Here is a 114,225-nt window from a genome sequence, read left to right as displayed (position 1 = left end):
GTGGAGGAGGTTTTGGGGTGATGTGGGTTGGGGGGGGGGGGGGGGAGTGCAGCTGAATTGAAAACCATCGGAGAGTTATGAAAACCATACGGCACCGCTCTGTCCCCACTATTTGGCCTGTACGTGCACACGCACACATGCACAGAGAGAGACACACACACACACACACACACACACACACACACGCATATACGACATAGACGCACTGCAGGCTGCTGCACAGCATCCACAGGAATGGAAAGAGTTTGTCAGACTAGTCAGTGGCCCTGTGAGAAGCAACGGTTCTCTCCCCCCATTCTCTCTCTCTCTCTCTCTCTCTCTCTCTCTCTCTCTCTCTCTATCAAGTCCATATACCATCAGTCCAGCTAGTCATACTGTGTATATGGTCCAATGGAAACATTTGACTGTGGAATAAGAATACCTGTCCAAGTGTGTGTGTGTGTGTGTGTGTGTGTGTGTGTGTGTGTGTGTGCGTGCGTGCGTGCGTGCGTGCGTGCGTGCGTGCGTGCGTGCGTGCGTGCGTGCGTGCGTGCGTGTGCGTGCGTGCGCGTGCGTGCATGCGGTCGGTCGGTGTGTATTTCTACTGGTGCTCAGGGGCATCTGGAGGAGAGGAAACAGGAAATGCCAGATGTGCATCAGCCTGACCTCTCAACCCAATGACTGGGGAGATGGTGGAAGGGTCCCCCTTTCCACCATCACATTTCAACCATTCTACCGTTCCCCCTTTAACGGTCCCCCATCCACCTTCCATCGCCCCCTTCCACCATCCTGGGTCACCTACCCTCTTCCTAGGGGTGGGCGACAGGGTGATAAACATCGTTGAACTTGAGACAATACAATGTCTCCACGATATGCCTTTTCAGAGATGTCTCATATATTGTGATACAATGAAAAGCCTGTTGAATTGTTAATTCATTGCAGAGATTCGTTGCAGAATTCATTTAAACCTGCATTTTGGTCTAAGTCAGTAGTTCTCAAACTTTAAAATGTCACAGTCTCCCCTTAACTCTGACAGTATACAAATGGAACCAAATGGACCCGCAAGTGTCCATTTGGTTCCATTTGTATACTGTCAGAGTTACATACCGGTAGACCTACTTGTAAGGGTCAATTTAGACATCCCTGGACCCCACTTCGAGGACCACTGGTCTAAATGGTTTGTTACTTTTAATTTTAGTTTTTGTTACCATGTAGGTGGTTGTTGAACTGAAAAATAAACAACCATAAAAAACTACATGAAAAAGAATCGTCATGAGATCGTGTATCGTGTTACCGCTTGGGAAAATATTGTATTTTCCGATTACGCCCACCCCTACCGTCCACCATCCCCTGTCCCCCTTCCCCCCTGTCTCCGTCACAGACCATTCACCACCCATGCCGGATCGTTGGTCCATCACAATGAGAGTTTGGATTGCACAGACGGAAACAAAATCTGATATTCCACCCCGGTGTCTGCTAACGGTGCATATTCAGAGTCCACAGAACATAAAATGTAGCCACTTGGGGAGACTCCCGGGTATCCGAACCCGTCAGGGAATACTGTAGATTTAAGACCGCCGAGGGCAAAGACTTCCGCGGGCGTCCGTAAATCTCTGCATGCGGCACGTGAGCAGGCGGAACTGATTTGTTTAACCACTTAAACACTATTTACTTCGTTGACCGGGGGCCCCACAGGGCTACATCCTTGGCCCGACGATTTTCTTCCTCTACATAAAATGTATTTGCCGAATATAGCCGATCTACAAGGTCATAACGCATCACAATGCACCACGTTGTGAACTTGTAGTTTGGCTTTTTTTTTGGAGCGGTGCTCCTGTAAGCAGCCAATCGCTCCTACATCTGGCTTTGTCCGTTTGTGCATTGGACAAGTTTTTGCGGGATCCTTAATTAAATTAACACATGAATAGCACTGCTCACTTCACACTGGGTGTGATTTTTGCCAAACGTTTGCGTATTATGGCATTCCCAGAATGGAGACACAAGGGTTAACAATCCAAATAATGTCTGGGTAATACATTGATCTCATTTCATTGAGCCTGCCCTGTACAATAAAAGACCAACATCAAGCAAAGTATATCAACTAGAAAGGCAAACTCTGCATGCCTCAAATTCTCAACATCATGTACTCCACCGTGTGTTACTTTTCAAAGCATAAAAATCGGTTCGTCACAAACCAAAAGTAATGCACAGTCACTTCAGGGAGGATGGATGGGGTTTTGTGCCGATGGGATCCTTTGTTGTGGGTGATATAGCCTAAAAAGTTACAACTTTGACCTGAATAGTTTCATAGCGTGGTCATTTGTGTTGTGTATTTAGGCTGCAAATTAGGGTTGGAGGAGGGTGAACTCCTTTTGTGTAACATCGCTCCATTGCTGAAATACACCCAGTTTCCCTGTTGAGCTGCAAATATTTTTCAAGTGCTAGACTGGATAACCATGTGTTTCTCTTATGGCCGTGATGAGGTGAACAAAAGGTTTGTTGTTCGAACCCAGCCTGTGGCAGAATACCTCCTGGGAGACGCCTGTCAGCGGCCAACCGACTACTCTGGTTACACAAATTCCTCAGATATGTCTCTTAAGCATACCGAACATAGTGGCCAATTAATCCCCTTTTTCTTAATCCCCTTTTTAAACCATATTTTACACTTCATTGTACAATGGAAAAAGTGCTATAGTGTCGCCTGAGGCGTCTTATAGTGAAAATAGACGATTTACGACACAAAACGTCACGTTGTTGTGAAATTGTAGATCTGCAATTTTAGCTATTGTTGATTTTTTTTTAAATGTGACTGAGCCTGTGTCATTCCCAAAATAGGGCCACCATGTTTACAGTGGTTAAAGGACAACTTTTTATTTTTTTTACAACAAGGGTTCATATTTTAGAATGTAATTAGAGAAAAGACAAGATTGTTAAAATGTTTTCATTTACTGCTTTCTATCATTATAGCGATTTTAATGATTTTGATTTCAGTGGGTGGGGGCATGCGTACGAGTGGCTAAATATGCCTTTTTAGACACAATAAGCCCATTCCCAAGATGCAAGGCAATCCTTCATGGGCAGATGTGACTTATGGGGCTTAGTAGTGTTACTGTAATTAGTAATAAAGAAATCGCCGCCTTATTGTGTCTAAAAAGACATATTTAGCCTCTTGTATGCATGCCCCCACCCACCGAAATCAAAATCGATAAAATCACAAAAACAATAGAAAGCCGTAAATGAAAACATTTTATCACTCATCTTTTCTGTTCTCTTATTACAATCTAAAATATGAACCCTTGTTGTAAAAAAAACAAAGTTGTCCTTTAAAGGAACTAATTAGGGATAGGCCTACCACACAGAGGAGGAGTTGCATGGCTGTTGGACTCCATTATATCATTATAATGTTTTATAACAAGGGGATGAAATAGAATGCTCATCAGACATTCTACCCCATAATGATTTAAAGATGGACAATGGGTGAAACACATTCACTCTGTGTTCAAGCTCCAAGTTCAAGCCATTTGTTGACTGAATGATACAATGGAAAAGTCATGTATTTTTGCGTATATTTGCACCCGGGTCAATTTGTCCGCCGCCTGTGTTCTGTCAGTACACAGAGTAGATGAGTCGGCTGGCTGTGGCGTGTTGACTTTGGCAGGGACAGTATATACAGTCTAACTATTCCGCGGTCTTTTCCCCCCGTTATGTAACAGCCGCCACCACTGGCGTTCCAGCTGCGTCTAAGCTGCCTGCAGCGCGTCGGGTCGGAACGGAACTAAGAGAGAACAAACACAAAACCTCAGGATCCCAGAGATCCCAAAGAACCATTAGGTCCGCTGGGGATTCCGCTCTCCATCCTCCTCCACCACTGCAGGCCCTCCATCTTTCATCCCCAGCCCACCTCCCCTCCTCTCTCCCTCTACCTTATTTTGTCTCTGTCCACCCCACCTCCCCTCTCTCCCACTCTTCCGTCCTCCCTATTTATTTATTATCCCCTCATTTCCCCTCAGCTCTCATCCCCTCTTTACCCTCTTCAGCCCCCCGATCCCTTCCTCATCCCCTTCCTCCTCCTCCTCCTCTCTCCCGCCAAACCTCCCCATCTCCTGCCCTCGCACCGTCTCCCCCCTCCTTTTAATTCTCTGCCTCAGTCTTTTGTCTTTTTGTGTATTGGGGCTTTAAGGAGTCAGCAATCTCTCCGTTTCTCTCTCCTCTCCACCCCCAGACTCCAGCACTTCTACCTCTCTCTCTCTCTCTCTCTCTCTCTCTCTCTCTCTCATTCTGTCTGTTTATTCTATCATCCTGCCCCATTGACCCCTCCTGCCCTGCTTCAGACAGCCACGCCCCCCCCGGAGACGAATTCCAGAACTGTAATTGATAGAACAGACAAGCGTTTCTCTTATTCCTTATTCGGTGCACACACACAGTTCCCCTCATTTTTCACGATTCTAGCTCCCAATCACACGGGCAGACCTATATGTGAACAAGACATCTGGATAACATAACTAGCGACTATCTAAATAGGCGACAGGTAGGCTACTGATACAGTGAAATACGGAGTGCCAGGGGATGAGGCGGGGTCTGACGAGCTGAGATTTCAGACTGCAGCAGAAGATGGGGAATGAGTCTTCTGCAGCCCTGACTGACAGGGAGGCAGGCACATGCACACATAGACATCAAAGGGGGCTTGAGCCCCTGCCCTTGTATCTGTCTGTAAAAAAGTGCCCTCTCCAGACCATGAATGCAGTTTTTACTATGGTGAAAGAAATGCAAATGCCCTCTTTCCATGCCATACCTGAGGGCAGCATTCAAGAGAAATTGTCTTGTCCAAACTCTCCTGAACTTGAACGCAGCATCTGATGTTGAAAGAATTGCCCTCTGCGTGTAGAAATCCATGCCGTTACGCCACATCTCCAGTATTGACTTGATTATGCTTAGTTTAGTGTGGTATCAAGTACCGAAAATAGCAGACCTCCAAGCTCACAAGGCGTTGTTGTGAGCTAGGAGGTCTGCTATTTTCGATATTTTCACCAAAAGGCCCTTTTAGCTATGTCAGCCCCTGCCTCTCTAACATTCTCTGCACGTCCCTGGAGGGAGGTCATTTCAAAGCTGTGATGGAACATGCAGATCTCTTGATTTTATGTTTACCACGGTCCATGTCTCAGCTTGACGGATCATATCCTACCTTCCGCCGCTGTGACTCCTCGCCACTGCTGGCCACGTAAGCCGATGGGACTAACAAATATCTTGGCGATTCTTCTACTTGCCTCTGAGAGGACTTATACCGGCCAAAACCTCACACTATTCCCCTCAGCTAGTCAGCTCCAAACCCGACTCTTCTATTTATCATTTGCACAAATGTCTAATCGAACCCTATTTATCCAGCAAAGTCCTCCTGCCCTCCATCATAGCATTCATGGTCCATGGTCTCGAACCGCACATGCCTGCAAGGGCGACATAGCGAGGTTTAGAAAAGGCCTGTGGACGGGATGCGTCATGTATTGGTTTCATTCTGTCCCACTGCTTTGATGTATGCATCTAAACAGCTCTTATCCCCTCCCTGGCCAAATGAAGCCCGGCCCGCCTCGGGTTCCTCGCGGTCACCATGACTTCCGCTATCAAGGGCTTTTGGCCCAGCTGTGATATGCTGACCGTATACAGCAGTGTTTCTGAACCTTTTTTCTGCATGGGCACATTTTTCATGTCCCACGAATCCATGGGCACGCCAACATAATACGGAGGTGTAAATATCGTCACTGTCGGAAAGAAACCTTGTATCTCCAAGTTTAAAATGTGTACGTTTCTTCGCAAAGTAAAGCCCTGCTTCATCATACAAGGCTGTCGCACGACAGTAGTGAAAACAGCAGATCTACAAGCACACAACGCCTCGCACCGCGAGGCGTTGTGTGCTTGTAGATCGGCTGTTTTCACTAGTTTAACTCATTTTTAAAATGATAAATACAATACTGGCTTTCAAGCAGTTTCAAGGGGCACACTCTCAGGGGCACACCAAAGGTCCCCAGGCACAGTGGTTGAGAAACACTGATCTAAACAGTTCTTATAAACTCCCTGGCCAAATGAAGCCCGGCCCGCCTCGGGTCCCTTCGCGGTCACCACGACTTCCACATCGCTATCAAGGAAACTAGATTGCTATTAAGCCCAGCTGTGATATGCATGACCGTATACAGAGTGTCGTGCAGGCTGAGTCTGAAAGGCCTATCGAAGCGTTTGGTTTAATGTGGAGTGTCTCATCTATCGCTAATACAGTGGGACATGGCAGCTGGTCAGACTTCCCAACCACTGGTGTCTGGTGTCGCAGACACATGCACACACGCTCGCACGCACACGCACACACACACACACACACACTGAAGCAATTAGCTGCGGCCTTGTGGTCAAATAATGGAGGGGAGGGCATTCCTGGTGATTTCGCTGGAGTGGAGGAAAAAGACGATACTTTTATCCACTTCTGCAATGACTTCCATATGTTTCATCTTTCCATAGCCATACATAAATGGCCTTCATCCACGCCCCCACACTGTCAACAAGTACATCTCACCCCCAGACATCTGACGAGAGTGGGGGTCTCTGTCAAATTCTAGAACGCAGAAAGAAATAATTACATTTTAAGAAACTACAAATCCTATTATACGGAATGCAGTGACAATTGCTACCAGGGCCATGAATTGAAAGGGTTTGCGGGGACAAAAATAGTTCACAGGCCGCTGCCGAGTAGAGTTCATGCCAGAAATGTGTAGAATGTCAGGCATCTGAACTTGTTAACGATAGCTATTACATATTTGCTGACAGTACCAGAGGAATCGATATGGTTTGCCCATGTTGTACTGTGGAGGCTGTGTTGAGGCCAACTTTCTGATATACTGGCTGTCTGAAAATAAAACCGAGAGTCTGAAAGTCCCATTAGGGGCTAGAGAAGGGGTCTTCTACAGGGGGTCCGGGACCCCTAGGGGGTCCTCAGAGTCACTACAGGGGGGCCTCCAAATCTTTGTATGATAGAAACCTTTTTTTTCTCGCCTTTTTTACATTAACCACTTGAACCATAGTGTCCATATTCTGAGAACTTTGGCCAAAAATAGCAGATCTACAAGAGGTTTTGTGTAGAGGGGAAAAAAGAGCAGACTAAGTACAGAGTGAAAGGTCAAGTTTATTAAGTATTGACGGTTCAAGTGGTTAAATATCTGAAAGGACAAATTGACATGAATCCAAAATACACAGATGATTGTGCTAATGAAACCATATAGAGACTATGAAAAAGGTTGTGGGGGTCCCTGCTCCATCTCTCTCTCTCAACTAAGGGGTCCTTGGCCTGAAAACTTTGAAGACCCCTTGGCTAGAGGCTGTGCTGCCCCTTTCACCCAACCAGTCCAAAGTGGTTTGAACCGACCAACATTGTCATTATCTTCCAGGGACCATGAATGCACTCAGCGAGTTCATGGCAATCCGCCCATTAGATTTTGAGATAAACCGTACATTTAATTGGCCTACACTCATAGCACTAGAACTAGAAGACATGTTCATGAGGTCACCAAACTCAGTAGGATTCTCTCAATTACTGTTCAAAATTAAAGATTTTGGTACATTTACTTTACTTGATTATTAAAACCAAACATGCATTAACTACTTAATACTACTATAAATATCTTTATTTATTTTTTTGCATTTAGCTTTTTCTGACGATCTCTACTGCATAGTACTGTGTTCTATCGGTCTTTCATTCAATGTTATATGAGATACATAAAGGTTTCCTGTGTAAATAAGCCGAAAAGCTTACTAAGATCTCCTTTTAGTTGACCTTGAACCAGTGAACTGTACTGTCATAAAACTGTACATTTTCCTATGCAAACTTCTAATAAAGTCTTCAATCAATCAATCCCTAGCTATTTTATAGCCGATCTACAAGCTCACAACATGTCGCATCGCAAATCCCTGTGAGCTTGTAGATCAGCTATTTTAGTAGATTTTTCTTTGGTACTGTAAGTATATTTTGATGACAATACTTGTCCTTTTACTCAAGTCCTATTTTAAAGATTTGTTTTTTTGGGGGGGCTTTAAGCCTTTATTGATAGGACAGTAGACCGACTGGAAATGGGGGGAGAGACGGGGAGTGAAAGGTCGTCTGGATCGGGAATCGAACCAGCGACACCGCCAGGCATCCATGCCTATGTGGCAATGCCAAAGTGGTTGGCGCCCGGACCAGTAGGCCAGCGGGCGCCCCTACTCAAGTGCTATTTGGAATGTGGCCTTTTACTGGAAACTGTTGTGGTACTGGTACTTTTCCAAAAGTAAAGTGTCTTCTGCCACTGTAGTGACAATAGGAAAGGTAGAACAAGACAATACTTTTTGTGGTATATTATTTGAGACCATAGTGTTGGACATAACGTAGACCGACATTGCCAATCTCAATGTTCTTGAGAGACCTGATATGACAGTGAGCAACGTTAGTTACCTGCTATGTTCACGTTGTATCAATATCACTGAGCATTAAACAACTGGAAGCAACAAGGCTGCACAAAGCCCAGATCTATTTATCAATGTTTGAGGCAGACAGACATGATGTCCCAGATGTCTTCTGGCTCTGGTGTTTAAAGCAGACATCATGGACACAAACAAACCAAGTTGAAAACTGTTTATATATTTTTTAGGTTCAGGCAGGAAAGTGCAGAGAAAGAGAGAACGAGAGAGAGAGAGAGGGAGAGGGAAAAAGTCGAAGGAGGATAATTCCTGACAGATTATTCCTTTACCAGATGATATGCTCAGTTTTTCCATAGATCATGGCCATGTGCACGCACGCCTGCATGCACTCATGCACAAAACGCACACACACGCACGCACGCACGCACGCGCGCGCGCACACACACACACACACACACACACACACACACACACACACACACACACACACACACACACAGCTTTTCTGAAGGGAAGATATGACTGTACAGTACAGTATCTGAGTGGACCTACAAAGGACTGAGTGTGTATTGTGTGTGTGTGTGTGTGTGTGTGTGTGTGTGTGTGTGTGTGTGTGTGTGTGTGTGTGTGTGTGTGTGTGTGTGTGTGTGTGTGTGTGTGTGTGTGTGTGCGCGCGCGCACGTGATGGTAAACGCATTAACGGCAGTCAGCAGCTCCGGGAAGGAGTGTTGGCCCACATGAAAGTGACAGGAGAATCCACAGCCAGAGCCACACTGACAGACAGACTGCCCTCGTGCTCCGCTGGGCTCTGGAGATACTTCGTCTCCCCATACATGTCAAGACACCTCCTCACTCCACCGATACCTCTCACAGCTCTGCTACCTTCTTCTTGCACTGTACCCCCACTTCCCCCTCACTCACGCTCCCGTTATGAATTATGAAACCAGTTATGGGTTAAGGGTTAGAGTGCCAATAAACTGTCTGCCCCTCAACACAGAAAGACACAGCACTCTGAAACGGTTGAGTGCTGCTTCAGCAGATAAAGCAAACGTATTCCCTAACCCAAACTCTGCAGCCAAACAGGCCCCAAAATGAAAATGCCAGACTCTGATTCTCCCATTCTCTCTGTTCTCTTCTCTCTCTCCATATCCCCTCGCATATCATTGGTCTCCGTTGTGACCCAGTTGTAGTCTAAAATTCTGATCGGAAGGTTGAGGGATTGAATGTCTGGACCAGCTGTGGAAATCTGAACAGGGAAAATTAATAAGCCCATCACCCTTTCCTCCCTCAACAACGGTGTGTGTACTTAGTAAAGGACCATACCGGTGTTAATGCACGTCATTATCCATTCACAGCTTTGGTCATATTTCATGAAACTGACAAAAGAGCCAGCAGACAATAAATGTCCTCTTATTTAACTCTCCCAGAGCAACGGACGCGTCTCAAGCTAACAGGTCGTCCTCAGAGTTGCTTCAGGACAACAGGAAATGTATAAATAGTGTATGATGCAATCAAGTTCCGTCCAAATGAATACAGGTGCCAACTGTCATCACATTGAAAGCTAACAATGAAGACTCAACATTATTCCTTTATCACACAAACTGTAAATACAGGACAGACATTTCAGCAACATTTCCCACTAATAGTTTTACAGAATGTATCTGGAAACATTGGTCAATCTTGGCTAAATATCTTTACATGGTAAAGCGCTATGTTTTATTTTTTTATTTTTGTATGTGTGTGAATAACATTAAATGTTTTCCTATATTTTGGTACAGTATGTTAATACAATATATCCTATGCAATTGGGATGGATAGAAGACTATTGAGACATTAGATCCTGCTTCTACTGTAGACACGAACTTTGACATGAAGTTCAAAATTCAATTTCTCCCCAGAGCAAGCAGGCAGACTCTATTAGCTTAGTGGTAGAAAGTGCAGCAGTTGCACAGGAGAATCGGGTTCAAATCTGGTGTAGAACAGGACAGTTACATAGTGCTAACCTATATTAGTGCACCTAAACTCTATTAGTGGAAGAAATATGTAACAAAAATAGGCTAATGTGTTCACTTCCGGCAGAAAGCGTGAAAATTTGCACCTAGGGGTATTTTTGTGCGCCGAATTCAAAAATTGACGGTCCCAAGCACTTTTCCCATGGGATCTGGTGGCTCTAATTCGCTTACCATACTAGGGAAAAAATCTTCTTTAAATAGCATGTGAGGGGTCTATCTAGGGGGTTTTCATGATTCTGAATCCATTGCAAGCGAAAAACGAAAAACATTCCTTGGGCAAGAAATGGACCCTACACAACTGTGAAAAGTGATGACTCATCACTAAACCATAGTTTTGTGGGGTCCATTTCTTGCCCAAGGAATGTTTTTGTGCAAAACAAATGCTTGGAATGGATTCAGAATCATGAAAACCCCCTAGATAGACCCCTCACATGCTACTTAAAGAAGATTTTTGGGGGGTCTTTTTTTCCTAACCCTAACCCAATGGCAAGTGAATTAGAGAAAAGTGAATTTGAGAAAAGTGCTTGGGACCGTCAATTTTTGAATTCAGCGCACAAAAATACCCCTAGGTGCAAATTTTCACGCTTTCTGCCGGAAGTGAACACCTTTTTCACATATTTCTCCCACTATATCTGCCATTGTCACAAGGGAGATATTGTCGGGCTAAGCCAGGCTAACACAGTGCAGCTTTAAGAAGTCATGGATGATTGAATTTAGTTTGTTAGTCAAGCTTTTCTCCGGGGACTATATGCAAACTAGACTTGATCAAATCAATCTGCACGTTAGAATGCAAAAATAATGTTTGAAATCAGCGGCTTCCTTGAAAAGCAAACAAAACGTCGTGAGAACCTCCAACTCCATCTGGGCTGTGGAAGGAGTGGTTGTCATTGCCCTTTAGAGAGGCTGTCCTCGCCTTCCACAGATCGGGACGATAAATCCCAGCTATGACATTGTTTCATGTCTTTGCATTGCAGACATTTAAAGTGCCTCTCCGCTCACAGTAAGTGATTCAGTGTGGCTTCAATATTGGCCTGGTTGGATACGCATTGTCTCCATTCTGGTAAAGTAATGGAATCAGTCTCGCAATTGCCTTTCTAGGCCTGCCTGCCGCCCATCCTGCTGAGTGGAGGTTTGCTGGCATTGTATTATTATATTCCATTGCAGCTGTTCGAGTGACAACGGATAACATAATTGGAGGAGGGGGGGGGGGGGTGCATGGGGGCTATGCATGCTGGCCAGCCATGATGCTTGATTGGAAGCAGGTGTTTTCATGAACTGCTCAGTGTCTGTCATCTCGGCCGTCAAACCCTTGACTCCTCTTCACCTCCAGCCCTAACCTCAACCCTGCCCCTGTACCATCTCCACTCACCCTGAATGACCCTCCACCCTCTCTCTCTCTCTCCATTCCTTACCTCCTCCTCCCCCGATCGCCCTAACCTCAACTCTGCTACTCCACATTCTCCGAGGGCCCTGGAGACACACTAACGCCTCACAGCTCACCTCTCCTCTGTCCTCTCTCCCCTATCGACGGCCCCCCTCCTCTCTCACTCCTTTCACTTCTCTACTCTCTCTCTCTGTTTGAGTCACAATCTCGTCTAGTCTATTCACAGTTTTGGCAAAGACTTCCCCCGGCCCCGCCGTTGACCCGCCGCTGATTCTCTCACTTTGCTCCACTGTCCCCCCGTTTCCAAATCTTTGGTCTGGGTGTTTACACTGTGACCGTGTCTGTAATCCGTCTCTTCTGCTATTTTGTCTGTCTGCGCCGTTCTGTAAAAGCACACCTCTGTGTTCGTGTCTCTACCGTTTTCACTCTTCTCCTTTCCTTCACGTCCCCTCCCTCCTCTTTCTGCTTCCCCCCCCAAACCCCAACCCCATCCCTCTCTCTTTCTCTCTCTCACAGCCAGGGAGAGTTGTACCGGAGTTGGATTTCAATACAGCAGGAAATATTTTCAGCCATGCAGGAAATGTCTGCTGCAAAGAGAAAGTTAGAATGAATCTTTCTTCTCTAGCACGCGCATATAGCAAACGAAGACGAAGGCATAATGGCTGCACGTGCACACGCACTCTCTCTCGTGCGCGACACACACACACACACACACACACACACACACACACACACACACACACACACGCACACGCGCACACGCGCACGCACACACACACACACACACACACACACACACACACACACACACACACACAGAGAAATGTGTTTTTATGTGATGCCACAACAATAAAACCCACAGTAAAAAAGAAGCAATTATGTGTGGGAGTGCAATTCTATTCCCCTTCAATCCATGGTGGCCCAGAACTCATGCCACCATGTGTTGGTCATTCTCTCTCTCTCTCTCTCTCTCTCTCTCTCTCTCTCTCTCTCTCTCTCTCTCTCTCTCTCTCTCCCTCTCTCTCTCTCTTGTGCATATGCACACGCGCGCGCGCGCGCGCACACACACACACACACACACACACACACACACGCACACGCGCACACGCACACACACACACACACACACACACACACACACACACACACACACACACACACACACACACACACACACAGTCTGTTGTCCTTTCTCTTATACTTCCTTCTCCCTGCAGCAGTTATGTGGGTTACCTGCAAGCCTTGAGTTTAGCTCCATTCCTGTTTATATAGAGCTTTATCCAAACTTCCAAAGTGCTTTATTATGTTCATTACATTCTCCACACACACGGCAGAGGAAACCATGCAAGGCACCACCCTGCTCAGGAGCAGTTAGAGGTTCCATGTCTTGCTCAAGGACACTTCAACAGTAACACAGGGGGAGCCAGGGATTCAACCAGCACCTCTACCTTTGGAGCCACATGCCCTGAGCCACTGCCGCCCATTCAAACTTGTTGACTTCAAGTATACCCCATAAAGAGCATGGTTTAATAGCAGCTGGACCCAACCATCGATAGATGTTTTTAGTTTTTGCCATTGTAGTTGTTTAGTACAGTGGTTCTCAACCTGTGGGTCGGGACCCCAAAGGGGTCCACAAATTATTATTTTTTTTTTGGGGGGGGGGGGGGTCCCCAGATGATTAACTTAATGTGCAGCATTGTTTTCCCTCTCAACTGTAAACAAAACAACATAAAGTTTAAGTGTATAGAGGGTATCTGAACTGAATCTGAAACAAACAATCTTAAACATTGGCCAAATTGTCAAATATTAGAGGCAGAAACTGTAGATCTACTATTTTTACAAAATGTTATTATGCCTCAACTCTTGGTGCTCGTAGGGTGGGGGGTCTCCAGTTAAAATATGATTATTTTGGGGGTCGGGCCAAGGTTGAGATTGTATGAATGTAATTATGGTTGATTTTGTTATTCTGTACTGTATGTCTCTGCCCCCCCCCCCCCCCTTCATCCCACCCCAAAGACACATATGGTACTCAGTTTACACACGCACATTTGCACTCAAAGGACCACAATGGAAATACTGTAAGTTCTTGTGTTGTATATGCTTTTGACAGATATGTACAAATATACTGTATGTTCATGTCTATGCATTTTTGCCTATAAAAACATCCATCAATCAAAAACATCACTCCCTTTAGTTCTCTCTCTGTGTCTCTCTCTTCTTTTCTTTTCTCCCCGTCTTTTTTGTCTCTCTCTCTACCTCCCCTTGTCTCGCCCGGATGTGTGTGTGTGTGTGTGTGTGTGTGTGTGTGTGTGTGGGGCAGGGGCTTCAACTTTATACTCTCTTGTCATTATCTTCTTGTTTATCCAATCAATCACGTCTTTGTAGGAATTCCGTCGGTGACAGCGGGGTGGGTGGGGGGTCCGAGGGGTGACTTTGACCCTTTGAAATCCTTCTGCTCGCTTTCTCAGCCGCTTCAGCATCTGATACCTTCTCTCGCTCCCGCTCTTACCTCTCTCTCTCTCTCTCTCTCTCTACCTCCTTCATTCTCTCTCCCCCTCTCCCTCTCCCCTCTGTCTACTCTCTCCCTCTGTCTGTCTGTCCCTCTACTCTCTCTCTCTCTCTCTCTCTCTCTGACAGGCCCATTAGCACCATAAAACTAGGGGTTCTGTGTGGGTGGGAAAACCAGCACCGAAACAGCAGCGCCCCAATGAGGTAGGAGAAGAGCAATGCATGAGACTGAAGCCCAATGTAGAACCAACCACAAGACTGACAGAGGGAGAAGGAGTGACTGGCAAAAAATAAAGAATACAGATCTGCCCGGTCTGTGTCTCATTGGAGGGCTGTGGGCAGTTCAGAAACCCGTCTGCCAGTGACATCATCGATGGGGAATCCAAGCTAATAGAAACTGCAGCCTTTCCATTCCTGAAAAGTTGCAATGTTAAAATGGAAGCCATTGTTCTTGTGATTGTACAAATATAAATATATATATAAATAAAAATAAATGTTTAACCCATTTAGGCCTGAACACATTATGACGCAATATTTTATGCTTTAACTATTGAAAAATAGCAGATATACAAGCTTGCCGCGCTGCGAGCTTGTAGATCTGCTATTTTTGAAAAAATCGTGAAAATTAGAATTTTGACCCGATTCTATATGTGTCTTTTGAATCCTTCTAAGAATTTTTGAAAAACCGATGTTTGTATGTCAACAATCTGGCCAGCCATCGTCAAAGAAAGGGTCCTTTTCACTTAACTGGAGCTCAGTTAGTCTGTTCTTGAGAGACTACTATGTCAGTGGTGCTCAAACCTTTTCACATGAGGGACCCCCAAAATGATATTTATTTGGCCACGGACCCCCATTTCAAAATATCTAGTTCCAGGGACCCCCCCAGAAGCAAAATTTTGAGTTACAAACGTTCGCTTTGAAAATACATCTATTCAAAGATTTGCACACATTTTCACGACTTTTTCAAAAATAGCAGATCTACAAGCTCACAGCGCGGCACTCGGTGCCGCGCTGTGAGCTTGTATATCTGCTATTTTTCACTGGTTAAAGCATTCAATACTTTTAGGCCTATCTGACTAACGATGATGTCACTGGCAGACAGGTTTGAACTGCCCACAGCTCCCCTAAGAGACACAGGCCGAGTAGAAAAATGTTGTGCTATTTTATCATGAATATGCAAAATACGATAAGGGTATCGCAACTGGCTCACCTTTACAGGTACTCGCCCCTGCACCATCTGTGAGGACCAATTATATGAACATAGGTTGAAAGGTGGTGAAGTAATAATATGGTCTACTAACTGAGCCAAATATGCGCTGCACTCTTGTCACAAGATTGTGAAGAAAACACCTTCAATTAAAGACAAATTAGTATCCATGACCTCTTAATTACAGACAAGAAACTACCTGCTGGAAAACAGCATTTAAAAAAATCGCACCAGTCTCACTTTGCATGGTATCAAACATGAGATGACACACGTGCATATCTCCTTATATGGGCCGTTCTGTCCGTGACGTCAGTTATCTCCATACATGGAGTTCCGTGGACCGTGCTCATATGGACGGACGGACACTCATACATATACACAGCCAGAGACGTAGGAGCGGTTAGCACCGCTCAAAGAAATGGCACGTGTGAGGGTATCAAACACGGCACACATGCATATTTCCTTTTATGGGTCTCTGCGTACTTTCTATGACGTTAGTCTAGCGTGACCTCAGCTGTTGGTGTACTGCAAATATGGGACAGTAGCGTTGTTACTGCATACATAGGGACATATAGGGACATACTCACAAAGTCAAATGTAGGAGTGGAGCGGCTGGCACCACTCAAAAAGGCATGAATCTTCTTGTTTGATGGAATAAATGTGTCTCCTCCAGTAAATTATTTTGGGGCCTATCTACAGCTGCATCTCATAACATTGTGAGTTGCACATAGGCTATTTTATGAATGATCATCATGTTGAGCTATTTTGATATTGTCACTTGACAGTGCAGACAAGATATGACCTTTAGATCCCAGGCTCCATGTTGTGTGATGAGCTGAAAACCATGGCACATCTCCACGGTTTAATTGTAGTGATAATTTCACTCCGAGCATATAAATTAAGTTCCAAGTTCCATGGTTCGTCCTCAGTGCACGGCTGTGATCTTTACACATCCCTCTCGCCAAACACACAGTGCACTTTACTAGCTGGATTTTAAACTGACAATCTATTAGTTTATCAAGACCTGCAAGAGGACGTTTCTTTCTTTTTTTTTCTTTTTCTTTTAGATTTTCACACAAAGGCTTTACGAGCCTGTTTACACTACACTGTTTCCACGAGAAATCTGCAAAATGATGTGCCTTCCGTTCAGACGACATTTTGGGGGGTTGGAAACGCAAGATAGTAAATCCGAATTTTTTAGTGAAAATCGAGTTACAGGGACACCACAAAACATGTGATGTCATGACTGACGCTGCAAAGCCGACAGCAGTGGAGCCTGTACGCTGCCATGGTGATTATTTAAACAAATCACGGTGGCCAGGGGTGAGGAGCTGCTGCGCATCGCCCCCACGCCACACCACACGCCTCAGATGATGAAACACTTTGTCGAGAAGCTGATTCACACCTGGAAGGACGTGGGTTTGGAGCTGAATCCCCACACCTCGGCAGAGTGCAGCTTCTGTCAGCAGCCGCTGCATTTTGAGCTGATGAGCGAACGAGAAAAGTCTTACTTCAACGGCCTTAGCCACCCGATCTCTGTGTGCGCCTGACGGTGTTGGCCACTACTACCACGCCTGGCTCGAGATGTGCCTGATGTGCACACTCGATAACCATTCCTCAGTCACTGTCATGGAATGTATTGTTGGCTTTAATACTGTGTTATTGTTGTTATGTTATTTAATTTAAAGAAGATATTTCACTATGTTATATATTATGGTCAAAATAAAAAAGGTGCAATTGTAAGTAAAAAAATTAAAATAAGGGTCCAAGTGGTTACATTTGTACACTCTTTTTTTTTACATTTGTCTCAAATGGATAAATGAAGTCGTTAATCAGGCTAATCAATTTGATCGATTATTTAAAAAAATCTATCAGAATGTTTTGCATCAATTCATTGATATATCAAAAATAAATATAAAAAAATATTATTTGGTTACTCAAAAAACCGTAGTGATAGGATCCTAGCTGAGACCACATCAGGAAAACCGATGTGATGTTTGATGTTCACATGGGTATAGAGATACAAGGTTTCATTGTCTCCGCCAGGCCGAAAGGCATGGCCGAGACTATGATTTCGCCCCTGTCTGTCCGTCCGTCTGCGTGTCTGTCCGTCCATCCTTCAGTCTGTGGACAGCTAATCTCCACCACCGTTGGCACGATGGCAGCAAAACCGTTACACGCACACTCCCTGGGTGCCAGAGCAGAAACTCTGCCCCCAATTTCTCACATGGGCATGTTACAGCGCCACCAGTGCAAAACACATCTTTGGACAGTACTCCTACAGATTGTGTCCAAAACTCACATGAATCAGTAAACAGTATCTCTATAGCCATTAAACTAAACAGGTCTTTCATATTTTTCATATTCCATCCTGATTGGCTAAGATTGGCTTCCAAAGTTTGCAAGAGTGCTCCCTTTTGAACAAAATGCCTCAAATCATGAACACAGTGTGCGATTTCCGTGAAATTGAGCATGCACATTCACACTAGGCCGAGGAAGAAATGCCACTTGATTTTTGAGCAGTGGTCACACCGTCTCCATAGCGTGGCTGTGTGTGTAGGTATGTATGTATGTTTGTATGTATGTATGTATGTGGGTGGGTCTGTATGTAGCCTCAAGCCTGTGGTGTAGTACCTTTTATGACCACACATGGGCGTTGTTTTCAGGCCAGGCCAGGCCAGGCACACACACACACGCGCACACACACACACACACACACACACACACACACACACACACACACACACAGGGGGGGGATGGGCGGGGGGGAGATAAACCACCGCTCAGTTCACACGGGTGTGATTTTTCTAATCAGCCTCATGGTGGTGCTATAACAGGCCGATTCGTGTTTTTACCTATAACTCCACTGATCAGGGTAAAACTTTGTATTTGCACTCCCTAGAGGCCAAGGAAAAACCTTCGCACTGCATTTTTCACATCTGCCTTTTATAGCGCCACCAGGAGGCCGACTTATGTAAAGCACATCTTTTGATATTACTCCTTCTGATTGGCTAACATTGGCCTCCAAAGTTGTCAGGATTGGTCAGTTTTGAACAAAATACCTCAAATCATGATCGCAGCTTGCGCTTTCCGTAAAACTTTGCACGCACATTCCCACTAGGTCAAGAAACAAATGCCACACTTTTCACATTGGCCTGTTATAGCGCCACCAGCAGGTCGACTTTTGCAAAACACATTTTTGAAACAAAACCATGCATGCAGCATCCGATTGCTGTGAAAGGCCGAAGAAGACACGGCACCCTTTTCACATTGACCTGTTATAGCGCCACCAGGAGGTCACAATAATCTTCCTGACCTGGCGGAAACCTGTACTCGGAAGAGCACTGCTTCTAGTTGTTTCGGCATTGGATTTACCAGGTCTATGCCACACGTCAGTGGAAATCTGACAACTCACCAGAGCCCTGCTGAGTGCTGACCGTACTTCACCAACACATAGGTCAACAGATTGTTCTGTTATTACAGTGAATGTTGGTCTCATATCCGTAATCTCTCTTTTAGCACCACGACTGTAAATTGTAAAATAAACCGATGGGCAGTATAGTATCCTTATCCTGCTGCGTATCACTACTACGCTCTTGAAAAGGTTCTGTACTAGCCTACATTTGTGTCTTGTGAGAGTTTAGGAAGCGTTTCAACTCTGCGACTTCGATGTCATCTTTGTTTGTCAGAGAGGACTTAAAGGCCATTTACACAGGAAATGCCTTATTTGGGCATTTCCTGCACTAAAAACCTCACCTGATGACACGCGAACACAGACATAACAAGACGAACCTCGGTTCGAAGTGAAGCGGTGGACAGATAAAACCTCCAATAGCACATGAAACCAAGTCATTTGATGAGACAATCAAATTGTACATGTTCCTCTCCATGCTGACTATAGCAAAGTTAATAATTATTTAGTATAAACCATGCTATTACCTATAGGGTTGAATTGTCATGTGAAGCTTCACCAATCCAATGCAATAGGTGAGACCTATGCAATAAGTGAGACCTATTGCATATTTGAAAAAGCCTATTCATTCTGGACTGATATTTTACACGTACGGGACAGGAAAAACCTGTTCATTCTGGCCTGGAGTGACCATATATGGACATAAGGTAACGGACATTGTGTTTTTGAAAAACCCTGTTCATTCTGGACTGAGATCACCATATATGGTAATTAAACGGACATTCTGTTTTTGAAAAAACCTGTTCATTCTGGACTGAAATGACCATATATGGGCGTGATACACAGAAAGCCATTCATTGGAGGTAACGGACATTCTGTTTTTGAAAAAACCTGTTCATTCTGGACTGAAATGACCATATATGGGCGTGATACACACAAAGCCATTCATTGGAAGCGGTTTCCACCGCTTCAAAAAGGTAGACGCCTCTTCTGGCTCTCTGGTACCCGTCTCGCCTTGGTGGGCAAGACAACAAGGTCGGTAGGCAAATCAGAGGCAGGTTTGAATGGAAAAGTCCCGGAAAAGACGCGTTGTGATTGGCCAGTAGTGTTTTTGAGTGGCAGCCTGCCCTTGACACTTCCTCTTTTGTGCCCACCAAGTTGGACGGGTCGCTCCAATCAACTGCAGCGGGTGGACGAGGTATCTAGCTTTTTATATCTGTGCACGTGAAGGTGAGTTTCAGTGATGTCATCAGAATCTACTGAAAATCACATGACAGAAGACTGTCTTAGGTCGACCACAGGTCAGCCACTCCCAGTGTCACTACTTACAGAGTACCCTGCTGAGTGGTGTATGGTCCATGCTGCTTCTCAGTCCTGCTATCAGATGGAGTCTGTCATCTCATCAAGTATGGCAAGCATGCTGATCATCCCAGATGAAAATGATATCTGTCTTATAAACTGGAAACTGAGAATAGCTGTGAACAAACAACAATGACATGAAGGCAGACATACCGTAATGTGTTATGTGTAAAAAGTTCTAATTTTATTTACACTCTAGAATAGATGGAAGGATGATTGAATGATTAATTAAATGGTTTTGATAGCTTAGTTAGATAACTTAACTTAGACACTTACAGTAGATAGCTACAGTAGATTATTTGTGGAAGCTAAAATAAATGTTCTCCCATTGGCCTACCTGTCATTTGACTTCAAATTGTTGTTTTCCACAGTTTGGTAAAGGTAAACCTAAACCATTAGGCCTACACATGTTTATTTTTCATTGATTGATTGATACGAAGTAGTCAGTATCAACCAATAGAGGTAATATAGTCAACCATGGTACCATAGGGCAGTGGTTCTCAACCTTTTCAGGCCGCAACCCCCAAAATAATCATATTTTAACCCCCCCCCCCCCACCCTGACGAGCACTAGGAGTTGTTACATTTTGTATAACATGATTCTATTGTGAGAATAGCAGATCTACATGCTCACAACGCCTCGCGTTGCGAGGCGCTGTGAGCATGTAGATCAGCTATTTTCACAATTTCTGCCTCTATCTAATATTTGACAATTTGGCCAATGTTTAATTTGTATTTTTTTTTAGAGGTATTAAATACTACCTGTCACTTTAGAAATGTGCAGGTACCCTCTATAGACTTAAACTGTATGTTTGTTTGCTTACGGTTGAGCGAGAAAACAATGTTGCACATTATCATCTGGGGACCACCCCCAAAATAATTTGGGGACACCCCCCCCCCCACCCCCCCCCCCTCCACACCCCTGGGGATTCCTTTAGGATGGTCTAAATTGACCCATAACTCTGACAGTGTACACAACACATGGAACCAAATGGACCCGTTCCATTTGGGGGAGACCTTGAAATGTGAAAGTTTGAGAAACACTGCCATAGGGTACCTCAGTACCTGCCATAGAAGTGAAGGCATGTAAATTGAAGTCAACCTCCCATAGACCAGAGGAGCGGTTGCGCTGTGATTGGATAGTTGGTTGTCACGTCAACCAAATAGCCAATAGGGCGCCTGACCACCCACAGCCAAGTGAGCCAACACAGATCCACCCACTACGCTGATTGACTACTCACTAAACGTGTCTCTACATACATCCTCCTCAAAGGGGTCAAGGGGTTTCCAGAAGCAGGTAATTAACCAGTGTTTAGATAACTAGAGGATTGGAAGGGGATTCTAAAGTTGAATTAAGTCTACTCTCTTACAGCAAATTGATTTAATTACAGCTAAATGTTGGTGGAATCATGAAACGTCAAGTAACTTTTTTTGGCCGCACTCACAAACTCCTAAAAACACCATGGGAGGGAGGGGGCCGTCAATGACAATTATCTGAACGTTAAAATATATAAAATACATTATTAACTCGTGTGACGTGATCTAAATACACACGCATTGACGTGTTATCCATTTTAAATGTATAAATTCGATTCAAAACAGGACAAAGCAAAGGCTAAAGACAGTCCAGACACACCTGCTGGCTCGCTCATGTGTAATTTCTACACACCTGATACTGGAGACTCGTTGATTTGCTTTGCTTAGACTGGCAGTGGTGGAAAAAAGTACTCAATTGTTTTACTTGAGTAAAAGTAGGCCTATCAATACTGCAATGTAGAAATACTCTGTTTGTTACAAGTTGACACATTGTGAGCTTGTAGATCTGCTATTTTCAAAAGGTTGAAATGTATTTTGGCCCAAGTGTTAATGTATTTTTTTTTAAATAATCAAAATCTACAAAGTAATTAGTAAGTTATGTTTTCAAATAATTGTAGTGGAGTAAAAGTACATTATTTGGATCTGAGATGTAGTGGAGTAGAAGTAAAAGTACTGAAAATATGAAATACTCAAGTACAAAATAAATACCTTAAAGGTAGAGTACTTAATGGGGAAGACCACCCATTTTCAATATTGAACTATGTCATTAATATATCTTAGAGGATATATGTGTGTTGCCTAGAACTGGAAGATTGATTTTGGGGTTTATAATGGAAATTTCTTTATTAGGAATAACCCCTTGAGATGAACCATCTCGTTTTCGAGGAGCTCCGCACTTTACAGCATGCTTACGAAGGGTTTGTATTGTAAAGTACAACGGTGTGATGTCATCAAGTTGTACTTTACAATACAAACCCCACACTTTTTTTTTCTATTTCCACACAACTCCTCTAAGGTATATTAATGATATAGTTCAATTTTGACTAACCCTTCCCCTTTAAGTAAATGAGAATTGAGACAAGAACAATGGGTGGTCTCTCCCTTTAAGTAAATGAGAATTGAGACAAGAACCAGTCTCAACCTTCACCTTCTATGATAGCCTTGGATCAAGATCTGACTTTTACTTTGATATGCAAATAGTGGGTGCATCTCTCCATTCCGACATGTCTCCTTTCCGACAGAACTAACCCTATCTCTTACCCTAACCCTAACCATAACCTCTGTGGAGGTGTCGCCGCCACTCAGACAATAAGAAGTCACTGTAGGGGTGGCGACATGTCGGAATGGAGAGAGCCTCCCGCAAAGGGTACCCAAATCGATAAAATACATCTATGATAGTCTTGATCCAAGCCAAGGCTACTCCTATTATGAATATCATAAATATGTATGACAAGTTATACATATTCATGATATTCATCATAGAAGTGAAGTCAATGACAAAATGTTCATGATCAGTGCATAGCTCAGGGGTAGAGAAACCGTCATTAGAGCACGAAGGGTTCTCGAAGGGTTCCCCGTTCGAATCCGGGCTCCCACTGAGAGTCCCACTCCTTGAGCAAGACTCAGAGCCCCAAGTTGCTCCCGGTGAGCACACTGAGCAGGTACCAACCTAGCCGCAAATTGCAACACTAGATTTTATTTTAATCGGATGAATCTAGGGTTGCAATACCTCCCATAGGCACTTAGGCAGCCAATGCATCAAAATAGTTGTTTGCTATCTGATTGTATTTAATAAACGACTTCAAACTCACCAATATTGTGGCTCTATGGAAAGCTTTGAATTTACTCTTGCTATCTGCAAAGTGTTTGTTTCTGAAAAATCCACCCTAGACATGTTATGAGCTACTTTCAATCAAGAAATTGGCTTCAGGTGATTATTTTTTCTAAGTGCTGGAGTTTGGAAGCGCTTGTGGGAAGTCACTCAGCGGTCCTGTGTACCACCTGGTTCTGAATGTCACATAATGCAGGAGGCAGCGGGACGCTGCGTAATAGAAGACGAGCGCTTCCAAAGTTCAACACTTAGAAAATAAACCATGTCTGCTGGGATTTCTTGACAGAATTTTTTCTTGACAGATTTTTCAGAAACAAACACTTTGCAGATAGCAAGAGTAAATTCCAAGCTTTCCATTGAGCCACAATATTGGTGAGTTTGAAGTCGTTTAATACAATCAGAAAGCAAAAAACTGTTTTGATGCATTGGCTGCCTATGGGAGGTATTGCAACCCTAGATTCATCCGATTAAAATAAAATCTAGTGTTGCAATTTGCGGCTAGTACCAACCAGGTACCTCTGCCATCGGTGTATGAATGTGTGTGTGAATGGGTTAATGTAATGCACAATCTATGTAAAGCACCTTGGATAAAAGCGCTAAATACAGTAAATGCACCATTTACCATTTATCAGTAATTGACCACCTCCATAACCCATATGATATTGGGTTAACAGAGAGATCTAATAAGCTAACTTTAATGACCATCTATTTAGATATAAATATTTCTTGTCATTATGTTTTGTACATTATTTTAGATTATACAGATCTATCTAAAAAAAAAAATATATATATATATATATATATATATATATATATATATATGAGAGAGAGAGAGAGAGAGAGAGAATATTGTGTAAAAAAGCAGATGCTGACTGCAGAAACTTCCCACAGAACTCTGACTTCAGAAGGTTGACATTTCTGTATTATAAATCCTTGTTTTGAGTAGTCACGTTTAATATTTTGTTGTCCTCTGTTGAGAATGAGAATGTATTTTAGATTTTCATGAGCTGTGTGCCATAAAAGTCAAAATTAAAACAAAACAAAAAATGTGACCAAATAAACCACGATTTACGATATTATTGCGATAATCAAAATATACCCAACTTATCCTGGGGCGTAACCCCCCGCTATTTGCCAAAAAGATTGCAGATCTACAAGCTTGTGACAAGTTGTGAGCTTGACAAAGAGATTTGGTAGAGTGAAAAAAAGTCTTTATCAACTACGTATAAGTCAGTGCATGACGGAGGATGATTTCACGATAAATGAAATCTCCACGATACGATTATCGTGAGTGTTTTTTTATCACGATAAACGATAATATCGCTTATTGCCCCATCCCTAGACAGAATATGAATTGAAGATGTTGTTTCTGCCCGACAACAGCCATATCTACGGTATCTAAACCTGCCACAAAAAGTTCGGAAATCTAACTTTGGTCGATTATATCTCCCCTTTAATAAACCCAAATGGTATTGAGTTTTATATCTTTTTTTATCGTTGATTCGTCACCTTTACAACGAGGTACAGCTTGTAAGCATCGGGCATTCGAGGCATGAGCTACACAGCCAAGCGTGTGGGTAGCGCCGACCAGAATTTTGCCAAAATGGCTTGCAATATACTGTTCTGCTGGCATTTACTCTCGTTTTGGGCTTCCCTGACACTGAGCTTAACATTAACAAAGTGTAAAAATTGCCAATATGTGTTGTTTTTTCTTTTCATTATTACTGTTGGAGAGTGCAATCATTCAATGCCCCAAGTAACAAAGGTGAACACCAAAAGAACAGTATTGCAGGCCTGCCAGGCCATTTTGACCATTTTTGGAGGGGCGCTACCCACACGTTTGGCTGTGTTGCTCATTCCATGAATGGCCGATCCTTACAAGCCATACCTCGTTGTAAAGGTGACAAATCAACGATAACAATGATATCAAACACAATACCATTTGGCATAATTAAAGGGGAGGATATAATGGACCGAATGTTGGCAAATTTTGGGTCGGCGCTACCCAGTTTTATTAAAGGGGAGATATAATCGACCAAAGTTAGATTTCCGAACTTTTTGTGGCAAGTAAAATGACACGGAGGTGTTCCCAGCTTGAAAGGTATAAATGGGATAAAGAGGAAATATGGGGAATATTTCAGTGTAGACATCATGTTGGTGACAGTGCTATTATTATGACTCTGTAAGTTAACCGCTACATTATAGAGCAGTGAAGTCTGACGTCATTTACCCATGATCCTACCTGGTTCACGACCTCCCCGACAATATCGCGCAACCGCTTGTTTATTTTTGGACCGAAATGCTTATATGAGACGATTTTAGGATGACCCAATGTTATTCTCCATAGAGAAATGACTTCCATGAACCGGGGGATGAGCGAGTCACGTCATGACTTCACTGCTCTATGTTCTCTCTCCTACAGGTACAAGGAGAGAGAGTATTTGAGAATACATCCAGATATGACAGACTACAAGGAGCCCAAGCCACGTTCTAGAAGTCGAGGTGCTGCTGCCTGTTTTCAGTCTGTGTTGGACTGTGTTAAGCCCAAGTCATCCATGCTTCCTTCTGGGTTTCTGGTCCATGCTGACTTGGCAGGAGGAGATGCTTCAGATTTGGGTTGTGCCACAGGCCTGAGGTAACTGCATAGCAATAGATGAGGAAAAGTAGCATGCAACACAACAGTGCATGAGATTCTTTAGTTTGTGTTGTCTCTTTACCGCATAACTACATCCATATTTTAACATTTTACACACAACAGCAGCAGCATGTCAGTAAGGCAGTTTGTCTAATGCTGCAATGGCTGAGTGGACAAAACTCATACTAAAGTGAAATATTTTCCCATCTCAATGTTCTATTTCTATTACATGGGTTTTGTTTACTTTTTTGTACCACAACCCCATATGTTCGTGACAGCCCTACCCCGTATCTGCGTGAAGTAGGCGGCTGCCTTGTTAGTAGACCGGAAGCAAATCAACCTTATTATTTGTCTGTCCCAGCAACACAATCTCGGTGGATCTAGCACCTGTAAACATGGGGCGATCGTGAGATTTGCGGTCATCCCACTTAAGAGACCATTTTGTAGAATTTGTGTACTACAGTGACTACAATTGAGAGGGTGGATTTTCAAAATAACCTTCTTTGGCTGTATTCCTCAGCCGTCCAGAGCCTGTGGGAGGACTGGCCCTCTCAAAAGACTACCCCAAACTCCTTAAGCTGGATCCAGACAGTGAAGACGAGGTAATACCATAAAATAACAATTTTACATGATAGCCATAATCATAATTATGGAGGTGAATTCTCTTTGACAAGCAGCGTTTGCTGACCAGGGCAATTCTTCTTGAAGAGTATACTTAAAGTAAATTCTAGAACTGGTGTCCCCCAGGGTTTGTACTTGGCCCCCTTCTTTTTCCCCTCTACTGCACCAGATCTCTTCGCCAGTGTTTGCCTGTTATAACATGCCCAGGAAAGGGACGCTAGGGTGGTTAAGTCTACACATTTAAATTAGATTGTTTGATTAGATTTAATGTACCTTTTCTGCTTTTAGGATGAAGACTCGGACACTCCCTCCATCCCCACCCTAACACCACCTGATCGAAGAAGCTTAATGGAGGAGTATTTCCTGAACCAATCTGGCCACCTGGACAACTCAAAGACACACGGTAAGGGCACGCACGCACTCACGCACTCAAGCACTCACTCACTCACTCACTCACTCACTCACTCACTCCCTCTTCCAACTGCCTGCCAAACCAGCTAACTCATTTTGTTTATCCATAAATCAGTGCTATTGAACACCCTTTACGTCTGTTGGTTATACATTTATATTGTAAAATGTTAATGTAACTCTGGGAGTGTACAAATGTTTGGCTCTCAGAGTTGCAGACCAATAAGGGTCCATTTGGTTCCCCCTGGAACTCCCTCAAGGATCCCTGGGGGTCCCCGGACCCCACTTTGATAACCAATGGTGTATACGGTATTGGCCTATACTCAAGTGTGTGGTGTTAGGTATAGGGATGGGACGATACGCGATATTGTCGTTTATCGTGATAAAAAACACCCACGATACTCGTATCGTGGAGATTTAATTTATCGTGATATCGTCCTCCGTCATGCACTACGATCAATTCACCTTTTATTTGTCGAGCTGCATATCCAGTACCACTTAAACCCTCTATAATTGGTAAAAAGTACTTATAATATACATACTTGATTGTCTTTTTTTTCCACTATCAAATGTCTTTGCCAAAAAATTACCGATCTATTGTTTGGCAAATGTTCCCGCCACAGGATAATGGATTTTGATTATCGCGATAATATCGTAAATCATGATTTCTTTTGTCACAGTAATCGTGATATGAAATTTTCATATCGTCCCATCCCTAGTTATGTAGTGGAATTTTTGCAGCCAAAGCTAATGCTTCTGTCCGGAGAAGTGCACGTTATCATGATGCCCAGTTGTCCCCTACATGTCCCTCTTTTTCTTACATTTGTATCTCCAGTATGGCAAACCAACAGGCACAAGTATCACATGGCAGCATTGAGCGGTGAGAAGTTTGACAGCCTGTTGAAGATGTGTCCTGACTTGCACAGCTACAAGAGCTCCATGGCAGCATTTGTCTTGGAGACAGGTGAGGCCTTTGTACACCAGATATCACAGTATTATTTATGATATTATAACACAACTACAGTATACTTTTTAAAATGGTATAGTGTTGCATGATTGTGCACGCAAGCCACCTTTTTGCCAATGGTATTCTTTTCTAGATGACAGCAATGTTCCTTTGCCACTGAGGCAGACCTCTGACCCCTCGCATGCTACTTAACTCTCCTACTGCCAGATTATTTATTTATTTATTGGGTCTGGTGCCATCAAAAAGCGGCTTACCTTTGCGACGTTATAGCAGATAGACAGACATTTTTTTTTTTTTTTTTTTTTTTTATTGTGCAATAGTGCACTTTGGTCTGCCAGGCAGCAGAGGGCGGCGTCATGCGAGAATGAATGTGAATTTGCCTGTTATGTGTTGAAGAAGAAGAAGACCAGTCACTGGCCACAGAGCCTTACAGCCAGAGGAAATCAACAAGGAAGTGAATTGTTCTCCGTTGATCTAACGCATAATGGATTTTTTACACCATCACCGCGGAAAATGTGTTTATAGTACACGGCCGCGCGACCCCTCATCAGCTTACAGTCATCAGACGAACGAACCGAACGAGCGCCGTATTGGCATCGAGGTTCTGTAAAAAATGGGGCGAACGTTAACGTTCAAAGCGTGGGGAGAGTTAAAGCATATACATTTTGGGCGTGTTTTATCCTGTATAGTTAATTTAATGGGACCCCAACTTTCAGCAGCTGTCAAGGATTCTCCTAGGTAAACTGAATGTCAGTCTTTGTGGGATGTGTTACTAGACACCTTTACAAACACTTTGGTGAAGACATTTTTTGGTTAGGAATTTTTACCAGGACTTTTTAAGATATTCCCTTCCTAAAAGGGACAAGGCTTGGCAGATACAGAGATCTCCGTATATGGCCATATCAGTCGGATCGGTTGTGCGATGTAGGTGTGACTCTAATTCCAAGTAAAGGGCATAAAACGAGACTTGGGTGCTAAACAGTGTGCTTGCACACCAGGCCTGTTTAGTCTGGCACAGCTGGGTGTTCAAACATTTTCAAGCTGACGTCCCGTTTTTTTGGTATGTAATTTTAGTCCCTTGTCAGTTTGGAATGAAAACCACGCAGGCTCACTGCCCTGGTGGAATCCCTGGTAACAAAAGAGCCGCTTGGTTAGGCTAAATAAAATGAGTTTTTACCTTTTTATTCTGTAGATTTTCAGTTACAATTCAGCTTTAGCGCTTGAAGACTTTATTAGAAGTTTGCTCTTCTTGAGTTTCACCACTTGTGTCACTACACGCATTTAGCTGCATGAGCTTTGTAGGATTCATCTACTTTTGAGTACATGAGCTATATAGATTCTTGCAGACAACCCCTATTCTAGGCAGCTTGGCTCAATCAACTCCTTTCATCAGATTTTTTGATATTGTATTTCTGAACTGTTGTTTCATGTTGTAGGTAAATTCGAAACCTAGAACTATGATAAGTGTGCTCAAAACATTTAGACATCCCAATTCTGAAAATGGTTTGTGCTGGTTAAATTCCAGACAGCACTGTGTAGAGGTGTTCATGTGCTACACCTCTTTTATGGATCGTTCAGTTCTTTTGAGCCATTTTTACAAGACAAGAGTTTGAATGGAGAAGATGTTGTGAAAGGAAATCTTAAGAATTTACAAGACAAAAACAGACATATTTTCTTTTCCTCCACAGAAGTGCTTGACTCCACAGGTTGTCCTCGTGAGCATTATGAGGTGGTGGCCGTGGGAGCTGGCCAGTCCAGCTGCAGCAACCTGCTCTCCTTCAATGGATCCGTGGTTCATGACGGCCATGCCATGATCATTGCCAAACGTGCTCTGCAGAGGTACTAACAAGTACAACACATTTTTCCACTGGTATTCTGGTATGTTTGACATGGGAGTGCTAACTACAGTATAATATGGGTAGTAGCATGAGTATAGTCCAGGGGTTCCCAAACTTTTTTCTCTCAGGGCACCCCATAAATATTTGTTTTAATCCGAGGCACCCTTACATTATAATTTTCACTCCCAGCACCTTATATTTATAGCATGTCGTTGTTGTCGGGTGGAAACCCTATATGTCCAAAACCGTTTGTTTTGTATTTATCATCTATAAAATGTACTAAACTAGTGAAAACAGCAGATCTACAAGCACACAACGCCTCGCATCGCGAGGCGTTGTGTGCTTGTAGATCGGCGGTTTTCACTAGTTTTGTGCGACAGTCTTGTATGATGAAGCAGGGCTTTACTTAACCAAAAGATTTGAAACTTGGAGATTTCTGCCCAACAGTTAAAATACTTTAGTGATTATGTTTCGAGGAAAACGTTGAGATAATAGCCATTTTGGTTAGAACTGACTGAAAATAACTTTGTACTTCAAGTTTAAAATGATACTCAATATGTTTTGTCCGAAGTATCCAAATAAATTCCAAATATTATCAATCTCGCGGCACCCCTGGACTGCCATCGCGGCACCCCAGGGTGCCCCGTCACCAGAGGAGTATCCAGCACTCCACAGTTTCGCGCACGGCTTTGCGCGCGGCCGAAAAAAAATCGGTTATTTTATGTTCAAAAACGGTTATAAATCGGTTATTTTTTGCCTTTGGATATTTTGGGTTGATTTACTGCTGGTTCTTCAACTTAGAGGTAATCTATTAGATCAATAGATATCAGATCACCATCAGACACACACTACTAGCATGAACTTACTTGGCTTCATCTTCAAACTCTTCAGTCTTGGAGCCTAGAGTAATCCCATTTCCTGATTCCCAGCACCAAACATATCCTTAATGTTTTTACATTTTGCAGCAACTTCTATTCTTTTTTGCTTTTTTCTCTCTCTCTCCTTCTCAGCACCCCCCTTTCTTTTTACCCCCCGCATTTTCCTCCTCAAAACCCTCAGAATTCTCTCTGCATTCAACAGTTGGTTTGTTTGAGTGAAGGAGTGATGATGAACCACCTGTGTTCAATGCTGCTGATAGCTGATTTATTAACACACGGGACACAGGTATGGGGGAGGGGAGAGGAGGCCTCTTCCTTGTCAGTACTGAGTGAGTGAGCTGGAGCAACTGATGGCCCAATGAATGTGATTGGCTGCTGCCAGTCAGCAACGGCCCTCTCTCCACTGCACCGGCCCACTTCCCCCCCCAGCCTGGGCAGCCCACCCTGGGCTGCAGCCCACCCTGGGCTGCCCACCCTGGGCTGCAGCCCACCCTGGGCTGCCCACCCTGGGCTGCAGCCCTCCCTGGGCCGCGGGCCCGCAGCCCACCTTGGGCTGCAGGCTGCAGCCCACCCTAGCGCAGCCCACTCTGGGCTGCAGCCCACCCTAGCGCAGCCCACCCTGGGCTGCAGCCCACCCTAGCGCAGCCCACCCTAGCGCAGCCCACCCTGGGCTGCAGCCCACCCTAGCGCAGCCCACCTTGGGCTGCAGCCCACCCTAGCGCAGCCCACCCTAGCGCAGCCCACCCTAGCGCAGCCCACCTTGGGCTGCAGCCCACCCTAGCGCAGCCCACTCTGGGCTGCAGCCCACCCTAGCGCAGCCCACCCTGGGCTGCAGCCCACCCTAGCGCAGCCCACTCTGGGCTGCAGCCCACCCTAGCGCAGCCCCCCCTGGGCTGCAGCCCAGCACCCTGGGTTGCAGCCCACCCTAGCCCTGTTATAAATCAGCCACTGACTAGCATGAACTAGCATTTGAGACACACACACTTTACAGTGCTCTAACTGAAACTCTGGACTCACTGGTCTCATTTCTATCCATAAACCCTTGGATATATAATAACCCCCAGGGGTCCACGGACCCCCGCGGACCCCCGCGGACCCTTTTTTTTTTTTTTTTTTTGGGGGGGGGGGGCGGCGGCCCGGGGGGGTCCCCCCCGTCCCCCCCATTAGATACCCCCCTGCCCGTCACCCACTTTGAAAACCCCTGGTATAGTCTACCACAGGGGTGCCCAACCAGTCGATCGCGGTCGACCGGTAGATCGCGGGCTGGTTACCAGTGGACCGCGAGATGATTTCAAATAAATAATTTATTAATTCGGGGGGGGAAGGACATACATCGGGCGTTTCAGTGAAACGACTCCGAGCGAGTGGATGATGTTGACTGAACTCAACTCAACGTGTAGTAGTCAGAGCATGTGAGCGGAGTGGAGCGGCAACTAAAGCCGCTCCGCGCTCCAGAGGGCTCTTGTCCCGCTCGCTCATCGCTCTGGTCGGCCACCGCACCGCTCCGCTCCCCGCCGCTCCGTCGCTCACGTTGATTTTCGCATTTCTCGCTCCGCGCTCGCTCCACGCTCCGCTCAGGGTCGTCAATCAGAGTCACCAGCCAAAATAAAAAAAGTATTTTGCTACCATATGCGAAACACTTTCTCCTTTGCTTTGCACAACAAGTGTTCCCAACACAAATGCCTGCGGTAACGTTACGTGAGCCTCGGCTTGATGGAGACCTGCGTTCACTGTTACAAAAGACGCCATCTAATCTAAGGCATTGTATTTTTTAATAAGACGGGCAATATTAAATCCAGCTGGTTATTGATTAATCACCACAACCGAGAGACGGAGGCGACTCGTGGCGTGTGTTTTTCAATCAGTCTCACTTGAATTCGTATCCGTTGACTGGCTGGTGATATATAACTTAACTGACACAAGGTAGGCTATGTATTATAAACATTACATAGCCTACGTGTGTGGATGAGTGAAATCGTGATAAAGGGAATTCTCTGTCTGTTCTCCTCTCCGTCTCCGCGGTGCCAACAAGGCTTCACTGCACTAGTAGGCTACTGCGCACGGCTCTGTTTTGTTGGAAACATGCGGCGCGCGGCCCCAATAGGGTCGGCTTGGAGCGGAGCGGAGCGGAGCGGAGGAATGGAGCGGAGGAGATTCCTCGCTCCAGGAGATGTGCCATGAACATAACTGCTTTATTTGGATCAACCTACCTGTGTGAGTCTGCTTTTTCTCACATGAAGTTCATCAAGTCAAAGTACAGAGCCACAGATGAGCACCTTGTGGCCTGCCTAATTTAGCCTAAAACTTGCAACCAGCTCATACAACCCTGACTTTGACAGGCTAGCCTCCTCTTCCCAGTGCCAGGTTTCCCACTAAGGCAGAGAGACTGACATGGAATAAAGGACAAAAAAAAAAACTATAAAAAAAATATAAAAAAAGAAAAAGAAAACTAATAAAAAAGAGAACTATCAGTGACTTGACATAAATCCACAGGTTTTGTGTGAGTGTGTTGTCAGTGCATGTATGCAGAGTGTGCAATAAATGGTCATGCTGTCTGTATGCCCAATGTGAGAAGTTGCAATCGTTTCATTCAATTACAATTCCTACTATACAGTATGATTACAGTACAGTACAGTGAGTACAATGTTATAATATCTATTAATATTTTCTGTTTTTCACATGTATATTGAATGGGTGTTACGGTACATTTTTGGGCTGGTAGCCCTCAGCTAGGTGGCACATTTTCAAAGTAGACCTTGGGTCAAAAAAGGTTGGGCACCCCTGGTCTACCAGATATCTCGCCTACTGATAGGTATGGTGATGTCTGCTGCTCTATTCTCTAGCATGAGGAAAACCTATATTTCCATTAAAGGACAACTTTGTTTTTTTACAACAAGGGTTCATATTTTGGATTGTAATTAGAGAAAAGAAAAAGTGAGTGTTAAAATGTTTTCATTTGCTTCATTCTATTGTTTTATCGTGTTTACCGTGCTAAAATGTGGGGCATGCGTACGCTAAATATGTCTTTTTAGACACAATAAGCCAGCAGTTTCTTTATTGCTATTTACAGTAACACTTCTAGCCCCCATAAGTCACATCCAATGAAAGGTTGCGTTGTATCTTGGGAATGGGCTTATTCTGTGTAAAATGACATACGGTATTTAGCCACTTGTACGCATGCCCCCAAACACTGAAATAAGAATCTCTAAAGCAATAGAAAGAAGTAAATGAAATAATTTTAACACTCATCTTTTATATTCTTTAATGCAATCTAAAATATGAACCCTTGTTGTAAAAAACTAAAGTTGTCCTTTAACCAACAGAACAAGGATCAAACTCTCTTATTGCCTTACTCGTCGCTGTCTTTTGTCAACGGTGGTTCAGTTCACAGAATAACATAGTATATTTTTATATTATTTACTTTAACTCACTTTAGCATGGTTGTCGACTTGTTCAGATTCTTGTACAAGCAGCTGCTGCTGTTCTACGGTTCTCCTGGTGATCCAAAGTCCAAGAAGTCGTGCATCTTGGAAAGCAGTGTTGAAGGCCACCGTCTGCAGCTGAAACCCAAGATCCATCTGCATCTCTACTCCAATCAGACCCCAGACGGAGCCGCAAAGAACTTCTACTTCAAGTATATGCACGTTCATTTTATTATACAGTACAATCTGAATTTCAACGATGTTTCTGTTCAGTTTGATATGCATTAGGCCTCGGACCCCCATTTTATACAAGTTTAGTTTTCCCTCCCAATCTACTCTGTGTACTTACTTTTTATTAACTTTGAGAGTGTACAAAGGGAACCAAATGGGTCCATTTGGTTCCCTTTATACACTCGAGTTAAGCGTCATTCCGACCAGGCATGATTAAAGATAACTAAACCGATATGTCAGCGTTATTGTGGACGCTGCCATTCACTTTAGTTGAGAACTATTTTTAAAACGATATCTTTATTGTGCCCGGTAGGAATGACGCTTTACAGACCTGTAAGGTCTGGACCAGTGGTGGTTCGTAGACCCGGCGTGAAGCGTAGGGATGGGACGAAAATTTCATATCACGATTATTGTGACCAACGAAATCAAGATTTACCATATTATCGCGATGATAAAAACATCCCCAACATCCATTATCCCGGGGCGGAACATTGTCCAAAAAATAGCCGATCTACAAGCTCACAACACATCGCGTTTGCGACACGTTGTGAGCTTGTAGATCGGCTATTTTTTTGCCAAAGAGATTTGGTAGAGAGTGGAAAAAAGACTCAATTATATACAGTATATTATAAGTACGTTTTACCATTAGAGTGTTTAAATGGTACCGGATATGCAGCTCGGCAAATAAAAGGTGAATTGATCCCAGTGCACGACGTTTTCACGATAAATTAAATCTCCACGATACAATTATCGTGAGTGTTTTTTATCACGATAAACGATAATATCGTCCCATCCCAAGTGAAGCAGTGACATAGGATCAAGTTCAGGGGGCGTCACAAGGGGTAGGAAAGTGGGACTGAGTTACTGGGGCCCAAGGTGGAGGGGCCCTAGTAACTTTATCTATTGAAAAATAGCAGATATACAAGCTCACAGCGCGGCACCGAGTGCCGCGCTGCGAGCTTGTAGATCTGCTATTTTTGAAACGTGAAGATCTTTGAATATATGTATTTTTTAAGCGAACATTTCTAACTCAAATTTTGCTTCTGGGGGTCCCTGGAACTAAATATTTTGAGATCGGGGTCCGTGGCCAAATCCATATCATCTTGGGGGGGTCCTTGACATAGGTTTCTTGCACGCATTTTCACGATTTTTCAAAAATAGCAGATCTACAAGCTCGCAGCGCGGCACTCGGTGCCGCGCTGTGAGCTTGTATATCTGCTATTTTTCAATAGTTAACATTCATGGGGGGCGCCCCGCAGTGAATCCTTGTACCCAGGGCCCAGAATTTCGTGTGACGTCACGCCCCTGATCACGTTGTACTGTTATGTGGTGTGCAGGAGCTCCGTCAACAAGTCCATGAAGCTCTACTACCACACCCAGGACCTGCTGGTCCCCGCGGAGCACCTGGAACCCAGCGTGTGGGGGGCCAGGGTGTGTTGCATGACCGCTAGTGACAAGCTGTGCCGTTGGGCTGTCACCGGGCTCCAGGGGGCACTGCTGAGCAACTTCATCCAGCCACTCTACATCACCAGCCTGGTGCTAGGTAAAGAACTGCAACTAGGGGTGCAACTGTTAATCAAAGTAACCTATTTTATCAAATGAAATAAAAATGATAATCCATTCAAAGCTGTTATGACACGCGAAAAGCGCAATCAGGCTATCTGTATTGTTGATGAAATGCACGCTAAATTCCGCCCCCTCTGGACGACAGACAGTAAAGTCTGTCGCCCGGAGGGGGCGGAATTTAGCGTGCATTTCATTTTGAATCGAGCCACAGAGAGCTGACTGCAGTGAGAATGCGAGTTGTGATAACTAAAATGAAAACTAGCAGTTAGAGGTGTAAAAATGATAAAGATTCCGCAACTTCATGGCATATTTGCAGCTAAAAATGTACACGTTTTTTTTTTTTTTTTTTTTTTTTTATCCCACAATTTTGTAACCCATTTCTTCACCCAGTGCCAATTGCCTATGTAATCCTGGGCTCTGCTCTCCCTCTGCCACGCCTGGGGAGACAACGGACTGACCTCATGCTTCCTTCTGTGCATGAGGAGTCCAAGTTGCTTCTTTTCACCTGACAGTGGAGATTTCCCTGGTTTGGACGTAGCGCGTGGAAGGAACACGTTATTCCAACCAGTTCCTTTCCCCTCCATCAGGCGCCCCGGCTGGCCAGGGGGAGGCATTATTGAGACCAGGATTACGTGCATGTTTTTGTGAGGGTATCAACCCTATGAGGGCATGTTTAACGGCTGTGTCTTGCTGTCTAGTCGGTCCGAGCAACCGAAGCGACCGTGGAGCTGTTGACTCTTCCGCATGAGTGACTTCTCCCCACAACGTGTGTGTGTGTGTGTGTGTGTGTGTGTGTGTCTTGTGTGTGTGGTCGTGACAGAAAATAGCCATGCTACAAGCTCACAACGCGTCGTGGACGCGACGCGTTGTGAGCTTGTAAATCGGCTATTTTGTGCGCAGTCCCGTACGACGGTCAAAGAATACTAAGCAGTCACTCGCTCCGTTTTCAGACCGTTTGTAGAAAGACCACGTGACCTACTGTCTCACAATGTTAATTTTCGGGGGCTGTCATCATCATCTTTAAATCCGCTTGCAGTGAAAATCCATCTGAACGTCGTGACATATCGGTGTTAAAATCATGGAATTTTCTTTTGACTCTGTCCAGGTCATGACGGCCACTCCGCTGAGGACATGTCTAACATCATCAACAAGCGCCTGGGGGACGACTGGGACCGCCTGCTGGACGCGCCCTACAGGAAGCACACTTACCACTTCCTGTGTGTGGACCAGATAAACCCCGGCCACCCGTCCTCCTGCCTAGACAAGCTCAGCATCAACTGGTGTCTGGGAGATCAGGACATTGAGGTTTTGGACACCACGAAAGGCAACATTGCACTCTGGTAAGGTCCATTACACCACTGGTTCTCAACCTTTTCAGGCTGTGACGCACAAAATAATCATATTTAAAACCGGGGACCCGCCACCCCGAGGACCACTAAGGGTTGAGGAATTACAATTTTGTATAACACGGTACTATTTTAACAATTTCTGTCTCTAATATTTGACAATTTGGCCAATGTTTAATTTGTCATTTTAGAGGTATTGAAAAGTCCTTAAATTGTCACTTTGGAAATGTGCATAAACTCTCTCTATACACTTAAACTTTATGTTGGTTTGTTGGCGCACAGCAAGCTTTGAACCGTTTGTGCCAAGATGTAAGCCATATCTAGGCCAGATGTAGGCCACGCTTCAGTTTACTTAAGCACCGGACACTTTTGAGGTTTTTTCCATTGGGCAGACTAGGCAGATGTTAGAGTTATAGCTTCTGTTCCCGGATCACCGCTCAGAAAGCCTATATGAATTCAGAATGGGGGAAAAAAACACGACCCAGCTAGGATGTGTAAATCGACCCAATACCTCTATCAGCATTTGTGCACCCCTAACATACACGCAGACTTTCTACATATTGTAGAACAGGGGTCTTCAACAGGGGGTACGGGACCCCTAGGGGGTCCTCAGAGTTACTACAGGGGGTCCTCCAAATCTTTGTGTGATAGAAAACTTTTTTCTCCTTTTTTATATTATCCACTTGAACCCTGCGAGGATTTGTGAGCTTGTAGATCGACTATTGTCGGCAAAGAGGTCTGGTGTAGAGGGGAAAAAGAACAGTACAGAGTGAAAGGTCAAGTTTTTTAAGTATTGAAGGTTCAAGTGGCTAAATATCTGAAAACACAAATTGACATGAATCCAAAATACTCTGATGACCGTGCTGTCAGACCATTAAACTATATGGAATCTTTGAAAAGGTTTTTGGGGTCCCTGCTTCATCTCTCTTTCAACTAAGGGGTCCTTGGCCTGAAAATGGCCTGTAGAAGACAAGCCAGCATGTTGTTCTGGTCTGTTCCAACATGATCACTTGTTGCATTGCTTTTCTCATTCTCAGCTCCCCATACGTGAGCGGGCCCGGCTTCTCCAGCAGACTTTGCAAGAGAGCGATGTACAGCTACTTCTGCAAAGTGACAGAGCTGGATCACCCAGCTCTGGGTTACAGCTACCTGCTGTCGGCTACCGGAGACCCAGAGCTTCCTACATATCACAATGCCAAGGTTTGTGTAACTGAAGATCAAACTTAGTTCTGTATACTCAAATAATGACTGCTATACATATGGAGTATTGACTGTGTTAACATGTGCACAAATGTACCCTTCTTCAAGGAGAACAATAATAGTAATAATCTTTATTGTCGCCGAAGGGAAATTTGTCTTCACAGTCTGTTCAAACAAAGAAACAACACATAACCATATAACAAGTAACAACACAAACATCACAAAGACAGATCATTAGTACCCCACTATACACAAAAAAACGTCTTAGTGGCGGGGGCGATTCTTTAGCAGATTGTTAACTCATTTGCTGCCCCCTCCCGAGTTTCCCGAGTTATTACAGTACCCCCAGACTGCCATGGCCCGAGTTTCCAGAGTTTTCCAGTTTTTTGGACCTCAAAAAATGTATTTGGCATGATCGCAACCGCGAAATTGCATGTTTAACCCCCATACCAACCACATCTTTCAAAATGGCAGCCATGTTTGTTTACATTTGAAGAAAACAATGGCTTCTATCTCATGAATGCCTGAACGGATTTCCAAGCGGATTTTTTGTTTGAAAGCTGTGAAACGTGTGCACACATATGGTGCATGATCTAGGCATGGGCGTGCACGATCCGTGCACTAAAAGTTGATCCGTGCACTAAAGATTACATGGAATGGCAGTGAGGAACTTGGTGGCCATTTTGAAAAGGCAATGAATGAGTTAAGTGCAGCAGTGGCTGAGGGTACAAAACCTGCTAAACCGAACCTTGTGCTACAGTAGCCTACTTCAAGTTTCTGTATCTTCTCCCTGATGGCAAGAGGTCGAAGTAGCAATGCAGAGGATGATCAGTCTAATTTGTTATTGAGAGTGCTAAGCGTGTGGTGGCTTTATTGTTCATATCAGTGAAGTTCATAACGGATTACATGAAGTCTTTGCTGACAACGTTTAGATGTAATGTGTTGATCAAACCTCAGTTTATTGTCCAAAGTGAGTCCAAGATAATATGTGAAGCTATCAACCTGTTTGACTGTGGTCATTAAAAAAATGGATTCTGGTGGCCAGGGACCCTTTTCATGTGATGTCTCAACTTAAAGGAGTCATCCAGACCAAAACACATATAGGGTTAAATCTGTCTTTTATCACACCCCTTTATACCTGCTTTATTCCATTTTTTTCATAGCTGCCCCTGTTGCTAGATTTCAGCTGCCCCTGTTGCTAGATTTCGCAGGCCCTCTCATAACTAACAGAGTGTATAGCCTTTATACTAGTGCGGTTATTTCTTCAGCTTCAAAGTTAGTATTTTTTTATTGGATTGTGTTTACACAACGTCCTGAGACCAACCAAACCGCTGTTTTGACCTCACAGGCATCCTTACTTGTCAAACCGACCCCTCCCTCCCCTCCCTTTCTAGCCTCTCCTCTCCCTGCTCTGGTGCAGAGCAGAAGCCGTTTGACAAGTAAGGGTGCCTGTGAGGTCAAAACAGCGGTTTGGTTGGTCTCAGGACGTTGTGTAAACACAATCCAATAAAAAAATACTAACTTTGAAGCTGAAGAAATAACCGCACTAGTATAAAGGCTATACACTCTGTTAGTTATGAGAAGGCCCGCAAAATCTAGCAACAGGGGCAGCCGAAATCTAGCAACAGGGGCAGCTATGAAAAAAATCGACTAAAGCAGGTATAAAGGGGTGTGATAAAAGACAGATTTAACCCTATATGTGTTTTGGTCTGGATGACTCCTTTAAGTCACATGAGTGGAGGGTCACATTATTGTAGATGAAAAGATTGCTTGTTTTAACTGAGTAAAGCCAAATAGCGGAAGGACGATGACATGTCTGCAAGTTTGCACATGGATGGCTGTTCTGTTGCTGCACACCGTAAAATCTTTTATGTTGGTCTCATCTCACCCCTCATAAAAGTAATCCTAATTGCATCGCAAAGAACGGAGTCATACAATTTTTATATTTGTCTCCAATTTTCCTCACGTCTTCCTTTTAATTTTAGTGCTGGCAAGGCTATTAAACAGTAGCACAGAGGGAAGCGATCTGGGGGCTGGATCCTTGGGTTGACAGACGGTTCTACCACCTCTACCGACAATATTCCTCTCAAATATTGACTTGTACACATACGTGACAGTCAGCAAACAGCAGAGGTTCTGTGTGCACTAGGGTTGTGCCTCCATCTTCAGATCGTTTCATTTGCACTGACTGAGATCATCAGTACACGATTGATTCCCTTGCGGGGGATCCGGCTGCTTGTGAAATGTTGGCCTATAATAAATAAAGTCACCATGGCTACTGTTGGCAGAGGTCCGCTCTAGCCATTCGTTAAATGGCTTAACTGTTGCAGTTAGGAATCTTTTAACCACGGATGTGTAAGCAGGTCAACAACAGCAACACTGGCTTCCGGTACTGTCTACCGTCTGTTCTTGTAACTTTAATTTAGACCCTAGTTTCCCTTTATAAAGGTGTTAAATTAATATCATGTGATGAAGCAATCTCCCAACACTCATTGTCTTCTCATATTCCCTGCTCTGGAAGGTCCGAATGGACCATGCAGTAAATGCACTGGAGGGAGAACAGATCATTTCTACCAGCTATTTAGCCACATGTTCTATGTGCGTGACACGCTGACTCTGTCAGAGATGCAAGGAAGACACACCTTTACAGTATTAGGCTCCGCCTTGTTTTATTTACCTTTTTAATTCAAACTTAAACTATAAACTGGGGTTCATCTTAAAGTTCTCTGCTTCTCTGGCTGATATTCATATCCCAATAAAGAAGTCATGGACATTATTGTTTACAAACAATCTTTTCCTGGGACTATTTTTGGCTTGACTCACTGTGCTTAGGGCTGCAACTATCAATTATTCTCTTACCTAGTATTCTATCGGTAACCTTTTCGATTAATCCAATAATAGAAAATGTCAGCTCTACAAGCTCCCAGGTGCATTGGAAGCTTGTAGATCTGCTATTTATCTGCTATTTTCACTATATTTCAATTTCTTTGACATAATATACAATTAGCGTTCAATTATTTTTCAATTGATCAAATCAGTTATTTCGATTAACCGTTGCACCATCACTCAGGGTTTAACGTTCTCAGTCCTGGGGACTGATTTCAGTCTTGAGGATTCCATAAAGGATATTTCTGAGATCAGTGCAGATCCGCAAAATAAATAAGGGGGGGGTGTAGCGATGGCCGCGGCGTGAATGACAAGGTTGTCAAAGCGCTCCAAACTAAAAAGCAGTTATAATTTCAAGATATGAGTATTTGAACTGGCCAGACTAGCAATAGAATACAACAACTTCAGAAGATACTTCTATAAAATGAAGCATGGATCGGCACACACCCATTCAGTGAAGGCAGACAGAACTTCAGGGAAACAATATGGTCTGAAAATAGTTTTCAGTCTTGTGGTTCTTTTTGGCTTTAACCTCTGACCATCACTACTTGACTGTGTTGCATTCCTTCATTGCAGATGGCAGCCGTGCAGTACCAGAAGGCCAAGGGTCTGATCAAGAGCCACTTTGTGACCAACAACGCTGGTCCGTGGAACTCCAAGTACCTGGTGGACTGCTTCAGCACCTGATCCTCCGTAAATGCCGTCGCTTTTAGTTCACTTGACCGTTTTACTTTTGACTTGTTAAATTCACTACCAACTAAACCACTTGGATAGGCTTAAGTTTCATTGTTGCCAATACAGTTTTGTGTACGTTCTCTGCTAAAACAAAATCACTTTGAGTAGGCCTGTGTTTTGAGTTTGTGTAGACCTTTTTGCAGCAAAGCAATACATGTGATTCCACACTGATCATAGAGAATCTTTCATGAGCTGCAACTAGAATGCAGGTTGCTTCCGAACCTGAACCTTTGAAATGACAACACTTTTAGTTCGCTGACCGTTTTACTTTTGACTTGTTAAATTTCACTACCAACAGAATGGGCCTAAGTTTGATTATAGTCTCCGCCAGGCCAGTCCGTCCGTCCATCTGTGTCCATCCACTCCTTGGATGCCACAGCCGAATCTCCGCCCTAAATAGTCAGATTGGCCTGTTATAGCGCCACCAGACATCATGCAAATCGGTACATGGTATCTCTACAGTCCTTAAAGGGATCATTTCACTTTCAAATAAAAGAAACATAAAAACAAAATATAAAAAGTAAACGAAAAAAGTAGTAAATCACAGCCCCCTGACGCATTAGAAGGACATTCTAATGCCTGTGGGGGCTGTGATTTTTCCATTCCTTTTTCAATTCATTTTTTATAGTGTTCATTTTATTTGAAAGTGAAACATCCCTTTTCATATTCCATCCCGATTGGCACATTTCGAACATTGATGGCGCACAATTACCTGGCCTGGCGGAGACCTGTGCTCCAAGGAGCACTTTGTTTAGTTGTCAATACAGTACAGTTTGTATACTGTACGTTCACTACCAATAAAACCATTTAGACAGGCCTACGTTTCATTATTGTCAATACAGTTTTGTCTATGTTAACTGGCAACAAAATCACTTGGAGTAGAACTGCGTTTCATTTTTGACAGTTTGTGTTTTGTAGAATTTTGCAAAGCAATAAATGTGATTCTACACTGATGAGTCGTAGAGTATTTCATGAGCTGCAACTAGAATCGACACACTGCTCTGTCACTTTTCACACTATTCTATGTACCCTGCGTGGTCAACTCATCATAGGGTATTCCCCAAGTGTATTTGTTGAGCAGGGTGGAAATAGTAGCCAGTCTGTGACTGGGGGTCTGGCATAATGGTTCAAATGGTAATGACACAGTTTATGGCTGTCTTCTCTTGCAATTTTCAACCAATCATAAATAAGCTGGTCCAGAAAATCAAAACTAGAAAAGCACACTCCTTGGTGCACAGATGTCACCCTGGCCGGGTTGCCTACTCAGTGCTGTGTCAGTTGTGATGTGCAGCCGTCAGGACATAAGGGGGAAACAGAATTTGCACGGTGTTGTGCGAGGAATGGCCGCTATGGGCAGAAGTGAACGCGTCTTTTGGAAGTGCGCGGACACAGTTATGTCTGTGTTTGTGTCATAAGCCCCTTCTCCTCTACAGGGCCGAACCAGACCTAGAACCAGAACTTTGCAGAACTAAGAACTTTCAAGAACGCGTGAAGTTCTGCTTAGGTTTCCATATAACCAGACTCGACCGGGAAGGTCCAGAATGGCCCAGCCCATAGGTTCACAGAACTCAAGTTTAGTATTGCCTCAAGAGCAGGACCTAAAAAAAAGTTCAGGTTCTGGAAAGTTCTGGTTTCACCTCATAATGGAAAAGGGGCTATACACACACGGATCGGAAATGTAATGGATGTACGCATCTGTGATTTATGAGCGCACATTTGGTCAGGATTTCAGCCCAATCCTACGGCCATTGAAGACCCTATTATTATAATAATAAGAAATACTGTTCCTACGAAACAGTGTGGGCTTTCTGCTCCCTCATTGGCTAAAGGCGCTGCCTTTGTACTGTCGGCCAGTTTTTTGAAGAGAATAACCTTAGTATATAAAGATCTGGGAGAACATACTGGTCTCGCCTTTCTGTGAGCCCAAAGTTTCATGTGGGTGGTGTTATTTATATCAGGTCGCACTTGTTGGTGGTGAGAATGCTGCTGCTCCTGCTCCTCATTGGCTAAAGGAGTACTGTCGGTTTTTGAGGAGAATAAACTTAATCTATAAAGATTTGGGAGAACATACTGGGGCAGCTGACATGAAACTCCATATTTGGAGATGGCAAGACATCATAGTGACATCATAGCGATGACGTGGGCGTCAAGGCAGCTCAGCTTAAGGCAGTCAAGACAGCTTTCGAGACATAATGCTGAGCTGTCCTTCTTCCTTGGAGTTAACTGGTGTTCGTCTGATGGGAGGACGGACATCATAGAGGTGTCGAGTGATGGGCAAACAATGTCAGCAAACAGAATGGAGAAGACCCGCGGAAGAGTGGGGCCAGTGTATGGAGCAAAAGAAGACAAACTCAACCTGTCTGAGTTACTGTCAGAAGGGACCAAAGAGATTCAGGAGGAGGCTATGAACAGCCAGTTCCTCAAAGACTTCCTGAGGGGGCGAGTCCACAATGAGCTGTTCAAGTTCGGCGTGGTGGCGCTCTACTACATTTACGCCGCCTTGGAGACCGAGATCGAAAGGAACAAAGACCACCCCCACTTTGCACCTCTCTATTTCCCTGCAGAGCTGCATCGCCACGAGGCCCTGGGCCGCGACCTCGAGTACTTCTACGGGCCAAACTGGCAGAGTCAGATCGGCTGCTCCCCTGCCACCAAGCACTACGTGGACCGCATCCACCAGGTGGGCCGCAAGAACCCAGTGCTGCTGGTGGCCCACGCCTACGCCTGCTACATGGGAGGCCTGTGCGGGGGGCAGTTGCTGTCCGGGGGCCGGGTGCTGCGAAACGTGGCCCAGCGCAACCTCAACCTCCCCTCCACCGGAGAGGGCTTGGAGTTCTATCAGTTTAACGCCATCGACAGCGCCCCGACTTTCAAGCAGCTCTATCGCAGCCGGATGAACGAGCTGGTCCTGGACATTGGGAACAGGCAGAGGCTGGTGTCGGAGGCGGTCCAGGCCTTCCGGTTCAACATGGAGGTGTTGAAGGAGTTGGAGGACTTTGGAATGACCATGGAGGAGGAAGAAGAGGAGGAAGAGGAGGAGGAGGTTGTAGATGCTGGCCCGCCTGTCCATGAAGCCATAGATCGTGACATCAGCAAATTCCCCTACTACTACATGCTGCTGATAATTATAGTTGGAACGGCGTGTGTCTGTCTGCTAGTCATGGACCTTATCAGACCGTCAGACGTCCTGTTGACCTCTTGCATTACTACTTTGGTTGGATTGGCTGCATGGTACCTTATGTGATCTAGCTAGGCCTCGGTTGCTGTGCTACTACTGGCTAAGGGAGTTGTACAAGGACGTAATTGGTTATTAGGGTTCATTGTCTCCACCAGCCGAAGGCTGAGGGAGAGTATGTTTTCCCCTCCGTCCGTCCGTCCGTCCGTCCGTCCGTCCGTGCGTCCGTCCGTCCGTCCGTCCGTGCGTGTGTGCGTCCTCGCAGTTTGTGAGCAGCTAATCTCAGTCACCGTTGGCCCGATCGCTGCCAAACTGAGCACACACACTCCCTGGATGCCAATCTAGAACCTCTGCCCCACATTTTTCAAATCAGCCTCATGGTGGCGCTATAACAGGCCGATTTGTGTGGCCTGGTTGTTACCAGCTAATCTCCGGCGCCGTTGGCCCGATCGCTGCCAAACTGAGCACACACACTCCCTGGATGCTAATTCAGAACCTCTGCCCCACATTTTTTAAATCAGCCTCATGGTGGCGCTATAACAGGCCGATTTGTGTGGCCTGGTGGAGACCTGTGCTCGGAAGAGCACTGCTTCTAGTTTATATTTGTGAAGGGCTGTGTCCAAACAAGTAATGGTGTTTATGAAACCTTTGTGATTTTGTTGTGAAGGTCTTCTTAGATAAGATCTGGAAGAAGAGGATCCAATGGGTTATCAGCAACTAATTAAATGGAGACCCTGATTGTAAACTCGTTGGCAATTCTCACAATCTGTCATTGTTCTCTACAACTGGAATGTAGTATATGCACTGTATTTGCTTAGTTCATACTATTTTAACTATTACATCCAGTAGTCAGCTACCGGTACTTACATTTGCTACTAGTATTAGACTGGTTGGAATAATCAGCAGTTAACAAGTGATAGCCCTGAGTGAGAAAAGTTCACATCAGGTAACACTGATGACTTGGTCCTCAACCAAGCCCTGCTTCTGGGTTTGTATCCATGTCTGATGGACATAGCAGAAATATACTGTCGGCTGTATCAGCTGTCATATCATGACTTTACAATATGTCAAGGCATTTTTTTCCCACAACAGCGCTTATGCAGTACTGTTGATCTTTTCCCCACGCCACTATTATTTGTTTAATTTCTCATGAGCATCTTGCCTCAGACTGATTACCAAAGGATGCCACCCTGAAGGACCACAGATGTGATCTGTCTCTCCATAACCACATGAGGAGCTTTACCGTTAATAGCAATGCTGGATTAGACTAAATAAAAGAAAGCTGTAGTGTGTGATTTGTTTTTGAGCTGCGCTAACCGCTCCTACATCTGGCTTTTCCGTTTGTCTGTCTGGACTGTCATTGGTCAATTGGTGTCTGTCTGTACTTATTTACCCGGGTCACATTGGCCAAGCTTTGCAGGACACTTTACGCAATTAACTAAATAGCACCACTCACTTCACACTGGGTGTGATTTTTGGGGTATTACATTGCCATAAATAGTGTCATATAGTGTAACTTTTCCAATTAAACAAAGGTAATTTTGGTATAACTTTTCAATGGTATATCTTTCACAATAACCACATGAATGTGCTGCTCACTGTAGTAGCATATGCTGATGTGGGAGGTCGATGTGACAAAAGTCTCCCTCCCTCCCTCCCTCCCTCCCTCCCTCCCTCCCACACACACACACACACACACACACACACACACACACACACACAAACACAGGTACCAACTATTTAAAGGTCCATTTCAGACACGGCTTTGCTGTTGCTATCATTTGATACATGAGTGGAAGTGGTATTGTTGATTTTTCTGCTGAATTCTTAGTGTGTGCTGTGGCCAGAGAGTGGACTGGGATTTGGTTCTAAAACAAAGGTATATTTTTCTGTATGCAATTACATCCTAATAATACATTGTTGTTGTTTTATTAATTTAAATACAAACATGTATGAAGTGAGTTGATTTCACTACAGATTGTGTATTTTATAAGAATACAAACTTAATGTGATTGTTAATTCAAGTCATACTTGATTTGATAAATGTTTTGATTAAACTGGAATGTCTACCAATGCCACACTTATGAGTTGATAAGATGGCACATAGAATTGTCATGGCAATTTGTTTTGCAATGCAAACATCTTTGTCAAAATCATATTTTGTTCCTTCCAGATTTTGTGATGGGGTTTCTTCAGAATCTCTTGAATGTCATTAGCCTCCTGTCTTTTCTGAATGAGCTCTCCTCTCCTGTTGACTCTGGTAAGAGTATGCATTAATTAATTTATTCTGTCTATCTGTGCGAGGGATATGTACATAAATGACCAGCACAGAAAGGTTAATAGGTTATTTTTCCTCTTTCTCATAACGGTACAGTGTGCAGTATATTGTCAAGTTATTGTCATTTGGTTACTTTTTCATTGCTGCTGCAAACTGCTAAAAGACAAAGCACTCAAAGCTTATGAATGTACTGTAGTGTTTACAGAGTGCAGACTCGAAAGCATGCAGATAAACAAATCTATACAAGTAAATTACCTCAAAATATGTAAGTCTCAGAGTTTCGACAGATTCTGCAGAGTTGCGACAGATTCTAATGGCAGTTCGATCAACTTAATCAGACAGGATTCATTTATGTTAAATAAACACCACACACTGCGTCTAAATAAGACATGAATGACATGTATAAACACAGTATACTGTACCGAGCACTGAATATCAATCAAGCATATCAATAAAGTGGCACTACTGATGTGTTCTCAACAAACATGTCACAAATCACTTAATGTGCTGATGGTATTGACATCAAACAGCGGCGTCGCATGCCTATCTGAGCTCATTAGCTTTGTAAATATCGATATCAGTCTACAGAGCAGTGGCCACTTTTAGTGCCCTATCTTCGCTGCTTGATCTCTCTTTACTGTGCGTCTCTGCTAGTCTCTCCTGAGGTTAGCCTGTGGGGGAAGATGGCTAACTTCACCCATTACTGTAGCTACTGGAAGCTGAGGCCTGGTGTGTCTGTCCCTGCCCTGGGGGAGTTGACTGTCTGTCTGCACCTGCAAACCAAGGTAACAAGGTACACTAGGAACACGGTCAGATTTAAACATGCAATGTAATAATAATAATAAATAAATAAACATCTGAGCCTCGCTCGGAGAACACGGTTGACGGCCTCAGCTAAATCCAACATCAGGTTATAGCTACGACAACGCGAACTTCTATAATATTAGGATATACAAATTTAAGCGTCTGTGGACCGTTTCAACGATGTCCTCCTCTCAGGCAGTGACAACTGACAAGCACTTGGAATATAGGAGTTCAGGCATTCAATTTAGTTTGACTCGGTCCAACTAAATTTGTGAAAATAGCAGATCTACATGCTTGTAAATCGGCTATTCGGCTTCAAAGGTTTTGCCTCTTTTAATATTTGACCATTTGGACAATGTTTGACCAGTTATTATAGTTTGTTGATGACTTTTGATGCAAAATGATCTGTCATCTGGGGACCCCCATCATCATGTGGGCACCTCACTGGAGGTCCTGACCCCCAGGTTATTAAGAACCACTGCCCAAAGCAGTGATAAGCTTACTATAACAATACAGAGCTTACCATTTTAACAAAATACTTTTTGTTTTAACCAAAAATATGACTTTACACCACTTTTAACACTTATACCGTATGGCAACACATTTCCTCGTCCACATTAATCTAGGCGTCAACACCTTCGACGTGGACCGCCTTCATGTACCGCTCTCCCGAGGGCCAGTGGGCCGAGCTGGGTCTGGGGGGACGGAGAGGTTACCTCAGTATCTGGCTGTTTGGCAGGGAGTGGAGGACCACTGCTCCAGTGTACCTGCATGCGGACCTGTGGCACTATCTGTGTGTGAGCTGGTCGCACACCACCTACGCACCCAGCCTCTATGTCAATGGCAGGATGTTGCATCTTTTTGTTGGTAAGTACTAGTCAACTAACTTTATTTTCACGTTTCAGGAAACCTTTTCTTGTCAAGGACCCTGGAATTTACATTTATTTGGCTGCACACCTCCACCTTCCAGATTTATTTTTCTCCACAATATATCTTCACAATACAATATTATCATCACAATATCGATATATCAAGATATTTGGTCACAAATATGGTGATATTTGTTTTTATCGTCTCTTATCAGGTGGAAACCTCAGGTGTCCAAAAGTGTTACTTTTCAGGATTCAAATTCAAAAGAAGCAAAAGTAGAAGATCGACCGCGTTGCGACGCATTGTGAGCTTGTAGATGGGCTATTTTTGGGCAAAGAGACTTGGTAGAGAATAAAAAAATATATTTCCAGGTCCGTTTTACCAATTATACCGGATATGCAGCTCGGCAAATAAAAAGTGAATTGATCCCAGTGCATGACGGAGGATAATTTCACGATAAATGTAAATCTCTGCGATACGATTACTGTGAGTGTTTTTTATCACGATAAACGATAATAACGATCACCGTCCCATCCCTGCTTCTGCTCTTCCCAGTTGACGTGGATGTGGGGGATTCTCCCGTGCGGCCTCCTCACCGCCGACTGGCCCCGAACGGCACCCTCACGCTGGGCGCGTCCCACTTCCTAGCTGCCGATGGGACTCTCCATGTCTTTGGCTGCCTGAAAGGCTGGTTGTCTCTGTTTCGTATGTGGGGGCGCGCGCGCAACAGACAGGAGGTGACGTCAGTGATGTGCACAGGGGGAGATGTTCTGAAGTGGGAGGAGAATCACTGGGAGATCCACTCGCCCGTCGCTGACTCCACCCTGCTGTGCGGTGAGCCAAGCTTTTGTCTTAATTGGAGTGGTTTTTAGTTTTCTTAATAGGCCAATTATTTTATATTTGTATCAAATATGTATGTATATTTTTGGCACCGCCAGCAGCTCTAACAGTCTGTAAATGGTAAATGGTGCATTTATATAGATCTTTATCCAAGGCGCTTTACAGAGATTGTGCATTACATTCACCCATTCACACACGGATGGCGGAAGAAACCATGCAAGGCCCCAACCTGCTCACCGGGAGCAACTAGGGGTTCAGAGTCTTGCTCAAGGACTCTTCCACACTAACTCAGGGATCGAACTGGGAACCCTGCGGGAACCCAGTTAAATCCAAGTTCCATCTGTTCTAGACGGCAACTCTACCCCTGAGCCACTGCCGCCTGTATATACCTGTATACCTAAACAATAGGATAATGCATCTATTTTTGCACTACTCATATAACTATTAATACAGGTTGATGATGCCGGGGTTGATTAGTCGGGGTGATAAATCGACCTTGTTCTTGTTCTGGGTTGGTTTATTAGCGCTAGGTGCTGTTAGTTGGATATTAGACTTCATTAGTTAAATTCTTTCTGTGAATCTCTATAACAACCTTGTAGTGTTGAAGCGGTTTTGTATTTGTTGAAGTGAGCTATTTATAATGTTTTATTTTACCCAGTTCACTAACAACCGTAAGCCATTCTATACAAGATAAAATGGATAAATAAAGTTTCAGCACTGAAGACATGGTGGAATGTCTTCAATTCCCATCTTACTCATACCAAAGACTATAAAAACGGGATCTAATGTCTCCCTGCTTAGTTGGCACTCAGCATCAAGGCTTGGATTATGTGCGATATACTAGCGTCATGTCCCGGGGGTGTACTTGTACATCAAGCTGCCTCACGCTATGGAAACAAGAGATACAGTAGGCTCCTGACATACAGTATGAGCCACATGGCTCAGGAGCTGTTGGGTCCCAAGGCTTGCTTACTTACCAGTCTTTGTGGCATGAATCTAGGGTTTGGCAACAATCCTCTCCCGTCTGATATAGTGATTAAACCCTGTGGCTGTTTCATTCTTATGTGGAAAATCTTTAACGGCTTTTTTTTACAGCCTTTCCGCACCTGTGTTGAAGCCTCCAAGGCAGCCACTCGTCTCATGGCCTGGATTCCTAGATCAAATATTGACCTCCTGTTCCTCTGACAGTACAGTACAGTAAATACTGGAACCATTGTATGACAATAATATTGTATTACTAAGAACCAGAGGCACTGCTCAACATATTGCCTGGATGCAATTATAAAACAAAAATGATAGTCTTTGCTCAATCTGTGCTTAAATCTAGCCTGTAAAATGTAACCATTGGTGAAGCAGTATAATTTGCAGTTAAAAATCAAATTTTCAATTGATGACACAGGAGACCGCGACCACACCATCATTAGAGAATATCTTCTTAATTAACTTATGTGTGATTAATTGATGTGATTGATTTTACTTACATTTACAGGTGTATATATAGTAGTAGGAAACATTTTGTAATTCTTCCTGGAATGCCTGAAGGGGGGTAGGCTATAATATAGAAAGGGTGTCAAAACACTACATGTGTAATGGTGGGGGAAAAAGAACGATGTTTTAAATGTAATTCTAGATTTACATTTACTACATTTACATTTACATTGTTACTTGAGTTTTTATTTTCTGGTTTCAGTTAATTCAGTTAGAGAATATATATGTTGTAGACACACAAACACAAAAGTAGACTTGACATTACATAATCAGACAACTTGTGTTAAAGGAGCTATAGTCAACTTTTTCTTGAAAAACGGATGCTAAAATAAAAATAATGTTTCGAAAATATTTTATAAAAAAATAAGCTTCATATATGTGTTTCAATTAATAAATGATCACAAAAAGCGTAAAATAATGATAAAATAATCATTTTGGCCCTTTGTTTACATTTACAGGGCCCGTACTTTGTTTACATCCTAGTCTGTAGACTAGGATGTACACCTACAATGAAAAAGTTGACTATAGCTCCTTTAATTTGAACTACTTTATTTTGGAAAAAGAAAAAAAAAACTAACTTCAAACACACAATTCAGTGGTGGTCGCAGCTGGGCGTCCACTACTGGCAGTGTCACTGCTTGTGTACTGGTAGAAACAGTTTGCTCATCTCTCTCCTGAGAAAACAAAGAGAAAGAAACAGCATTACTAGATAAATTGCCTTTCCCACACTTCATGACTATTTTGTTTTCAAATTCAGATGTCAAGTCAGGGTGCCTTGGTGAAACACACTTGTGAATCACATGAGAATGGCAATGAGACCAATTGCCATCTCATCACGCGAGGAATGTGACACATTCCTTGGCTATCAAATTCACTGAATGAGCTGAATGGTCCACCTGATCACTATGTTCCATACACATTATACAATACAGTACATACATACCTACATACATAGAACCCCCTTTCCAACATCATGCATACACACACACACACACACACACACACACACACACACACACACACACACACACACACACACACACACACACACACACACACACACACACACACACTACTCTACACAGTGAATTACAAACAATTAAGTATACTAATACTAATTCATCATTGTTGTAGTATTCATTTCAATGTGATTTTGAGGATACTTTGACTTTGGACTTCAAAGTAACTACTTTGTTCAATCTGATAAGACAGTAATGTTACCTGCAGGCATGCTGGAACTGTCTGGATCATTCCATGCCATGTTGGCAGTTCTGGCACTAGTTAAGGGGAAGTTAGCCTATTGCTACATCAATCTGGGAACTAAATCTAAATCACTAGCTTTCTTCACAAAATGTGTTCATAAAGGTGTCTACTATCACCTCTGAACTTTGTCAAACCCAACTCCCTTGACATACTTTGTGGGAGCCAATAAATGTTGGGGGTATCAGGATACCCAGGGCCTGGGATTAAAGGGGGAAAAATAAAAAATGGCCAATACGAACGTATGAAGTGTGTAATTAGGGTATTGTTGGGCTGCTGGATCCATTCCAACCATTAGTTATAAGTAAAAATTACTCCTTGGCCATAAAAAAGGCCTAATTGGCTAAGGCTTAGCCAATCATGTCATTCGAGTTCACCTGTGTCCTGTTAGTCCCTATGTTTTAAACCCTGTGTTTGAATGTTCCTTGTCAGATTGTATCATGTTATCATGTGTGTCATATGTGATTACCCACCTGATCTTGAATAGTTTTCATGAATTCAAACACTACGCCATTTTAACTGAAAACGAATGGTTGGAATCGATTCAGCAGCCCAAAAATACCCAAATTACACACCTCATACGCTCATATTGGCCATTTTTTATTTTCCCCCCTTTAATCCCAGGCCCTCGGGATACCCAATAACTTTGATTGGCTCCCACAAAGTATGTCAAGGGAGTTGGGTTTGACAAAGTTCAGAGGTGATAGTAGACACCTTTATGAACACATTTGTGAAGAAAGCTAGTGATTTAGATTTAGTTCCCAGATTGATGTAGCAATAGGCTAACTTTCTCTTACTACACTGCTTGTGTAGGCCTAGTAGTAGCAGCTTGTTCTCCCTGCTGAAAAAAACAAAGATAGAAATAAAAACAACATTAGGACATATTATCATGACAGTGCATGGTTTTGTTGTATTTTGTTCAGGTAAAAACTACAGCAGCTAGATTAAAGCTGTACATTAAGACAAAACAGATTGTGGCAATGACAGACCAATATGTCTGCATTACTGTCAATAAAAGGTTAATCACATTTTGTATTAAAACACAATTATTTCTTGCTGATGGAAACAGTTTAGTTTATTAGCACATTGTTAAAACTAAAATAGAACAATACATATCAATGAAACAATATACCGTGCAAGGAAAGATGGCTGGCAGACTTTTTTATGGATCCTTTCCTTAACTAAGCACATAGTGAAAGGTCAACTTAAATATCTGAAAACAAATTGACATGAATTCAAAATACACTGGGTTGTCAAACAATGAAACTATATGGAATCTCTGAAAAGGTTGAGGGGGTCCCTGCTTCAACTCTCTTGGGTCCTTGGCCTGAAAACGTTGAAGACCCCCTGGTGTAGATTGCTTGGGGTTCCAGAGATAATTTTTGTATTTATTTTTTTATTCAATGAGGGTCCGTGACCTAATACATATCAAAATGATCATCATCATAGCTGTATGTTCTGTCTCTCTGGTTACCAGACTGGTCCCTGTATGAAGTCAGAGTGAGGTTCCTTATCCTCCGCCATGACGGGAAGAACACCAACCTCTACACGGCCAGAGACCTCGCCCGGCGCTGGGTAAGATCAAAATGACTTCTCGTGTTTTGTTTTTTTTTCAGTACGTTGGGGCCCTTGTTAGGTCTTATCCTACGCCTTATTAGGTGTGCAAAAGTCTTGCTTTTTATTAACCCCTGTTATGCGGCATACATTATTTAAATTTCAAAAATCCTTTGTAAGTTCATGGTGCTACAGAAAATGGAATGGTGCCACGTATTGTTATACCTTTCAAACCTGGTGCCAACCTAGCCTCGTAAACCACCAACTTCCGGAAATCTCATTTTAATGTGATTTCCGGAATTTGGTGGTTTACGAGGCTAGTGCCAACCTGGTGTCTCATTAGTATCTGCTATACATATAGCAATAAGCAACATCATTTATTTTTATTTTTTTATACGAATTTGAAGGTTTTCAGAACCCTTAGGTTAGGTTTTAGAAGGCGTTTTTTAGAATCGGCCTCAATTCTAAATGGGTGTTCATTTAACTCTGAGAGTGTAGGAGGAGAAGGCCTTTTGCACTCCTACAAGGACAGGTGCGTTGGAACAGTGACGTTGACGAATGGAGAAGAAGAGTCCCGCACACTGTCTTACAGTTTACAGTTTACAGTTTAGGCATTTAGCAGACACTTTTAATCCAAAGCGATTTACAATAAGCAGAAATACATTACTATTATACAAGATAACATGTCAGAACATCAACAACAATATAACAAATGCATTTGAATATCAATCTAAAACAATAAAATCAATGTTGACTAGCTTCATGTATGGTCATTGAGTGTTTCAGTAGTGCTATGGGTCAAGGTGGAGTCCGAAAAGGTGAGTCTTCAGTCCACGGCGAAAGCTAGCGAGTGAGTACGTCTTCACTCACAATACATTTATTACAGCGTTTCGGTAACGTAACGTTGTAATACATTTATTGTGAATGAAGACAGTGTGCGGGACTCTTCTTCTTCAACTCTGAGAGTGTACAAATGTAACCAAATACACTAGTATGGGTCCATTTGGTTAGATTTGTACACTCTCAGATTGAAATTATGCACTCAGAACTATACTGTGAAAACAGTCGTGCCATTTAATTAAATACTTTAAGACTGTTCCTATGCCAATATTATGCCATCATGTTCTCTTTACTCTACACACACACACCATCCTGTTTGATGTGTTTGTCTGTCTGCTTCCTATAGCTCAGAGAAGTGCTTCCACTCAACATGACGCTGCACAGCGTGTCGGTGTTTGAGCTGGCCAGGTATGAAGAGATTGTACTGTAATTCAATATATTTATGTAACACAACATTAGGAAATGTCTCTAAACAGGAAGTTTCTCCTCATGAAATTGTATGGTACCTAACGCTTACTGAACTTATACTTAAATGATCAGGCACTAATGCAGGGGCATACACACTGCACGTACACATGCACATTGCACACACACACACACACACACACGCACACACACACAAATGCACACACGCGCGCGCGTGCAGGCGCGCACACACATGCGCGCACGTATACACACACACACGCACACACACGATTTGTCTCGTCTTTATTTATTATTTGATTGTTTTCATCAGCATTACACAGAGAACAATCATTATCTCAAAGTAAACAATACCTGTACTCTGTACCATACATAGCCCCCATGCTGTGGTCAGCCCTGGAGAGACGGTCAACGATGAGCTTAAAGTGAGTACCGTTTGGCAGATATTTACAAAAAAAAACATATAGAGAAAAACGTCAAAAAGCATTGTTGTGAAATTGTTCTGATGAATTGTCTGTTGATATCTTTTACTCCTCAGATATTGTTGTCAACTCCAACTGTTGACAGGTAATCTGGTTGTAATCTGTTCCCCTTGAATATTCCACACCTGAAGTTCTTAACTGAGCTGAAATCCTTCATTGTGTCAGTAATGTCAATTATCAATTATATTTTCAATATTCTAAATCAGTTAAGACTATGTTGTTGTATGTAAGAACTGTGTAATACATATAAAGTTTGTTAAAGGTGATACACCATGCATTTAAAAAGTATTTATGTCATATTGTTTATGTCCCAAAAACGTTTTTCAAAAGGTTTGAGACTAAATTACCACTCCTGAATAGAGAGCCTCTCTCATTTTTGAATGGCTCTCAGAGCATTTCAGCTGCAGTACCACCTTTGGCCTGAACTGTGTGGAAATAAAAAAAAAAGTTCCCCCTCTTCTGTGTTGCCTAGAACTGGAGGATTGATTTTGGGGTTTGTATTGCAAATTACAACTTGATGACATCACACATTGTACTTTACAATACAAACCCCAAAATCAATCCTAGGTTCTAGGCAACACAAAAGGGGGGGAACTTTTTTTTTATTTCCACACAACTCCTCTAAGGTATATTAATGACATAGTTCAATATTGAAAATGGGTGGTCTTCCCCTTTAAAGGCAGATGGAGGCTGTATGAGGAACTCAATACGCCACCTTCTGGTCAGAGCAGCTCATGGCCTATTCTCAGGCCCTGGTCCACTGGCTTAGAGTTAAATACTACATAACAGCATGGCACAATACACAGAACACTACTGTCAGGGTTCCCACGGTCATGAAATTCCTGGAAATATTTTGAAATTCGATTTTTTTTTCTTTGCTAGTACTGGAAAAGTTTTGGAATTTATCAAGGTTCCTGGAAGGTCCTCGAAAAAGTTGCTATGCATTGTCTTTGGTTATTGATTTTGTAAATACCTCTGAAATGACAAATTAAACATGGGCCAAATTGTCAAATATTAAAGGCAGACATTGTGAAAATAGCCGATCTACATGCTCACAACGCCTCGCGTTGCGAGGCGTTGTGAGCATGTAGATCTGCTATTTTCACAATAGAACCGTGTTATACAAAATTCCTCAACTCTTCCAGTTAAAACGTGAATATTTCGGGGGTCACGGCCTGAAAAGGTTGAGAACCACTGGCATACACTACCTGTCTTTAGGCATTGCGCATAGGAGTAAGCGACCTGTTATTGAGCTGAATTATTGTTATATAGTCCTGGAAATTGGGTTAAATATTCTGGAAAAGTTTTGGAAAAGTTTTGGAAATTAATTGGTAAAAATGTGTGGGAACCCTGTACTGTGTTCCAACCGTTTCTCCTGGGATGTAGGTTTGACAGCGTGGTGCAGGTGAATGTGTTCCCCAGCATGGCCGTGTCTGTGGTCCAAGCAGACATGACCAAGTATCTGCAGGCCTCCTACACAGAGCCACACAGCCTGCTGTATCTGATGGCTGACCCAGACTCCATCTACACCATATCTGTCGGTAAGAAAGACCTGTGTGTGTGTGTGTGTGTGTGTGTGTGTGTGTGTGTGTGTGTGTGTGTGTGTGTGTGTGTGTGTGTGTGTGTGTGTGTGTGTGTGTGTGTGTGTGTGTGTGTGTGTGTGTGTGTGTGTGTGTGTGTGCGCGCGCGCGCGCGTACGTGTTCTCCGAACTCTGCGAAAGGGGTTTATCATCTTGACATAATATCTTTGCTGTTGTGCAGCAAAGATATTCTCTGTATTCTAACGTTTTTTCTTTTTATTTATTTTTTTATTAACACCCTATACTTGATCATACTACATCACGCAAAAGTAGCAGATAGTAGTATAGCAGTGTAAAGCTGTAATGGTTTAATGGTGTAGTGGTGTAATACATTGTAATAGATGTAAAAGTGTTATAGATGTAATAGTGTAAAAGTGTAATAGGTTTAATAGTGTAATAGTGTAATAAGAGTATTAGTGTAATAGAGTAATAAGTGTAATAGTGCAATAAGTACAATAGTGCATTAAGTCTAATAAGTGTAATGGGTGTTATAGTGCATCAAGTGTAATAGTGCAATAAGAGTAATAGGTGTAATAGTGCAATAACTGTAATAGTGTACTAGGTGTAATAGTGCAATAGTGTAATAGTTTAATAGGTGTAATAGGTGTAATAGTGCAATAAGTATACTATTGCAATAAGTGTAATGGTGTAATAGTGTAATAATAGGTATAATAGTATATAGTGCAATAAGTATACTATTGCAATAAGTGTAATGGTGTAATAGTGTAATAGGTATAATAGTATATAGTGCAATAAGTATACTATTGCAATAAGTGTAATGGTGTAATAGTGTAATAGGTATAATAGTATATAGTGCAATAAGTATACTATTGCAATAAGTGTAATGGTGTAATAGTGTAATAGGTATAATAGTATATAGTGCAATAAGTATACTATTGCAATAAGTGTAATGGTGTAATAGTGTAATAGGTGTAATAATAGTGCAATAAGTATAGTACTGCAATAAGTGTAATGGGTGTAATAGTGTAATAATAATAGTGCAATAAGTGTAATGGGTGTATTAAGTGTAATTGTGTAATAGGTCTACAGACGCGCAAGGGCCCGGTCAATGCTACATGCAGCTTTCATTTTATTAGAATCCTGATAAGTAACAGTTTTGGAGTTGTGAGGTTTCCATCCGACAGAGACAATATACATTTTATACTGTGATACTGACACAAATACTTATAGTTAAGTAGTGGGCTTTGTTGTCCATAATAGTCCACACTGCAGGCTGCTTCTCTGTTCAGAATGTAATGTTTGCCGTCATGTGAGTCCTTGATATCCTTTTACTTGTTGCTTGTTGTCTTAGCGTTGGTTTTCATACTTAACCCTCTGATAAAGTGTTTCTTATTTAGTTTATGTGCTTGTGTGAAGGAGAGATAAAGTATGTGGTCGAAAGAAATTCCAGCTGTTCTGCGAAGGGCTGTCACGATATGACATTTTAACATGACAACTAATTGTCACTCAAATAATTGTGATTACCTATTTAATTGTGTTTTTGTCGTTGACAATTACATTTCTGTTTGGCTTTTAGGCTTTGAAGTTGCACATGGTAGATATGACACATAACCTAAACATACAAAGAAATGAATCACATATTTGACAACTTTATACTTAAAAAAAGAACATTGATAGTGGAAATAGCCGATCTACAAGCTCACAACGCGTCGCGATGCGACGCGTTGTGAGCTTGTAGATCTGCTATTTCCACTATTTTTTATTCTTTTTTTTTTATATATGAAAGTTTTTCAACATGGAAACGATTATGACGATTATGAAAAATAATCGCGATTATGTCAAATATTAGATGATTAGACGATTATATCATAATTGTGACAGCCCTAGTTCTGCGTATATTGGTTCATGAAGTGACCTTCTCCCCCCATCTCTCTCTCTCTCTCTCTCTCCCTAGAGTCATTTGACAGTACCTCCACTAGTCCTGCTGTCACAGAGAAGTCCTCCACTGCAGCCGTCACCTTTTCCACAACATCCTCTCCTCCTGCACATACCTCCACCAAGCCTGTAGTCACCAATGCCGGTACCGCCAGCCCCCTGCCTTTACCCTCTCAAAACAGTACCAGTACCACCACCACCACCAAGCCTTTACCCACCGGTACCACCGGCACCACAAGTACCTCTGCCCCGGTTACAATGACAACGACCACCTTCACGACAGCCCCTGAGAATATCTCCGGTCAGTCACTTATGCCATTCATTGTCATTATATTTACAGAGATTTGACCTGAAAATGTATTTTATTCAAATGATGCATTACATTTAGTTTAACATAATAGCCTAAGTGTGACATACTGTATCAGACAATAATAAGTAAAACTATTATCTGGAGGGACTTTACAAAAGGAGGAGCTAAATCGATTAGTATGGTTAACTTAAGCCCTATTTTGTCCCTTCTTTTGTCCCTTCTCGCACAAAAATAGTGAACATTGAAGATCTACAAGCTGATCACGTATTGAATTGTGACACGTTGAGTGTTTGTAGACCTGCAACTTTTGCTATTAAGCACTACCACTTAAACCCTACCTAGCACCCCCTATTCTGAGGAGAACATTCTGCAGAAATAGCCGTGTCCTGTTGTGAGCTTGTAGCTTCTATTTCTGGAGAAGCGGTTTCACCTAGAAGGAAACAAGAGCAGACCAAGTGCAGAGCCAAGGGTTCGTTTATAGGTCAGTTTATAGTATATATAGTAAGTATAGAGGATTGAAGTGGTTATTACATGTAGCCTATATATTTAAAACAATTGAGCCACCCAGCAGAGCAGGGCAGATAACTCTTTGCCTCTGGCTCCACGTAACGGCATGCTTTGCTGGTTTGCTAAAAGACCGCCCCTGTGTCCCTTCCCCCATAGCACCCCTCCCCCACTGCATGACTCATAAATAGCGTGCTCGCTGACTGGCTTAGCAGCTCCCTTCGATAGCTCAGTTGGTAGAGCGGAGGACTGTAGTGGCTGTAATGACGGACATCCTTAGGTCGCTGGTTCAAATCCGGCTCGAAGGAGTTACTTTTTGGAGAATATTTAACTGTTATTATAGAACAGTCGCTATTACTTTGTAACTACGCTGTAGTAGATGTTTTGAATAAGAAAGAACCACATAGAATGGAAGACACTGTATTTGACATGCTTGGTTTGGGATAACTGGGAACAGCAGCTGAAAATGAACAAACACACTACACTGAGAGCATGTTTAAACACATGAACGCTATTCTGAGCACGTTGTGATAGTCAAGGATGTCAAACTGGTGGCCCACGGGCCAAATGTGGCCTGCATACGCGTTTTGCCAGCTCCCTTCGATAGCTCAGTTGGTAGAGCGGAGGACTGTAGTGGTTAATGACTGACATCCTTAGGTCGCTGGTTCAAATCCGGCTCGAAGGAGTTGCTTTTGGGGGGAAATGCTACTCCTATTATACAACAGTTACTATTACTATGTAACTACACTGTAATAGATGTTCGAAATAAGAAGAACCACATGGAATGGAATCTGCAAAAATAGCATATATCTACAAGCTCACGTGCAGCATGTTTGTAGCCAGGATATTTTTGCTATTCAGGGTTGTCAGACTGGTGGCCTGCGGGGCAAATGTGGACTGCAAAGGGGACTAAAAGGCTCCCTTCGATAGCTCAGTTGGTAGAGCGGAGGACTGTAGTGGTTAATGACAGACATCCTTAGGTCGCTGGTTCAAATCCGGCTCGAAGGAGTTGCTTTTCGAGGAATATTTAACTCTTATTATAGAACAGTTGCTATTACTTTGTAACTACACTGTAGTAGATAAAAATACAAAGAACCAAAGGCGCAAAAAAAATAAAATAAAATACAATCAGCTAAATTAGCAGATCTATAAGCTCACGTTGCAACATGTTTGCAGACAATATATTTTTACTATAATCAGGGGTGTCAAGCTGGTGGCACGCGGGGCAAATGTGGACTGCAAAATGTTCTAGACAGCTCCCTTCGATAGCTCAGTTGGTAGAGCGGAGGACTGTAGTGGTTAATGACTGACATCCTTAGGTCGCTGGTTCAAATCCGGCTCGAAGGAGTTTCCTTTGGGGAATTTTTAACTGTTATTATAGAACAGTTGCTATTACTTTGTAACTACACTGTAGTAGATGTTCAAAATAAGAAGACCACATAGAATGGAAGTCACAACAATACTTGTTTTTTTGGGGGGATAAATTACAAATTTAAAATCAGAAAAGAAAATCATAAACCCTATTCTAGACATGTCATGATAGGGTGAACATGCCGCAAGAAAACAAAACAATCAGCTAAATTAGTCTTTAATTAATCTACCAGCTCAAGTTGCAACATGTTTGTAGACAGGATATGTTTACTATAATAGTGATGGTTTATTTCAGGGGTGTCAAACTGGTGGCCCGCGGGCCAAATGTGGACTAGAAAGGGTACCAAACGGCTCCCTTCGATAGCTCAGTTGGTAGAGCGGAGGACTGTAGTGGTTAATGACTGACATCCTTAGTTCGCTCGTTCAAATCCGGCTCGAAGGAGTTTCCTTTGGGGAATTCTTAACTGTTATTATAGAACAGTTGCTATTACTTTGGAACTACACTGTAGTAGATGTTCAAAATAAGAAGACCACATAGAGTTGCTTTTTTAGGAAAATGCTACTCCTATTATACAACAGTTACTATTACTATGTAACTACACTGTAATAGCTTAGATATGTTACAAATAAGAAGAACCACATAGAATGGAACTCACAATACATGTTTTTTTGGGGGGGAGAACTTTAAAAAATAAAAAAAAAGAGAGTTTAACCACATGAACCCTATTCTGGGTATGTCATAGGTGAACACGCAGCAAAAATAACAATCATGGTCTACAAGCTCACGTGTTACAATGTGACAATGTTTGTAGACAGGATATCTATTCTATTCAAAGATGTCAAACCGGTGGCCCAAATATGGCCCACATTAATGGGTGACCAGCTCCCTTCGATAGCTCAGTTGGTAGAGCGGAGGATTGTAGTGGTTGATGACTGACATCCTTAGGTCGCTGGTTCAAATCCGGCTCGAAGGAGTTTCCTTTGGGGAAAAAGCCTACTCTTAAAATAGAACACTTACTATGACTATGTAACTACAACACTGTTATAATGCAGTCGATGTTCAGAATAAGAACTACATTGAGCACACTAAATAGCAGATCTACAAGCTCACGTTACAACATGTTTGTAGACAGGATATTTCTGCTATTCAGGGGTGTCAAACTGGTGGCCCACGGGCCAAATGTGGACTACAAAAGGATGTAAATGACTCCCTTCGATAGCTCAGTTGGTAGAGCGGAGGACTGTAGTGGATAATGACTGTCATCCTTTGGTCGCTCGTTCAAATCCGGCTCGAAGGAGTTTCCTTTGGGGAAAAAGCCTACTCTTAATATAGAACACTTACTATGACTATGTAAATACAATACTATAATACTGCAGTGAATGTTCAGAATAAGAACTACATAGAATGGAAGTCACAGGTCATATTTGGTTTGGGATAAGTTGAACAACAGCTGAAAATGAACAAATTACACTGGGCACATTTTCCCATTCAAGTCAAAGGAGAACATTAATTCACGAATAAATGAATTTAAATTAAACTATATAACGTATCTCTTAGCAAAATGCAAGCAGATGAGTCCCGATGAAGCCGGTCGATTTGACATATGGCCCAAGTGCGTGCCACCATATCTGTGGGTGGAGTAGCACGGCAAAATAAAGTTTATCAGGAAAGAAAGTACTATATTCTGGTTGACCTGTTAGGCAACCACACTAAATAGCAGATCTACAAGCTCACGTTACAACATGTTTGTAGACAGGATATTTTTGCTATAATAGCAGGGGTGTCAAACTGGTGGCCCACGGGCCAAATGTGGACTGCAAAAGTTTTTAAATGGCTCCCTTCGATAGCTCAGTTGGTAGAGCGGAGGACTGTAGTGGTTAATGACTGACATCCTTAGGTCGCTGGTTCAAATCCGGCTCGAAGGAGTTGCTTTTTGGGAAAATGTCACTCCTATTATACAACAGTTACTATTACTTTGTAACTACACTGTAATACACTATATAGTGTTACTATTACTATGTAACTACACTGTAATAGCCTAGATAGTTCAAAATAAGAAGAACCACCTAGAATGGAACTTATAATACATGTTTTTTGGGGGGAGAACTAAAATAAAAGGGGGGGGGGGGGAAGAGAGAGCATGTTTAACCACATGAACCCTATTCTTGGCATGACACACAGCAAACACACAGCAAAAATAACAATTATGGTCTACAAGCTCACGTGTTACAATGTGTAGACAGGAGATCTATGCTATTCAAAGATGTCAAACTGGTGGCCCAAATATGGCCCACAGTTATGAGTGTCCATCTCCCTTCGATAGCTCAGTTGGTAGAGCGGAGGACTGTAGTGGCTGATGACTGACATCCTTAGGTCGCTGGTTCAAATCCGGCTCGAAGGAGTTTCCTTTAAGGAAAAAGCCTACTCTTAATATAGAACACTTACTATGACTATGTAACTACAATACTATAATACTCTTAATATAGAACACTTACTATGACTATGTAACTACAACACTGTTATAATGCAGTCGATGTTCAGAATAAGAACTACATTGAACACTGATCGATATATTATTATTAAACAACAACACCTTCTTATTCCCATATGAGATACAATAATCCATCACACAGAAATAAGACAGGAGAGTGATCAGAGTGAGAATGGTATGTTTACTATGGAGAGAGAGTATTCAAGACAGGTACAGTACAGAATAATCAATGGTTCGTGCTCTCTCTGACAAATTATGTTTTGACATGAGTATAAGTATGGTCATTTCATCAGTCAATGGATGACGTTTCAACACAAGACAAAGAGTCCATATACAGGGTTCCTGGGAGGAGAGATGTCCTTGCTCGTGTCTGGATGACACTGAGCCTTATAAACCAAAACAATTCTCATTGTTTTCGGTACAGGCTCTAGGCAGTTGATAAGGTCTGATGTCAACCAGACGGAGACCTTGTGTTGTACTGTACATGACATTTTATGACACAGTCACTGTGCCTTCAACTTCAGGTGGTCATCAATATGTATTGATAAAAAGATGATATGAACCATAACAAAATACCTATCAATTCCACCGGCTGGTTAATATTGATCTTTTTATCAAATAGATCAACAAAAGAAAACAAAATAGGCACACAGTGGGATGAAAAATGGTTAGGGTTAGGGTTAGGGTTAAAACATTTCTTCAATAGTAACACTTAAGTCTTTCGGACGTCCATTTAAGGCGCAGTCCCGGGCAGAGACCCCTTTCCACTCGAGGTCTGCGCCCAGGCAACCCAGGACAGAGAGTTCAAGTTCTCCTGCTTCCCAGTGTCTTCTTTTCAAAGCCCACCGATCACAGGAGACACAGCTCGCCTACTGACGCATTCGCTTTTGGCTTACTGTGGCCTGACTGTACATTGGATCGAGCACAGCGGCCATCAGTCCTCAACAGGCACTGCATGGTCTTACTGCCATATGTGACCCGACCGGCCGGTGACCCAGTCGATAGCGACCCCTGACCCCGTAGTGATGATTGGTCACCCAGGGAGGAAGCCGACGGTCTGATCCCAACCCCACTTGGCTATGGGAATTGAAACTTTGACCGTTTTCACCAGCCTTGCCTGTTCACAGAGGTCGTCCCAAAAACCGCACCCTCTGCTAGGTGTGGACTGTCATCCACGTACCACGTGTTGCCTCCACACTGCCTCACAGGGTCTCACGATGTGCGACAATCACGCCGACTAGACGGTACCACGGCAGGATGTTAACTCACCCTTCACTAGACACGGGGGCCTTCAGTAACTCCCCAGCACTATATACAGTCTTTATCGTGCCCTCGGAACCTCGCGATTCCGCCGCCGCCTGTTGTCCCCTAGGTTCGGGGAGCCCAATCCCCTCCCTAAAGGACTGTAATTATCGTTAGGGTTAGAGTTGACATGACATTAATGACAAAAATGTTATCATGTTTACACATAAATGAAATAACCCCTTGTAATCAGATTGATACAACTGAGTTGTTGACATGATGGTGAATCTTGTTGTTGACAGCTCTTGCCGTCACCCCATGAGGATAAAGATTGTTTACTGAAATATGGTTTACCAGTGAAATATCAGACACTTGTTGCAGTGTCAAGGCTGTCGGAATCACAATGTTAGAATACCAGGATGTGTTATTAAGGAACATAGAGTGGCAAACATCCCTTTTAGGAGAAACACATAGAAACAGATTCACACAATAAGACCCATTTTGAGAGAAACAGTATGTAACAAGTCACTTGAAGTTTATAACGATCCCCACAGTTTCTCCAAATAAAATAAAACATAGGCAGAGCTAGCGCAAGCAGCAAGCGTTAAGCCGCAAGCCTAAATGCGAGCCAGCGACTCACACATACCGTACAGTACTGCACGGCCGGACAAACACACATGCACCACTGCTCATGTTCATACTGGGTTTGATTTTTCCCTTTTCTTTCACAAGGTTATCACCAGGGGAGAAAAATAGGATTAAAACACACATACATACAGTACATGTATCCATGTAGACAATTTCTCATACATTTACACACATGGGTCAGTCAGTTTAGAGGTCATCATTCAGAAGGGGGCTTCTTAGTTCTCAACACCTAAGCTGGCCTGAGATGGAATTAAAAATAATAATAAGACTAAAACAAAGACATGTAAGCATAACATAACCATAACTTCTCTCAGTAATCTGGTTAAATAAGATAGCTGAAAACCAGCTGTGTCGGTCTTATGCACTGGCCAAAACTTCCTACAGAACCAGGAAACACAATGCTGGTCTGGCGGTGAAATCCTGACTTGACTTAATTCACAACAGAAGGAGTAAGAACAACTTCTGTTGGAGTGCAACTCAGGAGACTTGACTAACTTCAGGATGAATGCAAATCTTAATAAAATGAAGTTTTGTGCTGCCAACGTAAGACCCACAGTTCCGGACCAACGGCTGTGAGGTCTTCAAAAAGCGACGAAAACAATAGACTAAAAACAACATTAAACAATAAAACTGCAGCTGTGTTAAGAGCTAGCTAGACTCTCAAGACAGCAGGTATTAATCTTTAAGTACTGGACACCTCTGTGATTTACAGTGCAAAAAGGCATGAATAGCCTATAATCAAAACTGAGAAATAGATTTAGAAAGTAAAGGTGTAGAAAACCACCTTGGAACTTTAAAGACTTAAAAAGAATAACACGACCGATTTAATGTCTGTTTTTAACAGGGCCGCAGATAAAAAGTAATTTGTAAGGCAAACCGGAACGACGAAACAACGGAATTTGGAACATATTATTTAGGACACAGGGGCCTCATGGACAAGGTTAAATCATGGATAAAAAATACGATTTATAACAACTTAAGCAAGTTTTTGTCTCATAACTATCGAAGGAAGGGTTATGAGTGTAATGAGAGACATACAGGTTTTCTTTAGTGGACAAAGGCCTGTAGTAGTAGTAGTGAGAGCAGAGAGACTGATAAGAGATAGATTCAGGCTACTCAAGGCAATCTGTTCTGTAGCAAGTTGGATTATTTTGAAAATATTCTAGACAAATATTAGACTGTTATTTCCACTAAATTATTAGACTTTGAGACTACATTATATGAGCTTGTAGAGCTGCTATTTTCTTTCACATGGCGAGAGAGAGGGAGATAGAGAAAGACAGGAAGTAACAATATTGATTTATTTTAGGTTAATTGAGAGACAGAGAGCATATTAGAGAAAGAGAAGAGTATAAATGTTGAATTGTATAAATTCAACATTTATACAAGTTTTTGTCTCTGAGCCTTTAACTTCCTGGGCCATATTAACCTAGTCTGACAGTGTGTGAGTTGTATTAGGGTACCTGGGTGGTGTCCTTGTTGGCTCTGCTGTCGGCTTGCCCCTTTGCCAATTTGAGTGACATGTATGATAAAACAGTGAGCTCACGTGCCATGGTGGGGAGAAAAAAAATCCTGGGGGTTCCACCGACAGCAGGTCCAATCGTCCAATCGGTCCACTCCTTGAGAAAGTGGAGAAGGAGACATTTTAGTTCTGTCTTAACTTAAATTGTCAGATACATTTTAAACATTTGAATATTATTAGAGGCCTTCATGCCAATTATTTTACCAGAACAGAAATGGTCAAAATACGGTCTAAGAAATAACATATTGCCTCTGACTCCCCCACTCTGCTTCGCGAGGGCAAGCGGGGGAGTGAGGAGGCGTAGAGTAAACGGAGCGAATTCGGTACCAAAACAGACTCAGCTGGCCTGAGACGGAAATTAAAAAATAAAATAAAATAAGACATGTAAGCGTAAAGCATGAAGATTTCGGTCAGAACGTTCTGTTCTGGAACATAAAGGAAATCTACCAATTAAAATAACCACGCTATTTCTTATGTGATTAAGTGGCTCTAATCAGCCGTTGTTGGGTTATCGTACTGGCCGAAGAGACATTCCTTCAGAACAAAATATGTTCTGGCCCCAAATAAAAAGATTTCCGTCAGAACGTCTTGAAACAGCCGTTCTGGAGCATAAAATGAAATCTATATTGAAGTCTCGTACTGATACAAACCCAACTTGGACAAGCATTCTCCGTGGCCAAACGGCTGCTATGTCCTCAAAACATTTAACAATAAAAAGCAAACAACAAAAAGACAACAAAAAGGTACCGAATAAACGACCGATAAAATGACCATCTACTGTTATCCAAACGCAGATAGATAAGGGTTAATTTACGACGCGTGTCAAACCAAAACATAATTAGGAGTTATCTGACTCTGAACAATCATTCATTATTAATTCCAAAATTCAAAGACACGACACGTAAATGTTATAATTTAAAAGAATGTTATAAATCTGGTCCTACTGTATTTCCCCTATGTTGGGCTGGCACAGACAATAGCCTATGATAGGATGTGTCCGAGCATTTTATGTGTTTAAACAAGTGAAGGTAAAATAGACTGAGCGATACTAAAACATTATTTAGCCTTGTCCGACTCCCTGAAATATCAAAAATCAAAACAATAATTCAAACTGAGAAGCGACTCATCGCGCACAGATAACTGAAGAAAACAGTATACTTATCTTAAAATATTATTCCGGTCACCAGTGGTGCATAAAGATCCGTCCTCGGACCGTGGAGCATGCAATCAGAAAACCATGTGTCCAGCGGTCCAGTGGCGGATGTCCAAGCAGGGAATGTTATAAAATAAATTGTACTGTTGTCAAAATAATAACCTTGTCTGAAAACACAGTAAACTTCCAAACTCACAGCTGGTTCTTTTATACGTGTTGTAAAACCGACCCACCGGGGGAGAGAAAGTGCACCCACGGTCACTTGTCCATCCATCGGCCGGCCAAGATTACATCTGTATGCGGCGACGTAGGACCATTTTGATCGATATATTATTATTAAACAACAACACCTTCTTATTCCCATATGAGATACAATAATCCATCACACAGAAATAAGACAGGAGAGTGATCAGAGTGAGAATGGTATGTTTACTATGGAGAGAGAGTATTCAAGACAGGTACAGTACAGAATAATCAATGGTTCGTGCTCTCTCTGACAAATTATGTTTTGACATGAGTATAAGTATGGTCATTTCATCAGTCAATGGATGACGTTTCAACACAAGACAAAGAGTCCATATACAGGGTTCCTGGGAGGAGAGATGTCCTTGCTCGTGTCTGGATGACACTGAGCCTTATAAAGCAAAACAATTCTCATTGTTTTCGGTACAGGCTCCAGGCAGTTGATAAGGTCTGATTTCAACCAGACGGAGACCTTGTGTTGTACTGTACATGACATTTTATGACACAGTCACTGTGCCTTCAACTTCAGGTGGTCATCAATATGTATTGATAAAAAGATGATATGAACCATAACAAAATACCTATCAAACACACTAAATGGCAGATCTACAAGCTCACATTACAACATGTTTGTAGACAAGATATTTCTGCTATTCATGGGTGTCAAACTGGTGGCCCACGGGCCAAATGTGGACTGCAAAAGGGTGTAATTGGCTCCCTTCGATAGCTCAGTTGGTAGAGCGGAGGACTGTAGTGGTTAATGACTGACATCCTTAGGTCGCTGGTTCAAATCCGGCTCGAAGGAGTTGTTTTTTGGGAAAATGACACTCCTATTATACAACAGTTACTATTACTATGTAACTACACTGTAATACACTATATAGTGTTACTATTACTATGTAACTACACTGTAATAGCCTAGATAGTTCAAAATAAGAAGAACCACCTAGAATGGAACTTACAATACACATGTTTTTTGGGGGGGAGAACTAAAAAAAAAAGGGGGGGGGGGGGGGGAAGAGAGAGCATGTTTAACCACATGAACCCTATTCTTGGCATGACAGGTGAACACACAGCAAAAATAACAATTATGGTATACAAGCTCACATGTTACAATGTGTAGACAGGAGATCTATGCTATTCAAAGATGTCAAACTGGTGGCCCAAATATGGCGCACATTTATGAGTGCCCAGCTCCCTTCGATAGCTCAGTTGGTAGAGCGGAGGACTGTAGTGGCTGATGACTGACATCCTTAGGTCGCTGGTTCAAATCCGGCTCGAAGGAGTTTCCTTTAAGGAAAAAGCCTACTCTTAATATACAACACTTACTATGACTATGTAACTACAACACTGTTATAATGCAGTCGATGAAATAGCAGATCTACAAGCTCACATTACAACATGTTTGTAGACAAGATATTTCTGCTATTCATGGGTGTCAAACTGGTGGCCCACGGGCCAAATGTGGACTGCAAAAGAGTGTAACTGGCTCCCTTCGATAGCTCAGTTGGTAGAGCGGAGGACTGTAGTGGTTAATGACTGACATCCTTAGGTCGCTGGTTCAAATCCGGCTCGAAGGAGTTGCATTTTGGGAAAATGTCACTCCTATTATACAACAGTTACTATTACTATGTAACTACACTGTAATACACTGTAATACACTATATAGTGTTACTATTACGATGTAACTACACTGTAATAGCCTAGATAGTTCAAAATAAGAAGAACCACCTAGAATGGAACTTACAATACATGTTTTTTTGGGGGGAGAACTAAAAAAAAAGGGGGGGGGGGGGGGGGAGAAAGAGCAAGTTTAACCATATGAACCCTATTCTGGGTATGTCATAGGTGAACACACAGCAAAAATAACAATCATGATCTACAAGCTCACGTGTTACAATGTGACAATGTTTGTAGACAGGATATCTATGCTATTCAAAGATGTTAAACCGGTGGCCCAAATATGGCCCACATTTATGAGTTACCAGCTCCCTTCGATAGCTCAGTTGGTAGAGCGGAGGACTGTAGTGGCTGATGATTGACATCCTTAGGTCGCTGGTTCAAATCCGGCTCGAAGGAGTTTCCTTTGGGGAAAAAGTCTACTCTTAAAACAGAACACTTACTATGACTATGTAACTACAATACTGTAATACTCTTAATATAGAACACTTACTATGACTATGCACTACAATACTATAATACTCTTAATATAGAACACTTACTATGACTATGTAACTACAATACTATATATAATACTCTTAATATAGAACACTTACTATGACTATGTATCTACAATACTATAATACTCTTAATATAGAACACTTACTATGACTATGTAACTACAATACTATAATACTCTTAATATAGAACACAATGACTATGTAACTACAATACTATAATACTGCAGTGGATGTTCAGAATAAGAACCACATAGAATGGAAGTCACAGGTCATATTTGGTTTGGGATAAGTTCAACAACAGCTGAAAATGAACAAATTACACTGGGCACATCTTCCCATTCAAGTCAAAGGAGAACATTAATTCACGAATAAATTAATGTAAATTAAACTATATAACGTATCTCTTAGCAAATTGCAAGCAGATGAGTCCCGATGAAGCCGGTCGATTTGACATATGGCCCACCAAAACTTTGGGAGGAGTAGCGCGGCAAAATAAAGTTTATCCGGAAAGAAAGATTGAAATAAAGACGGACACGTACTATTCTGGTTGACCTGTTAAGCAACCACACTAAATAGCAGATCTACAAGCTCACCTTACAACATGTATGTAGACAAGATATTTCTGCTATTCAGGGGTGTCAAACTGGTGGTCGTGGGCCAAATGTGGACTGCAAAGAGGTCTAAAAGGCTCCCTTCGATAGCTCAGTTGGTAGAGCGGAGGACTGTAGTGGTTAATGGCTGACATCCTTAGGTCGCTGGTTCAAATCCGGCTCGAAGGAGTTCATTTTGGGGGAAATGCTACTCCTATTATAGAACAGTTACTATTACTATGTAACTACACTGTAATAGCTGTTCAAAATAGGAAGAACCACATAGAATGGAAGTCACAATATATACATACGTTTTGGGGGGATAACTTGAACATGAGCTAAAAATGTAAAAACATTTTTAACCACATGAACCTTATCATGGGCATCTCACGATAAGTACATAGCCAGCTGCTTCTTTTCTTTTCACCTGATAGCATAGCGAAATCACGACTTTATTCATGAATGTGTTCCTCCACAGATGGCTTGTAGCTACTTATTTTGTTTTATTGTATTCTAATGTCTAACATCATTAACACCATTCCTTTGTGTTTTGTGTAAAGCACATTGAATAGCCTTGTTTACAATTTTAAGCATTTAGCAGACGCTCTTAATCCAGAGCGATTTACAATAAGCAAGGTAATAAATCAGTACATCAACATCAATACATCAAATGCAAAGACATAGTAGGTTAATCTAAGAAAAACATAAGTAGACCAAGCACATTCAGTAAAAAACTTCATTAAACATAAAACATAAAAATGCTATCTAAATTACATGTATGGTCATTGAGGGTGGACAAGTGCTATGGGCCACAAGTGCTATGGGCTAAGGTAGAGTCTGAATAGGTGAGTCTTCAGACCAAGGCGGAAGCTAGGGAGGGAGTCTGTAGTTCTAAGTGCAACAGGAGTTTATTCCACAGTTTGGGGGCCAGGAGGGCGAAGAGTCTAAGGCGAGTGGATCGTTGTCCATGTTGAAATTAGTAATTTAAGTGCTACATAAACCCATGTGAAGCCTAAACTGTAAAACCTGTAATAACCTGTCATAAGACATAATTAAAACTAGAGAGTAGCTTTAACAAAGCACATTTTTAAACGTTCCCTAACATTTATTCAACTTTTATTAAATTGATTAGTTTGATTATCTGTTGTACTCCTAAAGTCCTTCCTGTGTTTGTCTGCTCTGAAGGGCTGTATTTTGAAGTGAAGCTCAACGTGTCAATAACGGGGGAATGCAACCCTGAGGAGTCCCTCAAGGTTTGGGTACGTCTCACAACGAAAGTCTACACGTGACATATAACACACCATACCCCACGCTCATGTTACATCACCACATAGCAGTCATTGTCAATATTTCTTTATTTCAAAGACCCCAGTTCTTTTTTTAAAGAAATTCCATAATTTCCACAAATATAACTTTTAAGAAAAAGTGAAGCTCACAGCACGTTGCCGGTCAGAGCTTATAGATTTTCACAAGTTTGGTCACTGCCAACCAACACAGCTTCTGATCCATTGTCATCTCCCTCTTTAACAGCTTGAAACCAGTCTACCCCGCGGTGAGATGGTGGTTCTTAACTTCCAGCTACTCCCCAAGAAGAACGGGTGCGTATGCTAACGTCCTCAACCCGGTATCAGAGCGGCGACATCTTATCAGCCAAGTTTGCACAGTGAACAGTGAGCAGTTTAATCATTGCCAGTTCATTAGTTCCCCACGTGGACTGCTGTTGCAGCCAGCTTCTCTACCGTTGGCCAGGAGAGGGTGTCGCTATCAGCTTTATTGTCACATCTCAGGTTTACAGGAGTAAAGAAGTGGGTGAAGCTGTGGAGTGTCTGGCTATGCGAGACTCGTAGGCTACTTGTAGACGAGTAGGCTGCTAGTAGGCTAGCCATGGAGCGGCATGGCTCAGGGGTAGAGAAACCGTCATTAGAACACGGAGGGTTCTCGAAGGGTTCCCAGTTCGATCCTGGGCTCCTCCAGAGTTAATGTTAAAGAGTCCTTGAGCAAGACCCCCTAGTTGCTCCTGGTGAGCAGGTTGGTGCCTTGCATGGTTTCCTTTGCCATCAGTGTATGAATGGGTGTGTGAATGGGAATGGGTCAATCTATGTAAAAGCACTATATAAATGCACCAATTACCATACTTGAGGGAAAACAATAGCCAGCAGTTAAATGCTCTTCACACCTCATCAGAGGCCCAACCCAACCCCCATACATAGACAGTCTCTCTATTCAGTAGAATGTGTTGGTCTAGCCAAGGAGATGGAGTGAAATCAAACGCGTTTCACAAGCCATAGTCAGGATAGCAGCCTAATCTCATCAGCGTCCAGCTTCGTTTTTGTTTTTCCACAATCGCAGGTTGATAGCCTTTATGCATTCTATTATACTACTTTTCTTTAGGTTCTATAAATCAAGATCTAGATTAAAACTTAGCAAAATAAATGACAATTTCTAACTAAAACTACATGAACTCATGTAAACATAACAATATTTATTTCGTATTACTGGTCTTAGTGTGTATGCGCGTGCATGTGACACCATAACACATGTCATCCTCCCAGTTAAAAAAGCACCAGGACACAACTCGTTCTAATACTAGTAAGACGCCTCAGGGCCCTAGTGATGTGGACATCAGGGATGTGGACACATCAGGGATCTCCATATATGGGCATAAAAGGGATTGTTCCCCTGGCATCACAGGGATCTCCATATATGGGCATAAAACGAATTTGTTCCCCCTGGCATCACAGGGATCTCTCTAACAGGGCATCATAATATTGATGACATCAGGGAACTCCATATATGGGCATTAAAGGGATTCTGTTAGTGTGACATCACAGTGAAGTCAGAGTGTGATGTCAGAGCGGTGGTTCCCCTGACATCACAGTGACATCAGAGCAACAAACCCATAGAAACCCATAAAAATGTGTACACGGGTACACGGAAGCGGACAAGCTGTGACATTTCTCATGGTAAACTGCGACCTTCGGTCGCATGAGTAGATTGTAGAGATATGCAGTTCAGCAGCATATACTGTATGAGTGTATATAGTAGCAGGTATGTATTCAGTATGTATATATTCAGTATGTATATATGCCTCTTCTAGTACACAGCCAGCTGCTTCTTTTCACCTGATAGCGTAGATCATTGGTTCTCAAACATTCATATGTATTTGGCCGCGGACCCCCAACTGAAAAGATTATATTTACAGTACTCTGGAAGTTAACGTGTGACAGAATAGTTTTTTTCCCCCCTTCTTCTTTTTCTTCTTCTGGTTTTTAGATTGAATCTCCTGTCTAACAGATCTATAAGTCAAGTGGTAAGTGAATGCATACATTGTCACGCTACCAAAAATCTTTCCTAAAATAGAGACATCATTAAAAACAATGAATCATGGAATACTGCCTATAGACTGCCATGTTAATTTGTCATGTGGGTGGCGAACATTTTCAAAATGTTCAAGTATCTATGTTGACTTACATGCTTTGAATGTTACTTTTCAAACATTTTAATAATTTTCCAGACGTCTTCACGTGGATCTTCAAGGTAGGGATCATTCAATTACTGTATTTACAATTGTATTCACTTCATGTTATAGACATGTTAACCAAAGATTTTAAATCAGTTCTTGAGACATCGTACAATAAGATTGTAATGTAACAAAAAGCATGGTAGACATATATAACTTTAAAATAAATAGCCTAATTGATTAAGTGCGATGAACGATAATGGCTATAGGTCAGCAAGGTACTGTACAATTAAATGTTTTTATTAGTACTTGTTGGTTAAGTGCTTTTTGTATCTTATCAATCATACAGTAACATTTGATTCTTAATTAATCTGATGGTCAAAGAGCTGTGTGTTATTTGCCATCTTGTTGGAGTTCAGCAAGGCATATAAACAGAGCAGAATTAAATCTGGGTTTGGATCATGAGTAGGATCGCAGCTTTATCCAACTTAACCGCAGCTTCCCTATTCTAGGGGGAAACATTTGCTGAAAATAGCTGATATACAAGCCCACAATGCATCGCAAATGTGAGGCATTATGAGCTTGTAGAACGGCTATATGTAATGTCAACATTACAGACTCCGGGCAACTACGTTGATCAAACCACTTACCCTCTATTGCTAAATATATGGTACAGTATATAGCAGGGGTTCCCAAACGTTTTTGTCTCAGGGCACCCCATGAATATTTGTTTTAATCCGAGGCACCCCTACATTATAATTTTCACTCCCAGCACCTTATATTTATTGCATATCATCGTTGTCGGGTGGAAACCTTGTATGTCCAAAACCGTTCGTTTTTTATTTATCATCTATAAAATGTACTAAACTAGAGAAAACAGCCGATCTACAAGCACACAACGCCTCGCGATGCGAGGCGTTGTGTGCTTGTAGATCGGCTGTTTTCACTACTTCTTGTATGATGAAGCAGGGCTTTGCTTTACCAAAACATGTACACATTTGAAACTTGGAGATACAAGGTTTCTGCCCGACAGTGACGATATTTTAGTGATTATGTTGCGAGGAAAACGTTGAGATAATAGCCATTTTGGTTAGAACTGACTGAAAATAACTTTGTACTTCAAGTTTAAAATTATACTAAATATTTTTTCAAATATTATCAAATGATCTTGCGGCACCCCTGGACTGCTGTCACGTCACCCCAGGGTGCCCCGTCACCCACTTTGAAAACCCCTGGTATAGAGGGTTTAAGTGGTTTGATCAAACCTTGTCTGACTGTTATATAAAAGTAAGTAATAAAACACTTGAGGTTACATCTTATGGCAAATAACACATCGCAGCTTTGTTGACCTCTACCCGAGTACACCTGTCCTTATTTATTGAGCGTTTCCACTTGCCGCTGTCGAGGGAGAGCTGCGTCTTTCAGGTGCACGTGATGAAGTTGACGGACGCAGAGGAAATCGAGAAGAAGATACGACATCTGCTCGAGCAGCCATATAACAGCAGCTCCGTCGCTGTTGCAACGCAGGACATTCAGATCAGCCGCATTTGTGAGTGACTAGGGCTGTCACGATCACGATATGACACTTTACATGACGATTAATTGTCACTCAAATAATTGCGATTAACGATTCAATTGTGTTTTTTGTCGTTGACAATTACATTTCTGTTTGGCTTTTAGTTAAGTTGCACATGGCGGATATGACACTTAACCAAAATATACAAAGAAATGGAGAAATGACTGACATATTTGACAACTTTATACTAAAAAAAAAAGAACATTGATAGTGGAAATTGCCGATCTACAGGCGACACGTTGTGAGCTTGTAGATATGCTATTTCCACAATTGGTTTTAAAGTTTGAAAACGTATGAACATTTCTCAACATGTAAACGATTATGACGATCATGACAAATTAATTGCGATTGTGTCAAATATTTGCGATTAGACGATTATGTAATAATTGCGACAGGCCTATTAGTGACGCGTCACACTTGAAGGTTCCACCATGTGGAATTCTATGAAAAGTTCAAAAGGTTATGCCAGAAGCACCCGGGAATATAACGCCTCTTCAACATTTCGTTCTGTCTCTGTACCTTTTGGCCTTTGTCTCTTGTCATTCTCCATCTCTGTTTTTATTCTGCAGTAGTGCTACACTGCCCAGCACACAGACACCAAACCAGGAAAGGCCTGTTTGCGTGGCCCAAAACCTGGGCCACTCACATTGTGAATCAGCCTTGTCCGGGGAATAAACTCCAGCTAGCCTGGCGACACTGGTGAGAGCTAATCTGGTTTAAAATAATGTCCCACTGTTTGTTTCTGGGCTACCAGACTATTATAGTTTATGATTATTGTACATAAAAGCTTTGCTTGATTGCTGCGGCAGCAGGTTGAGAACGGAAATGGTAAATTTGTCTTTACAGTTACAGTATGAACAAATCCTATTTTGCTGAAAAATCTTGCTTGGCTGCTTAATGAGTCTTTTTAAAGCAGCACTATGTAAACTTTTTATGCATAAAATGTAATTTTGTCCAATCTGTATGGCGCAGTATGTTAATACAATATAACTTATACAATCTGTATGGCAGAGTATGTTACTACAATATAACATACAATTAGGGTGGTTGTACTGTATTTTGTCTCCCTGCTCTTCTATTGAGACATTTAGATCGTATCAAAGGTCATGTCTCACCTAGACACAGCCAGGATTTGACACAAATTTTGACCTAATGGTCAAGATTCAGTTTATCCCCTGAGCAAGCAGGCAGGCTCTATTTGCTCAATGGTAAAAAGTTCAGCATTTGCGCAGGAAACCGCGGGTTCAAATCCGGGGTAGAAGAGGAAAGTAACTTAGAGCCTCAGACTGGTAATGTCTGCTAACCAGGCACGTGCACACATTGATAGAAAAGGGGGGCTTGAGCCCTTGCCCTTTTACCCATCTGTAAAAAGTGCCCTCTCAAGACCATGAATGCAGTTTTCACCTTGGAGGAAGAAATGCAAATGCCCTCTTTCCATGCCATACTTGAAGGCAGCATTCAATCAAGAGAATTAAATTAAATAACCTTTTATCTTTTTCATACTTCTCTGTAACTTTGTAAATAACCTTATACTGCTGTGCTGCCTCTGGGCAACAAATTTTCCCCCTTGGGATAATAAAGGTATCTATCTATCTATCTATCTAATTGCCTTGCCCAAACTCTCCTGAACTTGAATGCAGCATCTTATGTTGAAAGAATTGCGCTCTCTGTGTAGAAATCCATGATGTGTACGCCACATCTCCAGTATTGACTTGATGCTTATAGTTTAGAGTGGTATCAAGTACCGAAAATAGCCAACCTCCAAGCACACAACGTGCCGCGCTGTGACGTGTTTTGAGCTTGGAGGTCAGCTATTTTCAATATTTTCACCAAAAGGCCCTTTTAGAAGTTTTAGCCCCTGCCTCTCTAACATTCTCTGCACGTCCCTTCTGCTAACTATATAAAAGTATAAAGTCTCTGTCATAGCTTGACTTGCATGCTCATCATGTATGTAATGCTCATGCTCATTATATACATCACAGTCATAATGAAGCCCCTGTTTGCACGGATGTATCTGACAATGTGCATTAGGACTAATATATAATATAAATGTAGGTACAGTACATACGGTTCATTTGTCAAGTCTGGTATAGTATATTTACATTGCTATGTTTGTGCAATTAGAACTTTATTATGGCTGTATTGCTTCAGTATGATTCATGACAATCATTCGATTTGACATGTTTATGGCTGTTCATTAGCACTTGGGCGGAAGCACACTGAATTGCATTGTATTAATCAGTAACCCAATAATCAGTTTGGCTTTGGCTAATGACTGCAGCTAATGACATTGTAATACCCAAGCTCAGCCGGTCTGTAGTTGCAAAGTTGGAGCAGTTGTAGGTCCATTTGGTTCCATTTTGTACACTCTTAAGACTTAAAATAACACAGAGGGGTTTACTGGGTCCCACAGATTAGAAATGGTAGCACACTGGGGGTCGTTGAAATGAAAAAGATTGAGAAACACTGATCTAAGTCAGTGGGTGGGGACTCTGGTGTCCCCAAATTATTTTGGGGGGTCCCCAGATGATTAACTTCGCAACATTGTTTTCTCACTCAACAGTAAACAAACCAAAATTAAGTTTAAGTGTATAGAGAGGGTGTCTGTACACATACTGACACATTTAAGGACGTTTTAATACCACTAAAATGACATATTAAACATTGACCAAAATGTCAAATATTAGAGGCAGAAATTGTGAAAATAGTCACGTCGCGAGGCGTTGTGAGCATGCGCTATTTTCACAATAGAACCGTGTTGTACAAAATGTAATGCCTCAACTCTTAGTGCTCGTCAGGGTGGAGGGGTCCACAGTTAAAATATGATTATTTTGGCGATCGCGGCCTGAAAAGGTTGGGAACCACTGATGAATGTGAATGACTCAGTCTTCTATGTCTGCTTCCAGTAAGCTGGGTATCCCAACACGCTGGATGGTCCCAGACCTGGTCCGGTGCCCCCTGGTGGTGGAAAGAATCCCAGATCTGAATGAGATAGAGGTCACTGCTGGTCAGTCACTCACTGTACCTCACTCTGTTTGTCTTTATGTCAGGGTTCTTCAACGTTTTCACTTTTCAGACCAAGGACCCCTTAGTTGAGAGAGAGATAAAGCAGGGACCCCCACAATCTTTTCATAGATTCCATATAGTTTCATTGTTTGAATCCAATCATCAGTGTATTTTGGATTCAGGTCAATTTGTGTTTCCAGATATTTAACCACTTGAATCGTAAATACATAATAAACTTGACCTTTCACTCTGTACTTAGTCTGCTCTTTTCCCCCCTACACCAAATCTCTTTGCCAAAAATAGCCGATACAAGCTCACAACGAAGGCGTTGTGACCTTGTAGATCTGCTATTTTTGACTAAAGTTCTCAGAATATGAACGTTAGGGTTCAAGTGGTTAATATAAAAAAGGACAAAAAAAGTTCATATCTCACAAAGACCCAGACCCCCTGCTTTATGTCGTTGCTGTGGGTATTTGTCATAAGGGTCACGATCATGACATTTTACTTTGACGATTAATTGTTGCTCACAAAATAACATTATGAATAACAATTCTGTTTGGCTTTTAGCCTTCGTGAACAAAAGACGCACTGGGCAGATATCAAAAATTACTTCTATAATTTAAGATCTATACTTTAATGAATAGTGGAAATAGCCGATCTACAAGCTCTTGAGCTGAGCTGAGCTATTTCCACATACTTTTGAAAATCATTGAAAAAAATATGAAAATGTTTCAAGGACTGTTATGCAGAACAATAACTGCGACTAGGGCGATTATGTAATATCTGTGCCTATTTAACCCATTAAAACCAAGAACATCTGTGTAACCACTTTAACCATTATTTTATACTTTGTGCTATTGAAAAATAGCAGATCTGCAAGCTCATAGCAGGTCACTTCTTGCCACGCTATTAGCTTGTAGACCTGCTATTTATGAAAAATCTTTGAATATATATATATATTTTCTTTGCTTCTGGGGGTCCCTGGAATAAAATATTTTGAGATTGGGTCCGCGACCAAATACATATCATTTTTGGGGCCTTTGACATTAAAAAGTTTGAGCACCACCAATATTGCAAGACATTTAGAAGATTTAGAACAGTGGTTTTCAAAGTGGATTCCAGGGACTCTGTGGGTTCCTTTAGGGGGGTCTAAATTGACCCATACAAGTCTGTAACTCTCACAGTGTACAAATGGAACCAATTTGGTTCCATTTGAAAAGAAACACTGATTTAGAAGACATTTATATAATGCGGGGTCATTTTGTCACGGTTACAGAGAACGCAGCGGATGTGGTGGAGATGATCGAGAGTCTGCTCAGTGATCACTCCACTCTGAGCTACGAGGAGCTGCTGACCGTCCTCAACAAGCTGAAGGCCATCGTCAGCCTGGGCGTCATCACCCCTGACCTGGGGAGAGCCGTCATCAACATCATCTCTGTCATCATGGAGTCTGACAGCCACCTGGGGCCTTTCACCAACACGTAAGGCAGGGATTCTCAACCTGTGGGTCCCCAAAAGATTTTAGAGGTGTCCCCAGATGACAGTTAAGTGATAATTTAACACTGGCGAATTGCGATACTAAAAACGTCCAGGAACGTGACAAGAATTACCACCGCTACCGCGGGGTAGAGTGTTTTCTGCTGGTGTTTCAGTCCGAGTGTATCAAAGGGTGCGTTCGGAAATGCGCACCGGGTGTGGTTAGGTTTAGGCATACTTTTACTGAGGTTAAGGTTAGGGTTAGGGTTGAGTTTAGGCATAGTTTTACTGAGGTTAGGGTTAGGATTATGGTTGGGTTTAGGCACTCACTACACTGAGCACACACCCGGTGCGCATTTCCGAACGCACGCTTTGATACACTCGGACTGAAACACCAGTAGAAAACACTCTCCCGTTACAGCGGCGGCTGGTGTGCGAAAAAACTTCATATCCCATGATGCCACTCGTCGCAACGCGACATGTTGTGAGCTTGTAGATCGGCTATTTTTGGGCAAAGAGATTTGGTAGAGTGAAAAGAATTACGTTATTTCCAGGTCCGTTTTAAGTGGCACTGGATATGCAGCTCAGCAAATAAAAGGTGAATTGATCCCAGTGCATGACGGAGGATAATTTCACAATACATTTTAATCTCCACAATACGATTATCGTGAGTGTTTACGATAAGCGATAAGGATTATGGTCCTCTCCCTACCTTGTAGCATTCTGAACATCACGGAGGACGTGGGGGACAGGATGTGGGGTTACGACGGCTCCTCCACCCTCCTGGCTCCAGCCATGGCCATCTCTGTGGTGGACGTTCACCCGGGGCAGTTTGACACGCTGACGTTTGCAGTGTCGTCCGCGCAGGAGGGCTTGAACCCCGAGGTCAGTCACGTGCAGTGGTTTGTTTGTTTGATTTAACAAAAGGGGAAACAGCATTCAAAAAGAAGAAAAGAATAAATAGAAGTCAAACCTGGGTTGAACGTGATTTGTGGTGGTAATAGTACTTGCATTTCTTGAATACATTTATTTTTTGATTGATTGATGTCATTATTGATAATGATCATCATGTACAGATAATACAGTACATACATTAATACAACACTATCAAAAGGATAAAACTCAAAAGAGATGTGTTGCCTCACGACGCATTATGAGCTTGTAGATTGGCAAAAATATACAAAGTAACTAGTAACTTAAGTTTTCAAATGGTAGTGGAGTAAAAGTATAATATTTGCCTGTGGAGTAGAAGTAAAAGTATTGAAAAATGAAAATTCGCTCATTTAAGTGCTACTACCTCAAAATTGTACTTGAGTAAATGTTACTTGAGCAACGGTGTTACTTTACACGCATTGCATGTATGTACAGTATGTACGTAATTTGTTTGAGGAACAAATGGTTTCAATTTGAAACTGGGTTATAACGTGGTCAAACAATAAATACAATAATGAATAATAATTCCACAATATATCAACACAAGGGCATTTTCCACCATCCCAGACTACACTGTATCTCTTACAAATATCATCTGAAACTAATGAAATGAAAATAAAATAATAACAATAATGATAACAACCATTTATATCAATACGTGTCCATGCAGGAGAGTGAGTGTGTGAATAGGACGTGATTTATTTCTGAATGACTCGGCCAACTTTAAATACCATAGAACAGATGTTGTGTTTTAACCACTAGTTATACAATAAGCATAAACTCCTGAACTCCTCCTCACTGTGTGATTTATTTCACTGTCAGATTTACATCAACAAACCTCCGTTCAGCGGTGCTGTAGCCTTCATCTCACTGCCTCCTGCTCTGAAGCACAGCTTCCCACAGAACGGCCAGAGTTCGCCCAGAGTTCAGTTCCAGTTCTACGGCATCCCCATGCTCTTCAAGGTACTGGAGGTTTGGTTCAGTCCCCATGAAAGAAAATGTAGTAGAATAAAAAACACACAGACACACACACACACACACGCTATTTCTACGTCCCATTATTTCGACTATGGGCGTCGGCAGGTTAGCTACTCTCCAGCGTCAGGGTTACTGAGGTTAGGTTTAGGCATAGAGGTTAACAATCACCAGTGTCGACAGGTTAGCTACTCACCAGCGTCGGCAGGATAGCATTTCACCAGGTTAACATTCACCCGTGTCTAAATACTGGGACGTAGAACAAATTTCCACTTTCAAAAGGGCCCATTCCTATACAAACCCATTATAACTTCAAACTCCATTTTAACCATGTTAGATTCATCAAAAACACTGTATTTTTTTCTGGTGACTCATAATACCCTCATAATATGTGAGCCGATAACTTTTTAATTTATTTTTATTGTATTACATTTTTCCCTTTTCCCCAAAAGAATACTAAAAATAAATGAAAAAGGAAAAATTAAAGCCTCATTTATCCTCAAGCAAGTAGTGATGTGTCATTCATGAGTGAAGAACGAATCACAAGAATGAATTGTGATCGATTCGTTCATTTCCTACTGTTATTTTTGTGCTTTCAGAGCAGCCAGCAGGAGGGAGTCCTCAACACCTTCGTGGTGTCGGCCAGCGTGACCAACGTCAGCTGTCCAATCACACAGCTCGGCGAGGACGTCCAGATCACACTCCACCATATCCTACCAAACACGGTGACCAGTGTTGATTTCGTAGACTAAAACTATGACGAAAAATGTTTGTCGACTGCGTTTTAGGCAGGAACATTCACGTCAAGAATATAACAATTAATAACATAATGAACAGATAGACTCGGCAAGATATTGGCAAGGATATTTAACCATTTATTGCATAAATGGAATACAGTTAAACTTGGCGTTTGAAGGGCTCCGCGATCGGAGATGCTCCCTGAATTTTGTGCAGGCATTTCTGAGCATGCTAAGCAAAATCAGGGAACGCAGCAATACCCCCCATAGGGATAGAATAGCAAATAGCAATAACCGTGACATGTAACATAGTCAAATCACAGTATTGAGCTTAACAACATTGACATGAACTTAGACAAAATCACAGTATGAGCTTAACAACATGACATGAACTTAGACAAGATCACAGTACTTGCTTAACCACATTGACATGTAACTTAATCAGACAATCACAAGTATTTGAGCTTAGCCAGAGTGATCATGCAAAGGTGGAGGCTGGGGTGGAGGAGGAAGCAAGCAGCAAATGATTCCGAAGCTTCGGAACCAAGCATTGGTAGGGAAAGCAAGCTCTATTTAAAGGAGCCTTCCCTACTGATTGAGAGCTCTGATTGGAGTATGGCAGTCATGTGACATAATGACCAGCAGATATGTTAATGAGGTATGAGAACAGAGCTGACTGACAACTGACACTCAGACTGGCGGCGACTTGACTCCCATGCCCTGCATAAACTTACGCTATGCTTTATTTTTTTCACTGACAAAAACGAAATAAAAAATAAATAAAAAGTAAGCTGTGATGACTAAAACTAAGACTAAATATATTGACAATTTCGTCAACAAAATAAATATTAGACTAAAACATTAGGGAGGGACTAGTGGAGAAGAGAGTCATTTTATGTTTGGTTGCTCTCAGGTGTTGCGTGTTGAAAATAGCCGATCTACAAGCTCACAACGCGTCGCGCTGCGACGCGTTGTGAGCTTGTAGATCGGCTATTTTCAGCACGCAACCAAGTGTGAAATCAGCCATTACAATGTCATCAAGGCCTGCCAAAATACATTTTAGTTGACTAAATGAACTGTAGATTTAGTCTCCTAAATCTAAAATTAGACTAAAACTAAAACTTTTCAGGTGACTAAATTATGACTAAAACTAAAAGACATTTTATTCAAAAGACTATGACTAAAACTAAATCAAAATTTGCTGTCAAAAACAATACTGACGGTGACTCCATAGCTGGCTGTCATTTCTCGCATCTGACCCATCCTTCGGCAGAGATGCTACTTAAACCCCATATACGTTGCTGAGCGGAGTCTGGTGTCTTTTCTGTTTTCGCTCTACATAAAATATCTTTGCTGAAAAAAGCTGATCAACAAGCTCAGAGCGAGTTTGTCGATCTGCTGTTTTCGACAAAGTATTTTTTTCTTTTACCAGAATACAGGTGCTGGGGTTTGTTTAATACAGTGAGTGCACACACCTCTCCAAAGTAGAATTCCCTCGCTTGGCGGTGTCTCACGTGGATCAAGGTCGCCTGAGACGGCGCGCCTCTGTCATCTCCACGGAAAACAAGCGCTCCTTTATCTTAACCCAGACGGTGTTTTGATACACACGCCATACCTACACCTTATAGGGCTTAAGTGGTTCATGATTCATGAAATAATCAATGGGTTGGCTTTTAAATAGATGTGTTTTCCCTGCATCTCATTCGCAGCTCAACAAGGATGTCCAGTGTGTTTACTGGAACTTCAATAGAAACGGTAGGTCCCAATGGGAAGGAATTACGTAAAATAAAAGTGCTTTCGTGTATAAATAGTGATTGAGTTGAGCGCGTTAGTGTGTTACTGTTCATGTGAACATGGTGTGTGTGTGTGTGTGTGTGTGTGTGTGCGCGTGCGTGCGTGCGTGCAGGTGGCCATGGGGGCTGGGATGGAAGCGGCTGCAGAAAACACAACACCAGCACTCACTACACCACATGCCTGTGTGACCACCTCACACACTTTGGAGTCCTGTTGGTACACACATAATTATACATTACACGTAACGTAGGTTCCTTATTCGCGCAATGTCGATGTCTTATTCACTGATTTTATGACCATTCTATGCTGCTGAATCAATAATCAAAACGTCTTATTTGTCACTCACTCATAAAGATACAAGTAGCTAAATGTACTGGTGATATAATGTATGGATATGTGTGCATGTGCCTGTGTGTGTGTGTGTGTGTGCGTGCGTGTGCGTGTGCAGGACATGTCCAGGAGCCAGGTGGACCCGGTGAATGACCAGATCTTGACCATCATCACCTACCTGGGCTGTGGAGTGTCCTCTCTCTTCCTAGGGGTCACCGTGCTCACCTACACAGCCTTTGAGTGAGACTCCCTTCACATAGGGATAGGACCGATTTACGATATTATCGCGATAATGAAAATATTCCCCAAATTCATTATTATCCTGAGGCGGAAACTTTGCCAAAAAATAAGCAGATCTTCAAGCTGCTTGTAGATCGGCTATTTTTTGGCAAAGAGATTTGGTAGAAGGTCAAAAAAAGACTGCATCAAGTACGTACCGGTATATTATAAGTACCTTTTACCAATTATAGAGGGTTTAAGTGGTACTGGATATGCAGCTCGGCAAATAAAAGGTGAATTGATCCCAGTGCATGACGGAGGACGATTTCACGATAAATTAATATTCCACGATACGATTATCGTGAGTATTTTTTATCACGATATTAGACTAAAACTTATCGTCCCATCCCTACTCTCACACCACTCCTTAAATGCCTCACTCGTGCGTACATCCGCGTCACACACCGACAATAGCGGATCAGCTATTAATTAAGTTGCTGTCCGACGGACTATTTAAAATATCTACACCCGCTGCCACCTTCACATCCTCTAGTGGTAGGATGTTTCACAAGTTGCTGCCATGAGGTGGGCATTGGTGGCCTAAAAGCAGCCTTGCCATGGGTCTCATGTGTCACCCAGGGGGTCAAGGCCTCTCCATATTTCACTTACCATTTATTTAGCATACACTTAATCCAGAGTGATTTACAGCAAGCAAGGAAAAAACAAGATAATACATCAAAAGCATAGAAATAGTAGAATCGTATTTCTATCATCAGTCTAAATCATCGCACTTTTCCAGTCTTTATTTCCTAATAAAGTTGTTGCGGTTACCTACCCTCTCCCACGAGCTTGTAGATCGTCTATGTTTGGTATGTGACACATTGTGTGCAATTAAAGGTAGGGTAAGTGATTTTGTTTAATTCAAATAATAACAAAATGGGTCTATGTTCTGATTGTACTAGTTAATGTGGTTGTCTGACAGGCCAACACATTATAGTTCTAGGGAAACTTTATAGACGTATAGGGTAACTGTTTATAGACTGTTTATAGACTTTTATAGACTGTTTATATTGACTCCTAGGGTATAGTGAATCAATGGGAGTGGGAATCAGTAGGGAATCAATGGGAGTGGGAATCAATAGGGAATCAATTGGTGGAGCTTCACATGACAGTTACCTTACTGTAGAATATAGTCAGCAACCGTCAGCAACCACACTAGCAATTTCAAATTGCATCTTTCTAGTTACTATAGAGTGTTTGGTCCATATTTGGACTTCAGCCTTATCCCCTGTGAGGAGAAAAAATCACACCAATGTGAAGTGAGCGGTGGTCGTGCTTGCATAACGTCTTCAATTGGTAATTGGTGATGTAGTACAGGCTACACACACTCATTGCTATGGCAAGACGCTGAGGAAAAAGACTAGGATATAGGTCTAGGATGTAATTGGTGGTGAATATGGCTACACACACACACACACACACACACACACACACATTGCTATGGCAAAACACTGAGGGAAACACATTGCTATGGTAAAACGCTGAGGAAAAGTGGCTACAGAAGGTTTAGGATGTAACTGGTGATGTAATGTGATGTAATATGGCTTTATATGAGATAGTGTGGTTCCTGTGGAAATAAGCCTCGGCTTTCTAGGATCTCCTTTTAGTTGACCTTGTTGACCTCCTTTTAGTTGACCAGTGATTTGTACTGTCATGAAACTGTACTTTTTTCTATTGCAAACTTCTAATAAATTCTTCAATCAATAAAAAAAAAAAAACACAAACACACACACACACACACACACACACACACACACACACGCACACACACACACACACACACACACACACACACATATTGCTATGGCAAAACGCTGAGGAAAACACATTGCTATGGCAAAGTGCTGAGGAAAAGTGGCTACAGACACACGCACAGCCACTCTATGGAGCGGTTTACCACCGCTCAAAAAGCAGTTTCAGTTGCTCCACCAAAACTGTCAGGTGACAGGTTTTCCTCCAATCAGTATAGAGTGGGGCCTTCCTCCCATCATGGTCGAGTGGGGGTGCACCAAGGCCTGCCCCCCACTTGATCATGATTGGAGGAAGCCTAACCCCGCTTGTCACCCACATGAACTGAAATGTAAGTGAAATCACTTACCCTACCTTTAAATACAACTCTTTATGTGACTGAGCATAATATGCTTATTTTCATTATTATCTTCTCCATCTTTCTTGTCTTGTGTCTTTTTTTCCACCTTCTGGATGTCCCCCCCGTTCCGCGATATATTTCCCCAGGGGCGTCTACCCTCGGTCCAGGGGGAAAATAAAAGTTGCTTTTAAATATAAATCTATGAATGTCTCTTTGTCTATCTGTGCCGGTCATTATGTTGTTAAATTACAGTAAAATAACTACGAATGCAAAATTTAACAAAATGGTCACTTTAACAAGGTATTATAATTATATTCTCCACACTTTTTATTCTCCCCATCTTGACAGAATGGTATATTCCCAGGTTCCGCAGGTCAGCTGCACAGGTGCAATGCATTATTGTTAATTGTGGCACGTTTACTAACATTCCAAGTTTAGCTGCACTTGAACAACCGTTCCAGGCTGCCATATCCAGCCCAAGAAACCGTAGAAACCTGTGTAAAAAATGGACAAAACTAATTTTTTTCAGACATTGTGAATAGAACCGTGTTATACAAAATGTAATGCCTCTTATCCATGAGGACTCCCATCTTTGCCATACACTAGCTTTGCCTGAACTGACGCCACTATATCTCCCCAGGAAGCTTCGCAGGGACTACCCCTCTAAGATCCTGATCAACCTGTCTCTGGCCCTGCTGGGGCTCAACCTGGTGTTCCTGGTCAACTCCTGGCTGGCCTCCTGGGGCCTGCGCGGCCTGTGTGTGGCCGCCGCGGCCGCCATGCACTACTTCCTGCTGGCCTCCTTCACCTGGATGGGCCTGGAGGCGGTCAACATGTACTTCGCCCTGGTCAAGGTCTTCAACGTCTACGTGCCCTCCTATATCCTCAAGTTCTGCCTTCTGGGATGGGGTGAGCAGGGCCGGATCTAGGCATAGGCAAGGGGGGGGCAATGCCCCCCTAAATGCCCTGTCTGCCCCACCAAAAATGATGGCATGCAAAAATAAAAATAAATAAATAAAAAAACGATTTGGAATGTTATGTTACGACTAGGTAGATGGATAGATAAACTGATAAGATATTATAGAGAGATAGATAGATATGCATCTGGCATATTGACTACACTAGTGGACCATTGGGCCCCCCAAAAAAGAGAAGAAAAAAAGATGGGGGTGGTTGATGCTGTAGCCTGATGCAGGTGCAAGACCTGTTGTTTGTATTGTGTGTCATAGCAGGTGGTTATAGGCATAAGTGTGGCAAAATGCTTAGTTTTCTAGGAATTTCGGGTGTTTTAGGAGGTTTGTCCCCCAGCACCACCTAGTGCTGAAGGCTAGATCCGGCCCTGGGGGTGAGACAGTTAGTTCCCAACCTTTTCAGGCCGCGACCCCCAAAATAATCATATTTTTAACTGGGGACCCCCTCCCTACCCTGACAAACACTAGAGAGTTGAGGCGTTGCATTTGGTATAACTCGGTTCTGTTGTGAAAATAGCAGATCTACATGCTCACAACACCCCTGCGAGGCGTTGTGAGCATGTAGTTTAACCACTTGAACCGTCAATACTTAAAAAACTTGACCTTTCACTCTGTACTTACTAGTCTGCTCTTTCTCCTCTACACCAAAGCTCTTTGCCGAAAATTGATGATCTACAAGCTAGTAGATCGTCTATTTTCTCCTAATATGGATGCTGGGGTTCAAGTGGTTAATATATAAAAGGAGGAAAAAAAGGTTCTGTCACACAAAGATTTGGAGGACCCCCTGTAGTGACTCTGAGGATCCCCTAGGGGTCCCGGACCCCCTGTTGAAGACCCCTGGCATAGAGCCTATTACAATTTATCCAGTGAGACTTGACAAGTGCGAGAACAAGTGGTCAGCCACGTACTCTAAGTACATGACACTATTGTCCCAGCCCAGTATTATTGCCATTGTTAAAGTGTGTGTGTCTCTGTCCTTAGGTGTTCCTCTGCTGGTGTGTGTGTTGGTGCTCATAGTGAACAGAGAGGCGTACGGCAGTCAGCTCTACTCAGAGGCCCCTCTCCAAAACGCAGACCATTTGTACGTTTAGTCCTCTGTATAGTAATTAACCCTCCCCTAGGTCATGCAATTTTTCCTATTTATTTTGGTTCGCCTGGTATTCTTGTGTTAAATAGCTTATAAAACATCAGCCCTGTAATGTTTAATAATTCAGGAGAACTTGGGATATCAGAATATGTAGGCTGTATTGATGTTACATCAATCTATAACAAGTGATATGACAATTATTACAAAAGAAGAAAACATGGCGGAAATTGAATGCTACAGATCCTTATTTATTTCACACAATAACAGTGTTGTGTTGTGTGTTGTAGTATTTTATTTTAGAAAAACAAATCACACAAGACCTGGCAACCAGAAGGAAGTGAAGCAAACATAAAACACATCACATAACAAATGATATGTGCTTAATTTTTTACCCCAACAACATTTAGCTGTGCTATTCCTGTCTACCATCACACCCTAACCCAGGGGTCGGCAACCCAAAATGTTGAAAGAGCCATATTGGACCAAAAAAACCCAAAACAAGTCTGTCTGGAGCCGCAAAAAAATTATAAAAGCCTTATATATCGTCGTTGTTGGGTGGAAACCTTGTATGTCCAAAACCTTGTTTTGTATTTATCATTTAAAAAATGAACTAAACTAGTGAAAACAGCCGATCTACAAGCACACAACGCCTCGCACCGCGAGGCGTTGTGTGCTTGTAGATCTGCTGTTTTCACTACTTTTGTGCGTCAGTCTTGTATGATGAAGCAGGGCTTTGCTTTGCGAAAAAAAAAATGAAACTTGGAGATAAAAGGTTTCTGCCAGACAGTGACGATAAAAAATCGTTAAAACAAATATTTTTTTTTTTTCATTTTCATACATTTTTGAAAAACCTCCAGGGAGCCACTAGGGTCTAGAGCCACGGGTGCTGACCCCCGCCCTAACCCATCCATGGGAAACTGGCGGCCCGGGGGCCACCTTTACTTCATGCGGCCCGGAAGTTAATATTGGAATACTGATATATTATTGATGTCAGCGGTGTTACAATTACAATCATCATGACCCGCTTTAATTACTTCACTCTATATTAGTAGCTTAATGACTAGTAGTTTATTGTCTTGTTTTATGTCCAATGCATTTGTATTTAAGTTCATAACATAAGGATTGCGAAATGCATTTGAAATGAAATAAAAGATTTTAAAAAAATTATTCAGGATTCCAATTAAAAAAGCTCAAATTCAAAAGCTCAAAACGCTATGTAACGTGTTTTGAGCTTGTAGATCAGCTATTCATGTCCCCTCTGCTACCTCCGTATGTCCAACTGTGTCCTTTCCTCCCTGTGTGTTACTCCATCCTGACCCCTGGTCTTTCTGTCAAGCTGCTGGCTCCAGGATGACGTGACGTTCTACGTGTCAGTGGTGGCCTACGCTGTGGTGATCTTCCTCTTCAACATAGCTGTAAGCATGCAGTGTTTTCCCATCTATCCAGCTGTGCCTTTAGATGTGTAAGGAGGAACCAAAATTGTCCTTTACAGGTCTGTAACTTGTTTTCGTTTGAGAACCACTGGTAGTGGTGGAAAGGTTTAACAATTTTGAGGGACTTAGAAATGTCAATTTTTCAATACTTCTCCACCATATCTCTCTATATATACACCAAATATTTTACTTTGGACAAATGGGACATTATGCTCAATGAGAACTTTTACTTGGTGCTTTAAGTATATATTTTGAGGGCAATACTTTAGAAAGTTTACTCAAGTAAAATATTTAATACAGGGTCAGTTGTAGTATTTATACACTGTGGTAACTTTTACTTAAAGCGGCACTATGCCACTTTTTGGAGCTGTGTGAAGCACAGGCTCCCTATACGTGGCCGTGTGGGTCTGTGTGTGTGTGTGTCTGTGTGTGTGTCTGTCTGTGTGTCTGTATGTAGCCTGAACTTCCTAAACTTCGGCACGCCACTAGTCCCACAGTTTTGCCACCACACACTCGCGCCATATGTCAAATCGACCGGCTTACTCGGGAATCGTGGGCTATTACTTTTCTAAGAGAAAGGTTCTATAGTTTAATTGATATTAATTTATTAGTGAATTAATTTTCCCCATTGACTTATAATGGGAATTGCAAAAACTCACATTCAATTATTTGTCTCTCGCAAACCATAGGGGCTAGAGTTTCAAGACTTGGAGAGGAGGTTCATAATGATTTCAAGGATTAAATAAAAAATAATTGTGTCATTTGGCCGCATGGTGGCGCCATAACACCCCACTTTACGTTTTGGCCTGTAACTCTTGAACCGTAGGTCGGAAAATTAAAATTATTTTTTCCCTGGATTCCTTGGGTCATGACGCATCTCCCCATATAGGCCACGCCCATTTGCGCCATGATAGATTTTCCGCCATCTTGAATTTTCTCCAAAACACACTTTTTGCTCCTTTTCCTACATATTTTCTTCAAATGTCACAAAAATCGCTACACATGATCCACACACACACACACACACACACACACACACACACACACACACACACACACACACAGCTCCACTTCACACGGGTGTGATTTTTTTGTAATGAATAAAATGTCTTCTGACATCAAATGTCAAAAGATGAAAGTACTTCTTCCACCACTGATCACTGTTCTTCTAGTGCAGTGGTTCTCATCCTTTGGGTGTGGACCCCCAGGGTTTGGTCCCCAAATTATTTTGGGGGGTCCCCAGATGATTAACTTAATATGCAACATTGTTTTCTCACTCAACAGTAAACAAACCATAGTGGGCATCTGCACATTTCGAAAGTGACAATTTGAGGACTTTTTAATACATGTAAAATGACAGATTAAACATCTGCAAAATTGTCAAATATTAATGGCGGAAATTGTGAAAATAGCCGATCTACGTGCTCACAACTTTGTGAGCATGTAGATCTGCTATTTTCACAAAAGAACCGTGTTATACAAAATGTAATGCCTCGACTCTTAGTGCTCGTAGGGTGGGGGTTAAAATTAAAATATGATTATTTTGGGGGTCCTGAAAAGTTTGAGGACCCCTGGTCTAGTGTTCTGACAGCCCCTCTTCTCCCAGGTGTTTGTGGTGGTCCTGGTTCAGATCCGCCACATGCGGGTCAACCGACCGGCGGGCATCCCTGGAGGACTGATGCAGGACCTGAAGGGCATGGCCAGCCTCACCTTGCTGCTGGGACTGACCTGGACCCTGGGCTTCTTCACCTGGGGACCGGCCAGGGTGGCTCTGCTCTACCTCTTCTCTGCACTCAACTCCCTGCAAGGTCTGAAATGACGCACACCACAGGGGTTAAAGTTCTCAGTCCTGGGGACTGATTTCAGTCTTGAGGATTCCCTAGGGCAGGGGTAGGCAACCTTATAGGCACGGGTGCCAACCATTGGCACAGGAGAGGGTGATCACTGGCACACTGGCAGAAGTGTGACAGAGAGGATTTATATTTTATATGTTTTAAATGTGGTCGATTAAATTAAGTCAACTAATTTGCAACAAATTACATCCTGCACATAATTCTATATAATTCTGAACTTTGACTGGGGAGGCATCCAGGGAGTGTGTGTGCTCATTTTGGCAGCGACCGGGCCAATGGCGACTGAGATTAGGTGGTAACAAACTGCGAGGACACACACAAGGACGCACGCACGGACGGACGCACGCACGCACGGACGGACGGACGGAGGGGAAAACATACTCTCCCCCATGCCTTCGGCTGGTGGAGACAATACTAAGGGAGAGGTGTAGCGATGATAAATGACAAAGTCGTCAAAACGCTAGTCAAGTGATCTCCAAAGTGTGTGTGTGTGTGTGTGTGTGCGTGCGTGCGTGCGTGCGTGCGTGTGTGTGTGTGTGATGAAGTAGCACCCTACTTCATCATAGTACAGTACAGCATTTTGCACAAAAGTATCCAAAATATCTGCTAGATCTATCTTATATAGATCTCATATCTGCTTGATTTTTCCCTTTTTTGAATCCTGAAAAGTAACAGTTTTGGACATATGAGGTTTCCACCCGACAGAGACGATATACGGTAGGCCAGGGTTTACGCCGTAAATGTAAACTTTACGTTGTTAACCCATTTAGGCCATGACGCAATATTTTATGCTTTAAATATAAAAAAATAGCAGGTATATCTGCTATTTTTCACTGGTTAAAGCATTCAATAATTCTAGTACTAAATATTGAGTCCTGACTTTTATCCACCAATATATATAAGCTTCCTGAGGAGAAACCAGTTGAGCCGCTACTGCCAACACTTCCCCCACCTGGTCCCCCATCTCATCAGTTTATATATTATTGTAATTCCAGGACTGTTCATCTTCCTCTTCCACTGTCTGATGAAGGAGAACGTCCGGAAACAATGGAGGATCCACCTCTGCTTCGGACGCTTCCGTCTGGATGAATACTCTGGTAGGACTTTGCCCAAATGGACCCATGTTTTGGTTTTGTTTAGTTTAGTTTAGTTTTTTTTTCGGATCCGGTCAGAGCGGAAATGACTTTACGTCATAAGGAGTTCGGGACCACCAGTGCCGTGCTGCTCCAAAATGATTCTCTTGGTTTAAAATCGATTCCTTTCTTTTGGTATGATAATCGTTTGGTATGTTCATCTCGTATAGCGTGACTAGCAGGAATAAACAAATTGATTCAAATGATGTGGGGAACAAAATCAAAAACCAGAAACGACCACCGCAACTTCCTAACAAATTGGGGGTCCTTTGAATTAGAGGACAGAGAGCCGAGAGATGGCAGAATGTGATTGCATTAGAGTTGGTGCTGAATGTCCCTCTGTGGGGATCAGTCTGCTTTTGACACATCTCGTCTTGTCACGCTAGGTGTGTAATCGGTGCGGGTTGTTGCCAAGGTTCACGCCCCTCACGGCTTGGGAGCTTTTGTTTGCATGGTTGAAGGTGCAGTTCATGACAGTACACTTCACTTCAACTAAACACAGTCAACTAAAAGGATACCAAAGGATATCAAAAAAGCTTTTGTGCTTGTTTCGTTTCAATTGGGGTCCGTTTTAACTCATAAAACATAGAATGGCAGACAAATAAAACACAATACTATGCGGAAAAAGAACAAAACAGTCACGCAGTGACTGGGGGGGGGGGCGTGAGCTTTGGCATCAACCCGCACCGATTCCACCCCTCGCTCTTTGTCCCACAGAGTGGAGCCACACGGCGTCGGTGGGAGCCGTGAGCAGGCACAGAGTCAACGCTCCGGCTCCTCTGGTCCATTCTGTCCGCTCCACCAAGACCAGCACCACGGACAGCACCTCCGCCTCCTCCGACTCCAGCCAGAGAGTGGGCTCTATCAGGAGACCCAGCCTGGGTGAGGGGATGTCACAGTCCTTGCACACACACACACGCATGCATTTAATACAAAACTGAATGTGGTACATTGGTCGTGTAAAAGAAGTGTAAAATCCTTCACTGTGTTCCAGGACTGTTTGTGAACGTGATGTCTCTGCCTCGGGCTCAGAGGGGCTCGTCTCCTCTTCCATACCAGAGCTTCCCGGAGGGGGGTGAACCCTACAGCCCTGCCTGGGACCACTCACCCCCCGAGAGGGGTGAGCCCTATAGCCCTGCATGGGACCACTCACCCCCAGAGAGGGGTGAGCCCTATAGCCCTGCATGGGACCACCCACCACACCCATAAACACCCACTCACACATATACAGTCTGTCCTGTTCTACTATATTCCTAGAAGAAGAAAAAAAAACTCTGTATATTTCAAAATATTACAATATTACACAAGACCACTCAAAACAAGGATTTATTTTTTTGTAAAGATATTTTTATTTAGACAAAAGTCACAAGTTTTTCAATTTTACAATATAACAAAGACAAGACAAGGACAAAAACAAGGATTTATAATAGAGAAATGTCAACCTTCTGAAGTCAGAGTTGCTTGAAGTCCAGTGGGAAGTTTCCGCAGTCAGTTATGATTTGGGGTGCTATGGCATCTGCAATGCTTTTTCACACAATATTTTAATTTTTCGAGAAGGATCTGTATATTCTAAAACAAGTTTTTATTTAATTTATTTTTTTGACCCATCAAATATAATAAAATGTCACTCCTTGTGACAAATAACAATAGAATAGAGAACACAAAGTTCTTAAATATATGGCACATTTAATCAGGCTAGTTGTTGCAAATTCAGTTTGTATATTTTTGCAAGTCGAATTGCTCTAATTTAATCCTTTGTTGGTGTTTAAATTACTAGGCTAAATATCAACTCTATATACTGTAGTCTTACCTTGTGGTTTTCAGTTTTCTATTACTAGTATTTATCAGGGGTTGGTTGGGTTTTGAAGCTACACTCTATATGTTTTATGTCTGTTGTCTCCCTCTCCTGGCCTTAAGAGGTAACTGCAGTGATGTATCAACTAAAATAAAGATAGCTGCATTTAGTGTCCGCTTTAATTTAAGGAGGCTTCCAGCCCAGGTTAAAGTTGATGGTTGACTTTTATTATTAAGGATAGGATTTTTAACCATGGACGTGGGGTTGCAATGTGGACAGACTGCTAGTTTTATTTTCTAATGTGTTTGTTTCCTTAGATGTGTTTATTTCCATGTATTCATTGTTTCCATTGAGGATAATTGGAAATAAGTGTTGTCAGTCATACTTTTCAGTGTTATCCTCTGGGATTTTCATGTCATGATACTCTTGTTTTGTGCTTGTGAAATTCCTAATAAATCAAACATGCTACACAACACCAGGGTCTCAATGTTTCAAAGGAAGAGTAGGGACAGTCCAACCTCAAACCACTTCAGATGTATTAAATGTTTTAACATACTTTACCATGCAGATTGGTTAAAATAATGTTTAATTGTAGCTTTAATCTAGATAAATCTGTCCTATATGTCTGTCCAATTACTCAAAGCAGACCGCAAGGCAACAATGGAAGGCTGTGTGTATGTGGCTTTTGAGTGAGACCGCCGCTGAAAACTACCGTTGCGACCCGGTTGTAGGTCGCTAAATGATCTCGCTCTTACTGGAGAGTCATCCCCTGTAACTTAGCTTCTTACACACACACAGATCACTAAGGAGTGGTCACAAAGCTGAGGTGTCTAGTGTGTGTGTGTGTGTGTGTGTGTGTGTGTGTGTGTGTGTGTGTGTGTGTGTGTGTGTGTGTGTGTGTGTGTGTGTGTGTGTGTGTGTGTGTGTGTGTGTGTGTGTGTGTGTTTGTCAGGATCAGGCTAAAACCATGCCCAAAAACCCAGTAAGGTGACAACAGTCACATGAAAGCACATGAGGAGGGCACCACTCTCCCATTGTCTGGCATTTTATGTAAATGTTTACCAGCATTGTAGCATTTTTACATGCAGTATTTTAAAAGTACCACAAGTAGAAAGTACTCATTTTATGCAGAAAGTACAAGTATAAAAATCTTTTGAAAATAGCTGATCTACATGATATTCATGTTTTTTTTTAGATAATATTTCCCGACACATACTTTTTGAAACTTTTTTTATTGAAATATCACATACAAAAAATATAAACTATTAAAATAACAATTGGAATGAAAATAAAAAACACATCTAGTATTGAAAAAAAAAAAAAAAAAAACAATGTCTGTGCGCGGTGCAAGGTGTGGCCTTCAGCTCTGTCCTGCATCCAACACCTCTTCCTCGTTTCCCAGAAGAGTGGGGTTTATCTCCCCCGCCGGGGAGAGAGGGAACTGGAGACTTTTAAAGTGTCATTTGTCGTAAAGTGGCAGTCATTTTAAATGTTCAGAACCCAGAGGTGTAGTGCCCAGAGCCCTGGTCATGCTCGAGGGTGGGAGACGGTTCGACCCTGGGCGTCATGGTGGGCGTGGGTACTGGTGTCAGGAGTCTCTGCTCAACATCTGTGGGCGAGCATGTATCGTGGCTTGAGGCGTGTGGTACGGAAGATACTGTGGCGCTTGAAAACCGCGGGGGGACATGAACTGATGTCCAGGATGAGATGTTGACGGATTTGCTGATGGCAGAGATGTTGGCGCTGCAGATGACGGAGCGTTGTCATTCTGACTGGGCCTGGATAACCTCTTCCATAAACTTTGCCATCAATGAGGCGGCCTTGCTCTGCTGTGGGATTCGCCTCATTTGGCCAGCTAAGAATATGGCAAAGCTGTCAAAGTGGTCTTCGTCGGCTTTCCTCTGAGCTGCCTCGGCTCTCCTCCGGTCGGCTCTCCTCTGAGCTGCCTGGGTGAGCACTTTCAGGCAGTTCGTCTTCTCTTTTTCAAGCTCCTCCCATAGACTGTACTCATCCTCTTCATCCTCAGAATCGACATCTCCGATTGGCGAATGAAGCTGGAACAGAGCACACAACAAAAACTAATGAAAACAGTGTCGGTGGTGGCTTGAGTCAATTTTGTGCGTTTTTATTCCATTACTTTTAATTAGGCCTACTTGACACAGTGTTTCTAGATTAGCGATCATCCACCTATATATATAGGCTACCTATAAATGGGGCGAGTTATACTTTCTTTCATAGTAGGCTATATACACAATATTTTGACCCCCTCCTCCCCACACACACACACACACACACACACACACACACACACACACACGCACACACACACAGACACACACACACTAATGCACACGTCTTGTCCAAGGACAATACAAGAGGGCTGCGACATTTTCCTTAGATAAAAGCGTTGTTTCGTTTTAGCCTACACTAGCCTTTTCAATTCTTCAAATAACAATGAAAATCATAGTTTTTGGTCATCCTTTGCCTATGCATTATCATCATCAGAAAATGTATTGTATTTTTCTGATGAATTAATTAAAATTAATCTCCACCATTTAACTATCTTTGTATTTACCTCCAACTCTGACGGCAAAAGATCCAATCCTCGCTGATCGCGTCTCTGGATCAATGTTTGTGTCCACTTTCTTTTCCTTTTCCTCTGTGGTGGAGGTGGTGAGTCGTCGCAACACAACAGCGCACAGACAGCAATATTAAAAGTGTCATTGTCACTGTCACTGTCAGTGCTAGTGTCAGTGTCCATCTTCGAAGTTGGAACAAGTGAGTGGAGAAAGAGAAAAAAAAACCTCTTGCTTTTATTCCTCTTGAGGGGGCGGGATCTCGGCTTTACAACCTGTCTAAAAACCTGTTTCTTTTGTGAGGCACGGCCATGTGCCAGTTCACATCTGCATGTGTTTGTGGGTGCGTTCGGCCTCCTGCCTGACGTCTGCATACACATCACATCTGCATACACATTGTTCACATCTGCATACACATTGTTCACATCTGCATACACATTGTTCACATCTGCATACACATTGTTTGTAATGCAATGGCCTCCACCCACCCCCCATGTCTTTCCTGGGGTATGTCCTGTACAAGTGTACATCATGTTGTGTGAGGATGAACTGCTACTGGAGGTCATGTCCATAGTCTCGATGATAACACTATGTGTGTCTAACTATCTGGGACTGCCACAAGTCCTGAAATAAACCTTAATAACATACTGTATTATAACACTGAAATTATTGAACGTGGGCAAACACATACAGACACAAAAACTCAACCAATATTTTGTTCTATTCTGGATCTAATTCTATTTAAAAGTGGAGTTTATGTAAAAGATTAACTGTATGATGTATACATGGTTTTGTGTCTGTAGACCAAGGGTCTTCAACAGGGGGTCCTCCAAATCTTTGTGTGATAGAAACAGTTTTCGCCTTTTTCATATCAACCACTTGAACCCCAGCTAGCATCCATATTCTGAGAACTTTGGCCAAAAATAGCAGATATACAAGCTCACAACGCCTCGCTGCTTGTAGATCGTCTATTTTCGGCAAAGAGGTTTGTTGTTGAGGGGGAAAAAAGCAGACTAAGTACAGAGTGAAAGGTCAAGTTTATTAATTTAAGTATTGACGGTTCAAGTGATATCTGAAAACACAAATTGACATGAATCCAAAATACACTGATGGATTGTGCTGTTAAACGATGAAACTACAGTATATGGAATCTATGAACAGGTTGTGGGGGTCCCTGCTTCATCTCTCTCTCTCAAAGGGGTCCTTGGCCTGAAAACGTTGAAGACCCCTGCTGTAGAGTGTAGTGTCTTGTCAGTGTGTGTCATTATGGCTGGTAAACAATGTAATAACACCTGTACTGTTCATATACACTGTATACATTTATGTTTGTAAAAGATGCAACTTGCATTTGGCCATGTATCTATTTGCCTGGCCTTGTCCCAGAATCATTGCTTCGGCCAAAGAAATGATAAGTAACTGGTAGTATTGGTTTCAAACCCTGCATCACTGTGAAACTGTTGAAGACTCAAAAGAGGAGCTTGGAGAGCATCTCTATATGGTATTGTCATTGCAAGCTTGTTATGTCGTTTAGCAACAAGTTCTAGTTTATATTTATTGTTTTAGACGTTTGCTATTACTCTCCCCTTTTGTTAAAATTGTCATTATTTTGTATTACTCTGCAAACAGAACCAGGGGTAGGGTCCCTGTCCACTTTTCCAGCACCCTGGGCACTTCTACTGTCAAATGGAAATGACAACTTGTGCCTTAAATCCTCTTCTGTGATTGCACCAATGCACGTTTGTATTCTGTTCAGAAAAAGCTGGAAATAAACTGAAACGGAAATGAAATGAATTAGCAGAGTAGGCAAAAAATAAGTCACAAGAGTGCAGAGGGAAACATGTAGTGGTGCCTCAGGTTCACAGTGAACCTTGCCTCTGTCCAGGGGCGTCACACCAAATTCTGGGCCCTGGGTACAAGGATTCACTGCGGGCCCCCCATGAATGTTAACTATTGAAAAATCGTGAAAATGTGTGCCAAGAAACCTATGTTTCCATGTCAGTGATGCTCAAACTTTTTCATGTGAAGGACCCCCCCATCTCAAAATATTTAGTTCCAGGGACCCCCCCAGAAGCAACATTTTTGTTACAAATGTTCACTAAAAAATACATATATTCAAAGATTTGCGCACATTTTCACGACTTTTCAAAAATAGCAGATCTACAAGCTCGCAGCGCGGCACTCGGTGCCGCGCTGTGAGCTTGTATATCTGCTATTTTTCAATAGCTAAAGTTACTAGGGCCCCTCCACCTTGGGCCCTGTAACTCCAAGTCCAACTTTCCTACCCCTTGTGACGCCCCTGCCTCTGTCAAAACAACACCATCTAATTAACATTCTTATCCTTTTGTGGTCAAGACAAAAACAAATCTAATCACGCCTCCACCTCCATGATTAAATTAGCAGTTGACACAACAAAAGTGAGCCTGGTTTCAGATGATGAGGAGACGGCCTACTGGCTGGGGTGGGACGCGTCTACAACACTAATCCTCAACACCTCTAGACAAAGGAGATGCATATTGACTAAAGGAGAGAGACCACCACCCCATACATGGGGAAGCATGGAAAGCAAAGCACCGAAACCTAAAGCAGTGGTTCTCAACCTGTGGGTCGGGACCCCCAGGGGTGGTCCCCATATTATTTTGGGGGGTACCCAGATGATCAACTTAATGTGCAACATTGTTTTCTCACTCAACAGTAAACAAACCAACATAAAGTTTAAGTGTAAAGGGGGTATATAAACAAGTGACAATTTAAGGACTTTTTAAGACTAAAATGACAAATTAAACATTGGCCAAATTGTCAAATATTAGAGGCAGAAATTGTGTTGCGAGGCGTTGTGAGCATGTAGATAGGCTATTTTCACGATAGAACCGTGTCATACAAAATGTCATTCCTCGACTCTTAGCGCTCGTCAGGGTGGGGGGAGGGTCCACAGTTAAAATATGATTATTTTGGGGGTCTGAAAAGATTGAGAACCACTGACGGGTACACATTATTGTGTATCATTATTTTATGCTTTAACTATTGACAAATAGCAGATATACAAGCTCACAGCGCTGCACCGAGTGCCGCGCTGCGAGCTTGTAGATCTGCTATTTTTGAAAAATCGTGAAAATTTGAATTTTGACCCGATTCTATAAGTGTCTTTTGAATCCTTCTAAGATTTTTTGAAAAACCTTTGATTCTATGTCAGCAATCTGGCCAGCCATCGTCAAAGAAAAGGTCCTTTTCACTTAACTGGAGCTCAGTTAGTCTGTTCTTGAGAGACTACTATGTCAGTGGTTCTCAAACTTTTTCATGTGAAGGACCCCCAAAATGATATGTATTTGACCACGTACCCCCATCTCAAAATATTTAGTTCCAGGGACCACCCAGAAGCAAAATTTGAGTTACAAACATTCGCTTTGAAAATACATATATTCAAAGATTTGCACACATTTTCACGACTTTTTCAAAAATAGCAGATCTACAAGCTCGCAGTACGGCACTCGGTGCCGCGCTGTGAGCTTGTATATCTGCTATTTTTCACTGGTTATAGCATTCAATAATTCTAGGCCTAAATGGGTTAAAGCTCCTTTGGGTCACATCAATGTCAGAGCAGCTGCTGAACTGATGTGTGGATCTCCAGCACCTCACACCTGGTCAAATCAGCAGCTTCTTAGAGCTGTCAGCTGTGTTCTCCATCACACCCCCTCCCTGCCCAACCAATTACATTCAAAGGAGCTTTATTGGCATGAGAAAACATACGTTTACATTGCCAAAGCAAGAGAATAAGAATAAAATAAAAACAGTTGAAAATGGGGAACATACAGGTATATACAGTGGGTACAGCATTGTGTAAACAGCGCTATGTCACATTGTGTAATTTCATTTTATACATACAAAGAACACCACTACACTACAGCACTTGTTCCCAAACAGTGGACTCGAGACCCATTTGTGGGTCGTGGGCACATTTTTATGTGTCCCTTATTTTTTTGTTTCCTACATTTTGTTTTTAATTATTATTTCTAAACATTTTCAAAAAACATTCCTCGAAAAGCAATTTTTTTCATGAATTAAAAAGAAATGCCATGATTTTTTTCTAAGTAAGTCATTAATAAATACAATAAAAATCTAGGAAGTTCCATAAATTGGACAACAAATGTTTAATAAGTAGTGAATAGCCGATCTACAGGCTCACAATGCTGCACGCTTGTAGATCAGCTGTTTTCACTAGGTGTGTGTGTGTGTGTGTGTATGTGTGTGTGTGTGTGTGTGTGTGTGTGTGTGTGTGTGTGTGTGTGTGTGTGTGTGTGTGTGTGTGTTGGGGGCAGGGGAGGGAGTGATCAGCTAACTCTTTGGATGAACCGACCAATGATGGTTATCCAGAGGTGATGTTCAACTGTGGTTCAAGACAATCAGTCACTTGAGAACAGTTTAGAGTTTTAAGCCTACTTGACACTTGTGAGTTGTGATCTGCTGCTAACAACGGAAATACTAATTTACTCAGTCGGGTGTGGTGAAAATCACAAGGTAAGTTACAACAATTTATTATCTGTAGTAGGCCTACTGGGCCAATTAGGAAATGTAGCCTACTGTAGGCTAAATAAAGAAACTTTAACTGAAAGTTCAAACTTAAAAGTATTCTATATAGGCCTATGGTAGCAGTGGTGGAAAAGGTACTCACATGTTTTACTTAAGTAAAAGTATCAATATTGCTATGTAGAAATACTCGGTTACAAGTAAACGTAACGGAATTAAAATTTTACTTGAGTAAGAGTATTGGCATAGAAATGTACTTAAAAAAGTAGGCTACTCATTATGCAGAATGACCTATTTCAAGTGTTCACATGTGTGACTGTTTTTTAACACACTAAATGGTTGCTCATAGCATTACATGGGTAGATACTATTTGTATAAATAGCCTATACTGTTCTGTGTGGTAGGCCTATAGGCGGCAGGTCTACCATGGTCTGGGCAGGGCAATATATTGATATGCTATTTATTACATAGATTGACTTAAAGCAAAGCAGAAATGTTTAACTTGGTTGCCATCAAACTAATCTGGGAACCCATTTTGGTGTTTTCTTTTCCACTCTCAGAATCACAAGTCGGTGTCAAAACATCATGTCTGCTAACAGGATGAGCCCCGAACAGAAGCAGGTGAGCACAAACATCACATGAAGAAAGAGATGGGGCCTCCATTGACCAATAATGTTTGTGTGAGCTATTTGTAGGGCTGCATGTTAAAAAACATGAACAAAAAGTGAAATACAACAAAATCATGCTGCACAATAAATCCATTTAGGATTTCTAGTAGGTTTGCTGTGAAAGTTTTCTTCACACTACAGTACTGAAGTTCATTTTGTAATATGAGTGCTGCATCATGTATCTTGGTTGGCAGAACTGTAAAATTGAACAAATGTAAACTTACTTCTCAATTTGATATTTTTGCTGTCTGGCTGACACGGCAAGAACCCACATACGTAAGCACTCAGCTGCAAATACCGGTATACACTGTATATTACAGAAATAACATCCACCCCAAGTAAAGTACAGTAAATGTTTCTTGATACGGTGGTCATCCATTGTAATGCACAGAGTCAGAGATTAATCCCTTGTAGGAGCAAAACATATCTGGCAATACAAATAATTCTCATTCCCTCTTAAGGTGCTGCGTTTGGTGAAGTGCTGTCGAGATGCTGAGGGCATCAGTCTTCGGGACCTGAGGCGGAGACTTAGTGGCATGAGTTATGCTGTCATGTTGTAAGACCCTCTCCTCTCCTACATTATTATTATTATTATTTATTTAAACCATTATTTTATGCTTTAACTATTAAAAAATAGCAGATATACAAGCTCACAGTGCGGCACCGAGTGCTGCGCTGCGAGCTTGTAGAGCTAACATTTGTGCAAGTCTTTGAATATTTTTGACCCGATTCTATACATTTCTTCTAAATCCTTCTTCTAAATCAGTGGTTTTCAAACTTTTTCATGTCAAGGACCCACAAAATTACATGTATTTGGCCGCCGACCCTCATCTCAAAATATGTTGTTCCAGGGACCACCCAGAAGCAAATCTTTGAGTTACAAATGTTCGCTTGTTAAAAAGATATATTCAAAGACTTGCAAAAGAAATCAAGACTTTTCAAAAATAGCAGATCTACAAGCTCACAGCATGGCACTCGATGCTGTGCTGTGAGTTTGTATATCTGCTATTTTTCAATATTTAAAGCATGAAATAATTCTACGCCTAAATGTAATTAATCAAAATATTATGCATCACCAGAGACGCAGTGGAGTTTCTGAGTATGGAGCGAATGATCTTTCCCACCGTCGATGAGTATCACTACAAATGGACGGACACTATCAACGACTATATCATGTCACCAGATGCCATCAATGTAAGATTATAGTTTTATTCCCAGGGACATATTTGTAAAATAAACGGTAAAAGACAAATTCCTCCTGTGAAAAAAAAACATTCCTGGCAATAAAAATAATTGTGATTCTCCCCTATAAGGTGCTGCGTTTGATAAAGAGCTGTCGAGCTGTTGAGGGCATCAGTCTTCAGGGCCTGGAGGAGAGACTTGGTGACATGGATTTGCCTGTCATTTGGTAAGATCTTCTCCTATATTTCCTCGACTACATTATTGTCTTTATATTGGGCTCTGAATTAGTCATGTCGGCTCACAGGATTAACCAGAAATAAAATTCCACACAGGCACAGCTGTCTTTATAGGCGAATCCACAGAGCGCTGCCCTGTAGTTGCGGTGCCAAGCGGTGCCAGTTGACACCACAGTTATGATTGCCACTCTGTGGATTTGGCTATATGGACAATGCTGGAGCAAGATATGTAGTCCCTCTGTCCTAACAGAGCCTGCAGCACAAGACTTTTAGTAAAAGACCATTTCGACTTTTAGTAAAGACCATAGGTTTTGTTCACGCTGTCTAAATCTCTCAACCTTTTTTCTGTATGGGCAAACTTTTCATGTCCCAAGAATCCATGGGCACATCAACATAATACGGGGGTGTAAATATCGTCACTGTCGGGCAGAAACCTTGTATTTCCAAGTTTCAAATGTGTACGTTTCTTCGCAAAATAAAGCCCTGCTTCAACATACAAGGCTGTCGCACAACAGTAGTGAAAACAGCCGATCTACAAGCACACTACGCCTCGCACCTAGTTTTAATCATTTTATCTGTGATAAATACAATACTGGCTTTCAAGCAGTTTCAAGGGGCACTCTTGACCCTTCTCAGGGGCACACCAAAGGTCCCCAGGCACAGTCTATCTAGGTCGTCCTCAGACGAGCCCTCCATCGTTGTTTCCAGTCATCTCGGTTCTCCATACATCTGGCCAGCTCATTGGTGTTCTGTGTCCCTACGTCTTCCTTGAGTACGTCCACGTATGTTTTTGTGGGACGTCCTCGCGACCGGTGCCCATGTGTTGGCTCCCACAGTACCAATTTGCTGGCTGGAAGCTCCTGGTGTCTTTGGCAGTGTCCTGCTAGTCTCATTCTTCTGGTGGCAATTTTCTCGCTTACCCTTGGTATACCCTCATACAGGCTCCTGTTGGTAACATGTGCACTCCTGTTGATGTTGAGTACTGCACGCAACATTCTAGTGTAGCACCCATTTAGAGACTTCACAGTGGTTGAGAAACACTGGTCTAAATACTATGCCTCACCTTTCAAATGTCTTCGTACAGGGAAGCAGTGGAGTTCCTAAGCAACGAGGGATACATCTATTCCACCATCGACCAGTATCACTACACGTCCACAGACATCATCAACAATGTAACGTTGCATGTCTCTTATTGAAATGTACTTTGTATTTTCAGCACGACGGTGTAAACTTGGTTTTCTGCTGTACCCATCTCCTGTTGGGGGACTGCAAATTTTGAGTTGTAACTAATTCTGGGACACTTTGAACTGTCCATTGTCCCTACTAAATAAATAAAGTACCTGGACAATGTTTGATATCTTTGTATTTTGAGGGGAAAAAATAAATACAGTAAATAAATAACTAAATTATCAAATAAATAATATTAATAATACTGTCCTCATCTCACAGAGACAAATTCTTGTGTGTACCAAACATACCTGCAATAAAAATAAATGTGTTTTTTCCCCAAAGGTGCTGGGTTTGATTATGTATTTTCAAGATGCTGGGGGCATCTGTCTTCTGGATCTGAAGAGAGATAGTCGCATGAGTTTGCCTGTTATCAGGTAAGATGTCATACTGTATTTATTATTACCCAAATTAGTCAATGACAGTTGACAGGAACATCCAGGGAGCTACAGTATGTGTCCTAACAGAGCCAGCAGTATGAGACTTTTAGTAAAGCTGATTGTGGTTTGCTTTGTTTTTGCACACAGTATCTAAATATAATGCATCAACCTTCCACTGTCCTCTGACAGGCAAGCAGTGGAGTCCCTGGTTGACGATGGACTGATCTTTTCCTCTATTGGCGGGCATCACTACAAAGTGACCAAGGCCATTAATAAAGTAATATATTGAAATGTATTTTGTATTTTCACATGGCTGTAATAATGTAATGCACCAACTGCACAAAGACAAATTCCTCGTATGTGCAAAACATCTGTCAATAAAACTCTTTCTTTTCTCTCCTAAGGTGCTGAGTTTGATAAAGAGCTGTCAAGATACTGAGGGCATCAGCCTACAGGACCTGAAGCAGAGGCTTGATGGCATGAGTATGCCTGCCATCTGGTAAGACCCTCTTACATTTGTTCCTGAATAAGTCATGTCAGGGGCCCTGTATGTAACCAGGAATCTCATACTGCAGTGGTTCCCCAACTTTTAGCTCAAAACCCAATAAGAGAAATTAGACATTTGCCCGGGACCAAAAACGAGTGAGCAGGGATGTGCTGGGCCCCTGATTCAGACCGGGAAAAAGAGTTGGAGGCCCTCATTGCGCGCTATAGAGAGAGATCTCTCTATAGCGCTGCTGCTACTCAAAGATTTGCCATTTCAGATCATGACAAGTGACAAGCCAGTGGGCCAATTACATAAGTTATATTTTGTCGTTGTCGGGTGGAAACCTTGTATGTCCAAAACCGTTTGTTTTGTATTTATCCTTTAAAGAAAATTTTAAACTAGTGAAAACAGACGATCTACAAGCAGATCGGTGCGAGGCGTTGTGTAGATCTGCTGTTTTCACTACTTTTGTGCAACAGCCTTGTATGAGGAAGCAGGGCTTTGCTTTGCGAAAAAACTTTATAAATTTGAAACTTGGAGATACGAGGTTTCTGCCCGACAGTGACGATTTACTTTGTTGGCCACCCTGCCCCCAAAATGGAACGAAGGCCGACATTTTATGAACCGGCCATTCGGGAGTTGCCCTGCTCTTCCCAATGGCCAGCACGTCCCTGCGAGTGAGCTTGTAGATCTGATTTTCTTAAACTTGTTTTTATTAAGTCATACCGCATCTCAACCTTATGCATCCCCTTTCCACTGTCCTCTGACAGGCAAACCGTGGTGTTCTTGACCGAGGCCAGACTCATCTTTGCCACCATCGACATGGAACACTACAGCTCCATAGACACCGCCCATGAGGTAATGTGAGGCGTGCAGGGGGCTAATTTGTGGTGGGAAAAGTACTCAAATTCTTTACCTAAGTAACACTGCAATGTAGAAATACTCTGTTAGAAGTAGAAGTTTGGAATTCGAAATGTACTTAAAAGTACAAAAGTATCTGTATCAAAATGTATACAGGCTACAATAATTATTTACGTTGTAAAATCACGTTCATGTGTGCCTGTGGAGAAAACAAATCATACGAAGCGTCTGCCTGACACACTTTTCAAACTCTCCTTACAGATACTATGATCAGAATGTCCAGGATCACACTGAGTGTCTTCAGAAAGCACATCTTGATGTCCTGAAGTGAAAACTGACTCCAGCATCAAGCAACTGCAGTGCAAGACACGCTTCTCAACCAACAGATTGAATGTACTTCATGTAATACATGCATGGGTACACTGAGTCTCACCATGTTAATTCACATATTTTCTCTGTATGTGAGATATTAGCCTATATCACGTGTTTTCATCTAAAGTGTGTACACACACACACACACACACACACACACACACACACACACACACACACACACACACACACACACGCGCGCGCGCCCCACACGGGAAAATCCCAGTTGTCCTGCGCCCAGTTGTCCTACGTCCCAGTTGTCCTACTGTGTCCCAGTTGTCCTACTGTAGCCAGTAGCTACATGTAGCTTTCCCCCACCTCAGCATTCGTACAGCTACTCAAGTAGTGTACAGATCTCGCCGAAAATTCGCCATCCTACTGCTGTAATTATTGTCCACGACATTGCAAGCGGCGCGAAGGCCAGCGGACCTTGGTCCTGCTCTTCGCGCCCGAGCGCCGCAGGCGCGAGTTACGAAGCCGTGGTGAATGCAATCGTTATATTTATGCCCAGGCCGTAAGGCCTGGGCAAGCGCACGATAAACGCATGAATGGGATGAAGATCGCTTGCTTTACAGTCTGTTCGCGGACTAGCCCATACAGCCAGGCTACAGTAGGACAACTGGGACACAGTAGGACAACTGGGACGTAGGACAACTGGGCGTAGGACAACTGGGACTCACACACACACACACACACACACACACACACACACACACACACACACACACACAGATATTTATTTTGACCACTTCTTAATTCTCACCTATGAATTGTTTGAATTGAAAGTGACCTGATGCTACCAAACATCTATGAGAATGAGTTAATAGATGTAGGTCTATAAGTTATCATATCAGTCGTTCTCAAAGTGGGGTCCAGGGACCCTTAGGGTTCCTTGAGGTGGTTCTAAAAGTAGGCCCTTCCAGGCCTCTGTATGAGTGTTATGAGTTATGAGTGTTCGTGAATTGAAATAGTTTCAGAACCTATGAAATGCACACTTTTTTGTATATATCCAGGTACCAATGTATTCTCCTCATACTCTGCACACTCTCCATTGTACTTTGTTTTAACTATACATCTTACTTTACCTGTACTACTGCCAACTTTATTTTATCTTTATTATTATTACCCTTATTATTATTACCCTTATTATTATTATTATTACCTTGTGATATTGTAATTGTTTTTAGCACACTACAGAACATGCCACACTAACATGATGCTGCCTGTACCTGTATGAGTGAGAAACAAATAAACCCTCTTGAATCTTGAATGATCATTGTTGTTACTAATAGTGGGGTGGTCAGATAACACTATCGTGTTCATCTAGTATTCAATCAATCAAACAAACAAACAAAAAAACACTCACCTGTCTCCAGAGCTTGTCTGTACAGTAGCCTATGTACTTGAACATTTAGACTGATAATCAGATCATGAACACACAGCCTCTCTTCACACATTACTTGTAGCCATTTGTACAATTTCAGACTTTTATGAAAAATTATGCTGGGTATCCCGCATTCGAGTTCTCAAATTTGGACATGTTTGGGCCAAGTAGGGCCTAAAATGTATGCTAATCAGCCGGGCCGGACCTTAATTTTCATGTCTGTTGAGGTGTTAGAGAGTGCATAGTGTGTGTAGGCCTACTGTATATTCATCTTGTTCATGAGGTATCACATCATGGCTGCTAACCAGTCCAAGGGAAATGAGGAGCGAGTGAATTGAAATTGAATTGAATTGAATTGAGTAGCCGCATGCACAGACTCCAAATTCTGAGAGTGTAAAAATGGAACCATAAAGTATATTTCCATATTTCCATTTCTAACTAGGCATATAGTTTGGGAGACCCTGGAATTCCCCAGGGGTCCTTGAAAGTGCTTACCCCTCTGTAAAATAGTGTAACTCTGAGAGTTGAAATTGTAACTCTGAGAGTTGAGATGATGCTCTATTTCCTATGGCCTATTACAGTAGATATTTTAAAGGTAAAGTGATTTTTAGGCTAGTTTTTGTCCCCAATGGGACACAGCTATGTTCACAAATCTTAATTGTACATAGGCCTACTTTTGTTTTGATTGTTCTGTTTCACAGTTTGGGCAATGTAAACATTGTCTCATGTCTCTTTGAACTGAATTGACTGCACTCTCAGGGTTAAATTAGCATGCTCCTCACCCATGCCTGCACCCCCCATTCACACCTCCAACTCCACAATTAGGCCTACTTAACTTCTGGCAAAGAGGTCTACAACCTGGTCCTTAACACCTCTATTAGACAAAGGAGATGGATATTGTCTTAGAAAAAAGCAATCAGAGCATGGAAACCTGACCTCCAACAAAATTACAAATGAATCAAAGCAGTTGAATATGTATGGCCCTCCTCACACTTGTTAAAAGGCCCAACCATTGTTTGGCTGAAACCGAAACTGGCTCAGCTCCCACAGAAACTGTAGGGTGCAGACAAATATGTCCATATACATGTCCATAATTGGGCATGATGTCACAATACTTCTTATGCTGATTGATTGATTGAAGACTTTATTTGGAGTTTGCATAGGACAAGGTACAGTTTCATGATGGTACAGTTCACTGGTACATGGTACATAAAAGGATAAAGCTTTTGGGCTTGTTTCAATTACATGAGGTTCTTTACATCACATGATAGCTGAGTGACATCATCCAATACTATAGGGGGAGGAGAGGGATGGTGAGCTGATCTAATGTAATCATTGGCTTTTATACTTGCACATAATGTATGCCCTGGATCATTCATTTAAGTACAATTCTTGTTTTAAAAACGCAATTATTTTCAAGCTTTTATTGTATGAGCAATCCAATCTGTTGTCTTGTGTGTGTGTGTGTGTGTGCGTGCGTGCGCGTGTGCGTGTGCGTGTGTGCGTGCGTGCGTGTGGGTGTGTGTGCGGATCTGACCAATCGGCTATCTCCTTATGGACGAATCGACCAATGGCGTGGCGATCTAAAGCCCCCTAATGTGAATCCCCTTAGAGTCGCCAGTGGTTTATAAGGAAGAACTTTTTACTAGTAGACACACTTGCAGTCGCAGAACTTGTTGCAGTGCAGTCTGCTGGAATTTGGGATCACTCAGGACGCTTCTAAAAGCTCAAGGTAATGTTTTTGTGACGCATTCTATCTGTAAACGGTATAGGCTATTATGTAGGCTACAGTGTTCTGTTTGTTAAAATCAGTGGTGTAAAGTAACTATCGTGTAGTCTACTTTAAAGGCAGTTATTAGCTATTATTAAGCTCCCATTATTATTGCCAGACCCATGAAATGGGTAGGCCTACATAAGCAAATGTCGGTCTGTTCCTTTTCTATATAAAGGGTATATATGATGATGACATGATGATGACATGCCTACAAAAGGCATGATGTCATAAATGATGACGACAGACAGGGGGTCTGGCACAACCAGGTTGACCTGGTCTAGTTTAAAGACAACAACTCAGACAAATAGCCTACGAAGGGTGTTTCCATTTGACGGTTTAAAATAAACAACAAACTACATATCCTTGCACCTTGGATATTAAACGAAAACAGCTGAAACAGTACTTATACAAATCAAACCAACAACAATAATAATAATAATAAAAAAATATATATCATAATATTCATCTTGATTTTTCATTCTCAGAATCACAAGTCTGGTGCAGATTGTCAGTGTCACATCATGGCTGCTAACCGTCTGTGTGAAAACGAGAAACGGGTGAGTAGGCTAGGCCTACAAACATTGCATACATGAAGAAAAACTTAATTGACCAATAATGTTTGCACGAGCTACATATTACATTCCCACGATTCCTACGCATCCCATCATGTCTATTATGCGATATAAGGCATGTCAAGGTTTAGTGTATTGCTGCCCCCCACTGGTGTAGTTATGTCAGTGGTATGACACGGTATAGTGCAAATTCAAATTATAACTTTCTGTATGTCCATACTTTGGTAAATTATTCTGATTCTCTCCTAAGGTGCTGAATTTGATAATAGATGGAGATAGATATGGAGATACTGAGGGTGTGTGCTTTGAAATGCTGAAGTTTGACTCGCCGCCGTTCTCGCAGCCGCGGATGGTCTTTCCACGGTCGACTCATCGCCATTGTCGACCAGTGAGGTTACCAACACGGCCAACTCGGAGGAACCACGGATCCACGAGGGACCACCCGACCCACGGAGCACCTCGGACGTCGGTGTGTCCACCCCCGCGCCGGCTCCACCACCCGACATCGTGGCTGTTGGTGCCCAGTTCGCGGCAGTCGGATCCCCGGAGATTACCAGTACCACCGAGCAGGATGTCCCCCCGCTGGCCCCGCCACCCCCCAGGGATCGAAACCAATCATGGCTGTTGGCGTACCTCGGCTTTGATACAATCTGCGCCGGCGCCGCCACCTCGACACCTCGCGCCGATGAAAGAAGCTGGATATCCCATTGTCTAGGTTCTCAGACATCAACGGGACATGACCTCCCCCCCACCCCCAGCGCCCCCCTACCCCCAATACACACGGATGTGGACTCACACACAGGGGAAACCCCCTCCCCCAGCCCTGATAATGGCTATTTGAACACCTCAGACATGAAAGGTACTTTTGTGAAAAGAGGACTGAAAATGATTCATCTCAACATCAACAGTTTGAAACCCAAACTGGAACAAATCAAAGCTATGTTTCTTGATGGTAAGGTACACATTTTAACCTTCTCAGAGACTAAACTCGATGACTCATTCTCAGATACTAGCATTGAAATAGCCAATTACACTGTCATTAGGAATGATAGGAACAGGAAGGGAGGCGGTGTTTGCATGTATATTCACAATGATTTAAATTTTATCATTCGCCCTGACCTACACCACAGCTCTCTTGAAAC

At 42.4% G+C, this 114,225-nt stretch overlaps 3 protein-coding genes across 3 annotated transcripts; all 3 read left to right on the top strand.

The window, feature by feature from the left end:
• Positions 1–25,897: 25,897 nt before the first annotated feature.
• On the top strand, positions 25,898–42,123 carry adad2 (adenosine deaminase domain containing 2; the record flags this gene model as incomplete). Its single annotated transcript, XM_080748732.1, has 10 exons — positions 25,898–26,073; positions 26,594–26,675; positions 26,983–27,097; positions 27,938–28,066; positions 29,758–29,908; positions 34,243–34,419; positions 35,776–35,981; positions 37,110–37,344; positions 38,388–38,550; positions 42,013–42,123. The coding sequence occupies 10 exons, from the start codon at positions 25,898–25,900 to the stop codon at positions 42,121–42,123; spliced, it is 1,545 nt and encodes a 514-aa protein (XP_080604858.1).
• Positions 42,124–44,467: 2,344 nt separating this feature from the next.
• Positions 44,468–45,415, top strand: LOC308304172 (heme oxygenase 2-like; the record flags this gene model as incomplete). Its single annotated transcript, XM_080748731.1, has 1 exon — positions 44,468–45,415. The coding sequence occupies one exon, from the start codon at positions 44,468–44,470 to the stop codon at positions 45,413–45,415; it is 948 nt and encodes a 315-aa protein (XP_080604857.1).
• A 2,892-nt stretch (positions 45,416–48,307) lies between these two features.
• adgrg4b (adhesion G protein-coupled receptor G4b) lies at positions 48,308–98,480 on the top strand (the record flags this gene model as incomplete). The annotated part of the gene is made up of 25 exons (XM_080748730.1): positions 48,308–48,409; positions 49,055–49,295; positions 49,854–50,132; positions 54,364–54,461; positions 55,627–55,688; positions 57,572–57,726; positions 59,681–59,899; positions 73,102–73,175; positions 73,447–73,514; positions 76,783–76,925; positions 77,522–77,651; positions 79,859–79,959; positions 81,235–81,439; positions 82,154–82,319; positions 83,190–83,330; positions 83,942–84,067; positions 86,322–86,443; positions 89,212–89,480; positions 90,524–90,623; positions 91,966–92,044; positions 93,669–93,870; positions 94,911–95,012; positions 95,766–95,930; positions 96,043–96,213; positions 98,341–98,480. The coding sequence occupies 25 exons, from the start codon at positions 48,308–48,310 to the stop codon at positions 98,478–98,480; spliced, it is 3,660 nt and encodes a 1,219-aa protein (XP_080604856.1).
• Positions 98,481–114,225: the final 15,745 nt, after the last annotated feature.

This window comes from Nannobrachium achirus (genome assembly GCF_963921795.1).
Source record: "Nannobrachium achirus genome assembly, chromosome: 19".
Taxonomy (NCBI): Eukaryota; Metazoa; Chordata; class Actinopteri; order Myctophiformes; family Myctophidae; genus Nannobrachium; species Nannobrachium achirus.
The sequence above is the reverse complement of the archived record's forward strand: the minus strand, read 5'-3'. Positions and strand labels throughout refer to the sequence as shown.